The 144,179-nt window shown below is 41.7% G+C and overlaps 1 protein-coding gene across 3 annotated transcripts; it reads right to left on the reverse strand.

Annotated features, from left to right (window-relative positions):
- Positions 1-5,957: 5,957 nt before the first annotated feature.
- Positions 5,958-108,183, reverse strand: LOC144695866 (protein tyrosine phosphatase type IVA 2-like). Of its 3 annotated transcripts, none has more exons than XM_078566907.1 (6): positions 107,933-108,163; positions 39,418-40,012; positions 31,686-31,778; positions 10,929-11,059; positions 8,275-8,349; positions 5,958-6,451 (listed from the first exon to the last, which is right to left on the reverse strand). In XM_078566907.1, the coding sequence occupies exons 2-6, from the start codon at positions 39,511-39,513 to the stop codon at positions 6,340-6,342; spliced, it is 507 nt and encodes a 168-aa protein (XP_078423033.1). In that variant the 5' UTR covers positions 39,514-40,012; positions 107,933-108,163; the 3' UTR covers positions 5,958-6,339. The 3 variants fall into 3 exon arrangements, with proteins under 3 accessions (XP_078423033.1, XP_078423034.1, XP_078423035.1); XM_078566908.1 differs by lacking the exon at positions 107,933-108,163 and adding an exon at positions 102,119-102,179; XM_078566909.1 differs by lacking the exon at positions 39,418-40,012 and having other exon boundaries at positions 107,933-108,183.
- Positions 108,184-144,179: the final 35,996 nt, after the last annotated feature.

Raw genomic sequence — 144,179 nt, forward strand, 5'->3', positions numbered from 1 at the left:
AACTTCCACCAGTGAGCATAAGTTGAGATCAGGAGCAGGAACCCTGGTTGTTTGCCCTCTGTGTACTTAGGTTAAGGATGAGTAATGTGACCTTCACCACTGTGACCGAAACACAGATGTGGGGCAGAACTACACTTCAAATATTCAGATTTAAATTGCTGAAGCCATTTGGAAGCAGAGACTTTTTTGTTTGGGGGGGGGGGGGGAGGGAGCAGTGTACTGCCCATTAAGATTTGCTCTGGTTTATCATGGCAATGGTGAACTTACACTCGGAGCATTCAGTGCAAGCAGAACTCTACATCCTACATAAATATATGAATGCAGAGCCCAGATTAAAAGCTTTAGAATTTATTTCTTAAGCGGAGATGAAATTGTGGCAGGAACTTGCGAATGCAATCTAGCTGACTAAAGTCAGGTTGGGCCTACTAATATGACTATCTATTTCAGTCTTGCAATCAAGGACAATATAAATCATCCTATCAGGTGTGTGCAGAATATTAACCTATTTGTACAATGGAAATAGTCTATTACGCTCTCAAAGAAATCAGGCCGGTTTTCTTTTGAAAGAGACTTCACCCTGAACTAATTAATTACAAAGGGAATTGACAAAATTTATCCAAGCAAACTGTTTACAGTGAAGAGCTCAACACCAGAGGGTGTGTAAAGAAATCTGTATGTTACAAAAAAAGACAGATGGAACTTTTAATACTCTTGCTAATATCTTGTAAAATCAATTACCAGGTTAGCCCATTAGAACAGACGTAATTAATGTCAGCATGTTTTGAAGCATTTCTGAAGAATGAAGGAATTCAGGTATATGATAAGAGCATCGTCAGCGGCAAAATAATAGTATTCGCTGTTCATTAACCTTACAGCTTCCCACAGACCTTTTGTGGATTTTTGAGTGACAATGTAGATTATTTAGAAATCCATTTCCGCGCAGCACCCTCTGCAAGGGATTTGTGGCATGCATAAGCAGGGCAAGCAACCAGATTGAAAAATATTTATTGAGAAATGCAGAGTTTAAGCCAGGAAGTGTAAATTATGGTATTCAATTCAATGTAAAATCATGTTTAGAAAGTGAACTAAAGGAGGAAAGATGGGACTAAAAGAAAGAAAAAAATTCTTTTTTGAATGTATAATAATTAAATTCTGAAGGAATGAAACACATATTTGTAAAATTAAATTTTCAGAGCCAGAAAGGTTGTTTGGTTGTAACTGAGACTTAACGTGCCTGATAAAAAAAATCTATTAGTCCTAACTTTTTGTGTGTGCGTTTAGAGGGTATTTTGTGGGCAAGTCTGGAAACAAGCCTTTCATTCATTTAAACACAATCTCTTGGAGAGATGAAGTTGAAACATAGCTTGTACAGGAACAGGGCAAATCGGACAGCAACTTCTGATGTGAATCTATAAGTTGCTGCCTGATTTTACTCCATATTAACAGTGAGTACTGATAGCCTCACATTTTCTACTGCAAAATCCAGGCCAATATGTCTCAGTACCTGAAATTTTTATGATTCTGTGGCCATAAGCATTGCTTGGATCTTAGATTCACCATATATAAGATCACAGCACTAAACTACTGGTTAGGATTTGTAAGTGCTTGGAAAAAATACTTAAGTTTTAAAAAAACACAGCTCTAATGCCGAAGACACTTGATCTCTTTAATATTGAATCATTAAAAGCAGAATTTATGCTGAAACACTATTCCAAAAAGACTGCATCCCTTCGGTCAACACAGGAGTTAAAAGCAGCTCACAGCAGGGGCAATTTTTCCACAATATTGAGCTGTTTTGTTTTGTAAAATGGTAAAGAGTGAATCTATTTGAAACATAATGAATCATTAAAAAAAGTAAAAACTGGTACTTTTAAAAAGCTGGATGATTGCTGTGCTTACACACCAACTGGGCATGCATAGAATGGTCATAGAAATGACGTGATCAATGTTAAACTGGAAGATCCAAGCCAGTGATGAGCTCAGTATCATGTCATTTTAAAGGCTGAGCACTTTCTACTTGTTCCAAATTACATGCAACAAGACATCTGCGATCTCTCAAGATGCCCAATGCAATCAGAAAATCTCACACAAGTTTCAGATTTGGTAACTATTCACTTCAACTCCCTCCGAATATATGAGAGATAATTTATAAAGGAATGCAGTCTCTCTAGGACAGAAATCACCAAGTTCTTCAATAATTCACTATTTAGCATAGTTTGGTAATTTTGAAATGACAGAATATTGATTCTAAATACCAGTTTGAAGTAGTGACAGACCACCCATTAATGTAATCATTTCACCCATGGCATTTATTTTAGCACCAAAAAGTGCAGGTCTGGTAACATCAAAGTCCACAAGAAAACGAAATGAACATGGGTGTAGGTATTGGACAAAGCTCACTGGAAGTATCTCAAAGTGGACTCATACCTGGACATTTCAAAACTGGCCGGGTGCTTGCAGTACCTGGTTACTGCAACCAGTCCAGTATTCCTACTGGTCCATCACTAGTCTAGATTTCTTAACTCAATTATACTCTGCTAGCCAAATATTTGAACTTGTCAACTGCCATACTGAGGTGTGCACGAGTAAACCAGGTGTCCAGCTAATGTCTGGCATCAAATACAAAATATAAATCATTTTCAGGTTGGAGAAAATTATCTTCTGAAGAAAATTATTGAGCGATTTTCAAATTATATTAAGCTGTTTCTTCAACCCCAGTGCCTCAAATCATTTCCAATGTATAAAATGCAGGTTTCCCTGTCACACCAAATGTAACTCAGGAAACCACCTTACCGATATGTCCTGCTCAACTTCAAGGAAACTAGGGGCCAACTGCTCAAAGTTGCCCTCTATAAACAAAAGCCTAGGCTTCTGAAGAAATGGGTGTATTGGACTATATAAATCTGGTTCAGTTCTTGAAAGTCACAATGGAACGATTAATGCACACTCCAATATGGCAGAATTTGAGACCCTTCAATTACAAGTAAAACATAAATATAGGGTGGCTTGAATTTTCCTTCAAAATGCAAGCTATAATTTTCACACAAGAGATGGAAAGGATGGCCAGATCACACTATCCCACATCCTCTTGGAATAAAAACACGTGAAATTCCCTCTCGTCCCATGAATTTTTAATTGAGCTCATTTCCTTCCTGGTCTCTTTTAGATTTACATGAGATAATGGTTTGGCTTGAAACATCCTGGCCCATATCAGCCAAGAGCAAGTGCGCTACATAGTGCCTGGGAAGATCTCCTTACCGGGTTCTACGCATTCCCTTGACTCTAACCAATTATAAGGCACTCGACAGAATGCCTAGTTGAGCTTACCATGTGCTGTATTGACACTCGGCTTTGTCTGATGTCTAAAATCCATTACACATAAGTCAAACTAGGCTAGATGTTGCAACATGAGGCAGTGCCGTGTCAAAACAGCACACTAGTTACAAAGCTATCCAGGGTTCCCAAGTCAGAGTGCAGTGATGCAAACGCAGAGCTACTAGGTTCATTTCAGGAGTAAGCAGTTCAGCTGTTTCAAGTCTATATGCTTTTCAACAACAGTTCATTAATGCAGCTGTTAACTACTGTGGTCATTTGCACTAGTAAGATTTGATCATGTGTGGATTAAAATATCTAGGACCAGATAGAATCAGAATTCTGACATTCATTGTGCTGCAATTAAGGCATAATCTTTTGAATGTTTTTTTGGAGGAGCTGGAAATTGCCTAAAAACAAAAAAAAAAGCTAAGTAACCCATTCCCTGTGACATACAATTAAGAAATCTGAAAGGTATAAAATTGGTTTAGAAAGTTCAGCAGGTGCCTCTCAATATTGGAAAACGGCAAATCACATCAGAATTAATTAAGGACCATTTTATAAACACTATTCCAAGGTTATATTAGGTTTAACCTTGCCAAAAAATGATTGGGGGGGACATAAATTAGGTTGAGTCAGGTTTAACACACTACAGGATCATACTAGACAGACAGGCACAGTTAAAAATTAGCCAGGCTTTAGCTGATATAACTAGCATGTTCCGGTTATTCAGCTCTCTTTCCTGTTGTGTTACATCCTGTAAAATATAAAATAACTGCAACATGAGGCTGGCCACAAAACTGTTCCTGGAAGTAGGTCCAGAATTACACTTGAGCATTTGCTGGGTGCTTTCTGGGAATTTAAATTAAGTTTCTGTGCTGGACTCCACACTTCCACAAACACATGCTGCAAGCAAATAATTCATGGCTAATGGATGGCAGCAGGGGGCAGTGTGCAGGGTCCTTAAACATCCTTAGGCATAGTGCCATTTAACGTAACGGGCACTGGTCACTTCATATTGTGTCAGCAAATAGTAACTTGACCCCACATTTAATGGGTGTTGAAGGATCACACTTCTTTAAAATTAGTACCCACTAAAATTAGAGCAATAATTTTCTTTTAAATTATGAAAAGGCTGCACATTTGTTCTGAAAGTCTCTGCTCGGCACACTCTGCAACTTTACACATTTGGCCATGGCTGTAATGCAGGCTCTTGCAAGAACCGCACCTGTAGAACCAGAAACAGCCCAGCTAAAATTGCAGAGCTCTTTACCAGAGCAACAATTCTGGCCACATCATTAAACTGTCATGTTTGTTGTTGCTCATTTGGTATCATACAAAGTGCTTATCCAGAGATAACAGTTTGAAAAAGTGACACCAGGAGAAAAATTATGAAAAAAAATTAAGCTATGATTCAGAAGCATTTCTCCTTAAGTACCAGACTAACCATTGGACATAACCAACAAGGTGTCCCCTCTTACCAACTAACTACCTAAGAGGCAATTTCATTTTTCAAATCTGCCAGCTCATGAAATTCCTGCCCTTCCTCCACATTTAAAGTGAATAAAAATTAAAACAAGCCTTTTGCTTCATATAAAGCTGAAAATTGTGTTATTACAAGAAAAAAAATCAATAAATTGACATTTTGCACATGTTTGCAAGGGGTTCAGTGCGAAATCCAAACAAAAACATCTACAAAAGGGCAAACTTTCATTGTAGGTAATTAAGAATTGTGAAAAAAAAAAGGAGCATGAAGCAGATATTCATTTGTCTTTGCAGTAGGTAGGTTTTACAATTCAACGTAACATTTATAGCCAGATGTTAGACAGACATCTGCATTTTTAATTTAACCATTTTTCATCTTATTAAATCCCTGCCTTTTACTCACCCTAACAGTTTCATAAGCTGGCTGGCAAATCCAGGCAAACCACATGTTTTTCTGACTTGCAATCCAATATTCTTCCACTCTCCCCCATATTCTACTTACAATGAGTTAGTAACAATGATAAAAGAGACTTTGCTGTGGTATCATTCTTCTGTTGGCAGGTCCACAAAATAATATTCAGAGGGATGTTTTAATAGATCAATAACCCTCCTGCAAAGGGTTATGCTTACCAGTCACTGACTAGTGCAAGCACCTATCTATTTTGTGGATTCCACAAAAGCAGACACAGGAGCCATAGTCAGTGTGGTAATTTACTCTTTCCTCTGCCCATCCAAGCCTTGCCCCAGAAAGAGATAGTATAGGGGAATATTATGTAGCAAACTGGCTGGGGAAAAGAACCCATTAAAGTAATATTGGTATACAGGTTGGAGCATTTACCACTAATGGAATGCAAACCCAATACTGCAGAAATACTAACTTGCACACATCCCACATCTTGGGAAATATCTTGTGCACATGGCAGACTGTCATCGCATAAGGGTTCTAAAGCAAAAATCTTTTTTAATAAAATGACAGATATGTGCTCTATCTCACGTCTCCACTTTTCTGGATGAAAAACTGGTAGATTAGAAAAACCTAAAATACAGGTGTTTATACACTTAATTCTTCCATTTAACAAAAAACGTAAGCATTACACCAAAACAAAGAGTTATTCTCTAAGATTGGCATTACTTATCTCTGGAAATCAAATACAATACAATTACAGTGCCAGATTCCATCTTTTATTTTGCCTACCTGCTGTAACCAGAGGGATAAACTATTGCATCGAACCATATCCTCAGGAAGTCTTTGTGCAATGCAAGTGAGGTCTACAAAGTGAGGTGACAGCGGAGCTTTGCACAGACATAATCTTAACCTCCTTTTTACAGAGGCAGTGAATTCTTTCTATACAGACCATTTTAAGATGCAACACCTCCCTGATAAGATCAATCATATGAAAAATACACAATTCCTTCACCACAAAGACAGATTTCTTTTTTTAAATTCACTCCAAGATTGGCGGTCCTGACTTCACCGAGTGCGAATATATCTCAATTTCTGTGTTTGCGTCACCGAGGTATCTACAGTCCAGAGACAGATTACTACTGGATGCAGCAGCTCGTGCTGTTAGTGGCTCTGAAGCGCAAACGCAATTTTGGCCGATATTTCTCGAGGTAAAGTAGTTGCTTTGAATTAAAAGCTCCACGCCTTTTCCTGAAATTGATAAAGAATGGAATAGTTGAGTTTCAGTGGATTCATGCATTTAAAACAAAGATCAAGTGAGCTGTCCTTACCAATAGTAACTCGCATCTTTCACAAGAGTCTTCCATTACCTGTGTCTGACATTTTCTTAAGTAACATTGGATTTTAAGGCTTCTGTAACTTAATTTGACAGCTGACAGTTCCCATAAGGAGGACACTTGGGAGACTGCAGTGCTTATTTTCACAACTCTTTTTGTAAAAGACTTGGAACATTGCCCCAGGAGCTGACACTCTGGATTTTTCAATCAGCTCTGTTGCTGCTGCCACTACGAGAGTGCAGGTCTTGCAGCTGGCAACAGAATCTGCTACAGCTTTAAATGGAAGTCAGCAGAATGAGGTAGCTCGACAGGGGTCTGATTTGATAATTGGGCTAATTCTATAGGCGATGTTAATACTTCTATATAATTAGGTTGGTTTTGAAGATGGTGGGAGCAGACTAATGCAGGTTTTTGCAAAATTAATGAATGTTCTTTGGTATAGCTGCTTTATAGACAGTAACATGATAAAACTGGAATCCAATAGCACATTGCGTAGCTAAATTCCCATGTCCCAATCAACGACAGGAAGCCACAGAGCTGTAACTACATTTATGTCACTTATATGTTTGTGAGTTTAACACTCATGAAAGTGCAAGGGTGGTTAGGGCTAGGGAATGGGTCAATTTCTACTTCAGACTCCCAGTGTTAACATCAAGCTTTCGCAGATCAAGTTAAATGTGATGTAAATCTCTGTAACAACCATTCCCTGGTCAGGGACGGGCATGAGTTAGATAGAGATTAAAGCCCCCTCGACACTGCCCCAAATATTTTGAAGCAGGTATTCTGCTTAGATACAAAGTAAAATTCACTTCCATCTCTGCTCTACTCCTAGTATGTGCCTCAAGAACAAACTTGAGAACAGCATACATTACTATTTTAAAAATTCATTCACAGTATGCAGATGTCGCAGGCAAGGCCAGTATTTATTTCCCAACCCTAAATGCCACTGAACTGAGTGGCTTGCTTAGCCATTTCAGAGTGTAGTTAGAAGTCAACCACATTGCTGTGTGTCTGGAGTCACATGGGCCAGACTGGGTAAGGATGGCAGATTTCCTTCTTTTCCTCCCCATTACTGCAAGATACCTCCAAATGCTGAAATAGGGACAGTTTATGCTAATGCATACCCATTAGCCACCAACAAAATGGGTTTTACATTCATATAGGAATCTTGCAGCCAGTAGACAGAAGAACTTTTATCTAGTAAATTCAGGATAGATTTGAATTCAGGCCCAGAAACCAAGGGCTCTAAATAATTGCACTACCCAGTTGGTAGCAACTTGCCCATTAGGATTTGTGCTAATAACACAGGCTAACATTGCTAGAACACAATGTCCATCATTTGAAATGCTAAACCAAGTGGATATTACGTATTCTATTGGTTATCCCAAGAGCAGGGATACTCAAACAGTATTAACAAAGGCGAGGTCAATGGGTCACTTAGTTGAATTCTTCTGAGCTGTTGCTCAGCTAGAGCAACTGCTGCATTTTTCCAGTTGCTGCATTTCAAGAATAATTTCATTGTGTGAAGATCTTTGGGATGCTTTTAAGTAAAGTAGTATTAAGGACAATCAGTTAATTCCGCAAAGATTAGGTCAAATCTCAGAACGTTATGGTATGTACAGCTCATTCCACAATAGGCAGCCCATTGAGCCAACTGAGAACCGTTCAGCGCACACCATCATTACCTATAAACAAAACATAAAACCATCTTGCAAATAACGGAGATACTCTACTTACTGCCGTATAAACTGAACAGCATCTTCATACTTCATTCCAGATTCAATCAATGCTAGTGCAACAAGCACTGGAGCTCTGCAGTACAAGAAAATGGATAGATTGAATGATGAGTGTGCTGGTTTAGCAAAGCTGCAATTTTTTGTGCACCATTATTTACTGTACTTTAAAAAGATACCCTTTAATTGTTAAACACCTTAATAGAAAGAGCTTTTCTTGTTTGGAAGTATATTTTACACATGACTTGCACAGTGAGATCATCAGCTGTGAGAACACAAACTGGACTTGCTATCATATCTGCTTCCCCATGCCAATTAGCAAAGACTGACTGTTACTGATACCTACAGATCAGAGATCTGATAACCCTTGTCACATGTAATTAGTAAATTACTCTGCACTTAACAACAAACTACATCCCAATGCCCCATCATGTGCATGTTCCTCTCAAGTATGGTGGCTGGTGTACCAAGATACAGGTCTCTGTCCAATGTTGTTCTCAGTGCTAATGAAACAATTATCTCCCCTCTATACAGTAGGTGGGAACACTCTCAAAAACGACGGCACAATCCTTGCAATAACACTAGACGTAGTACTGACAGAAGGTATTAGCTACTGGATTCCGGTAGAAGAAAGAACACATGGGCCAGGGTTTGAGGGTGTGAATGGGGGGCAGGGTAATGGGGTTGGGAAGCAAGAGAAAAAATATCGGAGACAGTGATTGTGTCTGTGAGAAAAACAGAAAATGGTGGAAAAACTCAGCAGGTCTAACAGCATCTGTGGAAAGAAAAAAAGTGTGAAGTGGGTCTGGATGAACTGGGGGAGTGCCTTTGTGAATTGGTGTGCTGGTGGTCGGGGGTGGGGAGAGTTTGGATTTGCAAGGGAAACAATTGAGGTAACTTTTGGCTAATTCGTTGCCTGGCTAGTCTACTGAAAATAAAAATGAAAACAAAAGTAATATTTAAAAGGATGAAGATTAATTTTGTTTTATTTATAGGATCCGAGCATCACTGGCAATGTTTATTACCCATCCCTAATTGTTCTTGAGAAGGTGGTGGTGAGCTGCAGTCCACCTGGTGTAGGTACACCCACAGTGCTGTTAGGGAGGGTATTTCAGGACTTCCACCCAGTGACAGTGAAAGAACGGCGATATAGTTTCAAGTCAGGATGGTCTGTGGCTTGGAGGGGAACTTGCAGGTGATAAAGATCAGGGATATGGGAAGTTGCTGTTGAAGGCAGCTTGGCAAGTTGCTGCCGTGCAACATAGAGGTGTTCTTTCCCACAAAAGTCCTTCCAGTTAACATCAGCATATTCTCCCTTCTCAGTCCAATTGGGCTCTTTTCTTCCCCTCCAAGTGAGGAGAGCTGGTATTCTACTTCTATTCCTTCAATCCCAGTGAAAAAAAAACCTACCCTCCATCATCCAGAATTTAAGCTGACACTTCTAACGCTCAGCTCTTTCTCCTGCCCACAGCTGAAATTTGTACTCTACCCACCTCTACCCTCTCCGCTCTGCCGAAACACTGGCCCCCGCCTCTTCGCTCTGCTGATATACTGCCCCCCCACTCCACTCTGCTGGCACACTCCCACTTCGTTATTGCAAGGCATGTCTTCCAGTTTCTCTACAGTCCTCCCCACAAGCAGTACTCATGATATGCGCCTTTCCACTCTCCCTCCTTGCAATCCAGTACCCCACTTTCCTACGGCTATTCATTTCTCTTCCTTTTGTTACCATTTTATTTCCCCCTTCCCTTCCATTTAATTTGAAGTGGGAAATTGCTTAAAACAAAACGTTAAAAAAATTTAAATTTCTCCAGGGGAGGATGTTGCTGCATTCCCCTAGTTTTCTGATTCAACATTTAGATTTGCACTTTAGACTTTCATGTATTTCTGGTTTTTTTCCCTCCAATAAAAGTAGAGGAATTTGTGTAACTTCTACCACTAAAAGTACAATGGTCCTCAGGGCCATTCTTGAGTTGTCAGCTTTTTAGGCTTGTGTCAGCTTTTTTGAAGCAATTGTTAGATTTTACCAGTTTTCTAGCTTGGCATGTATGCTCAGCAGGCTAAATGGCTTGCATTAAACAGCAACAGATGATTCCCTAACAATTTAAACTTCATGAAAAGTGGAAGCTGCCAAAAGCCAAATAAACTAATGTAATGTTAAACAGATGTGGAAAATACGTGGGAGATCACTGGATTAAATGGTAACTAAGGCAGAAGCACAAAGAAATTAATGAGTACGACATACAAACTGGGTGTAAAAAGCTTTGTTGACCTGTTATGGACCTTTGTTGAGAACAATGAGAATATAACTGGCCTCCAGACAGTAGTCTGCAGTCAAATACCGATAATAAAAGAGAGAAAGAATTTGTCAGTAATTTCTTTTGCACATGTTCTAAAAGTCAAAGGAAACAGCTGCATCTTTTTCTGATAACAGACCTAAAATAATTCCTGACAACTTATACTTTGGGGGAAGAAAAATTTATTAACTGAGCTGCCAACTGGGCAATGCTATCATCTTATAGAAGTTGACACGCATTACAAGCTGACCCTGTCGTGTTCATCTTTTTACACCCATCCAAGAAGTGTCTTTGGACATTTTGCTATATTAAAGACACTATAAAAAAATCAAGTTATTTTGTAAACCCGTCTCTTCCTTACCGTCCCAGTCCTGCCACACAGTGCACAGCAATACAACATCCAGGCTCATTATGGAATCTCTCTCTCAACAGATTCAACCAATCATCCACAATTTGAGTAGGAGGTGGGGCTCCATCATCAAAAGGCCAATCCTGAAACAGAACACAAATGAGACACAAGTACAGCAGAACTAATATGGTACAGTACATATTACAGCTTGCCAAAACTTTTTGCTGGTGACAAGGTACAGAATGTTGTATGCTTGGGGTAAACACTATGTAACACTGAACCATTATGAAGGCAAAATGTCCCAACAATTGCCACTGTGTAGACATATCAACCAGGGCCAGCATGTGCAGTTGGAAGCATTTTCTACTGAATGGCCCATAATAGAGAACGACGAAATGAGAAGCCATTGCACTTCTCTGTCAATCACTCCTTATTGCTATACTGTATACTTAAAAACTGTCAGCTGGAATTAATCTGTAAAAGAGCTATTTTCTTCACAGGGTTCCTCAATCTACCACCATGAAGATGAGAACTCTACACTAAGGCACACAGTCAACAATTCCACTATTTATACATTGATAATTCAGTACAACACACCTCAAGTTTACATACAGGTCAAAGAGGGGCCTCATTCAAGTCATAACATTATTTTGTGTAAAAACTATTCTGAAAGTCCTGAGGACTGTTGATACTCCAACAAGCTACTGTTCCCCCCTCTTACACCCACCATCGTCTCCACAAAAATTTAATGGCAGAAATTACTAGTGAACCGGCACAGCATCACTGTAACGCCACAAATATAGCATACCACTAACCTCAATTGCAGGATTTTTCAAACATAATTTGCATGAACAGTGTCGGGTTGGTGATGGTGAAAGGGGGGGGAGGTGGTGTATGGGGAAGGAAGACAACCTCTTTGCTTGACCAAGTCAGCCACATGAGCCTATTTTAGATTAACCCATACCCTGTCAAATAAACAGGAACTCAGCAAAGTCACACAGCAAGAATCCTCACCCTGCTGAATAAACAGGAAGTCCACACTATTACAAAAACAATGAGGCTTCAGCTTTAAAATGAAAACACAGTAGACAACATATACCCACTGTTCAACAGGACTAGAAACAGACCTGCCAAAATTACTCACTAGAACTGACAGCCATTCCCCTCTGGTTTAAAGGTATTAAATTTTGCACTTAAAAATGAACATGGCTGCAGTACTTTCAATGATTTTAGTAAAGCCAAACGCTAGGTCAAGTGTTTTTTCCCTCTTCATATTCTCGTTTTCTTTCTCTTTCTTTCCTGCTTGAATGCCTCTCATTTAAGTTTTTTATCACTCACTGCTCATCAGTTACAACCTTACCATCTCGGTGTCTTTACACTCCACTTTATGCCCTAGTTCCAAGCTGTTTTACAATTATATTATTCATCTTTTTGCTATGGCGGTGGGGGGGAGGAAACCAACTTCATACTATTGGAGGCACAGCTTGGTCATGGTCTTTTGCAAGAGTGCAACCACATTATGGTTTTCAGTGGATTGAACCATAATCTACCACTAGACTCAATTTGGCATCCAGACATAAATGACTAATACTTCAGGATACTGTTTTAAGACCAGAAAGAAATCAGCGTTGCTCAGAATTTTCACAAATCCCTATCCAGGAAAATGAGTAAACAATACAATACAATCTAGCAAGAAGGGCCCTCGAGGCCACTGGCTTATCTCCATGTGAAATTTTTAAAAAGCCGCTTAGCATCTCCACTTGCTCCAGGTTTAACTATACACTATTCCACAAAGTATTATTGCTGGCCATCATTAGCTGTCCATAACTTATCTGATCACTCATTCACTGAATCCCAATCAGAATAACGCTGTTATAAGGCGTGCAAAGCAGAGCCACATTATCAGGAGTATGCCAAGCAATACTTTGAAGAAAAATAATAAGAGGTTACATTTACAGCTCCATCAAAGACATGGCACAGATAAAATGGGGTGCATGACCCCCTTCTTTGGATCTACTTCCCAGGAGACTTAAGGGCAGTAGAACTCTCTTATCGAGTGTCTCAATCAAGAAATAATGCAGCTATCTTCCCAAAGCTGCAGTGCAAAGGACCTGGGTGTAATGTATGAGTCACTGTAGGTGCATGACCAGTGCTGTGAAGCTATTGGAAAAACAAATTATTAGGATATATTGCCAGGATGGTAAAATATAAATCAGATTTGGTCTTTGTAGAAGGTCTTGGGAGAGCTTGGATATTTTACTCTAGGAAAGCAGAGACTTCAAAGACATTGAAATTTAGAAAAAAATATTTACAGGGTTTTTGAGTCAGTCCATATGGACAGACTATTGAATTTCAATATGTTGGGAAGATCAGGGAATGAACATAAGTTATGCAGGCATAGAACTAGGTTAGAAAACAAAATAATGCAAATGTTGTAAATCAGAAATAAAGACATCAGATGCTGAAAATACTCAGCAACTCAGGCAGCATCTGTCAAACTAGAAATAGAGTTAATGTTTCTGGTCAACAACCTGAACAGTCTTGTTAAGCTTCAGGCAGTTGCCCGGGAGAAACATAAATTAATGACACGGGAACAGTTTGTGATGGGGAATAAAAGCAATGACTTCTATCTTACCAATATCTAATTGGAGGAGATTTCTGCTCATCCAAAGCAGGATGGTGGGCAAGCAGTCTAACGATTTGGTGGAGGGGTCAGGATGGGTACAGCTGGGTGAGTATTGTTAACATACATGTGGAAACTGACACCACAATTTCAGGTGATTTCACAGAGGGGCAGCATGGAGATGAGGAAAAAGGAGGGGGCAAGGATAAGTCCTCAAGGGACATTAAAGGTTAACAGTGCAGGAGGGAGAAGAGAAACCATCACAGATCAGGATAGCTAAGAATGAAACCAGGTATGTGCAGTCCACTCAGTTCGACAATGGTAGAGACACGCTGTAACATGGCTGCGCTGTCAATTTTTTAAAAATTGTTTCATGAGATTCAAGTATCGCTGGCTAGGCCAGCATTTGTTGCCCATCCCTAACTGCCCTTGAGAAGGTGGTGTGGCATCTTCTTGAACCAATGCAAGCCATGTGGTGTAGGCATATGTACAGTGCTGTTAGGAAGGAAGGGAAAGACTATGGACTTTGGGAGGATATGGAGTATGGGGCAAGTTCCACCTCATCATTTCCCCTCTGTTTTTGTATGTGCAGCTTAAAACTGACAAATTTTTTAGGGTTTAAACTAGAAGTATAAAAGATGATGGCCTCTGACAATGCAGCTAGTCAGAAGATCAAAGATGCAGTCACCCACCATTCTTTCCTCTGTAGGGAAGGAAACCATCTTAGAACTGAAGGCTTTTTATAAACAGTTTTAAGCAATGAGCCTAACTGACCTAGTAAAGAAATATAAAGGACAGAAAAGGAAACAAAAATAGAACACAGAAATCTCAAATGTAAAGACATTTCAACTGTTATGTTTTTATTTTCTGTTAAAAACAGAACAGGATACTTCCAGAAGAAAATTCAGAAGAATTTAACTTAAGGTTTTTTTTTGCCAACGGGATATTCAACTAGTTATGTTCAAATAAAAAAAGAACGAAATCCACTTTCTACACAACTTTTAAGGGCGTATAGCACTACTACTTAGCTCAGGTGAAGCATGGGACATTGAAATGCAATATGGGTTACAATATGTTCAAAAATATAAACAGGTAGAACAGAGATTTTCAGCAGGGAAATGATATTAAGTCTGAGTTGGGTTCATATTCGACCAAGCACATCTGTACTTACAGAAAGATTTAAACGAATTGATTATAACCTTCTGTTAGTTTGAGTCAATGCAACACTAACAGCATTAAGTGTAATAAAAATAGAACCAATAGATAAAGTTGCTGTGAGAACTGTTCCAGGTATCATTTACACTGCATGCCAACTCAAACTGGGCAAATACAACCACTCTTGGATTCAGGTACAAAGGCTGCTCTGTGACACCCAACCAGGAAAGAGAACACTGCCGCTATTTAAAGTGCTGGCATAGAGCCAACATTACCAAGAGGCCCTCAGTCTGTTTACTAGTTACATGGCACTACGCAGGTACAAATTACATCCTAGTGCTGAGCCTTCCATTGATGCATTGGATTAACAGGCATACTATGGGGCTACAAAGCTGTCTTATGGGATTGAGGGCAAAAGAGGAAATCAAATTTTGAACAGCTAAAGGACTGAAATTGTATAGATTTTTAAGGTGGTAAAGTTAATAAAACATTTAAACCATGTCTAGAACTGAAGCAACAACTCCAATTCTCTCCCACCTGTTTCTTCCTTGCTCTGTCATCTGCCTCACGGCATGTTTCCACTAATCATGTTACTCATGCCACCTAGCCATTTAGTGAATCTTCGATTTTAAAAGAATATGTTGGCAAGAACAAAAGAAATAAAACAATAAGAGAAGCTACTGATCACACTTGATTACTTACATCTCATTTCCTTCCCTACATCACACAAGGGGTAGTTAACTTACAATGAACTACACTGGCACAAAAATAATTTTTTCTTGAACTAGATATTTCAGGTATACTATCAGTATTCTGACCAATCATTACCACCCCTTCTTCCTTTCTTAGGACAATTATTGCTGCCCCAGAATTTAAACTCCCACAAGCCCAGCTATATAGTGTTGAGAAGCTCTTGCGGTTTTGCTCACAAAGTCAAAGGATATGCTGCAGTGTGATGCCTGAAGTATAAACACGAAAGTGTGATGCTTATGAGAAGTATGTGTTACGTACAAGACTTTCAAATATATTAACAGGGTTTATTGTAGCAGCACTCATGACAAGTCATAGGTACGTAATTTGTATTGCTAGGTGTACATCTTGTCTTCTTGTTCTCTGTCTACTTCTGTTTTGTTGCCATTGGTGTTTTTTGTACCTGTCTTGTGCTTTTATCCGTTTCCTGTCTTTTTTCCAATCTGTTTTCATTTAATCAATGGAAGGTATAGGTGGCTGAGGTATGAGATCCGGTCAGGATATTGCAATAGTAAGAAACAATTTTTAAAAATTCATTCATAGGATGTGGGCGTTGCTGGCTGGGCCAGCATTTATTGCCCACCCCTAGTTGCCCTTAAGAAGGTGGTAGTGAGCTGCCTTCTTGAACCGCTGCAGTCCATGTGGTGTAGGTACACCCAGAGTGCTGTTGGGGAGGGAGTTCCAGGATTTTGACTCAGTGGCAGTGAAGTAACAGCGATATATTTCCAAGTCAGGATGGTGAGTGGCTTGGAGGGGAACTTCCAGGGGGTGGTGCTCCCATGTACCTGCCACCCTTATCCTTCCAAGTGGTAGAGGTCATGCGTTTGGAAGGTGCTGTCTAAGGAGGTTTGGTAAGATCTTGCAGTGAATCTTGTAGATGGTACACACTCCTGCCACTGTGTGTTGGTGGTGGATGGAGTGTCAGTCAAGCGGGCTGCTTTGTCCTGGCTGGTGCCGACTGTCTTGAGTGTTGTTGGAGCTGCACTCATCCAGGCAAGTGGAGTGTATTCCATCACACTCCTGGCTTGTGCCTTGTTGATGGTGGGCAGGTTTTGGGGAGTCAGGAGGTGAGTTACTCATCACAGGATTCCCAGCCTCTGACCTGCTCTTGTAGCCACAGTATGTATGGCCACAGTATGTATGACTAGTCCAGTTCAGTTTCTGAGAAATGGTAACCCCCAGGATGTAGACAGTGGGGGATTCAGCGATGATAATGCCATTGAACGTCTTGGGGCGATGTTTAGATTCTCCATCTTTGGAGATGGTCATTGCCTGGCACTTGTGTGAGGTGATGTTATTTGCCACTTGTCAGCCCAAGCCTGGATATTGGCCAGGTCTTGCTGCATTTGGACATGGACTGCTTCAGTATCTGAGGAGTCGTGAATGTTGAACATTGTGCAATCATTAGCAAACATCCCCACTTCTGACCTTATGGCAGAAGGAAAGTCATTGGTGAAGCAATATGAAAGAGGATGCTCTCACCATTTATCCCCAAATTCTATTACTCCAGTTGCAACTAGTCTCTCCCCTTCTTCATTCACCCCACTAAGTGGCATCCCACAAAACCTTTCTCCTCACCCCATATTATGACCTCACCATTTGGCTCCATCCTGTCTGCTAACCACTTGCTGCTCCGGGTGCTTACTTTCCAATATTCATGGTTGGTATCCCAGCACTGTGTTAAAAAACCAGCCCATTATTTTTTAAAACACTTATTATGCTTTCAATTTATTTGTGCGTGAAGATTGTCTACCTCATCAGCTGCTTCTAGGCTTGTTTATGGTCCTCACCAGATTACCCTTTAAAGCACTTATACTGTATTTTCAAAAATCAAGCTAACACATGTTTTAAAAAGTTGATAAACCAAATCAGATCAGTAGGTCCAGCAGCTCCCAGAGGAAGTGGGCAGGATAAACTGTGTACAGTCCGTAAACCTGGGGCATAGAAGGTGAAGAAGCAGGTCGAACAGAAGGCGGCAACAACCTAGGGAGGGGGGATGAAAAGTATACATCAAGTCCAGGGGCCGGTGAGGGTGAGAGAGAGAGGGTGAGTGAGTGTGTGAGAGAGAGAGAGAGAGAGAGAGAGAGAGAGGGCAGAGAGAGTGTGAGAGAGAGGGGGAGAGGGAGGAGTGTGAAAGATGGTGGTTGGCATGAGAACAACACACAGCAAGTGACTGGAAGAGCAGCCTAACCATTTGAAAATTAACATCCAAAGAGTACCTAGCCTGGCTAAACAACCAGTGCACATTAAACACCTGACTCTTAATAAACAGCACATATTCAGGGTCCAGTGTTGAATGTCCACCATCACACTGATTCTTCCAACACCTTTTAATATTGATTTAATATTGGACTTAATATTGAGTTCAACAATTTCAGATCACGAACTCTCTCCTCCATCCCCATCCCCTTTCCGATCCCCCCTTTTCCAATAATTTATAATTATTTTTACAACTATTTTTTTCTCTTCCCTCCTATTTTTAAATTTATTTAGATCTATTGTTTCACTTCCACCATTTAGCCCATTTCGATCCCTTCCCCCCACCCCACCCGCACAAGGGCCAACTGCCCACTAGCTTGGTTCCGTTAATGCCCCCATTAGCACATCTTTTAGATAATATCACCACCGTCAACACTCCTTTGTCCTTTTGTCTATGACATCTGTATCCATTGGAATTTAGAAGATCGAGAGGCCATCTTATTGAAACATAAGATCCTGAGGGGACTTGACAGCGGTGATGCTGACAGGGTGTTTCCCCTTGTGAGAGATGCTAGAACTAGGGGACACAGTTTAAAAATAAGGGGTCCCCCATTTAAGGTGGAGGTGAGAAGAATTTTCTTCCCCTTAATGGGTCACTGGTCTGTGGAATTCTTTTCTCCAGAAAGAGGAGGACACAGGGTCATTGAATATTTGTAAAGCTGAGTTGGGTAGATTCTTGATTGACAAGGGAGTCAAAGGTTATAGGGGGTAGACAGGAAAGTGGCGTCAAGGCCACAATCAGATTAGCCATGATCTTATCAGGCGGTCGAATGACCTACTCCTGCTCCTAATTTGTATGTTTGTATGTATTTATGATTCTAAAAGTTCTGAAAATTTGCACTATTATTCTTGTACAGTAGCTCCAGGAATTTATAGTGCGGCTGATTTACCCTGATTTGAAATCACATCAAAGTTTCCTGGGCCATCTGTTCAATTCTGCTGAGACCTCACCTAATAGGTTTATTATAATAGCTCTGTCCTCATTCAATTCCATTTATACTGGTTTATTATTAAAAAAAGTAATAACATTGGTTTGCTCACTGCTTGCAGGGATGCTGATGAAGAGATGTAAACACTCTTTTCCAGTTAAAACTTATAAGAAAAAGGTGTGCAAACAAATGTTTATGGGAGACAATTTAATCCTATTACAATTAAACAACTACACATATGCACTAGAGGACCCAAACTATTATTAAGTCACAAAAATCTGAGTAATAGGTCCAGGGAGGGAAATAGAACAGTGAGATTGCATCAATTCGTTATGGATAGAGCCAAATACTTAGTACTGATCTGCTGAAAACCAGACTTGTTATTTTCATATCCTTTGGTCTTTCTAATATGACCAGTTGTATTAATATGACCAGACTGTATTAATAGCACCACTACCTTGTATTTGACTCATAATATAAAGCAATGGTAAGTATTTTATATGGCTGTGCCTGAGTTAGCTGTATTAATGTCACCTTTCTCCAACCAGAATGCACCTGTTAAATTAAGTTATATGACATCAGTGGTAATTTTTTGCATTATAGAAAAACCTAGGCAAATCATTTTTGGATATGCACAAATAACTTCCAACAACCTCAATGTTATTGCTTTTTTACATGAAGAGATGCAAAATGCACTGCCTCACAGACTGATTTGATTCCATGGGAACAGTTTTGTGTTCCATTTGTAGCCTGTCAGTAAAATAATTTCTACCAACTGTTTCTAACAACTTGGCACATGTGTACAATATATTATAGGTAACGTAGTGCAAGCTTATGTTGGTATCTAGCCAGTTCGCATATTATGTAAATTAATCCCAGTGTTTCTTTATAATAGTAAATTAACTATTCTACTTGATCATAAAGGTGTGTTCAGAGACACATAAAAGGTACACAGCAGAAATGAACTAGTTTTCAAGAAACACAGGGTTCCTCTATAGATAACAAGTCAGATGAAGCTTTTTCTATTGCATCACTATGTGGCCGACTAGTAAAAATTAGTATCTGAAATTTGTAGAACAGGGGCAACTGAGGCTAATCTACAAATGTACCAGGGGGAGAGGGAGACTGGTAAAGAAATATGAAAAACCTGAAATATTAAAACAAGGGGCTTGAGTAAATTAATTTGTAAAGACAACAATTATTTTTTGCCTTTGACAGAATTCATTGTGTCTTTGATGCAGAGATATCCGCTGCCTGTGTCCCTGCTGATCCAACACTATCCCCACTGTGGAAATTCAAAATCAGTTTTTAAGTAAATTTTGGAGGATATAATTTATGCATAATTATTCATAATTATGCACAATTTCCAGCAGCTATTGTCAGCTTCTCCTCTTGCATGCAAAAGGGGTTTTGCTCATCACAGTGGGTACCGAACTTCTAAAGGCAAATTGTGTCAAATATGCACCCAATTGCTGAAATTTTATGTTGCTCAAATTTGAACCCAAACAGGTGGAGTCTATCAGATAGATCAAAATAGTTGTGACCAAAAGGAATTCTATTAATGCAAATCCTGATATTTCTGTATATTTTTTTAATATCAATTAAATGTGATGTGTTACAATCTGGTTAGGAGTCAATAACTTTTGTTGTAAAGAAGACGAAATTTGAAGTCTCAGTTACTTACTAAGAGCTTACTAAGCCACAAGATTCGATGGCTTTAAACAAACAGAAGAAATTTTACTATACAAGAGTCAACAAAGCAAATAAGGCACTACCTACCTTATAGTCCAATATGCAGAATTAACAAGGAAACATGAATTAACAAGCAAACTGTGGTCGAACACAAACCGCAAATCAAATTACAGACACAACCAACACAGGCCCTCCAAGATTTTCAACAACCCACCCAGACGTCAGTGATCATTTTGATCACAAAAATCCTTTAAACTCAATCGTCCTCAAGAGGGATTTCAGCTCCTCTCTTTTGAGGATATACATAGGGACAACACAGGACTTAGGAGCAGGAGTAGGCCATTCAGTCTTCGAGCCAGCTCCTGATTTCCCGCAACAGCAGCTCCAACTCAGCCTGGAAGTCCTCCTGTTTCTTCAGCCTGCAAGTTGTGATCAGGCAACCGGACTCCAGCTCAAATTGCCACAACAACTGTTCACCTGGAAACTGCTCAATCCCTTCATCCAAGACTGTGTCCCACTGGGCTGGCCAGGTTGTACTCCAGCATCTATCCACCCACATGATTGCAGCTATTGAGCTGTATGGAGCAGACAACCACTGCTCACCACGAGCTTCTCACCACTGCCAGTTTCATGGAACAGACAGCTTCACCGAGCTGACAACTGCTCCACCAAGCTGACAACTGCTCCAGGGCTTCTGAGCCCCAGCTCACTACAGGCTTCTCTGAGCTGCAGCTCCCTATGGGCTTCTCTGAGCCCCAGTTGCACAGAGCTAATGACAGCACTTCAGCTGCTGCCTCTTCAGCTCTGGGCTAACCTTGTCATGAGGGCTTGTTTATGTACGCGTCACAGACAGTCCCGTGGTCACAAATTCGTGCCGCACCCCAGGTCACATGGTTGCACAGCCTATCCCCCTGCCATGCTCTGTGCTGGAATCCCAGACGTGCCAGGAATTGTAGTCCTCGGCCTCTGCCCAAAAACACACAGAGCATGTTTAAAAGATAGATTCCCTCACAGATTGTCAACGAGTTTTGTGTTATTGTTGGCCAAGCATCCCTGGGTGAAGCAGACACCACATTCTATAACTGTCACTAGAAACTGCCTGAAGAAAAAAACAACAACTATGCAGCCCATATGCCTGTCATGACACTGGCTGGCCTTGATTTTCTTTCTCAATTGCTAAGTTATGGCATTGATCTCATTCGTAACTTTTGCTGACAGCCACCTGCATTGCTATCAATTTATTAAATTTGGCTGACTGTCAGTTTGGTTGACTGGAAAAGCAGGGAGTGGGGGATGAAGCTTTGAACTCCACCTGGACAGCTCATTGGCCATCAGCTTGTAAATTTTAAAGATATATTAGACAGCTTTTCCAAGATCATCGAGAGACAAATACCTGAAGACTCATTTGGTGCTTAGACAAAATCTCACCTGCAAATTCTATAACACAGGCACTCACCTGGATTTAGTTTTAAGAGTTCGGTTCTATTTTTGTATTTGAGCAGTTAGAAATTCTGAAACCAAGTGAAATTTGCTGCTTAAGTTTTTATTAAACTTAATTTGTAGCTGAAATCATGTCCTTTGACAGAGTTTATTCTTTTGCAACCCAAAAACAACAACTCGAGATTCAAGACAATTCAGCTGACTAACTACAGTAACAGGAGATTGCATTTGATCCCTGGGTGATGCTACATTACTGGATTGTGTTTCTTATAGGAGCTGATTTGTTAAATTTAGTTCATTTGGTTCTATTCAAAACAGTATAAATTCACATGGTTTTATTGAGTGTGAGCTTGTTGCTGGGAATGGCCTTTCGTGCTCAGCATAAAATACCTGGATAAAGCCTAAAAAAAGAACTGTGGGTACACAAATTTCAATGAAAAATTACAAGGGCATATAAAAATAACAAAATCCAAGAGCAGTCAGTAAAGTGTGCCAATTAAAAAGAAAGAAAATCAAATCACTTTTCAAATATTTTTCAAGAATCCTTTAGGTCACAATCTTCAACTCAGTGCACAAAAATTTAGTACTAGAAAATAATGTAACATACAATTAAAAATTCACAAGAAAATTATTAGACTTGTACATACAATAATATTTGGGATGTTTATGATGAAGCCTGAGGCACAAATTTGAGGGTTGTTTATAAGGAATCATGGTCAACTGAAGAGACTCAATAAAGTAGCTGCCTACAATTCCCAGCATGCACATATTTGGGAGGTTGGAAAGAGTCCAAGATAGCAGCTTAAAAGATTTTTTAAATCTTTCTAATTGGCTCGAGTATGCCAGCATTTTGTTTAAAAAAATTTCACTTTTCTCCAATCCTGCATATTGTTGGAAAATGATGGTGAACAAATTCCCCAAGGAATGTATTTGTAGGTTTAACCCATGAAACAAATGGAAAATGGATTCCCCCCTCCCCCCACAAGTTCACTGAAAAACAATGTAAGCTAGAATATTCACGGCTGCTTAAATAAATGAAAATGTTATACCAAAAGCTAACTTTCCACTTTGAATTTCAACATAGTTTAATCTTTCTGTTCTACAATGTATACAAAACAATTACATTGGCTGCATTTCTTTTATATATGTTAGAACTCTAACAGCCAGTGAATCAAAATGATTAAAAACAAATAGTGGGAAGTTTGATATGTTTGGAGGTGGAGTAGATCCTGTTCCTTGTTCTAAGAGTGTATACTCTAAAAAGGATAAAGGAAAAATGCTGTTGCCCTTGTAGGAGATTTATGTATGCAAGTAACTGGGGTACATGAAAAGGAAGGAGGAGGGGCATGAACAGTATGTGCCTATCTTCAGTGGGTTAAAGAAAATACTACCACTGCCTGCTCACCCCATCAACTCGCGCCCCACAACTGAACCAATTAGTAACACTGCACTCTGATTCCTTACAAACTTGTCATATTCCTCCACTTCAGAAGGGCATTCTGGACCCAATTCCACCCAGCAGCCTTTCACAGCAGTGACACACACTGAAGAATCTTGAAAGGTGTCTGACAGCCTAACAGTGTACAGCACAGATATATCTGCAAACCTGTCACACTTACACATGTTCAGCATGAATTTCATATTCCTGAAATTGCAAATCAAACTCAGCAAGTAGGGGACACAGCAAGAGTGGGCAAAAGTACTTAAACTGCCAGCATAAAATTTTTTAAAGGTTTATGACAACAATGAAACGATGAGCAAAAGCTACCAATTATAGAGGGACAAATGGAAATCCTCCCAAAGTCTTTGAAAACTTGTTTACAAGAAAATGTTTAAACTTAATACAGCATGGGGTGTGTGTTGTCCGTTTGATATCATAGGTAAGTAATTTTTGAAAGGCAGAAGTACTTTGAACCACAGCTGCTTCTCCTAGTAGAGGGGCGAGAGAGGTAAAAATGACAGAAGCACACCCGAGATTACCCTTGCAGAAAGTCAATTGTCTGCTGTAGCAGCAAATGAAGTGCCTTTTCCCCTGTCAACTTATTGATTTATTTTTGAGATACGTGAGGGTATAAATTTATCTACTTACACAAAATTGGTAAGGAAAACACTATATTTTTCAGGACCCAAATCAAACCACTTACTTCACTGTCTGAGCATGCCTCCCTCAAACCTCTTCCCAAATAATCTGTGGCAATGATTACCCATCCCCATTTTCTTTGTCCCTGCATTCACTTACAACAGCATAACTTCTGACTCATCCTCCCCACAGGAGCTTCAAGTTTCAGTACAATTTATTGCCTATTATTTTTATTCTGTTGCCACACTCCTCACAAACAACTACACAGTCCTTCAACTGACATTGCTGTCATTAAAAAAGTGTTTGTTGATTTTTGTTTTTTTGCTTTGACTTGTTTCTTCAAATAGAGGATGGAGTCTGGGTTCAAATTGGAACCGCCCCACAAGAGGACAGTGGAAATCACTCTTACTCTGGAGAAGAATGAATCTAAATCAGCATCTATCCAATCCTACAGCAAGATAAGAATTTTTAAAAACAATTAGGTCAACAGGTGCTGAAACATTAAATTCTTACCTGAATGGCCAAAACTCAGTCAAAACAGTGGGATATTCAATTACTTTTTTATATTTGTTATGTTACTGCCAGCAACCCCAACTTCAGCACTGTAATGGGAATGATAGAGTGGCTGTGTTGTTGATGCAACAATCATAAAATCACCCCATGAAGCAGTTTTCTAAGGCATCGCTGGAGAAAGAAATACCACAAATGTTGAGTCAGTGGTCGCAAGGCTTGGATTAACAGTTCTCTGGCCAATAGCATTTGAGTGCTGCTACTTGTTCAGACTCTTTGATTAGAAAAGGCCCATGGTCAGAGATGGCTGGCTGTTTCTCCATTTCCAGCAGTTGTCTGGATTTTTCCCATGATGCAAGCAGGGCAGATTCCATAATGCCAACCACCACAGGACCACTTCAGGTAAGAGTTCAGTAACATTGAAACATCACTGATGTAATCCTAGAGAATCAATGTTGCTTAATATTTTAATTTTGCTCCAACTTGACAGGCAATAAGGCATGTTCCAAAAATTAACCATTTAAAGAGGACTCCCTTCCCCACCCCCATTTGCTTTAACTAAAAGGAATCAAAACGTATCAATTCTCATGAGTATCAGTTCAGGTTATCTGAGATCTCAGTCATTACAATTGCATGAATAAAATACTTCCAGTTCCAGAAGGTTTAAGCATTAGAAAGTACACTTCACAGGTGTAGAGTAAAAAAATTGGCTGGGTGATGTAATTTTTTAATTGTCTATTCCATCTCAAAACAGAGATCACACCCATTTTAAAACATTAACTATCCCATAGTTGCAATTAAAAGTCTCAAAATATAGCAACTTCCGAACAGTCAACATTCTAATAGTCAGGCAGGGAGTTGGGAAAAAGGGCTTCCCCAACTTTGAACAGGAAATGCATTGCAGTTCTTGCCCCAGTTGCTAGTTGAAGTGCTCCACCAATCCAGTGGTGTTCAGGCAATAGTAGTTTCTCACTCATTGCCCTGGTTGACCACGTGACAGCACAGTATGGGATTTAACGTGGGACCTTTCTGGTCTGCGTAGTTTGACTATTCACTGTCTCAACAACATTGGGAAACCGTTGTGTATACAGAACTACTAATTTAATATACTTCAATTAGAAACAACAATAGCTGAATAGAAGCAATAATCTAGTCTTTCTCATCATAATCTGGAGTATCATTTGAGCAAACAGTAGCTAAATATCCAATCTCTATTTGAAGCACTCATCCGCTGTCAAGCTCAGTTCTTCAAGTTCTTGTTTACTAATTGGAAGAGAACTACATAGCCCTGTCCTTTGCAATTGTCATCAGCAAAACCTGGTATTCCCTCTGTTAAACTAATGCTACATGTTCCTTTGCTTATAACTGATGTGTCCTAATGCCATCTTTTCAACTGTACTACTACTGACTGGAATGGCAATCACAGCCTTGGTCTCCAGATATCAGTGGAGCAACAAGTGTTTCAATTGCCTTTGCCTCCCATTAACACCATGTCTGATACAGTGAAATTCTTAATTAGGAGATCTGAAAAGCTTCATTTTTATTTTATGCACCTGCCTTGTTGTAGGTCAATGTATTGTCTTACTTGTTGCCACTATTGAAAACCCATGAAATGCTGCAGCTGAGTCAGTCAAGTAGTAGGCTAGCCATATTCATAGCAGTATTGGTATAGCTTGCCTAAATTTGTTCATGGAGGATGCAAGTAAAAGAGGCTGTCTGGTGAAACTTGCAGTAGCTGTTCCTTCCAGTTCAAGTATGAATATGTTAGCTGCATCAAAGCTGCACTGAAAAAAATTACTCATTTGTTTTGCCTGACCTCCAAGTATCAGACATTCTTATCTTAAAATGAGAATGCAATGTAATTTAGTATCTAACCTTCACTATATACAGCTTGCAGAACAGCTAGCTGTTTAGTTGTTAGGCATACTGTGGTTTGCCATATACTAACATGCTTTTTGTTAATTGCCAATCATTTGGATGATAGCCCATAAATACAAGAGGAATAGAGATAAGGGAACTGAAATTTAACAGCAGCAGATTGTTTGTCACAGCTCAGAGATCTAACAACTGACAAACAGTGCTTTCCAGGAATATACATAGGTTATCAATTACAGAAATATCCATTCATCTATCTGGTTTCTGGAATACCTAACCAGATTAACATAGGGCAACTGGATTAATTTCCAGGAGCGCAGTGTTTAAGGCTAACAGTAAAACATCACCATTCCCTGTCCTCAAAAGAACTCAAAGCTAAGAAGTGGCATTAAAAGGAAAAGGAAATCATTTACATTTGTACAGGAGGGAGGGCTTCAGATTCATAAAACATTGGGGTGTTCTGGGGGCAGGAGGCACCTATTGAAAAGGGGTGGATTGCACCAGAAGGGGCAATGTCCTTGCAGGGAGGTTTGCTGGTGTGGTTAGGGAGGGTTTAAACTCAACTGGCAGGGGAACAGGCACCAGCATACAGAAGTAGAAAAGAAGAATACGATGCATAAACAAGTGGGTGTGTTGGATAGAACGAGAGAAAGAAGTAATATCATATCGGATAGGAACAAACTGAGGACTATGAGGAATGCAAATACAGCTTTACGATGCTTGTATGCAAACACAGAATGGTGAATAACGTTGGTGAGCTACAAGCACATATAGCTGTGTGGGAATATGATGCAGTGGTAACAACAGAAACATGGCTTAAAGGAGGCGAGGACTTGGCACTTGATATTCTCAGATACAAAATGTTTATAAAAGATAGAGAAGGAAAAAAGGAGAGAATCCATTTGGTTAGACTTGAAGAAGACAAATATTATCACGCTCCTGGGAACATTCTACAGGCATCCAAATATTGAGGGTGAGAGATAGAGAAGCAAATCTAGAGAAATTACAGAGGTGTGCAAGAACTATAGAGTGGTAATGTTGGCAGAATTGAATTACCCAAATATCGACTGGGATAATGTTAGAGTTAAGGGTGAGGAGGGGAAGGAATTTATGAAATGTGTTTAGGAGAGCTTCCTTGACCAGTATGTTCTCGATCCAACTAGGAAGGAGGCATTGTTGGATGTGGCGTGAAGGAATGAGGTGGGCCAAGTGGACCAAATGTCTGGTAGAACATTTGGTTAAGAGTGAACATTGTATCATCACGGTTTAGATTAGTAGTGGAGCAAAGCAAAGAACAATCTAAAATGGAACTTCTAAATTGGAAGAGGGTTAACTTCAATGGGATGAGGGAGGGGGTGAACTGAGCCAGGGTAAAATGGAACAAAAGATTGACAGGAAAAACTAATAGGAAAATGGGTGATCTTTAAAAAGAGATGTTTCAGGTGCAAGCTAGGTACATTGCAACAAGGGCAAAAGATAAGGGAACCAAAGCTCGGGCTCTTTGGATGGCAAGGGAGATACAGAATATGAAGAAACAAAGAAGTGGTGTATGATGCATTTTAAGGTGAATTATTCAAATGAGAGCCAGACCGAATACAATTAAGGTGAAGGGAATAAAAGAGTAAAACGAGACCAGCAAGAGAGACAATGAGAATAGAATGGCAATTGGCATAGAAGAGAAACCAAAACCTTCCACTGACCTGTAAACAGTAAGTACGTAGTAAGATGTGGTGTGAGGCCTAATAGGGACAAAGACGGTGATATGTGCTTAGGGTCACAGGGCAAGGCTAGAATACTTCATGAGTACTTTGTATCAGTATTTACTAACAAAAAGGACATTGACAACATATTGGTAGAAGCAGATGGTAAAGGATGGGTTGAATAAGGTGAAAATTGATAGGGTGTATGGAAAGGCTAGCTCTACTTAGGGTAGCAACTTGTCTGGCCTGGATAGCTTGCGAGCCAAGTTGCTAAAGGATCTGGGAGTGGAGACAGTAGAACGGGCATGCCATTATCTTCCAAATTTTCCTACGTACCAGGGAGGTGCTAGAGAATTGGAGAGTGGCAAATGCGACATCCTGATTCAAGAAAGGGTGTGGGGACATTCCTAGTCATTTGAGGCTGGTCAGTTTAATATCAGTGGTGGGTTAAGGTGTTAGAAACAATAATCAAGGAAATAAAATCAACAGGCAGTTGGAGAGGTTTGAGTTAATTAAGGGTAGCCAACACAGATTTGTAAAAGTCAGATGATGTTTGACTAATCTAATTGAATTTTTTGATGAAGTAACAGACAAGGTTGATGAAGGGAAAGAAATGGATATTGTCTATTTAGATTTTAAGAAAGCATTTGACAAAGTACCATAAAAGACTGGTTAACAAAACTGAAGCTCATGGAATAGGAGGGTCAGTGCCAGCTAGGATAAAAATAGATTGGCTTAATAACAGAAAACAGAATGTCTTGGTAAATGGTTGTTTTCAGACTGGAGGATGGTAGACAGTGGTGTTTATCAGGTTTAGTGTTGGGATCACTGCTTTTTTTGATGTATATAAATAGCTTGGATATTGGAATACAGAATAAATTTGCAAAACTTGATGATGATATCAAACTTAAGAGGTGTAACAGACAGCGAGAATGATATAAGTGACTGAAAGAGGAAACAGATAGGCTAGAAGAATGGACAGTCAAGTAACAGATGGAATTTAATATTGAGAGATGTGTGGGGTGATACATTTTGGCAGAAAGGATAGAAGCAGTAAAGAGTAAATGGCACAGTTCTAAAGAGTGTGCAGGGACAGAAGGGCCTGGGGGGGGGTTCATGTGCATAAATGCTTGAAGGTGACAGGACATTGAGAGTGCAGTTAGCAAAGCATATGGGATCTTGGACTTCTTGGATGTATCAAGTGCAAAAGCAGCTGGATAGGCCACACCTAGAGTATTGCATCCAGTTCTGGTTACCACACTTTAGGAAGGATGTGAGGGTCCTTGAGAAGGTGCAGAGGAGATTTACCATAATGGTTCCAGGGCTGAAGAATTTTAGCTACAAGGTTAGGTTAGAAAAGGTGGGGTTGTTCTCCTTGGAACAAAGGAGATTGAGGGGGAATTTTGTAGGGATGTACAAGATTATGACAGGTTTAGATATGGAAGATAAAGAAAAGTGGTTCCCATTAACTGATGGTACAAGAACTACAGGGCTCAGATTTAAGATTTTGGGCAAGACACGCAGTGGGGATGAGAGGAAGAACCTTTTTATGAGATAAATGGTAATGACCTGGAACACACTGTCTACGAGGGTGGTGGAAGCAGAAACAATCAAATGATCTCAAAAGGAAATTGGATGGGCACTGGAGGGAAATAAACTTATAGTGCTACAGGGTTAGAGCTCCAGAGAGTCAGCACAGACCCAATGACCTCCACCTGTGGTGTAATGATCACGAGCTTCTGACTCAGAGGCAAAGAGAGCCGAAGTTGACATTTCTCAAGGTAATACTAAATTACCAAGGGCTTCAGAAAGTGTTGGTAAAAATACCATTTGACTGCAACTAAATAGATTTGGTAGATTTCAGTCTGGTTCAGTGACAGTCATCGCATGATCCAAGAGTCCATTAATACCTAACATTTTCTCACTTTTGGCCATAGGCAAACTTTGCTTCCTAAGCAATTCTGGCCCACTATTTGCAGTTCATTTCATTGCAGGATGCTCATCAATTGAAGATTTAATGCTGTTTCTTCTCTTTTGCTCCAGTTAGGAGAATGTTTTGAGAAGTCAGGGCTGCTCTACCTTCCATACAGCTAGTGAAAGGTGCCTAAATAATACCACAATATAAAGCTAGTTTCCCCTGTCTACAGAAAAGCACCTGAACAATTGCCCAGTGCCATCAATGTAACTAGGAGCTCCCCGCTGTGTAGATGAGGAACAGACTTGTACAGTCACTGTGTTGCGGCACTCCAGATAGTGGCAAGTTATGGCCTTCAATAAAAAGTTGCTGGGCAAAGCCAGTTCAGGCCGAACCACCACATTCATCTGAATTCACCAAAAGCAAGCTGCAGTGATCACTCCATGATAAGAAAGCTGGTAAATTTGTTTTAGTGCAATAGTAGGAACTAAGTTCATGGACTTCTCAGTGGTAACTGCTGGAAAGTCACAGTTGAATATTCCACAGTAGTTCATTCAACAACTTTGGTTACCTCCTAGCAGATAGAGAACATGTCACATCACCAGTGCAACAGCAATATCCTGAAGGATACAGAATGATTTACAGTCTCCCAACATAATACTTGCATGATAATGCTGATCGAGCGGTATTCGATTTGTAACAGATCTTGGGCGCGCTATTTCCAGGTAACAAAGTCAAATCCGATACAACCACAGTTCAAGTCATAGCAACTGCTGCTTGGTTAACTGAAGAAAACTTATGAACCTGTATATATAATATTCACATTTAAAATAGAGAAAGAGAGGAGGAAAAAAGATAGAGGGACAGACAGATTAATAGACCACTTTCAGGCACCCAACGGGGATGAAAAGTGCTAATAAAGCACATGAAAAAAGTTGAAGAAACTTATCAAATCATCAGATTCCCCTTGATGTTCTACCCTCTATGCAAGACATAGTCAACTCTTAAAAAAGTTATATTTCTTCTAGGGGAAAAAACATCCATTGGAAGATTTGAGATAGACTGAGGGATTGGATGAGGGCTGACAGCATCGGTTTTCAGAATGAGATTTTGATCTCTTCCTGAAATCATTGTATTTTCTATCAGGTATACTGAACCTGCAATTGTAAAGCCCTCACAATCTAGCCACTGAAGACTGGTCAACTGAATCCTATTCAATGCTTCCATTTCTTATCTGCTAGTTTGTCCCATTTGAATTTTAGGGGCCTGGAAGTTTGGAAAAGTTTGTTTTCCACCCCTGATGTCTCACTGATGATGAACCCTAAGCAAAGCACCAAGATCTGGTTAATCTCAGGAAGTTGAAGACTTCATTTGTGACCCTAGCAGTTCGATAATACACACCTGTACAGCCCATAAAGTCAGGGGCTTAGATACCCCTGTGCTATCATCAAGTGAATGAAACCTCAAATTTTGTCAAATCTATCCAACTTTGACCCCTTGCCCATCATACACATTTCAGCCTTTTTTTAAAATAAAAAATAATCATAGGGTAAGTGCATCATTTCGAACTGTCTATAATTCTGCAACCAGCCAGCAGCAGCAAGGACAACTCCCAGCAGGGCATGTCCTTCTATAGGGATACCATAAAGATGAACTGGATGGACCAAATGACTTTTTCACAATCCACGATTTCTTCTGGGTTTGCTCAATGGCTTTTCAAGATTCTTTCAATGGAAACTCAAATAACAGACAAAACCCACATCCTACAGTTCCAAGGGATTGTACTGTCAGATCATCTCCAAAATCTGGAGCATTTCTATTTGTAATAAACAGCTACTCACCAAAACCTGGATGCCTTCTTTTTCAACAGGAGCCTTGTCATAGGTGGCTTCACAAACTCGAACTAGTGTGGTAACACCATACTTTTTGAGCTCCTGGAAGGTACAATAGTTCACATTAAAAAAAAATTGTTCTTGGGAAAGATTTTTTTCTGTTTCTGCTTTCCCTCATTGGTCGACTTCAATGGTAAATGGAAGTGGTCTCAATTTATACATACCCCTGTTTTGTCAGAGGGGACAGGCAACTGTGGGCAATAGGACAAAGGCAACGTCAGAATGCAGTCCACAATGGGGAGTGATGGCTGTTTGATAATTGAAGTGGACACTCTCACATACTACTTGAAGTTTTCAGATGTCAAAGAGAGAGATCTGTTCAAAGGGATAATAACACTCTTTCTTCAAAAGAAGTTCTCCACATTTCACAGCTAATCATTTAAGTTTGCATACGAACTTTCATTATCATTTCCTCCTTTACTTAGGCTATGTCGCTATGTGACTACATGTGCTGTTCGGGTTACTTTGTTTGTGTGACTTCACACTCTTCCCATTGACAAAAGTGCAAAGTAGTGGCAGGATTCACAAACTGATAAACAGTCTGACATCCTATGATGTGTGAACGCTCCTTCCATGGTCGTAACCATATTTATACCAGATGATAGGGTGGTCAGTCTTATACTGTGGGAGACTTCCACATGATATTTGGCAGGGTATGGGGTGGCAGACCGAGTAACTGGTTGGATGTCAGTCCAGAGCTGTAACTTTGGTATGGTTTCTGTACCATGACTGTCCTCAGGAAAGTTCAAACACTGCAACTTTTAACTTAGAGGCAGGAATGCGATCAATAACACAAAGGCTCACTTATGCTTAGGATTTTGGGGCTGATTTTTAAAAAAAAAATTGTAGGGTCTACTTTAAACCATCTTGCATTTTCATTAAACTGAAGTTTATTTCTGTTTGATTAAAAACTTAAAAAAAAACAATGTAAAATAGGGAAAAACTGAAAAAAGCAAAAATAAAGTTTAAGTCTTAAATTTACTAATGTACAGGGAAGGCCAATAGAGAATTTACTTCACTAAGAACTGCACAAATCTGAAGCTTGATGTTTTTCCCTTCAATTTTTGAGAAATTTTAATTTGCCAATACTGATGGCAAATTTTACTTCCAAGTTGAATTTTATTAGGTTCATTGGACAAGTGAAAACCTTTTGGGTAGAAGAAATGGATATTGTTGCAGTTTCAACTAAGTCATTCACTGTGTTAGCAACCAAGTGCGGATAGTATAGTGGCAATTAGAAGTAGAGTCCTGCAGGCTTGACTGTAGTTTGATTGTTTCTACTGCATGTGGGCTTGATGCAAATCAAATAATTACTGTAACTCAGTGGAATTTCCGTAATTCAAAGAATTCACAAAGTCATTTGACGAAAGTGCATTTAAAGTTTTAAGAGTTTGAACATGGTATCCGATAGGCATTACTACTGCGCCATAATAAAACTTCTTTTAAAGCTTTGTGTTGTCATTTGCTTTCATTGAATCGCTTCACCACTAAGATAACCATGTGACCATTTAACAGGTTTGCCAGTCAACTCCATCAAAAGAACTTAAGATTGGTGTACGTATTTCAGACCATTGGATTATTCTGCCGTGTTCTGTTAGCATGTTTTTCTCCACCATGCTCTCTGACACTTTCCACAATGATGATCCTGGCATCAAAATCAGATATCTCATGGACAGGAAGCTGCCCAATCGAAGACGATTCTGGCAGAGATCAAGGTCTCTGAGGACATACTTCATGATTTCTTGTTTGCCGATGACTGTGTACTAGCTACTGGTTCAGAGCTGGTATTGCAATGTAACATGGACTTCCTCTCCAATGCATGTGAGAACTTTGGCCTTTGATCAGCATGAAAAAAACTGAAGTAATGGACCATCTTGCTCTAGGGAAGCCCCATCTCCAGCACAAGGTTTCAGTCCATGGCCAGAACCCGTCAGCAGTGAATAAGTTCAATTATCTTGGCAGCACACTTTCTCAAGCTGTCTTTATTGATGACAAGACATGCAAAAATTGCCAAAGCAAGTGTAGCCTTGGGCAGACTTTGAACATCAGTCTGGCAATGAAGAGGATAAGTCTGCCTATCAAACTGAAAGTCTGTGGAGCAATAGTCCTGCCCACTGCTTTACACATGTGAGACTTGGGATTGTGTGCCAGAGTCATGCCAAGAAGCTCAACTGCTTGTACTTGCGCTGGCTTCAGAAGCTCAGATGGCAGGACAAAGTACCAGATACTAAGATACTCATTGAGTTGACATGCCACAATATATTGAGACAGTCACAACTGAGTTGGACATAGCCAGAATGCCTGACATTTGCTTATCACAACAAATCTATGGAGAGCTCAAGGCTGGGGTGCACTCTCATGGCGGCCAAAGGAAGTGCTACAAGGACACACTAAGGCTTTACTTAGGAGCTTTCATATCCACTGAGAGTTCTGGGCAAGCTTATCCCAGGATCGTTGCAACTGGCGCAATTAGATAAAAAAAACCATGCAGTCTCCTTCAAAGCAAGTGCATATCAGAGGCAGAAAGAAAATGCAAAGAGAGGAAACCCTGAGCTAACAACTCGTCCAAAACTCAATTCTCTGTCCTTTTTGTGGCAGAACCTTCCAGGAGAAGACCTACTTACCCAGCAGAAAAACTAGCAAATACCCCAGATGAAGAACATGGTCATCTTCGCCTCGAAGGACGAACAAGAAATTATTCTGTCGATGTTGGTCAGGCTACCAGGATAAGACATCATCAGCTAAAATTAGCCCTGGGAAAGAGCAATATGATACCGTTTGTCTCAGGCAGAATTAATACAAAGTTCACTGGAAACAGCAGTAATTTTTATGCTTTAGACTTGTTGCAGCTTTTTTTTTTAAGAAGGATGCCTTATTACTGAGACATGAGTTTGTATCTCCTCAGGCCATAAAATTGCAATGGGAAATGAATGGTAATTTCCCAGACATTTGCAATAGCGTTTTGAAGCTGACTATTTATGAAGTGTGCGATTATTAAAACAGAAAATGCTAGAAACACTCAGCAGGCCAGGTTACATTTATATTCAAAAGTAGGGTTAATATTTCAGGCTAGTGACCTGTCTTCAGAACTGGTTCCAACAAAAGCTCATCAAACTGAAACGTAATCCTAGCTTTCTTTCTCCAAATGTTACCTGTGTCGGTGAATATTTCCAGAAATATATGTTTTTATTGAATATTTCTAGTGTCTGCTGTATTTTGTTTTTTGGCATACAAATGCAGCTTGGTTAATTCAGTCCCTTATTGTGAGGAAGCCACTGTGTAGTAAAAGCAAAAGACTGTAGATGCTGGAGATCTGAAATAAAAACAGAAAATGCTGACAAAAACTCAGCAAGTCTGGCAGCATCTGTGGAGGGAGAAACAGAATTAACATTTCAAGTCAGTATGACTCTTCAGAGCTGTAGGTAGAAATGTAACGGGTTTTATACAGTTGAAGAAGGGGCTGGAGCAAAATAGAGGTCAGGGATAGGTGAGAGCTCAGGAGATATTGACAAAGATGTGATGGACACATGACAAAGGGAGTGGTAATGATACTGTTAAAGACTAAGGCAGGTGTTAATTGTGGCATAAAGGTCAGGTAGGTACTGCCTGGGAAATTACCATTCATTTTCCATTGTAATTTTATGGCCTGAGGAGATACAAACTCATGTCTCAGTGATAAGGCAGCCTTTTAAAAAAAAGGCAGCAACAAGTCTAAAGTGTAAAAATTGCTGCTGTTTCCAGTGAACTTTGTATTAATTCTGCCCGAGACAAATGGTATCATGTTGCTCTTTTCTAGGGTTAATTTCAGCCGATGATGTTTTATCCTGGTAGTCTCACCACCATCGACAGAATAATTTCTTGTTCGTCCTTCGAGGCGAAGATGACCATGTTCTTCATCTGGGGTATTTGCTAGGTTACTGCTGGGTAGGTAGGACTGCTCCTGGAAGGTTCTGCTATAAAAAGGACGAGAATTGAGTTTTGGACGAGTTGTTAGCTCAGGATTTCCTCTTTTTGCATTTTCTTTCTCCCTACGTTCATCAGGTGTAGTGGCACTGCTTGTTAATAGCAGAACAAGGGTCAGTGCTCTCTGAAAGCAAAACTTAAGAGCAAGTTACAGACTGGCTCTGTGCAGGGGTGTGGGGGGTGGTTGGGGAAAAAAAATCAAAATGGAGGACAGAGTTCATGGTCTGAAGTTGTTGAACCCAATATTAAGTCCAGAAGGCTTCAAAGTGCCTAATCGGAAGATAAAGGGTTGTTCCTCAAGTTTGCACTGGGCTTCACTGGAATGTAGTAGTAGACCAAAGACAGAAATGTGGGCATGAGAGCAAGATGGTGAATTGAAAAGGCAAGTGACAGGAAGATCAAAAGTCATGATTGTGGACTGAGCGAAGGTGTTCCGCAAAGTGGTCACTCAGTCTGCGCTTGGTCGCCCCAATGTAGAGACGACCTCATTGTGAGCAGCGAATACCGTAGACTAAATTGAACAAAGTACAAGTGAATTGCTGCTTCAGCTGGAAGGAGTGTTTTGGGCCTTGGACGGTGAGGAGGGAGGGATAAAGAGGCAGGTGTTACAGTTCCTGCGATTGCATGGGAAGGTGCCAGAGGAAGGGGATGAGGTGTTGGCAGTGATAAAGGAGTGGACCAGTGTGCCCAGGGGGGAAACGGTCTCTACGGAATGCTGACAGGGGAGGTGAGGGGAAGACATGTTTGGTGGTGGCACCATGGTGGAGTTGGAGGAAATGGTGGAGGATGTTCCTTTGAATGCAGCAGCTGGTGGGGTGAAGAGTGAGGATAAGGGGAACCCTATCATGTTTCGGGGGAGGTGGGGGGGGGTAGGGATGAGGGCTGAAGTGTGGGAGATAGGTCAGACACAGTTGAGGGCCCTGTCAACCACAGTGGGGGAGAAACCTCAGCTCAGGAAAAAGGGAGACTTGGCAGTGTAGTATTATGGTTGAGATTAGCAAGGCAGTGAAATGAAAAAGTGCTTTCTGTGGATGGTATTGGTGCTCCTGTGCAATCCATTTGCTCCTCCCATCAACTGTACTTTTCAAACCTAATTTGTACAAACCAAACCCATTAAACACAAAACCTCTTCCTTCATCCAGAAAAAAGGTGGTTGAAACCTTTATATACGATTACTATGCTATTTTTAAGCAGGTTCAATATTTGAGGGGAACGTTCATCAGGTGTAGTGGCACTGTGCAAAAATGCCTTTAATGGGGAAAATGCACTGTCAGGTGACTAAAAAAAAACACAAAGCAACCATTCATTTGATAAAAAATTCCGATGTATGCCACTTGAATGGTTCTTCAATTCAGGCCTTAATGCTGAGATGTACTTAGATCATAGATTCAATTAAGTACCAGCATTAACTCAGGAGATCAGTTGGCAAAAGAAAGGGCATCAGGTGAAGTGCACTTAGAACAGAAATTTTCATAAAGACTTCAAATTCAGGGATGCCTTCAGGTATCCAAAAATATGCATACAGTCCATATATATTCAAATAGAGCTTCTTACATTGGTAGTAAAGATGCAAATACCTTTGACACAGAAATTAAACCTGAATGAATGTTTCAAACTTTTGAGTGTGTTTGCAGAGGAGAGAGCACAGAGGCATACTTTACATTTCTGATTTGAAATGGTGCTCAGATAGTTGCTACAAGTTGAACTGGACATTCAATTAATTATCTTGATATTTTGGTGGATAAACCAATTGTACAACATTCTTGACACCTATATTTAAATTTGCCGACAAATGGCATTCACTCTAAATAAACAGTAAGGCCTAGAAAAAAAAGATGTGTGGTATGTGGAAAACTTAATTTGCCAAAATACATCCAGCTGAACAGGGCAGCAGAAATCACAAGAATGCATTCCTGGCTGAAACATATTAAATGCCACTTTAACTATATTAAATAAAAATGATCTCCTGTAGCCACCACAGACAAAGCAATCAAAATGCAGAAATTTCCACTGCAAAACAACATCATACATTTACCATTAACTCACATGAACAAGTCACTCCCTATGTTTCACTGCTGACTCTTGTTTGTAACACTTAGGAGTTAAACATTTCTCACCAAGAGTTAGTCTCAAGCACTTTGAAAAGCTGAAAATAGAGCAAAGCTTCCTTCACTCCACCTCAACATACTTGATTCAACTTCAAGCTTAGGACAACTCTTGCCATGTATGCCAAGTGTGACATTTCTAATATCAAACATCCTTAGAGCTGCTCAGTGAGATTGTAAATTTGAACCAAATTTGACAGTTTTATAGCATATACTTCTGTAGATTGGAAACTGTGCTGACTTTCCAAACCCATTATTAGTTACCCAGTCAGCTGCTGGATTTAAAGAACATAAACATGCTAATGTTCTGCATCACTAAGATGCTTAAAGTCAAAAAAATGAAGTCAAGAATAATATGGTTACAACAAAACAGCATCTCCAACATATTGCACTGCAAGTAGCAGGGTGCAGATTCACAATTAATTGCCACAATGTAACATACCAATGTCAGTTATGCATGCTGAAAACAGGGCAGAGAGGCTAGGGGGGGGGCAGGGGAGCGCAGAGAGGCTGGGTTGGGGGGGGGCCAGAGAGGCAGAAGAGTGTGGGAGAGATAGACTAAGTGGAGGGGAAAGGGAGATAAATAGTGGGGAAAGGAGGGAGCTTGAAAGCAGGTGGAGGGAGACAGGCAAACAGATTTAGAAGCAGGTTTCTCACTGCCTTCTTCATTAGGGTGAGAACTTTACAGAGATTAAGTGTTTGAACTATTTTCTTGTAATTAGATACAAAAACAGGAGGTGATCATAGATTGTTCAGAGTGCTAATTTTTTCCACCAGCTGCTTAAGGCTAATTATTCAGTGGCATTTGACCACTTATCATTATCTACATTAGAAACTTAGAACAAAAGCACATCCACTCCTTAATCAATTTAAGGGTTTCTACTAAGCTGTGTCTAATAATTTAGATACGACCTTTAATCCTTTGAATGTAAATTCTTGTACCATTTTGCTTCTTTTTGCAATACTGTATATTCAGGGGATTCGTGTTTCGAAAAGAAGATTGGAGGGACCAGGAATGGGGCAGGGTTATTTTTTCATAATTAAGCAAAGTTAGACATTGTTGGTGTTGCACACCATGCCACAGACATTAAGGGTAGGCTGAAAACACATCAGCAAACAGCCAGCAATTTGATCCTGATGATAATACAATGCCACCCTAGAAAGACCTCCACTACGTAATGGTGATGACTTCAATTCATGCATGCTTAATCCACGTGTCATCTTTCAACAAGACCACCCATTGGTTGCTATGCATGTTAAATGGAAAGGCTGTTCTGTTTTGTGGACTTCTGGCCACTGGTGCTGGCCAGGAACACACAAATATATTTACTTAGGGCTCTAGCCTCTGTTGGGTTGGGAGGGTGGGGTGAGGGTGATGGAGGGCATGCGTGGAGGAGACCTTCTTCCTCTATCTGAGCTCAGTTTCAAATGCCAAAGGTGAAAGAGTATCACACAGTGCCATTTGTTTCCTTTTAAGGCTTTATCTGCTCCTTCAGGGTCACAGCTGAACCAAAGACCCAGAGAGGATTGCACAGTACATCGAAAACATTGCATCAGTTTCCATGTTGATCACATTATTTACAAAGCTGGCCTGAAGATAAGCTTGTTTTTACCTCTGTGAACTTGTTGAGGGTAGCATCGGTTGGGTTGTGTGTGATGAGAAACCTCATACTCTCAGAGCTGATTTCTACTGGGGCCGGGCGGTTCATTGTGGCTGTAATACTTATACAACTTCAGAAAAAAAACTGTATAAAAAAAATGGGAGAGACTCTAAGCAGCACCACGTGTTTTTTTTCCACTGTTGGTACTTGTGCTTTTAAAACCTCCACTCTCACAATTGGACTCAGCACAGGTGATATGAATTCCAATTCAGACTGGCACGTTTTAGTTGGTGTCTCTATGCAATGGTGCTCCTTAAAGCATCCAATTGCAGAAAACACGAGCAGATTTACCCCATCCAGACTAGGTCATCGAAAGAACAAATGTCCTCTGCTTCTCACAAGCTATCCAATTTTTAAATCCAGTGTCCAGGTGAATCCCAGTTTGCTGTTGGCACTTATACGTTTAAGGTGGCTTCCTCGTGGAGTAATTGAGACAGGAGAGACCTCGAGTTCACTTGTCTGCAAGGCGGCCGTGCTGTGCCTGGCAATAGTCCCTGCTGCCCTTCAGAAACTCCATAAATGAGCAACCGGAAATGCCACTGAATTTCTGTTGAAGAAAAGGAGGAATCACTCAGTAAAGGATTACAACTTTTACAGAGTACAACCAAAATAATAGTTAAGCGCTTCAAATGCAACTCTATGTGAAGCGCTTTGAACGTAGATGCAGGAAGGCATTGAGTAAATACAAGCATTAATACTCTTTACACACAAAAAAAGAGCCCTTCACATTCCTCTCACAATCAGTTGTGTACAGTATATTACTTGCCCCCCACCCCAATTCCACTACTGTTCATAATTGACACCTACGCTCTCCTGCATTTCCAAAGATCTCATGCATGCAGATCCAACAGTTGAAGCAGTATACAAATTCCTCTTTAGAGACACAACTGCCCTTTCCCAGGAGTTCCTGGTGGAATTTTGTCATGTCCGATGCTTGCACTTTTGGCTGTCCAGAATTACTAACTGAGCTAGGCAGTGTCACTAGGAAATTAACTGGAGGTATCTGTAAAATATGTTTGCCTTTCCCTTTGGAGGCAAATATGTGACAAGAGTAGCTTGCGTTTTGTAATTTTATCCATTTTCCTGCCTTCCTTGAAGGCACTGTAACTCTCAGCGCTCCACAGGATTCTCTCTGTACCTTGTCTAAGTTGGCCATTCTTTATACGAACCTAAACAGTCCTGGCTGTGAAGCAACCTTTGAACAACATTACAACTTAGGCCAATCCTTTCCTCATCACAGAAAAACACACAATCCTTCAAGCAGCATCCCCAGAGACAGCAATAAGGAATGAGAACACTGGAGCTAAAGGAAATGGAAGCACATTATTGCCACTCCAAGATCAACTAACTGAACAAACCAGGAATCGGACCCTGTTCTGTATGACTTTGTTGCATGCTTACAGCTGAGCCACTGGGGACATGCCTACGAGTCCAGCGTAAGCTCACTATCCCCTTTATATCCCACACTACAGATGTGCTATAACAAGAGAATGATAGATCACATAACAGAACCTCTGTTGCAGTAATAAAAATACAATAGCATAAACATATTAATATATCAAGGCAAAAACAAAACATCTTCAACAAAAATATGGCTTGTTATAAAAAAAATAGACTTGCCAATTTCTGCTGAAAACGTAAGGCAACCCACAAGTTGGGAGTAGACATAAATTAAGTACCTGTATCCCTTTTCTCTGTTCCTAAAGTAGTAGAATTCGAAGTTTAAGAACAAACTATACTAATCGTCTGTGGTGAGGCTTAGCTTTACAGTTAAGCTGAAGTTCAACCCCTTCCCGGCACCCCAGCTCAGTGAGCTGCTGCAGATCTGAAAGGCAGCTCATGTTCTGCAATTACGTGGCAAGATCTTGTCTTGGTGCATTGCATTCCATATACATACTGCATACAGCCTTTCAAATCAAGTTGTAAACTGGAACTCTGAGCACTCAGCTGGATTTCGTATCTCAAAAAGCCACTACCATTGGACTTTCAAAAAGACCCTCAAACATTGGCAACAACAGCTGAGTGCTTTCTACACTTACAACTGTGCTTCAGAAAAGGTTACAAGGATCAGCTTTCAAAATATTCTTCATACCCGAGCAAAATTTCAGATTAAACGTGGACTTTTCAAACCAGACACACGTTTACTTCAAAGACGAGCTTGAATTTTTACAGGTCCTGGGGTTTTTGTGAAAACTAAAGGACACTTGTCCTGATTTAAAAAAATTCTTTTCTTGCATAGCATTGCGATTCTTTGAGAATGAACCACAGTACAAGGCAGCAGTTTTCTGATACTCTAGTGTTAATTTGGAACTTGCCTGGAGGATAGCAGCATGGAGCCCAGGTTACACCCTTGCAACTATAAACTGAAAATGCCTGGAGCAAGAATACTGCATATTAGAGATGAATTTTGGGTTATAGTATCCTTCAATAGGTAGGGCCACACATTGTTTTTCTGTCATCTTTGGGTTGTTGCAGCCTGAAGTGATTGCGATATAAATGTGCCATTTTGCCTCCTCCTCCTCCTCCTCCTCCCCCCAACAAAACCAGAACATCCTGGTTCAGCTATTGTAACCAGCAATTAAGGTTTCCTCCAGTTTCTAAACACCAAATTAAAAAGATGCAGGAGGTAAGAGTGGTTACTAAGAATACAGGGATGTTGCAACAAAATTTCCACGCAAGGTTTTCACTTCAGTTAATTAGATAGATTGGAGAAGCTGGACTGTTGTCCTTGGAGAAGAGAAGGTTGAGAGGAAATCTGATAGAGGCATTCAAAATCATGAGGGGTCTGGACAGAGTACACAGGGAGAAACTGTTTCCAATCAAGACACAGATTTAAAGGCAATTGACAAAAGAAGCAATGGCAACATGAGAAAAAACTTCTTTTATGCAGCGAGAGATTAGGATCTGGAAAATGCTACATGATACTGTGGCGGAGCCAGGTTCAATCGGGACATTCAAGAGGCAATTGGATCATTATCTGTATGGCTATGGAGAAAAAGGCAGGGGAGTGGCACATGGTGAATTGCTTCTGCAGAGGGCCAACACAGACACAATGGGCCAAATAGCCTCCTTCTGTGCTATAGCCAATCTTTGATTCTATGAAGGCATACATTGCAATGTTATGACCTATTTACACAGGGTTTCCTCCATATATTTCAGCCTACACCATAGTTAACATCTACACTGAAATTTTATCAAACATTTAATCCTTAATTTAAAAAAGTACATAGACCCCAGCCTAAATAAGCCAGTTTGTGTGATAGTCCATATACTTGCTTTCCAATTTAGCAGATTTTCCATAAACAAGTTCTTGATTAGTGCTTCTCACCACCACTTAAAGTAACATCACCTCAATTTTTTTTTTCATTGATTTTTGAACTTGTAGCCGAGCAAAACAGACAACATACATCAATAAAACAGGAGCCAATTTACATTTCAGATGTAAACCCTTCCTCACTCTGGAAAATATTCCAGATGATCAGCATTTGAGCAACAGGACAAAAGGAAAAGTGGGAAAAAAGGAAATGTGTACAGTGCTAGGGTGGCAACCAGGAAATGGTTAAAGGGGTAGAAGTGATAATGCATGAGGTACAATGAGAACAAAGATATAAAAGAAATAGGAAACATAGGAACATATGACGACAAAAACTGAGATTGAGCCAAAGGAAATATTAGGATAGATGACTAAAATGGGACATTTTAAAGGATGATCTTATAGAGAGAGGTAGAGAGTCTAAAAAGTTTAGGGACTTTCAGAGTTTAGGAGCTAGATGGCTCAAGGCACAGTTGCCAAGTGAAGCAAAGGAAGTGCGGATGCATGACTCTACAGTTGGAGGAACTCAGTTGCTCAAGGGTTCTGGGCTGGAAGAGCTGAGAGAGATAGGGAGGACCAAAGCCACGAAGGGATTTGAAAACATAGATGAGAATGCTAAAACAAGTATTGGTAGACCATGACTAACTGTAGGTCAACAAGCAAAGGGGTGATGGTTGAGCTGGACTTGGTATGAATTAGGATACAGGAAGCGGTGTTTTGAAATGAACTCAAGTTTATGGATGGTGTAACAGGAAAGGCTAGTCAGGGGCACATTAGAATACTTGAGCCTGAAGGTAGGAAATGCATGGGTGACATACAACTTGGAATGGTCTCTTCATGCACAGATCAAGTTTGGAAGGACAAAGTCTACAACTGTTCCATAACAGCACTTCACAAAGGACCTTTATGCGTTACTGAATCCCAGATATAACAACCTTAGTTAAACAAAAATACATTAAGTCATGATATTTTAACAATTAAGTTTAGGAGAAACCTGGAGGGAAATTATCACCCTGAATCAGTCATTCCTTCAAATTTTTTTAAAGAAGGATCATAGTTAATAGCTTAATTTCTCTCCAATACATTAAAATTGTCTCTTAATTCCCTTCTCCTATAGCCATAACTTGTGCAAAGAAATCCTACAGTACTAAAGTTGCAAATTTCACCAAGCTGTATGGAACACAAAGTTGGGAAGTATGGAATTGTATAATGAGATGTAATATTTTCTTTCTGGATTCTGTCTTGGATTTTCTATAATCAAAGTTACAATCTATTTTCTACATACAATATAACTACCAGGAATACCAAAATCCATCCATTTACACGTTGCAAAGCAGCAAGTGCCTATTTTCCCCCAAGTTTCATGTACTTAATTCGAGCTTGATTAAACAAACCCACTTTCTGCTGACCTTATCATTTCCAATGCTCATTGAAACTCAAGAATTTAATTGTTTCATCAAATCACAACAGGGTACTCAATGCTAGAATTCAGAACAGCAATACTTTATCAAACATCAAAAAGTAACAAAAGCAGGACTAAACACAGATTCTAGAGCATTATAATCCAGAAACAGTTCACTTCCAAGATCCTAACTGGCACCACTCCATAAAATTTTTTTTTTCTCTTTTAAATTTGCCAACCAAATCTCTTACCTGCAATTCAATTAACATTGCACAAGAAAATAACGGCATTAACCAGGTTTCTCGAACTAATGCTTAATTGTAAGGAAGGATTATCTTAAAAAACAGCAGAAGACCATATGGCTCCTCGAGCCTGCTCCAACATTCAATATGATCATGGCTGATCTTGGGCCTCAACTCCACTTTCTCACCCGCTCCCTATATCCCTTGATTCCCTGAGGCACCAAAAATCTATCTACCTCAGTCTTAAATATATTCAAAGATTGTGCACTCACAACTCTCTGGGGTACAGAATTCAAAATGTTTACAACCCTTTGAGTGAAGGCATTTCTCATCTCAGTCCTGAATGAATCTGACAGATTACTATCTAAATAACACAAAGCTTTATCTAGAAAGGTAGGGAGCAATGAGCTGATCTGAAATGATTGCTTCCATTGCTCATTCATGTAAAGGCTGTGGTGACTAATGTAGTTTGTGCTATTATCGGTAAAGTTTACAAAACAAAGAAAAGAACCCCAAATGGTCTCTTGCAGGATTGTCTAAGCTTTGCCAGAGCCACACAGTTGCAATGAAAAGATGTTCTGGGTGTCATTTAACTCTTCAGTCCATGTTTGCATTACACTTCGCATTTATCTCACATTAATACCATAGATTTCAGCGTCCTGATTTAGGATGTAAACACTAAAAAGATCAATATCCTTTCCAAAACTAGAGACCAAGAAACTAACAGGACAAATCAGTGAGTATGAAATAGAAGTGCAACAGGGCTAAATTGTTAGGGCACCAGGGCCACAAATGATCTAAAGCCTCCCATTTGGACATCTTGGATTGGTGGATAAAGACATAGTCATAGAGACCAGTCGTAAGCAGATTAACTCCTGGTCTATGCTGGTTAGCTGATCTCAGCAGAAATGTCAGCAGCAGCAGCATTACAATTGGTCCTGGGAAAAAGCAGATCATGCATTCTGGTGCCTGATCTTATTCAGCGAGTCCTGATGAGGTAAGAATATCACTGGGCTCAACAGTTTAGCGGCCAGCACTTTTCCTTTTGGGCAAACACACTAAGAATGGTCCATAAAAGTTGTCAACATCATGGGACTGCACCCCGACAACTTGGTATCGTCAGGAAAAGGAGGAAAATAAAAATTTTAAAAGAGAGATGCCTCATTTTCCTGACAGTTGATTGAAAATGGTGGAATGGTTCTCCAAGTGGCTGCTGCTCTATTATTTTGCCCAAGAGGCTATTCTTCACATGAGCTTAACTAGGCTGTAAGTGATGGGCTATTCCATTATGCCCAGTAGGGGTGGGAAACAGAATACAACCAAGATATTCAACTGGGGGATGTGTATGACTATCGAATGACAACTTCTGAAATGGGAAAATTGGCCAACTTTTCTCCCTATTTTGGGGATACTGAAGTAAATTGCACTGTCCAGGCTACTGCTTAATTATAAAAGATGCACAATTACATCAATTATTGTATTTGTTCATATAGGTCATTCCTGAATAAAAATACTTTCCCCAACTTTGAGCCCTACTCATAGGGAAGAAAATTAAAATAATCGGTAACTTGTCTATCGACCACATTCAGAACTTGAACGGTTTTTGTTCTTAAAAAATGAAATATGTGCGTGCAAATACGGTTAAGTTTTGCAGGAATTATACATTTTATTGAGAAATAAGCAGAGCATCGTAAAATCACCAGTTCAAAGACAGGTCAGCAGCCTTTCATATTTAGTGCTTAGATACCTTATCAGTACAATTCTACCTCTCAGCAAATGGATTATAAAACAGTTTACATCACCCCTGACCGATGAGCAGCAACTTTTACCCATCTAAGACCTCTTGTATAAATGCTTTAGAACAATGTTTCAGGGAGCCTGTTTCAACAAATGGAGTATTTGGTCCATTTACTGGAAGGACCATTCGTTGTAGGCCATTTATAACTGAAATGCTATTTTTATACAAGAGAATGCTGAAAATTATTGTAATTAAATTTCACTGGAAGCAGGGAGAGGTCTATATAAAAGTTATTTGTCAGCAAACTCTTACATCTGAATTAATGGCACCTTGCTGAGCTCCCTCATGTGTGGCAGAACGACTCGGTCGGCTATCTGACATTGCTGAAGTGTTGATGGGAGTCTTAAGAAGGCATCGTAAAATCAGAATCAAAACTTTTTCCAACAGTATAAAAACTTATATCAGTGTAATGGAATGAAATTTTAAGCAAGAATTAATATGCTGGTTTACTGTGGTTGCTAATAGAGTCCAAAATGATGGCATTCCACTGACATTTTTTATTTCATCAAACATCAGTAAGCAATGATATTTAGTCAGCTTAAATTCAAAGCTTGCATTGCTGTGCTATTCTGAAATTCCTCTGCAATGGTCATATTCAAAATTAAAACTTCACTTTTCAGACAATCAGCCTTGTCGGTTTATGTACTCTGCGGTTTACAATACTGGTCACTTGATTATTGTTGAATTCTGTGATGCTATTTTCTTTTCTACATATTTTACATAAAGTCAGTGAGTGAGGAGTGAATTCTGTTTCTGAACAGCTGTGGTGCACTGCTGCAGGGAAGTTTTAAGATGGAACCTTGCTACCACAAAGTTGGCTACCACCACACCACTGAAACAACCTTACTGCAAAACGGAAACAATACGGTAAGTCATTCATGAACACAGGAAACTTTCCTTACTATAACTTAAAATACACTGAGGCAGCCATATTTGGTTAATTCAAAATGTTGCGGTTTGGGCAACTAAAAGATAACATTTCTTTAAAGATATATATGTTATTACACAAGTAGAAAGCATTTATAAACAACAATTTGCATCACTGAACGCATATACCCATTTCTCTCACCATTAATAGCTATTAGCGTAAAATTCTTATTGTTCGATACACAGCTCCTGTTGACATTTACAAATATAAAGCCAAGCAATTTTTCAATGCAATTTTAGTGTCAGCTTTAGCCCAGTGGTAGCACTCTCGCCTCAGAGTTGGAATATTATGGGTTCAAATCCAGCTCCAGGTAGAGGACATCTAGGTTGGCACTTCAGGAAATGCTGCACTGTCAGAGTTGCTGTTCTTCATGTCAAACTGAGCCTCTGTCAACTCACTCACGTGGATGTAAGAGATCTCACTGCAGTATTCTGTATGGCAAGGGATCTCCTGGTATGCTACCCGGTATTTATTCCTCAGCTACATCTGTAAAAGGCAGTTGCAAGAAATGGACCAAAGAGGCGTGGAATTTGAGAACAGGAGGGCGAGGCAAAGAAAAGTGTTTGCTCATATGAACATACGAAATAGGAGAAGTAGGCCATTCAGGCTCGAGCATGATCCGCTATTTAATGAAATCATGGTTGATCTGTTTCAGTTTAGAATTCCACATTCCCATCTACCTCCGATAACCTTTGATTCCCTTGCCTAACAAGAATCTATCTACCTCTGCCTTAAAAATATTCAATGGCCCCACTGCCTTCTGAGGTAGAGAGTTCCAAAGTCGCACAATCCTCAGGAAAAATTTCTGTTCATCTCTGTCCTAAAAGGGCAAACCCTAATTTTAAAACAGTGCCACTTAGTTCTGGGCTCACCCAAAAGAGGAAACTGCCTTTCCATATCCAGCTTGTCAATACCGTTCAAGATCATATATTCCTCAATCAAGTGACCCCTCACTCTGCTAAACTCCAGTGGAAACAAGCCCAGTCTGTTTAACCTTTCCTCATAAGACAACCTGCTCATTCCAAGTATCCATCTAGTAAACCTCCTCTGAATCGCCTCCAATACATTTACACCCTTCCTTAAATAAGGAAACCAAAACTGCATACAGTATTAGAGATGTGGTCTCACCAATGCCCTGTATAATTGAAGTATAACATCCTTACTTTTACGTTTAATTTCTCTCGTAATAAAGGATAGCATTCCATCAGCCTTCTTAATTAATTGTCGTACCTGCATACTAACTTTTTGTGACTTATGCACTAGAACACCTGGATCCCTCTGCAGCCGTTCTCCGTTTAAGTAATACTCTGCTCTTTTATTCTTTGTCAAAGTGAACAACTTCACATTTTCCCACATTATACTCCATCTGCTAGATTTTTGCCCACTCACAACCTATCTATATCCGTCTGCAACCTCATGTCTTCTTCACAACATACTTTCCTAACTATTTTTGTGTCATCTGAAAATTTAGCTACCATGTCTTCATTCCCCTCATCTAAGTCATTGACATAAATTGTAAAAAGTTGAGGCCCCAGCACAGACCCCTGTCGGACTCCACTCGTCACATCCTGCCAATCAAAAAAGACCCATTTATGCCGACTGTTTTCTGCCAGCCAGCCAATCTTCTATCCAAGCTAATATGCCCCTACGCTATGCGCTTTTATTTTCCGTAATAACCTTTGATGTGGCACCTTATCAAATGCCTTCCGGAAATCCAACTACAGCACGTCTACAGGCTCCCCTTTATCCACAGTGCATGTTACTCCTTTAAAGAGCTCCAATAAATTGGTTAAACATGATTTCACTTTCACAAATCCATGCTCACTCTTCCCAATTACCTTGAGTTCCTCTAACAGCCCCACCATAACCTCCTTAATGATCAACAATAACACCTTCCCCATGACAAATGTCAAGCTAACTGGTCTATAGTTTCCCGTTTTCTGTCTCCCTCCCTTATTGAATAGAGGGGTTATATTTGCTACTTTCCAGTCTGATAGAACCTTTCCAGAATTGAGGGAATTTTGGAAAATTAACACCTACACATCTGCTACTTCATTAGCCACCTCTTTTAAGGTCCAAGGATGAAGTCCATCTGGACACAGAGGCTTGTCAGCCCACAGTTCCATCAGCTTGCTCAGTACCGCTTCCCTAGTAATTGTAATTTCACCACGCTCCTGATTTACAGCTATTACTAGAATGCTTTTTATATTCTCTACAGTGAAGACAGAAGCAAAATATTTGTTCATTTCATCCTCCATTTCCTTATTATCTACTATTAACTCCCCATTCCCACTCTCTAGAGGACCAACACTCACTTTACTTACTCTTTTCTTTTTTAAATGCTCATAGAATCTCTTGCAATTCATTTTTACATTACTAGCTAGCTTCCTCTCATACTCTAATTTCTTTCTCCTGATTAACCTTTTAGTCATTCTCTACTGTTCTTTATATTCTGACCAATCATCTGACCTGCCACTCATCCGTGTACATTTATATGCTTTTTCCTTAAGTTTGATGCTTACCTTAAATTTTTTTTAACTACGGATGGTGGGTCCTCCTTGAGAATTTTCCTTTATAGTAGGAATATACTTATTCTGAGAATTGAAATATATCCTTAAATGTCAGCCACTGCATCGCTATTGATCTATCCCCTAGCCTAGTATCCCAGTTCACTTCAGCTGGCTCAGCTTTCATGCCCACACAGTTGCCCTTATTTAAGTTTAAAATACTCGTCTCAGATCTACTCTTCTTCCTTTCAAAATTCAATCATATTGTGGTCGCTGCTACCTAGGGGTGCCTTTACTCTGAGGTCATTAATTAATCCTGTCACATTACACAATACCAAGTCTAATACAGCTCTCTGTTGGCTCCAGAGCCTACTGCTCTAAAAATATTCTCTCAAAAGCATTCTATGAACTCCTCACCCAGGCTACTACTGCCAATCTGATTTTTCCAGTTTATATGTAGATTAAATCACCCATAATTATTGCTGCCCCTTTATCACAAGCACCCAATATTTCTTCTCGTATATTCTGTCCTAAATTGTGGTTGCTGTTAGGGGGCCTGTAGACCACTCCCACTAGTGACTTCTTTTCCCTACTACTTCTCATCTTCACCCAAACTGATCTCCTGAACCAAGGTCATCTCTAACTACCGCACAAATGCCATCCTTGATTAACAGTGCTACCCCTCAACCTTTAAGTAGCTTCCTATTCTTATTAAATGTCATATACTCAATATTCAGGACCCAACCCTCGTCATCTGGCAGCCAATGTTTCATTTACTTTGTTATGATTGCTATGTGCAGATAGCGCCTTTAGTTTTGGCTTATCTTTGTAACATCTAGTCCTGACCATTGGTGTATTCTTAGATTTTAACTCTCTGTCCCTTCCTGCTTTTCTGTAACTCTCATTTCCCATATTACTATTCTGATCTCCTGTCCTGAATCTATCCCTTCATTTGCCACATCTACCCAAGCTTGAACCCTCACCACCCTTGTTTAGTTTAAAGCCCCCTCTACTTCGCTAGTATGCGATTCACAAGAACACATGTAGCAGCACAGTTCAGGTGTAGACCATCCTAACGGTACAGCCCCCACTTTCCCCAGTACTGGTGCCAGTGCCCCACGAAGCAGAACCCACTTCTCCCACACCAGTCTTTGGCCATGCATTCATATCTCTAATCTTATTTGCCCTATGCTAATCCAGAGATTATTACCTTTGAGGTTCTGCTTCTTAATTTGGTACGTAGCTTCTCATACTGACTATTCAGAACCTCCTCCCTTGTCCTGCCTATGCCATTGGTATCTACATGGACCATGACAACTGGATCTTCTCCCTCCCACTGCAAGTTCCTCTCCAGTCTTGAACAGATGTCCTGAACCGTAATATCGGGCAGGCAACACAGCCTTCTGGACTCTCGCTCTTTACTGCGGAGAAAAGTGTCAATCCCGCTCACTATACTGTTCCCTACCACTACATTCCTGTTTGTTCTCCCCGCTTGAATGGTTTCCTGTACCACAGCACCATGGCCAGCCTGCTCATTCAGCTTGTAGACCTCATTTTCATCAACACAGGTTTTGAGCACCTCAAACCTGTTTGACAATTGTATCTGAGGCTCTTCCACTACTGTCTGCTCAGCCCCATTACCTGCCTCACACACGGTCGAATCCTCCTGTCCCTCACGGCTGACCAAAACAGGCCACCCTATTCTAAGAGACATGGGCGTCTTCTGGAACAAAGTGTCCAGGTATTTCTCCCCATCCCTTATGTTGTGCAGTGTCTGCAGTTCAGCATCCAGGTCAATAATCCTGATCCAGAATTCCTGTAGCTACTTACACTTTCTGCAAACGTGTTTGTCATCGATCACCTTGGCATCCAAAAGCTCCCACATTCCACAGCTGCAAAATGACACCTGTCCTGCCACTGTTACTTATGTTATTTAGTTAACTTAATTCAGTTACTCACTTAATTAACTTCAAATAATTCCTATGCATACCATAACTCTTTCCCGTGCATTGAATTCCCATGTGAACCTAATTTGCTACTCACTCAGTCTCCGTCTCACTCCAGCATGGTAGCCTGTCTCCTTGCATGCCCCTTACTGATCATGCGGCTTGAAAAGCCTCTCTCTTTTAAAGACCCTCTGATGAGTCACTAGCTAGTTTAGCTTCCTGCTACATTAATTAACACCAATTGAAGCAACTGTTTTCAGGTGATTGACAGATAACTGCCACTCCAGTCAGTTCTCTGCTTAACAAGCTAATCTAACTTGCTTGAAGGTTAGTACTATGTTAGCTCTTGATTCTTATTCTACAGTTAAAAGCTGAAAAGGACTTGGCCGGGTGGTTAACAGTAAAGTTGAGTGTCTTGGGCTACAGGAAGAAATAGACGGGATGGTCAAATGGGCAGATAAGTGGCAGATAGAATTTAACTCTGAAAAGTGTGAGGTGATACACTTTGGAAGGAGTAATTTGAAAGAAAGTATTCAATGAATGGCTTGACACTAGGAAGTACTGAGGAACAAAGGGACCTTGGCGTGTGTGTCCATAGATCTCTGAAGGCGGAGGGGCTTGTTAGTAGGGTGGTGAAAAAGGCATACGGGACACTTGCCTTTATCAATCGAGGCATAGATTACAAAAGTAGGGAGGTCATGTTGGAGTTGTATAAAACCTTGTTGAGGCCACAGCTGGAGTACTATGTGCAGTTCTGGTCACCACATTATAGGAAGGATGTGATTGCACTGGAGGGGGTGCAGAGGAGATTCACCAGGATGTTGCCTGGGATGAAACATTTAAGTTATGAAGGGAGGTTGGATAGACTTGGGTTGTTTTTGTTGGAGCAGAGAAGATGGAGGGGCGACCTGATCGAGGTATACAAGATTATGAGGGGCATGGACAGGGAGCAGCTGTTCTCCTTAGTTGAAGGGTCAGTCACAAGGGGACACAAGTTCAAGGTGAGGGGTAGGAGGTTTAGGAGGGATGTGAGGAAAAGCTTTTTTACCCAGAGGGTGGTGCCGGTCTGGAATGCACTGCCTGGGAGCGTGGAGGTAGGTTGCCTCACATCCTTTAAAAAGTACCTGGATGAGCACTTGGCACGTCATAACATTCAAGGCTATGGGCCAAGTGCTGGTAAATGGGATTAGGTAGATCAGGTGTTTCTCACGTATCGGTGCAGACTTGATGGGCCAAAGGACCTCTTCTGCATTGAGAGATTCTTTGATTCTGTGACTTAGCAGAACTTACCACATGAAGCTCATTCGCTACTCACTCAGTCTCTGTCTCACTCCAGCATAGTCGCCTGTCTCCTTGTGTGTCTCTTACTGATCTTACATCCACTTTGTCGACAATGTAGTCAATGATGTGAGATCAGCTGACATTGATGTGGCAGTTATTCCCAGCAACTTTACAAGTGTTGTTCAGCCCTTGGATATGTGTATAAATAAACTCAGGGACAGTATCTGAAAGATGTGGAACAACTGGATGTTGGAAGGTGAAAAAACATTCACTGAAGGGTGGAAAGATGCAAGCAGCTTCACTAGCAACATTGTGGCGATGAGGAGGAAGATCCATAGATGATGTTATACAACCACACTATTGGGACAAATTAGTCGGTGATTCAGATATTGATCAGAACGATTTCAACCGTGAAGTATCGTAGCTAATTTGTCATGGTATATATTTATATTGTGTTGGATGAAATGTATAGTTTGTACTGTTATAAAGTAAATAAATGTTGGAGAATTCATATGAATTCTTTAGCATTGCTAGTTTTTATTTTATTCCATTGTGATGGCCCTTTTTGGACCCAAATCAAGTACACGTTAATCCCTCAAAAACATTACTCATGTAAAAGTCAACCCCATGACTTTTGGCCTAAAAAAATTGGTCTAAAAAAATTCAACTTTTACACAAGTATATACAGTAATTGTCTATGGGTACTTTGAAGTCACATGATTTTGAAAGGCATTATGTAAATGGAAGTCTCTAATTGGATCATTGGAATACTTTCCACCATTAAAACTTACTCAACCAGAGTCAAGTACAATTTATAGTCACAGTTAAAATAATACAGAATTCCTCTAATTTCAAAAAGCAGGTGTTTTTTGCCAGCATTTAATGACACATACAATTTTCAATTAGGTCAGTTATTTTTAATTTCCTAAGTAGAGTCTGTCTATAAACCACCGAAAAGAATGTTTCAATCTCTAAAATTTCATTAAAAACAGTTTGAACAAGTATACTGCCAAGTCCTAGGTAGGTTTGTGGTATATCTGGCTGTCTATCTGTCAATACAGCAGAGACTTGTGCTGCAGTTCCACAAAGTAATGTTTTGGTTTGCAGCCACACTCATTTCTTGGTTATCTTGCACTCAGAAAGTAGCTGATAAAAGGAGGCACATGGCCACTCGAGATTCCTTGAACTAAAATCCAAGCTCTAAATTATGCTTTGAATAGATCAATATGGATACATTGACCAGCAGACCAATAGACAACCAGATTTTGCCGTCAAACACACACTTGCAATTTAACTACTTGATTTAATTGTTGTGTCCACTTCTCCACGCGCTTAATGGCACTTTAACATCTGAGAATGCTCATGCTGTCAATCTGCTCCTCACAGGCATGGCTGCAGAATGTACAGCAATAGTAGCATAGCGGTTATCTTATCAGGCTAGTAATCTAGAGGCCTGGACTATTGCTTTGGAGACATACCCAAATCTGACCAAGGCAGCTGGGGGAAATTTGAAATCATTTAATTAATAAATGTGGGATAAAATGCAAATCCCATTAATAATGATCATGAAACTACTGGATTATTGGAGGTCTACCTGGTTCACTAATGTCCTTTAGGAGGGGAAATCTGCCATCCTTACCCAGTCTGGCCGACATATAACTCCAGATCCACAGCAAAGTGGTTGACTCTTAACTGCCCACTGAAATAGACTAGGAAGCCACTCATGTTTTATCAAACTACCAGAGAAAAAAAACACCTACACCACATGGTCTGTAGTGGTACAAGGTGGCTTTCCACCAGCTTAAATGCAATTAGGGATGGGCAATAAATGCTGGCATTGCCTCCAACACTCACTTCCCAAGGACAAATGAAAAGCTGAAATACGCTTCTCTCAAATAATCCTGGCTGCGATATATTAGAGCAGAACATATTCTAAATCCTGCATCTCAGTGTGCTTCCCATCAACTTTTTATCACAAATTCCTATGTCCACATTTATAATATAAATACCCTCCAGGTGTATTCTATAAGCCAGTAACACGTGGGAAAGATATAGAGGAGCAACTTAGAGGGGAATTAGAGAGGTGGAAAAACAATAGAGTAGTGACAATGGGGGACTTTAAATATCCCAACATCGATTGGGGTAATAACAGATAAAATGCAGAAAGGGGGAAAGCGTTTCTGAAGTGTGTTCAGAGAATTTTCTTGTTCAATAGTTTTGACCCAATAAGGAAGGAGGCATTGCTGGATCTGATTCTGGGGGATGAGGTCTGTTAAGTGGATTGGGTGTCAGTAGGGGAACAGTGTTAATTAATGGATTACTCCTTGCCCTTTTCCACAGTAAAACTACTTAATTAGTGGAGGGTCAATTTCTGTGGGGTGAAATTGCAGAGGCGCTGGTCGTCACCTATCAATCCTCTTTAGATACAGGGGTGGTGCCAGAGCACTAAAAAATTGCAAATATTACACCCTTCTGAAGAAGGGCGTTAAGGATAAACCCAACAACTACAGGCCAGTCAATCTAGCCTCAGTGATGGGAAAGTTTTTAAGAACGATAATCCAGGACATTAAAAGTAGCAGTCACTTGGACGTGTGGATTAATTAAGGAAAGCCAGCACCAATTTGTTAAAGACAACCCATGTTGAACTAACTTGATTGAGTGTGAAGAAGCAAGAGAGAGGGTCGATGATGGAAAAGCGGTTGATGCAGTTTGCATGGAATTCCAAAAGGTGTTTGCTAAAATGCCACATCATAGACATGCCAGCAAAGTTGAAGCCCATGGAATAAAAGGGACAGTGGCTGCATGGATACCAAATTGCCCGATTGCTAGAAACAGAGTTGTGGTGAACAGTTGTTTTTCAGATTGTAGGAAGGCATTGGGGTCCCCCAGATGTTGGCTCTAGGATCATTGCTTTTCTTGATATGTGACCCAGATTCGAGTATACAGGGCAGAACTTTAAAATTTACACATGACACCAAACTTGCAAGTATTGTGAACTGTGAGGCGGATAATAAGGAATTTCAAGAGGACACAGACAAGATGGTGAAATGGGTGGACAAGTGGCAGATGCAATTTAATGCCGAGAAGTATCAAGTGATACATTTCGGTCAGACAAATGTGGAAAGGCAATATAAAATAAAGGATACAACTAAAAAGGGAGTGCAGGGACAGAGAAACCCCCACAGGTCGAGGTGCACAAATCATTGATTGTGGCAGGGCAAGCCGAGAAAGTGGTTGAAATGGCATACGGGATGCTGGGTTTTACAAACAGAGGCATCAAGTACAAAAGTAAGGACATTATGATGAAATGCTACAAAAAAAAAAATTGGCCTCAACTGGAGTGTCACATCCAATTCTGAGCACTGCACTTTAGGGAGGATGTGAAAGCTTCAGAAAGAGTACAGAAAAGATTCACAAGAATGGTTCCAGGGATGAGGGGCTTCAGTCATGTGGATAGACTGGAGAAGCTGGGGTAGGTCTCCTTTGAGGAGAGACATTTCTGAGGAGATGTGATAGAAGCGTTCAAAATTAAGGAACCTTAACAGAGTAGACAGAAAAACTGTTCCCATTAGCAGAAGGGTTTTTAACCAGAGGACACAAATTTAAGATAATTTTTTTATTCATTTATGGGATGTGGAGGTCACTAGCTAGGCAGCAATTATTGCCCAACCCTAACAGCCCTTGAGAAGGTGGTGGTGAGCTGCCCTCTTGAGCTGCTGCAGTCCATGTGGTGTAGGTGACACCCAGTGCTGTAAGGGAGGGAATTCCAGGATTTTGACCCAGTGACCGTAAAGGAATAGCGATATATTTCCAAGTCAGGATGGTGAGAGGCTTGGAGGGGAACTTGGAGGTGGTGGTGTTCCCATGTATCTGCTGCCCTTGTCCTTCTAGATGGTAGTGGGTTTGGAAGGTGCTGTCGAAGGAGCCTTGGTGAATTCCTGCAGTGCACCTGGTAGATGGTACACACTGTTGCTACTGTGTGCCAGTGGTGAAGAGAGCAAATGATTTTTGTGGATGGGGTGCCAATCAAGCAGGCTGCTTTGTCTTGGATGGTGTCAAGCTTCAAGTGTCGTTGGAGCTGCATTCATCAAGGCAAGTGGTGAGTATTCAATCACACCCCTGACTTGGGCCTAGAAGATGGTGGACAGGCTTTGGGGAGTCAGGTGGTGAGTTACCTGCTGCAGGATTCCGAGCCTCCGACCTGCTCTTGTAGCCACAGTATTTATATGGCTAGTCCAGTTCACTTTCTGGTCAATGGTAACCCCCCAGGATGGTGATAGTGGGGGCTTCTGCAATGTTAATGCCATTGAATGTCTAGGGGCGATGGTTAGATTCTCTCTTGTTGGAGATGGTCATTGCCTGACACTTGTGTGGCACGAATGTTACTTGCCAATTGTCAGCCCAAGTCTGGATCTTGTGCAGGTCTTGCTGCATTTGGACATGGACTGCTTCAGTATTGAGTTGTCGCGAGTGGTGTGGAACATTGTGCAATCATCAGTGAACATCCCCACTTCCGGCCTATGATGGAGAGAAGGTCATGATGATGCAGCTGAAGATGGTTGTGCCTATGACATTACCGAGGAACTCTGGCAGTGATGTCCTGGAACTGAGATGATTGACCTCCAACAACCAACACCATCTTTTCTTTTGTGCTATGTATGACTCCAATTTTGCTAGAGCTCCTTGATGCCACACTCGGTCAAATGCTGCCTTGATGTCAAGGGCAGTTACTCTCACCTGACCTTTGGAATTCAGCTCTTTTGTCCATGTTTGAACGAAGGCTGTAATGATTGGAAAAAGAACCAACAGCAAGATGCCAGAAAACCTTTTTATGCAGCGAGTGGGATCTGGGACGCACTGCTTGAGTGCATGGCAGAGGGAGATTCAATCTTGCTTTCAAAAGGTAACTGGTTAAGCATCTGAAGAGCAAAGATTTGTAGGTCAACAGAGAAAGGCTGAGGGAGTGGGACTAGCTAAATTGCTCTGGTACAGATATAATGGGCCCAATGGCTTCCTCTGTGCTGTAACCATTCTATATTATATGACTACCTCTAGAAACATGTCACACTGCAATTACATCCTTGTACCAGTGGGGACAACGGATCAGCTCACTTTTGCAATGTTACCTTAATTGGCATTTTTATTCAGAAATAGGAAGAGAGCTTGAGGTTCAAGTTCCCTGCCAGTTTCAGTAGACTTTCTGACTGCACTAGCAGAAGGAGAAGTGCATTATCTAGTTAGGTATAAGATCAACAAGAGCAATAATCAAAAATTTTATCTTCAACATGCACCATGATGCTTGGGTGGGATACAGAACAGAATGTTCTGAGCTTGTGAAATTCTTGTCGGTCTCTGTTTTAGATGGCTTGGAAGTGTAGTGCAGCAAGGAAAACTGCTTAAAATAGAATTTTAAAAACAGAGTCTAATTATTTCACAAGCTTCCTAGCTTTATGAAAGGTAGTTAAAATCTTCCACTGGCTCATCAGCAACAAAACATGAAAATTCACACAACAGCAAAGAGAAATTCAAGCCAATCAAAATACTTAGGGAAACTGGTTCGTTGACCAACCCCCTCCTCTGCCGCCCACCCCCCACCCAAAATGTGTTTGCCATAAGGTATGTTTTCAGTAACTAACTATAAACATTACCAAAGCCAGTCACCATGCAGCTTGAACACAGATAGGGGTTTCTCATATGTGCAGCTGGCTTTGTGAAGGTTAGACTTGGTCACATTTTTAAAGCTGTAGTAAAAGCTGTAGGAGTGTTTGATTTTTGAAAGCAACCAGAGAAGGTGGGCAAAAAAAGAATATATCCCACAAGTAGGTACAACGTGAACAAGAGCTTTCACTCAAAATAAGAAAAAAGACAAACTGCTTCAACAATTGCCCCACCACATAGTTCACATCATTCATCAATAGAAGCCATGAGAAGTTGGCGATCAAGCGTTACAAGTAAAACTGGCCTTGAACTTTGCTCGTTTGAAATAAATGTCGTACTTCCCTGTACAATTATCTTCAGCCTAGCTCGGAAAGATTGGAAACTAAGCAATATGGCAACTTGCACATGACAAACCAGGGCTGTCAGTGTGTTTAAGAAGCTGTCTCTTGGAAAAACGTTCAAAACACTGCTGTGAACACGCTCCTAACTGCCTGCGTCATTAGCACCACTCAAAGCATTTCTTTCTTTTACTGTGCAAGGTCCAGCTTCCTGAGCAAGGGAAGAGTTAAAGTCATTTTTGTAAAATAGAAAGATTCACTGGTTTCCATCTCACACTGCTCTCAATAACACATTAACCTAGTTATAAAAAAGGGAAAGCTGCAATGAAGAAAGGTCATTTTGCAAATCAGGAGTATGATTGCATTTTTGGCCTACTGACAAGCACAGGTTCATTGGTATTAGGCAACATTTTCCAGTTACTTGATTCAATCTGATTTAATGCTTCAATGGAATGGGAGTTGGCGAGGGAGGAAAGAGAAGAGACAGATGCACAGAGTAAACAACAATGAAGAGTGAATTAGGATATTTAACAGGTCAAAGTGTGCTGCTGTCTTTAATCAATGCTAAAGATTTATATTCTCACTGGTGCTAAGGAGGGACATTGAGGTACATCCATTCAAAATTTGCTGAAATGTGCTTTTGTTGCTCTACTCAATAGCAGTCAACCTACTGCCACAGTATAGCAACAACCTACACAATCTTCTAGAAACATCACATGGACAGAGTCAGGCTTCACAAATACATCAAGCTCACGTTTATAGTTTAGGAGTTTTCTGAACCGTTGACTGTGCTACCACCTTAAAAAAATACAGCATGCCATTCTTAGGTTAGACTATTTGCTCCAAATTCTTTTCCAAATCATTTTTAATTCCTGATTGCCCCCCTCTCTTTCCTAAACCCAATAATTACAGGCTGCAATGAGCTTCATAAGTAATATAATGGTACTCAGTAACTCAAAATTAAGGTTGTTGAGTTAGAAGACAAAACCAGTACCTGACTAAAACCACTGGTCTGGCAACGTAAAATCGAAACTTTCACAAAAATTGTACATGCTGTACCTTATGTTCAAGCTTTGTTGCAGGCAGCTTCAAGTGCCAGGACACAACTCCCTGTGTGGAGGAGCACAGCGTGGCATTTAAAGGCTTTAACCGGTTTATTGATTCCTAAACTCTCCCTCACTAATCTCACTGTAGGAAACCTGACCCAATGCATATTGTAAATTCAGAACTACAAAAGGAAGAGAAGGATTATACTTCCACACAACTGACAATGAAACTACTAAACAGAAGAGCAATGCACAATAAAATGCTGTGGATGTCTATTTTGGGATTAATGTAGATAGTTCAGAGTTACTGCAGCACAAGCTGCCGACTGTTAGATTCATAGAAACTGAAAAGTTTAACATTTAAGCTATAGAATATTTTGGCATCTGAACAGTGATAAATAACACAATAATCTCTGCAAAGTTGTAAACCACATGTTGTAAACAGTCAGGGGTATGGTTTGTACACCCAAGTGAAAATACTAAACATACCATTCCGTTTTTAAAATTCAAGACAAGACGTATTTGAAAACGTGCTTCAAAGTAGTAACATGCAACAGGGTTCAGAGATTTTGATCAGCTGAACATTCAGGATTTCATCTGAACCCTTCAATGCATTACTGCCTTATAATTCCCACATTATGCATAGAATATTATATACAATTTTATTCTTATATTAGACAGATTTCATATGCAATTTAACAGGGTAACATTTGTATCGAATAGCTGAGAAGTAATGAAGGAAAATCAATATAGCTGAAATAATGCCCAGGTAACTGTAATTTTAAAACTTTATGTACGCACAGTCATGTATACACATATATATTAACTGGGAATTGACTGAAGGCTGAAATTCAATCCAAGTCCAGGCAATATTCACGAAACAATCAAGTTGCATTCTTCTAGTTTATGCTATCCAAACCCAACTCAATTACATTAGTTGATATTGTTGACAGATTCCTAAAGTGCGATGATGTCAATCTAGTTGATGATCATCTTTCTGGTCAAGTCTGTAAATTTTACAGAACAGAGTGGGTAATCCAGATCAATAATTCACAACTTACTAAATATTCAAGTTCACTGGATAAGAGGCAAACGTGTTTCAGATTTTCAGTACAGAGAACAGCACTAGATTTCACAATCCATTTCTCATTTCAGAATTTTATGAATAGGTAAGTGTCTTTTGTATAATAATCTTGATGCTACCCATTGACTCATTCAAAATAACTGCAGTCAAATCACTTCAGCCATTAATACAAGTTCTTGTCTTATGAAATGACACATCTTCTAATTAATCCTGAGCAGCTCCATTGGAGATCCACTGGTAATGTTCAGTAATAAATACAAGCTTCAAGATGGCACACTGTGAAAAGAGCCTACCCATAACCGTTCGAAAAGACTGACCATGATGTTGCGTGTCCACCTTCATCAAAAGGGCATCCAGTCAGCAACTTTCAGCCTTTTTGACTCAACAACAGTGCCTGCTCTACACTACCTAAACTGGAAGCACAAATAGCTGGAAAAGCTGATACTGTTCCAATGCCTCTTCATTATCGTCCAGCTGGACGGAACTGCTCTCACCTGGTTTCATTCTTATCAGAGAATCACTTGCAATGGCTTCTTTCTGCTCTATTACCTCTGGTGTCCCCAAGGATCTATCTTTAGCTCCCTCCTATTTCTCATCTACATGTTGGCTCTCAGCAATATGATCCAAAGGCAGTGTTAGTTTAACTATGTAGGTTAAGACACCCAGCTCTACTTCATCACCACCTCTCTTGACTCCTCCACTGTTGCTAAATTATCAGACTGCTTATCTAATGTCCCACATTGGATGGGAGTTAATTTCCTCCAATACAGGGAAGACTGAAGCTATTGTTTTCGGTCCCGACAAACACCACCCATGAGATTAAGCCAGCTTGTTTGCAACCTTGGTATCACATGTTCCCAACTTCCAGCTTCATGCCTATTTCCACTTCCGTAACATCACCCAACTCAGCTCATATGCTGGAACCCTCATTCTTACCTTTGTTAGCTCTAGACTTGACTATTTCAATACACTCCTGGCTGGTCGCCCACATAATTTCTGCCTTCTGTAAGCTTGAGGTCAGTCAAACCTCTGCTGCTCATGTCTAAACTCGCACAAAGCCCCATTCATCTACCATCCCTGTGCTCAATGACATCTTTCATCCCTGTGCTCAATGACACACATTAGTTCCTGGTTAAGCAACCCTTAATTTTAAAATTCTCATCCTCGTTTTCAAAATTGAGGCCTCCATGGCCTTGTCCCTCCCTATCTCATCTCCTCCAGCTCCACAACTCTAAGGTACCTATGCTCCTCTAATTCTGGCCTCTTGTGCATCAATTTTAATTGGTCCACCATTGGTTGCTGTGCCTTCAGCTGCCTAGGCCCCAAGCTCCAGAAAACCCTCCCCTGCATCTTTCAGCCTCTCTATCTCACTTTCATCCTTTAAGGCACTCCTTAAAAACTACCTTTTTGACCAAGCTTTTGGTCACCTGACCTAATGTCTGCTCGTTTTACTTGGTGCCATATCTTGTTTTATGTCTCCGTGAAGTACCTTGGGATTTTATATTCATATAACGCCTTGAATATAATAAAAGTTGTTGAAAGGTGGCAGGGAGGTGTCAGTGAGCTGAGCCGATTTTATAATGTATGATGTTCAGCTTTGAGTGCAGCACTTATCCAGGTAAGCTCAGTATACTCCATCACACTTCTGACTTGTGCCTTGTAGATGGTGGAAAGGCTTGAGAGTCAGGCAGTATGCCACTCACCACAGAGCACCCACCCTCAGGTTTGCACTTGTAGTTACAATATTTACATGGCTAGTTCAGTTAGGTTCTGGTCAATGGTGACCACCAGGATGTTGACTGTAGGGGATTCAGCTATGGTAAAGCCATTGATTGTCAAGAAGTGGACTCTATTGGAGATGGTTATTACTTGGCATTTGCATAACTTCAAGTCCAAATGTGTCCAGATCTTGCTGCATGCTGGCATGGATTTATTATGAGGTTTTGCAATGGAACTGAACACCATATGATGGACGGAAGGCCATGCTGAAGCCACTGAAGATGAGTATTATTGAAAAAAGGCATTTTGGCGAAGCTTTTCATCTTGCATCTGGACAATCGCAAGAATATCAACATCAGGGAAAGCAACAACTTTTTACTGTATAAGAAGTGTTGATTGGTTGGCAAGTGGACTCTAATTGGTAGAGGAGTTGCCATGGAGAATGCACCAGTTAATGGTGACTGACAGTTAACTGCCAAGCATTGTTTGAAATTTAAACCAGGCAGCTTGACACTGATTGGTCAAGGCATTGCCCAGAAGAATGAACCAGCAAATGGCTATCACTTATTTTGTTTAGCTGAAACAGACACAATGAACAGGGCGTTATGTAATAATACACATAGCTTCCAGTACACACAAATGGGCAACACTCCGAGCCTGACTGACAATCTTACATAATGCCATAAGTCTTCATGGGGTCCACAACGTAGAGAACTTACAAGGTCACTTCCTCCTTGTTCTTTACCACTGTATCGCCTCTTCTGGTGGGATATTGGCTGAAATGTATGATTGTGCGAGTATGACAGGTTGTTGCTCAACTTGTCAGGGGAAAGCTCTCCTTATTTTGGCACAGCTCCTCAGATATTTTGAGGACGATGACTTTGCAAGATTGACTGGGCTGGGTGTACCTTTGTTGTGTCTGGTGCCTGGGTTGACGCCAGGTAGTTCATCTGGTTTTATCCCATTGTAGTACTGCGTAGTAGTACTCTAAACTGGTTATTATACTAGTTATGTAGAGCTCTTTGCAGTTAATATAATTTTAATACATTACATGAAAATCCCCCATGGCGCTGCTTGTGGTAAGTGAAAAGATACATGATAATATTTCTGTCTTTCAAATGTAAAACAGAATGTAGGATTGCATCCCTGAAAGGCTAGAAAAGTAATTGCGCTGCATTGTTGAAGTGAAAGATGGGTTCACCTGGAGCTCTCAGGTCACAGATTACAATTCTGATTCTGTTGCATCAAGACAGCAATTAAAAATTTGTATCGATGGTGGCGCCAGGATTTTGAGTGAGTGAAAGATAGTTGCATTTTAAGATTATTTTGAGACCTTTAAGGGACTGCCAAATGCAGGAGGTGGAAAGTGAAAATTATTCCATTGTTACAAACATTCTTTAAGTATTCTTAATTCTTCTTAAAAAATTCTATATTTATATCTAGCATGGAATTGTTTGCAGCTTATTTTAGCATACTTTATGGTCTGATGCAGCTTTTGCAAATTGTTAGCCAGGGATGAGAGCTCATCGGGTCGGGAAGAAAGCAATGTAGACTTGGTAGATTAAGTTTTCCTCAGTTAGAATAAATTTGTCTACATGACAGAAGCATTAAACAAAAATGTTCCAGGAAGTGAGAGACAGTATGAACACACTATACAGAAGACTTATTACTAGTTGATTTCAAGTAGTATTGCTTGATGGAGAATTAAAAAGTCCCTGACTTCTTTGTAACTATTGTCTGTACTTGAGTATCATTCCGTAATTGATTATTTTTTGTGCTTTTGTCTTGGAATGTTTGCATGCTTCTCATGTATGCCTATGAGGCATTTTCAGACTGGATGTTGTTTCAATATCTTTGCTTGTTTTTGGCTGCTTTTATTGGTTTCTCGCTTTCTGCAAGCCTGTTGTATGTGTGTTTGGATCTGAAAAGGTTCATTTTTGTATGCGTGTCCATTTGTGACCATTTGCAATATGACAGGAACATGCCTTTGTACTGTTAGCAGGAAGGTATACAATGTGGTCAAGGTCGAGAGTTAGATTTTCAGATTCTCTTATACCATGAGTTGCAGCAAACAGAGACCAGGTGTTAAAGTGACTACAACGTCTGGTGTGGTCTGTAGTATTTCTTTCGCTTAGTCTCCAACAAAAAACCCGCAAGTATTTGGATTACTTAAAACTTTAGAATGTTTATTTTTCTTAAAAAACCTACATAAGCACACAAGCTGTATATTTATAATACTGCTTACCTACCTACATGTCTGTTATTTGAAATAACTTACTAGGAAAGGATATTGAAGTACGAAATAAATTGGTTCAAAAGACAAACAGGCAAAGAAGAGATTCTACCTCCTGCATTTGGCAGTCCCTTAAAGATCTCAAAATAATCTTAAAATGCAACTGTCTTTCACTCACTCAAAATCCTGGAGCCATCATTGATACAAATTTTTAATTGCTATCTTGATGCAATAGAATCAGAATTGTAATGTGACCTGAGAGTTCCAGGTGAACCCAAGTTTCATTTCAACAATGCAGCGCAATTACTCTTCTAGCCTTTCAGGGATGCAACCCTACATTCTGTTTTACATTTGAAAGACAGAAATATTATCACGTATCTTTTCACTTACCACAAGCAGCACCATGGGGGATTTTCAAGTAATGTATTAAAAATTATATAAACTGCAAACTACATACAGGAGGTGCATAATAACCAATTTAGAGTACTACTATGCAGTACTACAATGGGATAAAACCAGATGAACTACCTGGCATCAACCTAGGCACCAGACACAACAAAGGTACACCCAGCCCGGTCAATCTTTGATGGCGTAGTGGTATTGTCACTGGACCAGTAATCCAGAGACCCAGGGTAATGCTCTGGGGACCTGGGTTCAAATCCCGCTAAGGCAGATGGTGGAATTTGAATTCAATAAAAATCTGGAATTGAAAGTCCAATGATGACCATTGTCGATTGTTGTAAAAACCCATCATTAATGTCCTGTAGGGAAGGAAATCTGTCGTCCTTACCTGGTCTGGCCTACATGTGGCTCCAGACCCACAGCAATGTGGTTGACTCTTAAATGCCCTCTGAAATGGCCATATCCAGTTGTAACAAACCACTACAAAGATACAACCCAAGTCCTCCTTACTAACATTTGGGGGCGAGTGCCAAAACTGTCCAGTAGTCATCCTCAAGGTATCATACATTACAGATAATGTTCCAGACCCCACCATCACCATCCCTGGGTATGTCCTGTCCCACCAGGCCAAGCAGAGGTGGCGGCACAGTGGTATACAGTCGGGAGGGAGCTGCCCTGGGAGTCCTCAACATTGACTCCAAACCTCATGAAGTCTCATGGCATCAGGTCAAACGTGGGAAAGGAAACCTCCTGCTGATTACCATCCTCCCTCAGCATGTTGAACATCACTTGGAGGAAGCACTGAGGGTGGCAAGGGCACAATGTCCATCACCAAGAGTGGCTCGGTCGCATCACTACTGACCGAGCTGGTCGAGTCCTAAAGGACATAGCTGCTAGACTGAGTCTGCAGCATGTGGTGAGGGAACCAAGAGGGAAAACATACTTGGCCTCATCCTCACCAACCTGCCTGTCTCAGATGGATCTGTCCATGACAGTATTGGTAGGAGTGACCACCGCACAGTCATTGTGGAGATGAAGTCCCGCCTTCACATTGAGGATACCCTCCATCATGTTGTGTGGCACCACCATCGTGCTAAATGGGATAGATTTCACACAGATCTAGCAACTCAAGACTGGGCATCCGTGAGGCCATCAGCAGCAGCAGAATTGTACTCGAACACAATCTGTAACATCATGGCCTGGCATATCTCCCACTCTACCATTATTATCAAGCCAGGGAATCAACCCTGGTTCAACGAAGAGTGTAGGAGGGCATGCCAGGAGCAGCACCAGGCATACCTAAAAATGAGGTGTCAACCTGGTGAAGCTATAAAACTACTTGCATGCCTAACGGTATAAGCAGCAAGTGATAGAGCTAAGCGATTCCACAGCCAATGGTTCTCTGCAGTCCTGCTGCATCCAGTCATGAATGGTGGCGGACAATTAAACAACTCACTGGACAAGGTGACTCCACAAATATTCCCATTCTCAATGATGGAGGAGTCCAGCGCAGCAGTGTAAAAGATAAAGCTGAAGCATTCGCAAGAATCTTCAGCCAGAAGTGCCAAGTGGATGATCCATCTCAGCCTCCTCCGGAGGTCCCCAGCATCACATTGTCTTCAGCCAATTCAATTCACTCCACATGATATCAAGAAATGGCTGAAGGCACTGGATGCTGTAAACGTTATGGGCCCTGACAACATTCCAGCAATAGTACTGAAGATTTGTGCTCAAGAACTTGCCACGCCCCTAGCCAAGCTGTTCCAGTGCAGCTACAACAATGGCATCTACCCGTCTATGTAGAAAATTGCCCAGGTATGTCATCTGCACAAAGAGCAGGACAAATCCAACCCAGCCAATTACCGCCCCATCAGTCTACTCTCCATCATCAGCAATGGAAGGGGTCATCAACAGTGCTATCAAGCAGCACTTGCTTAGCAATAACCTGCTCACTGATGCCTAGTTTGGGTTCTGCCAGGGCCACTCAGCTCCTGACCTCATTACAGCCATGGTTCAAACATGGACAAAAGACTTGAACTCCCGAGGTGAGGTGAGAGTGACTGCCCTTGACATCAAGGCAGCATTTGACCGAGCGTGGCATCAAGGAGCCCAAGCAAAACTGGAGTCAATGAGAATCAGGGGGAAAACTCTCTGCTGGTTGGAGTCATACCTAGCGCAAAGGAAGATGGTTGTGATTGTTGGAGGTCATTCATCTCAACTCCAGGGCATCACTGCAGGGGCTCCTCAGGGTAGGGTCCTAGGCCCAAACATCTTCAGCTGCTTCATCAATGACCTTCCTTCCATCATAAGATCAGAAGTGGGGACGTTCGCTGATGATTACACAATGTTCAGCACCATTCGCGACTCCTCAGACACTGAAGCAGTCCATGTCCAAATGCAGCAAGACCTGGACAATATCCAGGCTTGGGCTACCAAGTAACATTCGTGCCACAGAAGTACCAGGCAATGACCATCTCCAACAAGAGAGAATCCAACCATCGCCCCTTGATGTTTAATGGTATTACCATCACTAAATCCCCCGCTATCAACATCCTGGGGGTTACTATTGACCAGAAACTGAACTGGACTAGCCATATAAATATTGTGGCTCCAAGAGCAGGTCAGAGGCTAGGAATAGTGTGACGAGTAACTTCACTCCTGACTCACCAAAGCCTGTCCACCATCTACAAGGCACAAGTCAGGTATGTGATAGAATACTCCCCACTTGCCTGGATGAGTACAACTCCTACAATGCTAAAGAAGCTGGACACCGTCCAGGACAAAGCAACCCGCTTGATTAGCACCACACCCACAAACATTCACTCCCTCCACCACCGACGCACAGTAGCAGCAGTGTGTACCATCTACAAGATGCACTGCAGGAATTCACTAAGGCTCCTTAGACAGCACCTTCCAAACCTACAAATCAGCCACCTAGAAGGACAAGGGCAGCAGATAGAGGGGAACACCACCACCTGGAAGCTCCCCTCCAAGTCACTCACCATCCTGACTTAGAAATATATTGCCACTCCTTCACTGTCACTGGGTCAAAATCCTGGAACTCCCTTCCTAACAGCACTTTGGGTGTACTTACACCACATGGACTGCAGCAGTTCAAGAAGGCAGCTCACCACCACCTTCTCAAGGGCAACTCGGGATGGGTAATAAATGCTGGCCCAGCCAGCGTAGCCCACATCCCATGAATGAATAAAAAATATGGGATTTGTCTTTGAGAAAGTGACAAGCCTAAAATCCTTATTCCTGTTCCTAAAAATGCAGCATTTTGTTTCAGCCCAACCACACAGTCATACATACCCAACTTCAGAAATGTGATTCTGTAAAGATTAATTCCAATGGTCCTAGTAAACAACGTCAAACTTCTAATGCAGGTCAACTGCAGTTACAGAAGAGCAACAAGCATTTTGTCAATTAAACACAGAGATAAAATGCATTTTGTCATTCATTGCTGGGATTTTGCCAGCACGGCCAGTTGCTCCTGAGAAAGTGTCGGTGGGTCTTTCTGAACCACTATTGTCCATGCGGGAAGGGGCCACCCAGAGTGCTGTTAGGTAGGGAGTTCCAGGAATTGACCCAGCAACAATGAAGGAATGGCTATAACATGTCCAAGGCAGGATTGTGTGCAACTCAAAGGGAACTTGGAAGTGATGGCATTCCCATGCATCTGCTGCTCTTGTCCTTCTAGATGGTGAAGCGTATAGGTTTGAGAGATTCTACCAAAGAAGCCTTGGCAAATTGGTGCAGGCATCCTGTGGACGGTACATACTGCAACCTCTGTGCACCAATGGTGGAGTAAGTAATTGTTTAAGATAGTTGACGGGCTGCAGATTAAATTGACATTTCTGTCCCAGATCGTGTTGTACGTCATGTTGTTGCAGATGCACCCATCCAAGCAAGTGAGGACTATGTCTTCATTTATTCTGATAAGCAAACCTACTCTTCCAAATTTGTATACTCACTTTAAGAGCAACTACTGTTTTGCCAGTGAATTGTCCAGTTATACATAAAGGTATGTTGCAGGATACACATAGATAAAGGCACTGTAGTGACAAATTCTACAGCTTCTGCTAGTGGCCACATAACTAAGGGCCCCAGTTTGTTGGTAACTGGTCTAATTATCCTTCTAGTTTCCGAAATACAGGTATAAAAAGTTGAGGAATAAAACTGCTAATGTGAATACCGAAAAGTTTAGATTTCTAATCATATCTTAAATTCCAAATGGACTACATTTTACAACAAAAAAGCCAGAAATATTAACAAAAAGTGACAGCACCTATAGCTGTACCTTTCTATAAACAGGACAATAACCCACCTTGTTTTACAAAAACTAGTGTCGCTACTCTGTTCAAATATTGAAAATAACTACACTGGTTAATGCGATGCAATTAAAAAGGAGTTTGGTGGAACCGTCACACCAAGTATTTTCTCTTGTGCTGTAAAGCATTTACTCAATACTGTTGAAAAGAGAGACATGTTGCCGAAGCTTTTCGTCTTGCACTCATCAGGACAAATGCAAGAATGCCAAATTTCAAATGATCACAACAATTTATACTACAGGAGAAAAGGGTGCTGATTAGTTGGCAAGTAGACTCCAATTGACCAAGGTGTTGCCATGGAGAAAACAACAGGGTACTATAGGCTCTCTGAGCTCCCAAGTAATTCAAAAGAAGATGCAAGGTTTCAACATACTCCTTTGGTTTGCAGAGAACAGGTCCCTGTGTAAAAATATACGTTGAATGTGTTCAAGCCTTGCGCCTTTTTTGAATTACTCAGGAGCTTGGGGAGCCTGTTGCTTTCTCAATGGCAATCAGAGTTGACTTTGCCAACTGATCTTTTTGTGCTGTGGTAAAAATTGTGATCGTTTGAAATTTGGCATTCTTGCATTTGTCCCGATGAGTACAAGATGGCAACGTGTTTCTTTCCATTAATATTCAAGTTCTGTACAACCAAGCCACTTACTGAAAAGTGCTCAAGTTCAATTTCACCTGGTTTTTTTACCTTAAAGTATTTGCATATCACCAAAAGACATCAAGAGCAATCAGCTCATGAACAAGAGAACCACCCAACTTGGGTACACAGACCTTGAGAAAACTTTGAATGCAACACAGCTGAGTGCAATGCTGTAAGTACGCACCCATTTCAGAATGCATTCATTGGCCCACTGAACCAAGCACCCCTGAATTGTGAGCTCATTATCCCTTTAATCTGTTTAACAATTAATCTGAGCCCAAAAAGCAATTATATTAGCTATGCTCTTTCAAACAAGGCTGCATATGGCGACATCACTATTCCTAGCCAGAATAGAAATGACTGGGGGAATTGTCTTAATCACACCTGCTGTAAGTGAGATTGATTTTATGTACATAACTTATATGTAACTATCCTCCACTCATTGCATTTTGCTGGAGAAATTACCCAGCTTTTCTCAGATATTGCTGCAGTTTCGGTCAAGAGACATGTTTGCTGTAGTTCAGAATGACTTTTTAAATAAACTATTTTGCTGTATTGTGCTGTTTATACTGACTGTGTGCTTTGAATCTTGCTGCAAGACCTACCTCACCTCCAACTCATTGTCTCTATTGATGCTTGTATTGGCCAATGTTAAAACATTATGGGTTCTTTTCCAAGGGTGGGGAGTCATTTAGTGCCCTAAGTAAGACATCAGAGTTATGAACGTGGATTTCAGTAGTGTACATGGTAGAAATAGTTATCCACAAAATGCAAAAGCAAAACAAAAAGCACCCCAAGTGCACTTCAGCCTATAACTCAGGGAATGCGTAATCAAGGAAGAGGTAAAACTCACTTAAGGTGAGCAAGCAGTTATTAACCTAACATGAGTGTTTATAATGGACATGAACAGAAAATATGGGACTTTTAAATGTCAATTTACTCACCAATTTCTTAAATGGAATGAGCCATACATATTTCTTGCTTAGTGGAGGTGCTCAGAAAAAAAAATTGATGTGAACTGAACAAAATTCTGGATCAATAAATAGATGCTTGTTTAAAGAAAGGGATGTTGTAGTTTCCAACAGCAACCAACATGAGTTCAAAGTCCAGCAGATCCTTGACTGACCCTCTACATCAAATTTTATCATGTGTACATAGCATTTGAAATACTGAAACTGAGCTTAATTGTAGATGTACTTAACCTGTAGGTCTCCCATAAACAGTTCTTGAAACCATCTCTTGGTTCACAGCTGTCCACTGTGGACAACATACTGAGTAGCAAAAGCTCAGGCTGGTGGATGTGGGAGTTCATAGAGCCATACTGACATAGGTGGTTATTTGGTCCAGACCATACAGCAATTCAGTCAGTCCCAGTCCCATTGCCCTGTTCTATCCCCAAGGCCCTGCAAGTTTATTTCTTCCAAGTGCCCATCCAATTTCCTTCCGAAATCATTGATCATCTCTGCTTCCCAACACGCTCGATGGCAGCAAATTCCAGGTCATTACCACTTACTGCAGTAGTGCAAATTTAGACCCCCAGAAAATACAAAACAATACCATCAGAATTTGTGGATTTAATGGGCAGGAGATGCTGTGCTTGGTTTTTCCAATTCTCAGCTACGCACCAATCTTCAAAAAAAAATGCTTGCATGCACTTAAGGTTCCAGTGAAAGCAATGCTTCACCTCTGTGCTTTTCTCTCCCCCATGCCACTTACCATCCACTGAAGAGAAGAAAGGGCAACCTGTGACCAGGGGTCGGTGTTAATTTCACAGTGGAGCCAAACTTACATCATTTGCCTTTCGATAAATATTTTAAAACAGCCATTTGATGGCACCGGTACATTACTGCAAACTTAACCCACATCCCATAGGTGTTGTTCCATAGTGCCTTGTAGCAGCGTTCTAATGTCCCACTACACAAAATATTAAGAATTTGCATCTGTCAAACAAATATAAAAAAAATACTGACAGACTGAATCTTTTGCTACAATTTTTATTCCCTAGGCTATTAACTGACGAAAGTTTTGAATAGATCCCATAACTGGTGCAGTTGATGCACCACAGATCAACATTAGCTTATACAGAATATATGAAATCCCAACACTGGTTACTCCTAATTGCTCCAATAAACTATGGTGATCCAATAAACATGAATAAAAAGAGGCACTCTATTTTCTCCACAAATCAGAATTAGCAGATTTAAACAATTTTTAATAGAATAGAAGCACCAAGAACTTCTTCCACACCTTCTGGATAATCAGTGCCCACCTATTAAGGAAAGATACTTGGACAATAACGGTATTTCTGAAATGATTCCTGAAATTTAAGGTTTAAAAGCCAGAGCAATGGTATTTTAGAGAATGTCTAAAATCAGCAGGGCCATAGCTACACAGGCCGACTGGCAAAGAACAAGTTACAACTTGCCTGGCAGTACATGTTATACCTCCTGGTACTTTCATTAAACTTTTATGCAACACAAATGCTGCTACAAGTCCTTGTGTTGCTAATCTCATTCACACACAGCACAAGGGAGAACTACTACAGGATTCCAGTACCATCATTCTTGCAACACTAATTAAAATGCTACACATGTTGTGAATAATTAAGTCTCTCATCAAGATGGCATTCACTAACTGTGTCCAGGCTTAATGTACAGCATATCTAGGAGGTACAGATAGTCACAATAGAGGTTGACTCAGGAACACAGGAAAAGGAGAAGGCTTTTCTGCCACTCAAGACTGTTCTGATCTTTACCTCAACTCAATTTAAATGCCTTTGCACTATATCCCTTGATGTCTTTATCTATTGAAATTCTAATCGATCTTAAGACTTGAAAGCTTCAATTATCTCAACATCTGCCACTTTTTGGGAGAGTTTCAAATTTCTACCAACCTTTGTGAATTCCTGATTAGCTCCTAAATAGCGTGGCTCTAATTTTAAGATTAAACCGCCGAGTTCTGGGCTCCCTCACCAGAGTAATTACATTTGTTTTATTCACCCCCGCACCCCCCAATTAAATCCTATCATTTAAAACAACTTAATTAACCACCTCTCAATCTTCTAAACTGAAAGACATACAGGTCAACTTTATGCAACTTGCCCTCATAACTTAGTCCCTGGCCTTTAAATGCCTATGACATTCTCATGAATCTTCACTACACCCATTCCTAAACCAACATATCTTTTGAGGTGCAGTTCCAAGAATTGAACATAGTTTGGTTGCTCTCAAACTGCTTCGCCCTTTGCCTGAAATGGAAAGGTTTGTTTAACTACCAATTATTCATTTCCTGTATAATGATTTTTATGACCAAATCCTCCATGCAAAGAATTTATATTGCCCAAACTGTCTGAAACACATGAATGTAATAATATGAGTAGTGTATCCAATAAGTCATTCACCACTGGCATCACATTTTGTTTTTAACCTGTACATACACACATGCCCACGTGCAGTGTGCTCCCTTGGGGAAGGAAATGGCTGCTGTAATGGGAGCTAACCAGTTGACACTTTTAACCAATAATTTGTCCCAAAAAAATCTTGTCTACAAAAATCTTTTATCAATGCTCTAGTGGCCCAGGTCTCCCATAGCTGATTGCTACTGCACCTCTGCCTCTCCCACCTTCAACTCTTTAGAAGCTGAGAAGACCATGCTATAGTTCAACTCACTCACTACTTAGGGTCATCTTAAGAACATTTTAAAAGCAGTAGGCATTAAGCAAAATCTCCCCTTTATAAAGTTCATTTTTAATGAATTATTTTCCCTGAAACAGGTTTTCATTCAAAATTAATGCTAAATAGAGGGCTACCAGCCTATGGACAGAAATACCAGGATATAAACACTATAGGTGCTTTTTAGGGGTCTTACAAATTCAGATCTGTTGCAGATATCTACCTGGGCTCAACGGTGTCAGTCACCTGGTCAAGTTTCTTACAGAAGTTGACTCCCACTGCCACTGCCCCATGCCTAAGCATGGCAGTGAGATGCAGGATTGTAATAATGAAATCTCCTTGTGCGCTGGACCAGAACTTTGTGCATTACATTTACATACCTCTTTAATTTCTCCAACATAAGTGAACAGGCAAGATGATATTCAGTTCTGAGTAAGCTGCTGTATACCACAGTAGGCAAAACATACAGAACACTGAATACGATGAAAAACTTGAAAAACACTTGGTATATTCAGTTTAACTTCTGTTTGTATTTTATTACAAATACTTCCTATGTAAAACAACAATCTATTGTTGAACGGGGCAAATGTTGATACCTTACAGCCTGCTGCTGCCAACCTTTTTGGCATTTGTTCTGATTTTTAAAAGCCTCTTGCTTTGATCCATTTGTCAACAGTAAGGTGTGAGATGTCTTCTGAAGGTCCAGACATTGTGAATGAACTGCCCGATCATCCCAGTCACATATTAAAAGCCATTCATATCCCTGAGAAATCACAACACAGCTTTTATGCCAGAAAGCCTTGATCAAATGTCTCTTCCAAAAAGTAGGCACACCCTCAGTATTGCACTGAGCTCTCAGCCTAGATTTTGTGCTCAAGTCTCCAGAACGGAACAGACCCAAAACCTTCTGTCTCAGAGGCAGGAGTGTTATCACTGAGCCAAAGTCGACACTTGATCTAGTCCCACCTTCCTATGCTGTCTGCAACTAAAAGTAAAAGATCCAAAAGTTAAAGATCACTGTGGTGGAAAAGATTACATTGTGCTAAATCGTAAGTACCCCTTAAAAAATTCCACAACCACTGGGAGAAAATCTAAAGTTTCAAATATATATAGTTGTAAATCAAGTCAAAGCTATGTGTATTTGGAATTCTGCACTCCAAGTTGTGGAGTATAAAAGTAAACTTCCCAGTGTGATCTCACTTTTGGGCCTACCAATACTAAAACACTACAGTTTAAAAAAAATACTTAACCTAATAGGTTTTTACAATAACCATTGATATAAATTCAATTCACCACAAATTGCTCCCACCATTGCTAATGACAGACCTACAATCACCTAATTCCTACCTGTCTTTGGTCATGCCTTTACCAACATTTTCCAATTTTACTACATCAACTATTACAATATACAAACTCGAGTCAAAGCTTTCCAGTCTCTCTCCTGACTCCAGTATCATCTGGCGTATTAATAAAAGCCTACATTCATGAACTGGCAGTTGACAATCTATAACTTAAAAAAAAATTAAGAGCTGAGTGGAACCTACCACACTTCCCGAGAAACATTCAGTAGTCACTCAAAGTAGGAACACAACCTATTCAAACAGTCTCATGTCGCAGTGACTTTGTTTTGCTGAGAGCAGATTCTTAATTACTCAAATGCACAATGGGCAAGCCAAGCCACATAGACTCTATTCATACAGAACAATTCACTGGTGCAAAAATAGCAAAATTACAGGCTAAATAGAGCTCATCACCAGCACTAAAATAGCCTAGACAGTCCGAACAGAAAGCAAACACATCTAAAGAGCTGTCTGAGCCGCCACTGTGGGCTAATGGAATCTAGCAGCAGCCAAATCATTTCAGTAAAAGTAGTTTGCAATGTCTCATCTGATCATTATTTATGCCTATGAGAATTAACTACTTGGAGAAATATAGAAAAAAAATTCCGAATTTATTAAAGGCTGAAAAATATTTTAAGGCTAAGAACCACTCTTAGCTCAGAAACATTAATTTCTAGATTTTTTCAGAGGGAAGCAGTTCCTGTTCAAACTTGTCTCTTAAAATAATCATTGGGATTCACTCCTTTCTGCTGCAATGTGTATTGAAAAATCTTAAAAGCCAAGGTTACCTATATGAAATGATTCATTTGAAAGTTCCAATTATATTATTAATAAACACAATTATTGTTCAAAATTATGCAGATGGATTTTTAAAAGTTATTTCCTGGTATGTGAACACCAGCATTTGCTGCCCACCCCTAACTGCTCTCGACTAGGTGGTGATGAGCCGGATTCTTGAACTGCTGCTGTAGGTACATCCACAGGGTTGTTAGGAAAGGGAATTTCAACATGGTACGTGAGGAGACAAAAACCAAACCAAAACTATATACTGGCTTTGGAAGGGGTACAGTGCAAATTCCCTGGAATGATACAAGGATTTAAAGGATTAAATTATCAGGGCAGCTTCCATAAACATGTTTGAGCTTTTGCATTAAAATGAGGAAGGGATTTAATTGGGTACATATACAAACTTTCTTTGATGCAGGAATCCAGAACAAAGGGACATGGTCTTAAAATTAGAGCTACACAATGAAGGTGGGAAATCAGACAGCAATTTTTTTCCTCATGTTCAGGGAATGGAATTCATTGTCCCAGAAAGGTGCAGATGCAGGTTCAAATGAAATTTGAGACTCAGATTGTTAGATTCATTTCATTGAGAGATCTTCAACAATGATGGATAAATGAATTTGAGGAACAGATCAAATTTGTTTGAGCAGCTGAATGGCCTTTCCTATTCTTATACTTTAAATTGTCATCCTTCTTTGCCCGTTTGCAACCTTTGACACGGTTGACCACACCATCATCTAACGGCTCTCCACCATCACCCAGCTGGGTGGGACTGCTCTCACCTGGTTCCATTCATACCTAATCGAAGCCAGAGTATTACTTGCAATGGCTTCTCTTCCCACTCCCACACCATTACCCCTGGTGACCTCAGGGATCTATCCTTTGTCCTTTCATATTTCTCATCCACATGCTGCGTCTTGATTACATCGTCCAAAAACATAGCATTAGTTTTCAGATGTATGCCAATGGTATCCAGCTCCACCGCACCACTACCTCTTTCGACCCCTCCAACTGTCACTATCTGACATTCAATACTGGATGAGCAGAGATTTCCTCCAATTAAATATTGGGAAGCCACCGTTTTCTGTTTCTCCCTCCAAATTCCATTCCCTAACTCCTGTCTCCAGCCCTTTAACTGGCAAAAGTCTGAGATTAAGCCAGTTTATTTACAACCTCGGTGTCACATGTGATCCTGAGACGAGCTTCTGATCTCGTTCACGTCATCTCTCTATTTCCTATTCGCACCTCTATAACATCGCTTAACTTCGCCCGCCTCAGCTCATCTACTACCAAAACCCTCATTTATGCCTTTGTTACCTCTAGGCTTGACTATTCCAATGCACTCCTGGCTGGTCTCTCACACGTTCTCTTCTGTAAACTTGAGTTCATTCAAAATTCTGGTGCCCATGTCATAGCTTGCAGCAAGTCCCATTACCCCATCAAACTTACTGACCCAGGCTCCTGTTCAAGCAAAATCTTGATTTTAAAATTGTCACCCTTGTTTTCAAATCCATGGCTTCACCCCTCCCTATCTCTGCAATCTTCTCCAGCTCCACAACCCTGAGACAGCTGCATTCTGGATTCTTGAGATCCAATTTTAATTGTTGACTAGTGACCATACCTTCAGCTGCCTAGGGCAAAAGCTCTGGAATACACTCCCTACACCACTCTGCCTCTCTCCCTCCCTTTCTGCTTTTAAGGCATTCCTTAAAACCTACCTCTTTGAGCAAACTTTTGGTCACCTGGCTTACCTCTTATGTGGTTTGACATCATATTTTGTTTTATAATAGTCCTGTGAAGCATCTAGGGACTTTGTATTTGTATAGTGTACTTAACATAATAAAAGTTGCTGTTAGGGAGTGATCATTTGAAGTATGCCATGCACAGGGACCCATTATGGTAGCGTGAAGGGCAGAACACATCATTACAGATAAGTCCATGAGGTTATCTTGTACACTATTTATCTGTCAGCTAACAAGTGCACAAGGTTACTCCAGTTGTGCCTCTGCTCTCCCCACATCCTGTTAGAAACACGTGGAGTTGGTAATCTGTTGCAATCTAATTTGGCTACTCTCTGATCAAATGATGAGATTCAGGTGAGTCATCATAGTTTCAAAACCTGCTGCATGCAGGCAGAGTTTGATTGATTCTTCCAATCTTCCAATCCCAGCCCCGGCCATGTATTCACTATACCCCCTGACCTTCCCCTCTCCGACGCTGAACGTTCAGTGCTCAGCAAAGGACTTAGTTTCATACCCTTACGCCCTCATCTCAATGAATTTCGGGCTCAGCATGATGCTGAACTCTTCTTCCGCCGCCTTCGTCTCCGTGCTCACTTCTTTGGGCAGGAGTCCTCTCCCCGTTCAACGGATCCTTTTACCCACCTCCAATATTCTCCCTCCACCTGGACCCCTCCCTCTGGATTCTTACCTTCTCTTGATCTTTTCATTCAGAACTGTCGGCGTGACATTAGTCATCTCAATTTCTCTGCTTCTCTCACCCATTCTAACCTGTCTCTCTCTGAACTTACTGCACTCCGTTCTCTCAGGTCCGACCCTAACATTGTCATCAAACCCGCTGACAAGGGTGGTGCTGCTGTTGTCTGGCGCACTGACCTCTACCTCGCGGAGGCTGAGCGTCAACTCGCAGACACTTCCTCCTACCTCTCCCTGGACCATGACCCCACCACAGAACATCAAGCCATTGTTTCCAGGACTGTCACTGACCTCATCTCCTCTGGAGATCTTCCTCCCACAGCCTCCAACCTGATAGTCGCCCAACCTCGGACGGCCCACTTCTACCTCCTACCCAAAATCCACAAACAGGACTGTCCCGGCAGACCAATCGTGTGAGCCTGTTCCTGCCCCACGGAACTCATTTCTCGTTATCTTGACTCCCTCCTCTCTCCCAGTCCCTTCCCACCTACATCCGTGATTCCTCTGACACCTTACGTCACATCAACAATTTCCAGTTCCCAGGCCCCAACCACCTCCTCTTCACCATGGACGTTCAATCCCTCTATACCTCCATCCCCCACCAGGATGGTCTGAGGGCCCTTAGCTTCTTCTTCGAACAGAGGCCCGAACAATCCCCATCCACCACTACTCTCCTCCGTTTGGCTGAACTTGTTCTCACACTGAACAATTTCCTTTTAACTTCTCCTTTAACTCCTCTCACTTCCTCCAAATATGGGTGGCTATGGGTACCCGCATGGGCCCCAGCTATGCCTGTCTCTTTATGGGGTATGTGGAACATTCCTTGTTCCAGTCCTACTCCGGCCCCCTCCCACAACTCTTTCTCCGGTACATCGATGATTACTTCGGTGCTGCTTCATGCTCTCGTCGGGACCTGGAAAAATTTATTAATTTTGCTTCCAATCTCCACCCCTCCATCATTTTCACATGGTCCATCTCTGACACTTCTCTTCCCTTCCTTGACCTCTCTGTCTCAATTTCTGGTGATAGACTGTTCACCAATATCCATTACAAGCCTACCGACTCCCACAGCAACCTCGACTGCAGCTCCTCACACCCCGCTTCCTGTAAGGACTCCATCCCATTCTCTCAGTTCCTTCGCCTCCGTCACATCTGTTCTGATGATGCTACCTTCAAAAACAGTTCCTCTGACATGTCCTCCTTCTTCCTTAACTGAGGTTTTCCACCCACGGTCGTTGACACGGCCCTCAACCGTGTCCGGTCCATCTCCCGCGCATCCACCCTCACGCCTTCTCCTCCCTCCCAGAAACATGATAGGGTCCCCCTTGTCCTCACTTATCACCCCACCAGCCTCCGCATTCAAAGGATCATCCTCCGCCATTTCTGCCAACTCCAGCATGATGCCACCACCAAACACATCTTCCCTTCACCCCCCCGGCGGCATTCCGTAGGGATCGTTCCCTCCGGGACATCCTGGTCCACTCCTCCATCACCCCCTACTCCTCAACCCCCACCTACGGCACCTCCCCATGCATACGGAAAAGATGCAACACCTGCCCCTTCACTTCCTCTCTCCTCACCGTCCAAGGGCCCAAACACTCCTTTCAAGTGAAGCAGCATTTCACTTGCATTTCCCCCAACTTAGTGTACTGCATTCGTTGCTCCCAATGCGGTCTCCTCTACATTGGAGAGACCAAACGCAAACTGGGCGACCGCTTTGCAAAATACCTGTGGTCTGTCCGAAAGAATGACCCAAACCTCCCTGTCGCTTACCATTTTAACACTCCACCCTGCTCTCTTGCCCACATGTCTGTGCTTGGCTTGCTGCATTGTTCCAGTGAAGCTCATCGCAAACTGGAGGAACAGCACCTCATCTTCCGACTAGGCACTTTACAGCCTTCCGGACTGAGTATTGAATTCAACAACTTTAGATCTTGAACTCCCTCCTCCATCCTCACCCCCTTTCCGTTTCTTCCCCCCTCCCTTTTGTTTTTTCCAATAATTTATATAGATTTTTCTTTTCCCACCTATTTCCATTATTTTTAAATTTATACCTTTTATGCTCTGTTACGTCTTATTTCACCCCACCCCCACTAGAGCTGTACCTTGTGTGTCCTGCCATCCATTCTTAATTAGCACATTCTCTTAGATAATATCACCACCTTCAACACCTCTTTGTTCTTTTGTCTGTGACATCTTTTGATTATCTGTTCCTATCACTGCTTGCTTGTCCCTACAACCAACCCCCCACCCCCCCACTTCTAACCAACCCCCCACCCCACCCCCCCACCTTAAACCAGCTTATATTTCACCCCTCTCCTAATTTTACTCAGTTCTGTTGAAGGGTCATGAGGACTCGAAACGTCAACTTTATTCTTCTCCGCCGATGCTGCCAGACCTGCTGAGTTTTTCCAGGTAATTCTGTTTTTGTTTTGGATTTCCAGCATCCGCAGTTTTTTGTTTTTATATTTGATTGATTCTTGGTGGACAAAGGAGCCAAAGGATATAAGGGTAAATGGGGAAGTGGAGTTGAGGCCACAACCAGATCAGTCACAATCTTATCAAATGGTGGACCGGGTTTGAGGGGTCCTACACCAGTTCCTAATTTGTATGCTCACATGTATGTACGAAGGCATTTGCAAGGGAAAATGAATGACTGCTTTTGGTTGAATTAGTTGAAGTTAGCATCTGTACTTGGGCTGATGCAACTTAGCAGCTATAACACTGGACTTAGCAACATAAAAGATCACGAGTTTAAGCTCAACAATAGCAAACCGTCAAACCACATTCAATAATTCTGGCAATTCGTGGGCTTGTATCAGAAAATGATCATGAAAGTTGAAGCTTTGTTGTAAAAACTCAACTGGTTCACAAATGTCCTTCAGGGAAAAAAAACCTGCCACTGCAAAGTCACACTATGTGGCTAACTCTAGCGTTCTTGGGGCAACTGATACTGCCTTACCAATGGCATATACTGGTATTCCAGGAAACATTCCAAGAACAAACAGCAAAACTCGTTGCCAGTCATTCCTATTTGAAGAAAAAACGTGTGTAATGAGTTTCATTTATGAAGCACAACTTGATCCAAGAGCTACACGATGGATACAAGTTTTAGAAATGAGAATGCTCTCATTAGCATAATGCCTTGCTATCAAGTCCAAGGTCTAAAAATTGAATGAGTCATCACTTCTACGTAACAAACAAATCATGGGATTCACCTGTAAATATCAAGATGTTCCTATTCTGTCATCATTTATAAGAGTAATTACATTGTCAATTCAATGCAAGCAAAAACTTAAAATATTACAACATCGTTATTGGTGCAAATATATTGAATTTCACACCAGCAACACTTTGAACACGGCCCTGCTCGCACATCTACCCAAAGAAGTACACAAAGCTCTGCTCAATGGCCAGCCATCTAAACTCACATCATGAAGGCATCAAATTGTATTCATATGGCATCTTCAATGTAGGAAAGCATCCCAAGGCACCTCACACAAGTGTAATCAAAAAAAATAATGACAAAGCAAAAAGAGATATTAGGCTAGTGAGAAACACTTGGTCAAAAGTGTAAATTCTAAGGAGGGTCTTAAAGAAAAAGGAAAGGCAGAGAAGTCTTAGGGAGTTTTAGGAGGATTGCAGAGCTAGAAGAGGTTAAAGATTGGGAGTGCAATTCCATGGAGGCATCGGAACGCTGGGATAACAATTTTAAATTTGAGACATAGATTAGCGAGCATTGTTGTGCTGAATCTGTAGGGCCTGGCACAGGTCAGAATACGAAGAACAGAATTTTAGATGAGTTTAAGTTTGTGCAGGACAGGAGAGGGAAGGCTGCACAAGATAGTTCTCAAATTGAGAGTCTAGAGGCAACAGAAACTTAAATGATGGTTCCTGCAGAAAGTGGGATAAGGCAGGAGTAGAAATGGGCAATATTACTTCTACAATCTTATGGCGAGCTGCCAAAGCTTGTGGAATTGTACCCAGCAGAAGTCACAATCATGGACAGAGGAGGAAAGAAAGCCCATATAAACTTTACGTTTCTAGTCCCACTTTTTCATTAATAAACTGTGAAAAGGAAAACACTTCTGCAAGATTTGGAGCGTCAGTCCACCTTTATACACGCCATGCTGTACAAAGCTTTGACCTCAATTAATCCATAGTTTTGAGGCAGGACTAAAAGCAAAAATAAAAGTAGAATGCCCATTTGAGAAACCAACTCAAGAAGCCACGGCTTAATTTAATTAGTTCACAGAACAAAGTTCTATGAGGTCAGAAATTAACAGTTTCAACTATTACCAACCAACACTGGTACATTCAGTTGAACTACTTAAGGAACATTGGCAGCCTCATAATTTAACTTTGTATATTATTTACTTAGTTTGCATAGTCAAATATGCAAAACCCAACTGGTGATACAGCTACACCACATTACAGATCAGATATAAAGTTTAAAAAGTTATCGGAAAATGATAAAACTTTGCTGCAAGAATTGCACCAGAGTTTACACCGTAACAAATGTTACATTTTACCACAGTGTAATCTTTTCTCTATGACCAGTACGGCAGCTAAGAATGATGATTTTGGCAAAGGCAATTTCAGGGACAGTGTGTTGGCAAAGGCAATTTCAGGGACACTGGCAGAAAAGAAATCCAAAATTAATAATGCTTTTTTTTGAAGCAAAGTTTGAATTCTTAATTTCATAAAGGAGTTTTGTGCCATATATTTGGCCCAAATGCCATTTTAAGTGCTGTTGGGTTTAGCATTTGCCAACAACAGTATCCCTTTTAATTTTTTGGGTGAAATTGGTGCTTTTAGGATGTCTGTGCTGGAAAGCATAATATTTATCCACTTGTATCAGCTTCTGTCAATATCAAGCACTCAGCAGTTCATGCACAGTAACATCAGGAGCAGAGCAAAACTCCTCTTGCTTTGCGCCAATTGCTATTTGCACACTTCAGGATTCATTCTGCAGTACTAGTTCTGGGTACCAGGCACTATAAAGGTTGCATGGTTTATAATGTGGGGAAATCACACAAGCGCAAGTGGTTCACAACTTCTACAATACCAATGGCTGGGGTGAAGTCCATTTAAGTCAGCAAACAAAAACATAACTGTCTCCATTATTTTGTTAATGCTGCTGTTCAAAGCAGCACTACTGTCAGAGGTGGCTGCAGAAACCATCTCCCTCAGCAGTACAGATGACCTTCAAGAAGAGTATTGCTGCCATTTTTAGACTGCCAACCGACTAACAGTGGGGAATGCTGATTTTTCTGAAAACTAGTGACAAATCCAGCATTGACTCTCCAACTTCCAACACAACTGCCCCTACTGGAACAGTCAAATCTGTCACACTGTAACTTCTGGTAGAGTCAAGTTATGTACGGTTTTGTGCCACAGGCTCTCAGCCACAATGAGCAGCTCAGTCGGTTAATTTAACTTTCATTCTAGACTCCAAGTCTAGGTATCAAAAGATGAAACAGCCTTGTGCCACCTGACAGGGCTACCCACTCACTTCAAGATGCATTAAAAAAACTGTGTGAAATGAGGTTGTGTCATCTCAAGCCAAGTACCAGCACCACTGATAGCATAAGATTGTTCTCAACACAAACTGCCACTCTCATTCAAAAAGATCTCAGGATTATGAATGGAGTGGACAAAAAAAAGGCACAGTTACATTGCAACTGACCGTGTTCTTCCTGACCTCAACATTATTTGAGGTCAATGCTGCATAATTAAAATTATATTCTATTTGTCAACACTTGATGAACACATTTAGGAAACAGTTCTTTTATCTAAAAACGATTGGACATTTTAGTTGCCTGACATTATTTGTTCATGGGGTGTGATCTTCACTGGCTAGGCCAGCATTTATTGCCCATCCCTAATTGCCATTGAGAAGGTGGTAGTGAGCTGCCTTCTTGAACCACTGCAGCCCATGTGGTGTAGATACACCCTCAGTGTTGCTAGGAAGGGAGTCCCAGGATTTTGACCCAGCAACAGTGAAGGAACAGCAATATGTTCCAAACCAGGATGATGTGTGACTTGGGGGGGGAACTTGGAGGTGGTGGTGTTCCCGTGTGTCTGCTGCCCTTGTACTTCTAGGTGGCAGAAGTCACGGGTTTGGAAGGTGATGTTGAAGGATCCTTGGTGAGTTGCTGCAGTGCATCTTGCAGATGGTACACACTACTGCCAATGTGCATCAGTGGTTGAGGGAGTGAATGTTTAAGGAGGTGGATGGGGTGCCAATCAAATGGGCTGCTTGACCCTGGGTGGTGTTGAGCTTCTTGAGTGTTGTAGCTGTACTCATCCAGGCAAGTAGAGTGTATTCCACCACACTCCTGACTTGAGCCTTGTAGATGATCTGCAGGCTTTGGGCAGTCAAGAGGTGAGTTCCTCTCCACAGAATTCCCAGTCTCTGGCCTGCTGTTCCAGCCACAGTATTTATATGGCTGGTCCAGTTCAGTTTCTGGTGAATGGTAACCCCCCAGGATGTTGATAGTGGGGGATTCAACAATGGTAATGCCATTAATGTCATGGGGAGGTGGTTAGATTCTCCCTTTTCAGAGATGGTCATTGCCTGGCACCTGTGTGGTGCGAATGTTACTTGCTACTTATCAGCCCAAGCGACTGATTCCAAAATGGTGTCCTGGAATGCTGCTAGAAAAAAAATTTAAGAAAAATAAAATATTCAAATAATTACAATTTGGTTCTAAATGTTTAAGTAAAATCAGGGGCATTTAACTGTTAAGTTTCAGTGACAATGGCTCATTGTTACTTTGGTATCGCACTGATAACCATCTGGCCTGTCAATCAGAACATCGCTGTGCTATTGCACATAGCAGATCAGAGCTAGCAGGGCTTAACCAATTAATTCTTGATGACAGAGCTTCATGTAGGAGCAAACACTGCTAAAAACAATACATTAAAATATTAACATTAGACTGTAAAATAAATTATTTGGCATGGACATAATGATTCAATATGAATACAAAAAATGTTGTCATTAACATTTCCCATGAAATGATGGAATTTACTTCAAGACAGTCAAATGAATTTAAAAAGTTTACCAAAATTTTGACAGCACAAAGTTAAAGTACCATTGAAACTATGCAGCAAAATAAATGACATCCTCAGTCTGCAGGGAAGGGTGTTCACTCACTACTCACCCAAAAATAAAGCCACAGAAACCAGAACCCAGCCCAACGGGCAAAAACTGCACCTGGCACCAACATTCTCTCCAATTATTTTTAGAGTGTGCAGGCAATTTAAGTGTGCAAGCACTTTAAACATTTTTACATGGCTGCAGTAACTTGAAGGGTCCAACTAGTTAGTGCTCAGCACACATGGGAGCTCTCAGGTTGCTGCGCAATGGTGCAGATTCGAGGGAACGTTCCAGGGTACCCCATTAATGTCCACAAGACAAACCCAGAACCAATCCCACTAGTCTGCACCATAAAGATCAATTAATCTCCCTTGGGCCGCTTCCAGTGGGGGGGGGGGGGGGGGGGGGCGGTGTCAATCTAAATGGTGCGTGCCCAAGAAGGGAGGGCAGCCAACCCTCCAGGATTGGCCTGGAATCTCCAGGAATTGAAAGTCAACCTCCGGGACATTGCTGTGTGCCCCTGGCAAAAAATCATCGGGACATTAAATTTTTTTCTTTTTGTCATTTTCATTGAACATTTCTCTTTGCCAGATATAGAAGTATTGAAAATTGGGGAAAAGGGCTGTTTGGCTGACAATCAAGCATCATCCAGTTGAGTAATGAGTCCTTTTGCTTTCCAATTGGCATAAAAAAACAGTACATCACAAGAACAGATTTTTGGACGAATAGCTGGAGCATGGGGGGCAAGTCATGTGATGAAACCTCCAGCAATACATTTAGTTACAGTTGGTAACCCTACAGCTAACTGGTCTAAGGAGTGAGAAGTGGTGGGATGATTCAAAGTTTAAACAAAATGGGGCTCATGCACAAAAAGCAGGAACCCTCTCCTTTCCCAAACTCATGAACAAGTTTATTTTGTAACTATTACGGAGGGTCCCAGCCAGAAGCAAAACTGGGAATAGTTTGCAAATAGACTTCCAGGCCAACCAGCTGCCAAACATGGATACCCTGTATAAGATTTGTTACGAGTGTTAATCGAGCGTTCCTGCAGGAATCTGCAACCTGGGGAATGGGATCCAATCCGAAGTTTAATATTAAAGTATATTTAAAGTATCAATGCTGTCAGTAAAGTATTTCCAGCAATTTTAGCAGATGAACTAATTTGAATTATTTCTGCATCGGGGCCGTACAGCAGTTTGCATTCCCCATTATTCCCCATGTAGAAAGTTTCCTGTTCGTTGCAATCTTTCATCAAGAAAAAACGAGAGCAAAATGGTGTCTTTAAACATTAAACATATTTAAACAGGCCATACAGTGCCTACAGCATGTTGTCAAAAGCTACTAACATTTCTATATGCTGTAAAGCAGACAAAAGTCCAGTTATAATGAAAATGTGTAAAGATCAAGGAAACCAAGAAGAAATGATAGCCCAAGAGCTTTTTTCCCTTGGCTTTGGTAACAATAATTCCTTGGCTCTTGGTTCAAAGCAAACTACTCAGTGGCTGCACACTAAATCCAACACATGCTGCTGGTGAGTCATTTCCCGTTTATACTAACTAGGCCATTGAAGTAGCACCGTGATATAATCTCCAACAGTATCACACCCACTCTTATCCAAGGTCATTGTGCGTGTAAAAATCGTATTTCTAATGGAAAGTTTAACTCAATGCACTTAATTTAGAGGATTCAAGCAGTAGCTATCTTCACTTAAGTACTACGACTGGAAAGGTTCAAAAGTATGCACCAGGGGTCAGAAAGTAACCGTTGGAATTCTAGGCAGCTTCATTCTGTCCTTCAACTTGCCTTTCAACTATAGAATTTTCAAGAAACCACTAATGCAGCTGTCAAATGACTCAGAGGTTTGAGTTTCCATCTCTCAGTGTTAGTATATGGAAAGGCACCTGGATGTGGTGACAGCTGATGCAGCAGAGGCATAATAGAGGTACCACATTTGGTCAGATCCCTTGGGTTAAGAAAGTGGGAGGGAAGTGAAGAAGCCCCCAAATCTGTTATGGTTCTTGTTCCTTTTTGATATACACCGACTGATGCTACAGTCATTGGGGTGGAAGGCAGGCGAGAACAGGTTTAAGGTTTGCTTGTGATGTTGTGCATATTTGGTGGTGAACAGTCAAGGTTTACACATAATTAATGACTACTCAAAAACCATCAGGAGAGCAATCACTCTCCAATGGAGGAACATGTGATGGTGGCATTTTATATGTTCCTTTTTTTTAGAAAAAACTGACTCCAATCTTTATATCTTAGCATCAGAAGAGTATCTCAAATCTAGCCTGGGCTCAACTACACACTTAAGCAATTGTTCAGTAAAAATATGTAAATACATATACGGCTCTCTTCCCTTCTTGCTTCATAATGGTGTTCTACACTATGATCTGTCACAGATTAACTGCATATATGATGCAATAGAGGGCATCCATCTAATGTGCAAAACACATTATATATGACTCTGAAGTTTTGTAATTGAGATTTGACCAGTGCAGTTAATGGAGAAGACAAATACCTTATCATACATCTATGCAAACTAAATGAGTATGACTGCTTGTACTTGAATTTAACCCATGTGTTTATATCACAACTCAATGCCATACAAAAAAAACAGTAACCAGAGAAACTGCAGGAAGCTGTCCCCGTGGTTGAGCCAGTTCGATCAGATCAGGGCTTCAAGTCAAACCAAGGCCATAATCTTCCAATTATCAAACTACATGTCAAAAAATACTTCTAAATAGTCAAGGTGAACATGTTGGCCGTCCAAATATGGAACTGCTAAATTTTAACTCTGGATGTCAAGATGGACATCCAGATAGAGAGTCATAGGGTACTGGATTAAAGCACATGCTGTATTCCTAAGAGACAGCTCTTCCACAAGATCTGGAGCTCCATTAACATCTACCCAGGCTCTGAGATTATTGAATAAAAGTTCAATGATGAGGGTCAGGCTCATTGCTTAAATTAAATCACAATGCAATAGAAGGCAAATTCACATCCTACCTTCTCTAACTCTCGATTACTCTGGCCTTTAAGAGTTTAGAAATCTGCTCAATTCAGCTCAGACCAACAGCACACACATTTCTATGCCACCCCTCAAGCACAACCATTTGATGGCTTCGAACATTTAAACTTTAAGTGCTTTTCACATTGATGTAAAATGGGAAGCTTTCAGAAACTGGGGTCAAGTCAAATTTACTCAGCATCCCCATTTTATTTTAAAGCATTACAGTCTCTGGTGGCATCAAGACACTGAAAGAGGTGGGTTTTCATGCAACTCCTTGTGGAAATATAAGCATTTCTCCCCTTTATCCTGGCAGCCACTTCTCCAGCCAATGGGAAAAGTACAACAGCCAGAACTAAGCATAAGCAACTTAAATATAACTATGCATACTGAAGCATGGGCATTTACTGCTCCTTTAATACAGAATCCCTCAAAGTAACTGTAGTGGATCCCACAGCACAAATTGCCAGTCAATATTAGCAAACTGTTTTTTGAAGTGGTATGACAAAATAAACACAGCATAAAAACCCTATTGACCCTAGTTCCAAAGAGTCATCATTTTGGGCTTGAAGCGTTAACTCTGTTTCTCTCTCCACAGATACTGCCAGGTCTGCTGAGTTTTTCCAACACTGTATCTACTGCTATTGACCCTAGTACTCATTGTAGAAGCTAGAAATTAATCTCCCTTGTGGCCTGCGCCCAATGTGACTTCCTCACTAAATGTTAGAAATAAACATGTACAAAGCAGAATACAAGTGAGCAACACCTGCACAAGGTGACGGGTTATGTCAGCATTTATATCCCTGTGGTACAAAGGAAGGGCAAGAAATAAGAACCACACAAAACACACTTTACACCAGCATCCTCAACTTTAATGAGAAAAATTAAATTTAACAAGAGTCTGGAATAAACTAAAGGTATGCGGCTTCATCTGCATTTTAAAAGGACAGTAGTAACTTACTTTAAAGGTTAATTCACATTGGAATTATGAATTAGCTTTTAATAGGAGGGCTTTGTTTATTCCCTACTAATATGGAATGCAGTGGTTAAAAAGTGTTGACCACTCCACCCATCAACTTGCCACAGGTGCTTTTCATTTATTTCTCATATATTTTAAATGTAACAGATGATTATTGACAATCATCACTGCTGAGATAAAACTCAAATGGATCCTGAAAGCAAATCAGGAACACTGCCAAAAAACCCATGTTTTATATCAAAAATGACTATTTATTGAGCTAAAGCCACCAGATAAGCACAAATGTTATCTTCTCCGCCGATGCTGCCAGACTTGCTGAGTTTTTCCAGGTAATTCTGTTTTTGTTTTGTTTTGGATTTCCAGCATCCGCAGTAGCTTTTAGCTTTTTGTTTTTATATATTTAAAGAATGACAAACAGCAGCTAAGATAACTGAATGTTCGCATAACTGCACCCTACAAACTTCAAAGCCATTAAAGCAGAGCCAGGCTGCCGTGAAGGACCCATTAGAGACAATCACTTTAGAGGAATGTGAATGGCCTATCTCCTGACCCATTCACAAAACATCCAAACAGCACCTGTGCATTCAGCTGGGTGTGGAACAAGTCATTAGATGCAATCAATTTGGACAATAGACCTCAGCTGAGAAGGGAACTCTTCCAGTCATAATCTAATCATGTCTAAACCATGGACTTGGCATCAACTTGCTATGACCATGCTTGAAAAACTGGTCAGTTGTAGAGAGTGGATCATGTGATGAGCCAACTAACCTTTTGTGTCTTGAGAAACTGCTTTTCTCCAGGTCAGAGAACAGAAGAGAAGCAGAAGCAGAAGCAGGTCACTGAATGGGCTTCTCTCTCTCTCTCTCTCTCCATCCATCCTGCAAGCTTGAGCCCTGCTTGTTGTAAACCATCCGCATACCACAGGCAGTGTTTTTAAGAATCAATCCAGTAGCTGCTGACTCCAGAAGCAAAGATATAAGTCGTCCATTAACATCTTTAAATTGTCTTGACACAGAATCTAGAAAGACCATTGATCCCAATCTGAAACCATCTAAGTCATTAATCTACAAGATCTGTATACAGCTGACTTTTTTTGAACTCTTAGCTACTTAATCTATCCAACTCCTTTGTAACTTACTCGTGTGCATTGTGAGAGCTCTTGAATGCATGCGTGTAAGGGAGTTGGAGCATTTTTAAAAATTATTTTTGTTTATATCGGGTGTTAAGTATTATTCTTTCAAAAACTTACAAAACCCATGTGTGTCTTTTACAGTCATAGCACTTATAAACACTCCTCGAATTGCCAAGCATATTCTTTTAAAATACCTGTTGCAGTCAATCGAGGAGTGGGAAAAAAGAGGGGAGCCACTCCACCACTTCCCACCTAACTATAACAAATACCAAATGCCATTAAAGCTCATATTTGGAGTTTAATTTAACTTGTGGACATGAAAACAAATATTGGATCTGAGCTAGTTGTTAGAGTTCAACTTTTCTCAATCTAATTGCAGCTTTTATGAATCCATAATTTTATTTGTAAACTCATCAGTCACCAACTCAGATTTATCTCAGTAAATAAATAGGTATAAAAATCAATGGTTTACCTTTGTAAATAATTTGTATCAGTGCAAGCTTCAATTGGAACTACTGCAAACTTTACAACTGAACCAATACTTTCATATAGAAACAGAATTACTAGCAATTAAAATGACAATGTTTAAAAAACTGTTTTGACACTAAATTGTGATGTATACTTTGCTCAGCAAAACCACTAGCCAAGACTGAAGTACAATGATGAGAAACAGTTTGATGGGAAAATAGCCAAAAATTACAAAACATAGGAAGTTTCCTTCAATACTTGCCATGAGGCATTGTGTTGCTTAATAAATAAGCACACACTGCTGAACAGTAATACATCTTTCCAACTTGATAATTGGACAATTATTCCAACTGGCACTAAATAATTGTGTTTACCTCCCAACATGGAGATTTACAGCTCAGGTCCCTGGGCCAACCGTCATTTGTCTCAGCTGGATGAGATGTGAAAGTTCAAATGTAAATTTCTGCATTGAAGAGATAGCACTAAATAGCTTCTGGGACAGAGAAGGGTAAACAGAGGGAAAAGAAAGAGCAATGGAATACAAACACAGCCCTGATCGCTGTTTGATTATTTCAACAATCACGGACAGTATTTAACAGTGGTGACAGCAGTAGACAAATAGAAACCTGTATGATTCCATCATATTTTGCATGAATGCAGTACTCAGGTTTCAAAACTCAGTCGGTATGACGCTTAAACTAGTTGTAACCCTAGGGAGGGAGTGAAAATGAGATGTCCAGCCATAAAACATTGTAACGGCTCAATCTAATCTCAGTTCCAGATATAACCATATTATAAAATCTCAGCAGGATTTGGAATAAATCTAGCCAGCTACCTACGGTTTTAAAAGTTTACAAATCCAAATTACTTTGGCAAATGCCTACCAAACTCCAACCATGCTTTTCAAACGAACAAGATTAATTCATATATTTTTATATCCCTGTTGGTTAGCTACAGAGAATAAATAAAAAATTAATTTTCATTATTTATGGTCCATTGGAATTCCTACAATTTTTGGATTATATTCGTAAGAACAGTTCCCTTTCCAATTTTTCAGGCACAAAAAACATCCCTACTCTTCATAGGAGTTAAAATTGGCTTGCATCAGTACCATCACACACACTACAAGATGACATGTATGCCTGTGTGATCTGCAGCATTAATATCATGCAACATTTGTGATTATCTCACTAATGTAATACCTGCAGATCCCTGGACACAATTATTAGTGCCAAGTTCTTGAAGTATTTACTTGAGGCAAGTTTTCATAATTGTGGTATTTATCCTTCCTCTGCATTCATAAGAATATCCTGTTAAAGGGATTAAGTAGGCTAGCAAACCAGATGTTTCAAACAACATTTGTATTCTAAGTTGATTTCTCCTTTTTGTACTGGAATTCCTGACTAAGGGGTGACATAAGTGAGTTTGCTTTTTTTTTCTCCAGTCTTTATCTATATATTAAAATAGGAACCCCCCCGCCCAAAGTAACTAATTCAAGATTCACTTCGAGAAGAACTCAACCATGACATTCCTGGAAAGTTGTGTTTTCCTGACTGAAAATCTACTGTGAGGGATGGAACAGCTCCAACATTTTCCAGCCAGTATCAGTATTAAGTACTCTGAGTCAGGGTTGCACCACTGACAATCCACTTTCCCTAATCAGTCATCTTGGTAGCCTATTTGAGTAAGATAGCAAAATATTGTCAAATTTTGTGCAGCGTGTGTTATGGTTCAATGATCATGAGGAACTGGGTTAAGATTGTGCAATTTACATTCAAGGTCCAAATGAAAACACCTTTATAAAAACTGTATCTATAAATACTAAAAGCAGTTAAAGACCAGATAAGTTAAAAATTATTTATTCATGATCTAATAATGAAACTCTTTCCACTTGTCACCAAGCTAGAAAGATAAGATCACTAACAGAAAGAAGGGAGGTTGTAAAAGTTCTCTATTTATTAACACAGCATTTTCTACTACAAACAAGTGGTGGAACCAGAATATATAACTTTCAAATATTTATTTGTGTTTTTAAAAGATAAATTTGAAGCTATGGAGAAAAGGTATGGGTATGCGACTAAATAGATACTGCTTCATACAGCCAGCAGAAATCAAAGTGGGATTGTCATTTAGCTTCACTGTCCCTTTATTTTATTAGTTTATAGACTCATTTACGTTTACATCACAGAAGGAAGTCATTCGGCCCTTCGTGTCCATGCCAGTCAACAAAGATCTGACTACACTAATCCCATTTTCCAGCACTTAGCCCATAGCCTTGGAGGGGCAAGTGAATATCTACATACTTCTTAAATGTTACGAGAGTTTCTGACTCAACCATCCTTTCAGGCAGTCAGTTCCAGACTCCCACCACACTCTGGGTTAAAAATTTCTCAACTCCCCTCTTAGCCTTCTAGCTCTCAACTTAAATCTATACCCCCTGGTTATTGACCCCTCTACTAATGGAAAAAGTGCCTTCCTATCCACCTTATCAATGCCCCTCAATCTTATACATCTCTACCAGGTCCCCTCTCAAGGTTTTTTGCTTGTTTTTAGTTGCAATGTGCTAAACATAATCCGATTTTCTCCAAATTTTCCCTTTTTGTGGGCCCACAATTTGTTGCTGATTTCCTGTTTTTGATGCTACAAAAATCAGAGGATTAAAAAAAAAGATCAGCAATAAAAACTGGTTTTTATTGCATTTTGTATTTTATTATACCATTTAGTATTGAGGTGCTCTTTAGCTTCAAGTGACGTGCCAGTAGAATGCAGCTAAGGTAAGGAAGCTGTGCTGAATGGTGTAACTGAACAGTTAAAAAATCATCCCAGGTATGTTATTAAACAAAAAGTACCAAAAAAAAGGTACTGAAAATGCTTGATCACTTCCCCAGCAGACAACAGCAAGCCTGGTATAATATTAAACTATGCAGACCAGAAGGTCTCTGGTTCAGTAGCCTGTCAGTGTCAAGTTAACCTCCCTGAGATGAACCTATAGCTAGCCAGCGTCCTTGGTAGGGAAAAAAAGAGAAGCTGGTCAGGGTTCCTTACTGTTTATTCAAAGAGTCCTGATGGAAAGTGCATTTGTGTCAACGTCAGGCAAGGACAGATCAGGCTCCGCTGTGTTTTTCCTTCTACTAACAAATAGCCTACCATCACACTCAGTGTAGGCTCACACGAAGTTTGGCCAAATGAGAGAGGCAGCAGAGAGAACATCACAACTGGGAGATTACTCTCCAGTAAGAATCAGCACTTACAGGGTATTAAAAAAAATCTAAGAAAACATTTTCACAAAAAAGGCGTTTGATCTCAGTTAATACTGGTTATTGTCTTTTGGTTAGACGTGTAATACACAAACACCAAAAAAAAACATTGCTTACAAAGGTGAGGGCAATAACTTTTACAAAATCCAGCACACAGCTTAATGTTGTCCAGAACAAACCTTAATTGTGAAGGATTGTGGATTTCAAAACATCTCATGGCACAAGGCACAAAGGCAGCTATTTGGCCCATTATGCCTGCACTGACTCTGAAAGAGCTAATCAGTCCCAATTCCCTGTTCTTCCCCTTGGTCCTGAATCCAATTCCTTTTCAAAGTTACTACTGAATCTGTTTCCACCAACAGTTCACACAATGTATTCAAGATCATAACTCACTGCATAAACAAAGTTCTCATTTCAACCCTGGCCTTTTTCGCCAATTACCGTTAATCACTGTCCTCTGGTTACCAAGCTTTCTGCCAGTGGAAGATTTCTTCTTGTTTACACTACACCCAGCTTCTTTAATCTCTCCACATGGTAGCATTCTAGTTTCTTCAAAGCCTCCAGCTGAGGTCAAACTAGTGATTAATCAAGGTTCATCCTTGCTTCTATAAAGTCCAGGATCCCATATGTTTTTTTAATTGCTTTCTCAACCTGCCCTGCCTTCTTCAATAATGCGTGCACATATACCCCAGGTGTCTACTCTTGCAAGCCCCCACCCCTTTAGATTTTATCCATTATTTTTCATTGCCTCTCATTACTCATACCAAAATGTATCACTTCAACTATCTTTGGCTCCTTCCTATTTCTCACCTACATGCTGCCCCTTGGCAACATCATCTGAAGGCATGGTGTTAGTTTGCACAAGGACACTGATTGATTTGACAGCAGCTCTAGCTCACCACCACCTCTTGTGACTCCTCTGTTGCTCCTAAATTATCAGACTGTTTATCTGACAGCGAGTGCTGGACACAGACAGAAGCCACTGTTTTTTGGCCACACTCCAAACTCCACTCCCTAGCTACCAACTCCAGCCCCCTGTCTGGCAACAATCCGAGATTAATCCAATCTTGTTCTCAAATTTGGAGTCATATTTGATCCTGAAATGAGCTTCTGACCTCATATTCATGCCACCACAAATACTGCCTATTTCCTTCCAACTGCATAACATCATTTAACTTTGTCCCTCTCAGCTCATCTGCTGCTGAAACCCTTATTCACGCCTTCATCACCTCAAGACTCGACTGCTTCAACACACCCCTGGCTGATTCCCCACTTTCAATCCCCCATAAATTAAAGGACATTGAAAACTCTGCTGTCTGTGCCTGAACTCACACCAAGGCCCATTCCCCTATCGCCCCTGTGCTCGCTGACATACACTTACTCCCATTCAAGCAAATTCTTGATTTTAAAATTCTCATCCTTGTTTAAAATTCCTCCCTGACCTTGCCCCTCTCTATCTCTGTAATCTCCTCCAGCCCCACAACCCTCCGAGATATCTGCGCTCCTCTCATTCTGGCCTCTTGGGCATTCCCAATTATAATTGCTCCGCCATTGGTGGCTGGGCCTTCAGATGCCTTGGTACCAAGCTCTGGGATTCCCTCCCTATAACTCTCTGCCTCACTTTAAGACACTTCTAAAAACCTACCTCTGTGACCAGGTTTTTGGTCATCATACTTTGGCTTGGTGTCATACTTTGTTTTACAATGTCTCTGTGAAGCACCTTGGGATGTTTCATTACATTGAAGACGCTGTACAAATAAGTTGTTGACTACTTTAAATTTTATCTGCCACGTGCCCATCCATGCCACCAACCTACTTGTGCCCTAGTGAAGTCTATCCTCACAGCTGACATTACTTCCAAGATTTGTCTCCTTGGCAAATTTTGAAATTGTGCCCTGCACGCCCAAGTCTAAGTCAATCATATTTATCATGAAAAACAGTAGTACTATTATCGAACCTTAGGGAACACCACTGAATAGATCCCCCAGATAGAAAATCAACCATTCACTATCCTGCTTCCTGTCACTCAGCCAATTTCATGTCCATGTTGCCCTTATCCCTTTTATTCCACGGGCTTCAACTATGTTGACAAGATTATGCAGCACTTTATCAAACATCTTTGGGAAGTCTATATACAAATAGTCGTCTGGTGGTGTAGAACTTGAGCATTGATGAATGAGAGAGATATGTCTAAGCTTTTCATCTTGCATTCATCAGGGCACTTGCAAGTATACCAATATAATTGTTATTTTCCCCCTTATATTGGCAGTCATGCATGTCCTGATGAATGCAAGACGAAAAGTTTAGACATGTCTCTTTTTTCAGCAATACTCATGTCTATATACAGAGCCACATTACCCTCACCCGCTACCTCAAAAAATTCAATCACATTAGTGAAACTGCTATGAATGCAAGGTTTTATAAAATGATTATGTTTTGGGCTGTCTCTTTAATTCCAGATGAAATAGAGGAACGAAGAGGGTCATGTGATCTGCTTCGAATTCTGGCTGACGACAAGCCTGAGTAGCTTGGTTACCATGGCGGCAGTGCAGAGGGTCAAAGTTGAGACTTACTGGGAGGAAGGTGCAAAATGTTTACACCTGAAAATAAATGCAAGAACAGCTGGGCTGACTGTGGACAGACTTTTGGTCTCTCGAGCTTTTGAAGAGAGAGAAGGGGCACACAGAGACAAAAGACTGCAGCTGGTGTTATCAACTGAGTTGAGAAGGCTGTGAGCCCTCAGCGAATTACCAGACTGAATGCAGGATGGTCTCTCAAAGAGATGCCTCCTGTGGCAATCTAAAGACCCTAGAAGGTTTACCTTGAAGCCAAGAGAAATCACCAGAGTCGGCTTTACTGGTAGTTGGTTTGGAAATTCTCCAAAAATCAAGGGAAGCACCTTTCAATGGTCACTTGACATTACAACTCAGTGAAACGGGGTGACATGAATCTATTGGAAGCTGGGAGTGACTGTGAACTGTTTCCCATAAAGACTGTAATCCTTTGGAGAATGTGTTGTAATATATGCAGTTTGGAGCTATTGATCACGTTAAAATATTAATAACGTTAAAACATAATTAAGGGCTATCTTTTTTGTAGTTTAGAATACTAGTTGCCTACTAGATAATGTTTACATGATGTTGCTTTTAGCTTGCTTGTTATGGTAAAAAGTCTTAAAACTTAATTTTGTACAATTCCTTTTAAATTGGTCACTGGGAATTCAAATATTTCTTTTTTAAAAAAGTTACTGGTCTCTACAGGGATCGTAACAAACATTATTTGCCTTTAACAAATCTCTGCTGGCTTTCCTTAATTAATCTAAACTCGTCCAAGTGTCTCTTAATTTTGACCAGATTACTGTTTCTAAAAGCTTTCCCACTACTGAAGTTAAACTGGCGGGCCAGGAAAATGCCTGGATGTATCCATGGATCTTTCTGCTGAAAACACCCACAGGAATTCAACCCCATAACTTTTACTTCATCTTTAGCAAATATAATCCGCAAACCCCAAAAATGTGAAATAAAGCATACAATTCATATGATCCTATTTCCTGTCTCTTCAATTCCAGATAAAATGTACATTTCAGCGGTGCTGACTGAATGCCAACAAGCATGGAATGAGGGAATCCAAAAAAAATTTAATTAAGTGCTATGATAATTCATGGAATTTTAAAAAAAATGACAGGAACAGGCTCAAACCATAAATGTCTATTCAGATATGGAGCAAAGCCTAAAAGTTCTAAGACAGCTCATTGCTCAAACTAAGTCATATTCTGCATTTATTTTAATGAAAAAAGCTTCAAAGACATGTTATGTCATTACCGTGGTCTATTTGCATCAACTCTCTGAAATTTGCTCATTTACAAAGATCACAGTGGGCTGTCTTGCGTATAAAACTGAAGTCACCGATATACCTTAGTTGGCGAATGTATTTTTGTTTTACCTTATGTAAGAACAAATCTCTGATGATTCTGCACCGCCAAAATTATTGCCTTTCGATGAATCAACTAATGCATTCACAACCAAGCTCAACATTTTCATATACAGGCGTTATGTAATGTGCACTGGAGCTGTGTAATAGTATTCCATCATAGGAACATTGTAGCCATGTTAGATTTAATATTTTAGTTTTAAAATCTTTCTGTCCTATCAAGTACAAAGCTAATCTCAAACTCAGCACATACCTGACAAAATGTTACCAAGAAACATTGTTACCTTCATTCTCACATCTTTTTGAAGAAGCCAGAGCTCGCAGCTTGTCCTAAATCACAGCTACTGTACACAGTTTACCATTTAATCTCTGATCAGATGGGCCCAGCTTTCAATCCCAAATCTGTTTATATAAACAGACCAGCGACTGGTTAATTATCAGTCCTGTAAGCAGCCAACTGCTCCATGTGGTTCTGAATAAAGACGAGGTAACAAGCAAAGCCAAAATCATTTTAAAAATCTTGCAACATTCTTAATAGATGAAGATGCAACTTCTAAAATTGCAAACTACATTCTAAAAAGAAACTAAAACCTTTGTTACAATGTTAGACTAAGTGTCGGACAAGCAAGTTGAATCTTATGCTTTAATTAGGTCACGATTTCTCCACCAGAACATAATTATAAAGAGCACACAATCTCTATTGAAGAGTGTTACAGCTCAGCACCATCAAACAGACATCTACGCCCAGTTCTCTCAACAACTTGAAAACGCTAAAGCAAAATCACTTGATGTTATCTTTGTTAGAAACGGCTCTTCACTCTTCATCTCATCAAAAAAAGAATCCTTTTCTAAGCCTAAACTCAATAGGATGAAAATCCCCCTTTCTGGTTCCCAACTTGGTTTTCCCCTCTGTGCTCATGTTAACATGTATTAGATAAAATAGCTTCTTCATGATAACAGTAACATTCTTTAAAAACTTAGTCCACAGCAGTCAGATAAGTTTTTATTGGTAACTGATTTATATTTGCACACCTTCACCCATTTATCCCCTGCCCCAAATGAAGACCACAATCGGGCCTTAATTCCCCATGTATAATAGCACTGGAAAATTGGCTCATTGTGATCTTGTTGCCTCTGATGCTGCCAATAAGGGTGGAGGAAGTCCTTGAACAGTCGCCCACATCCCGTGTCCTTACGTAAGTAATAATCCAACATCTCTGTTGCATTAGTTCTTCATTGTGCCTCCCTCATATTGAGAAATCATTTCCACCTTTGCACTATTGCATGAAGCCACCAACTCTGCATTTTTCTTCTTGTTTCTCTCTCTTTTTCTTTTGGGTGGCAGTAGTTCATGATTCTGCCATAACACCTCATCTAGACACATCTTTTGTTCCTGTATTTGTCCCATTACCACTCCCTTTGGTCTTGTGCCATCAACCCTGGTCATTTAATCCCCTTCCTTCCACCCTATGACAGACATTCACTTTTACCTTTTTTCTCATTCTCCCCCCATTCACTTACTTAAAACCATCTCTTAACTTTTCCCAGTTCTTATGCTAGTTCATTGACCTAAAAGATGAATTCTCTCTCCATAAATGCTGCACATTTCCAGCATTTTCTGTTTCTATTACTAACAAAGTTATCCATATTAATTGTTTAAAGACAATTTAATTGCAATCTGTTTATCTAAAAATGTACCTAGTTAATCAAATATTGATATCCACTATATCATTTAATATAGTGTTTACAGCAATCAGATATGCTATGTGATAGGAATGCAATGAAACACGCAGTAAAAAGAGTTGTATAACAGGCTACAAGCCTCTAGGACAGCCTGAAGAATAGCTACTGTTTGGTGAAAAACAGTGTCCCAATAAATTAGAAACTAGAATATTTATAACACTTTATAATAAGCTTATGGAGATCAACTTACAAAAGATTTGAGCAGCTCCCAGCGCAGCCTCATTTATGAACTTACACTGATGCTATTTTTATAGGCCTTTAACTCTGAGCAGGTTTGATTATCCACCTGCAATGCATTTGTTAATTGGTGTCAAGTGATGTGATGGGGGCCAAGGCCTAATGCAAAGGTTTATTTACAAGAATGTTTATAGGGCTACGTAAATGATTATTACTTATCTATATGCAGGCAACTAATTGAGAACATTTTCATTCTGGTCACAGATGTTTAATGCCTCTCAGCTAAAATATTATTTGGTTGGAAAAGTTAGTTTCAAACACAGACATTAGGACACGGCGAAGACGTTTTTCAGACCCCATTCATTTAACTAAAATTTTTTTAAATTCCCATTCTCATTTTCAGAAACTCTTCACGGCCTCATTCCTCCCTATCTCTGGTATTGAGCCCTACAGCACTCAAAGATATGCGTTCCTCTAATACTGGCTTCTTGAGCATCCTCAATTTTAATTACTCCACCGTTAGTGGGCAAGCCTTCGACTGCATCGGCCCAAGCTCGGAAATTTCCTCCCTAAACCTGTCCACCCCATTACCTAGTTTTCCTCTGCTTTAAGAGGCACATAACCTGACTGATTAAGCCTTTGGTCATCTGCCCTGATACTATTTACATGCCTCCGTGACATATTTTGTCTAATGTCCCTATGAAGCATCTCAGGACATTTTATTAAGTTGAAGGTACTATATAAATACAAGATATTGTCATTGCTAAAAGAAACACAAATGCTAAGCAATTACTGAACATTTTCTAATTCTACGCATATTATTCTTAAACCTCCAAAAACAATGACATTTTAGTTGTTTAAGTTTGCCAATAAACTAACTTAAATCTTCCAGATAATGGACTTTTAAAAGTGTCTTCAATAAAGACTTATCTTACAGAATACCATCTAATCTAACTCATTCCGTTTGACATTACAAACAAGTAAAAATCACAATTTTGCCGAATGCAGGCTTTTTTCTCGTACTGAACATGTCAATCTGCTATCCAAAGACATGACAAAGCTGCATAGGCAACAAGCGTTTTCAAAGCTGCCTTTACTTCCTGGTAGTTGGGCACAAAAGTTTGAAGAGGCTCACTGAATACTTGAAAGCAAATCTTTTGTGAATCTACAAGATAGCATACATTCTTGCCAGAAACGAATCTGTACAGTTAATATCAGATGGCGTGGTAAAGTTCCAAACCTTCCACACACACGCTAAGGTAGACTGAGCCAGTGAAAGATGAGGGTTCCAAAGTTAGCCATTCCTCGTTAACCACTCCACAACTGTAGCTAACATTGTGCAGACAATTAATATTTAAACCTGAGCATCATCGTGGTTCCCTAAAAATTTAGAATGGCAATGGCGCCTCAGCCTTCACTAACAAGTACAGTGCATGGTTAGGTTCCAAAATATTATTTAATTCTTGAAGGCTGTGCTTCTGAACCTGGTGCGCTAAGCTAAATCGTTAATTGGAAGCATGGGCAAAGATGTCATCCTGATGTTAAGTGGTCCGTTGGCTTTGTCAGTATTTCAGTTGCAACCTAGATGTCCATTTAATTGAACAATTTATCCCATGTCCCATTTTCATTATCTCTTCACTAGATAAAGCTGGGTGGGATGTTACTCCAAAATAGCAGTGAAACATTTGAGATGAAAAGAATCAGTTGCTTCTATCTTCCTCATCAAAGACCTACTGTGATTATGCTAGAACCTACCATAAAATGCTAATGGCAGCACTGCAGAGCCACATGAATGTCAGCAAGGTGATCCATTGGAAAACATCTCCAACACATCAGCAGATAGCAAGTGGTCTGTTTAAGAGCAACCGGGTTGGTTCCTGCTTTCTCTGGCACTCATAAGAAACCAATAATTTTCATCATTTACCAGCTTCACGATGAAACCAGCTCCCTATTCCTTCTAGGAAATAAACCATTATTAGCACCTCTGCAAAAAAAGAACACATATAAATAGATCATTTTATAGTTATAGGCCGCTCCTGCAAGGTATTTTACCTTTTCCTACAATGCATTTCCTTCATGTAAGTTACAGCCTGATGAAAACATACTACAAACATAACAATGAACACAATTAATGCAAATAGGTTATTACAAGGAAGCTTAATTACATAATGTCCTATCCATGATTAAAAATGCACCATCATATTTGAACTGATATACAGACTTTCAGTCCCTCTCACATCCCACCCACAAAATGTATGGCCAGAAGTATACCTCATCACGTCATTTAACCCTTAAAAACTATTTCATCCACAAAAGTTTTACCGATTCCGTTTCAAAATAATACCAACCTTCCAGTAATTGATTGGCCCAATGAAAGCCATTGTCTACCATCTGGAAAAACTTAATTTGCACAACAAACTCCAAAACAGCATGTGGGTTGTCAATTTTTCAGCAGAAGGTTTTGAAACAAGGAGCTTTTAAATCATAACCTCTCCCTGGAACACACTGAATCCTGATCTACATTCCATGTCTCATATGGAATTAAGCCTGTACTCCCCATCCCCTTAAGTGCCAACACACAATTCCAGTTCTCTTCCAACCCACTAAAGAATGACCAGTACTAAAATACTTCAATTTAGATAAGGATTTTTTCAGTTCCCGTACACATCCTTCCATTATTTTTTCTGCTTATATGTTATTGTATTGAAAAATCCATCATTGACAGCTCACTCCCTCTTTCCTCTAAGGAAACCAGAAGCTTTGTAATAGAATGCATCAGAAGCCAATGCACAAAACAATGAAAGATTATTTTCTTACCATAACTTACAAATTAGTGTTACAAAAGTATAATAATTTTCATAATATTCTGGTTTGTCATAAAGTAGGTTTATGAGTGTAATGAGAGTGTAGATGGTTCTGTTAAAGGGGGTGTGTTACAGGGAGTCAGGTTAATTAGGAATTTTAGGGTTTGTTATAGTATTAAGTAATTGTTGTCCTATGTATGTGCTTGAAATCTTTTATTTTGTTAATAAATATTTTAATTTAAGTTTTAAAATCTCTAAAGGTCTTGATGGACTTATTACCTCTGGATTCAAAATACACATCTGCTCGTAATAAATACAAATTGCGAAACCGTTGTGATAACGTGACCAAGTTTCCCTTGTGGATTTGGTCCACCTGGCACACATCATCTGCCATGTCACAACATTAGAAGATAAAAGTTTGAATCGTGACAAATTCTAAATTCTCCTGTTTCAACTATATCTCTACAATCCCAGAAATTCTAGCCAAAAGCAGGTCATTCAATCCATTAGCAACTGACAAGGGCCACTGAGTTAATAAATCTAGCCAGGAGGATTGCAGGTATGTATCCTGTTTAATGTTGCAGGTGATCATCACAATATAGTAGATTTTAAAAACATTTTCCTCTCAATAAAGAGCACTTGTAATTAAAATCACTGGGTGGAGGAGCATGCTAAAGCAGGGAAGTGCCCACTAACAGGTCAATAATTCCCCAACCCAAGCCTCGCCATGCAGAGAAGTTTCAGTTACCTGTCAGTTTTAACCTTCTGAACACGAGTAACTTGCCATTAACTTGGACATTTCCAAAGCCACTGACTGAATCCAACATTGTGCATTTCAACACAAGTGAACACAGGATGTCCATCCAACAATATTACACTCAGAGCTCCCTTCTTTCACCCAGTTTTGCTCTACGTGTTGTTAATAGTTTATCCTCTAACTCTTGTCACAGGAGTTCCTCAGATCTCAGGGAGATAACTGCTTGCCCAAGCCTCTTAAATGCACAAGGTGTGCAGGCTTAAGACAGAGATACTATTATTTGTGTCTCTATTTTCAGTTACAGATTGACATCCAGGGTGGACATGGAGAAAAAGGAATCATAGTACTAAACTTTCATGTGGCCAGTTTTCCCCGAGAATACTCAGACTGCTGATGCCAATATTCTTTCAGTCAGTATGTTTTGGGATGATGTTCTTAATTCAAGATCATCAACTCCTCCCAATGCTACTTCAATCACTGGTCAATATGGAACTGACTCTTCACCCCAGTGTCTTAGCTCAAGTTGCACTCTTTAGACAAGTTTGGAACAACAAAATCCTTACACTGCTGAGACATTTAAAAATAAGATATGGTTTGAAACTTCGCCTGCTCACTTTATTGAAATTCCACAAACATTAGATATGAAGGGTTGAAAGCAGAAAATGGAGTTACCGGCATGTACAGCCAACGTCAGGAAGTGCAGCAGTATGTGTTATCAATCAGAGGTAGGTTACTGTTCCTCCCACTTCCAGATCTCACAAAACAAATTTGCATAATAATGGAACTTTATGTAGGCAGAGGATAGGCTTGTTATTTTTAAGCACTTCCTGCTTTGTACAATTCATTCAGCCATTTAAACTATTTTGCTTCTAGGCCCCAAGCCTCTAGACATTGATCCAAAAATATACTTTTAATATTTGCCATGGGATTAATTTAAACTGCAACACCAAGACTCAATGGGATTACAAGTATTAAAGTTTTAAAAACATTTTAAATATGCAGCCTCACCAATAACAGGGAAATAATCCCAACTTGTTCTTCAGATTTAAGGGTAGCTGCAACTACTTAAAACAAGAATGCAATTTAGAATTTGTATCCTTCATTGATTACGTTCCCATTTAATGTGCAAATGTAAGCAGTTTACAACGGAGCCAAAAGAAAACCCTTCCACCAAACATGCTATCAGTTTAGTTTATTCAACAACATTTTGAACAAATTGGAGCACTGAAAGCTATAGCAGCAGTGTGACATGGTAGACATGTTTTACTTTATATGACAAAAGTGAAAGTCATAAAACATCACATCATACCATATTTCTCCTGCGCTGTCACATTGCCATTATAATTATCAGGTTTATTCCACCTTGGTAATTGATGGCCAGATTAAAAAAATAAGATTGCATGAAGGGAAGAGAGATTCTCAATGTTGCCAACAGTCTGACTTTAGTCATGAGTCACTGGACTTCATTTACTGACCACGCTTCGTAAGCATCTGCACATTTTTGTTTGATAAACTTACAATATCAACCTCAATCACTAATCTTCCTGTGCAAATGCAATTTCACACTAACATACAGCATATGATCGTTGACAATTGCTCAACGATAAGGCTAAATAAGCTCAGCTTACAATATACAAAGTTTACACTATACCCTGCAAAAGAAAAATAAGGACAGCAATGTAACCTTGGGATACAGATTAGAACTGTGACTACACTTCTAAGTAGTTGGCTGTAAAGTCCTTTAGGTGCTATAAAAACACAAGGCTTCCTTTAAATCACGAGTGCTTTGTGATAACATTCCATAAACTCATCTGAACCACGTATTGCTTTGCAACCACCCTGAACTTTTATTTACACTCTTTAATTTAACTCTCAGGAAAAAGCAACATTTTGTATTATTTCTGAAGTAGCCTCCATTGAGCATAAAATCCTGTTTTTACTTCTCTGCAATTCTTGTTTCCCTGTCTGCCATCTTTGTTTCTGTAGATTCAGGTGTGTACCATTTGACAGAGAGGCCATCCAACAATTCGTTCCAGCAGGCAGGCCTCAATGTAAAATCCTGGACAATGAGTACAGTCAAGGCCATAGCCACATAAATGCCACAGCCACATTATCTAAAAGGAACCAGGGCTGCAGAGTGACTAGAAGCACCGGGTGGTACCAAAGATCTTTCTGATCTATATGGCTGTGTGACATAAAATGCACTGCAGCTCACAGGTTTTACCCACATCGAATGCATAGTCTCTTAAAACATTGCAAGCCAGAATTTATATTATCTCTGGGTTTGCAGACATTTACTTTTCACAATAAAACAGTTTCTGCAATGAGGCAGAGTACAACAACCATTAATATCAAGTGTATTAAATTTCAGTATACAAATCATACTGACATCAGTTCAAACAAGTTTCAAGCCTAAAAATATTTTGATCTCCATAATATTGAGGCAGGTCAAAGGAAAGGTCAGGAGATTACACCATCATTACATCTTTGGAATATACAGTAAAATATTTTCCAAAGTTTAAAATGGCATAGTACTTTTTAAAATTAGTTTCTGTCTCCACTTTTTTTAACATTAACTTCCACATGACAAATGACCTTCTAGCCACATTTCTACTCCAAATCAGCTCTCAACACTTCTCTTTCTACTTTTCCCTTATATCAGCATGTCTCACTGTGGAGCTGTCCTTTCCCTTACATGCTACCCGAGGCTAAAGTTTTGCCTTGACACACACTACTCATTTCCCAGAAATTATTTTCCTTCTCTATTCTGGGTCATTATTCAGAGAATGTGCTTCCCCTTACAAAGTTCTTGTCTGACACTTTACATGCTTCAGGATCTCACTAGTCACATGCTTTCTCGCTCTCACTCAAAAGCATGACCTTGACCTTATACTACTTCCTTCCAACATTCTAATACAAAACTCTATTCCTGTCCCATGCATTAAGATGTTCTTGTTAGAAGATTTGCTCTATGAAGTAGGCCCAGCAAAATTATAAACCCACTCTTTAAAGACATACTTACAATTTTATTACACCAAGTTTAGAGGAAACCCATCCAGTCCATGTGTGAATCTCTCTTCCTCTTCACCCAGCCTCACCACATACTTCCTGCTCACATACACCTCATGCTCTTCTCCCCAATACAGACATCACACACATGCAGGCCCCCAGGCACATGGGAAACTAGCACCCCAGCAGTCGCGTGATACAACAATAAGGTTGAGTAATCGTAGCAACTAATCTTTATCAATTGGACTCAGACACGAGGTGAGGGAACTTCTAAGGATGACGAGTTTTGGAAACCATAGATCCAAAAGTCATCAGTTCCTGCCAAGCATGTTACACTGTACCCAGAACTTTCTTCCCCATAATCGCTGATCTAGTCCGGGAGAGTCATATTGGGACTCGAAACCTTAACTCGGTTGCTTTCTCCACGCCTGCTGAGTTTTTCCAGCACTGTCTGTTGTTCTCTGATCTAGTCAGTCAGTGTGCCCCCGGTTCGAGTCCCTTCCCAACTCCTCCTTTGCCCCTCGCCTCTCACCAGCCACAAATATTGCTTAAGCGCTAACTAACCCACATCCTTTTCCTTCTCCATGGCCAAGCCGCAGTTTGTGATCACTAACTAACTAACTGACTCCCCTGGCAAAGCAGGGATCAACTCCACCGACCTGTTGTGTGGGGCCGGTGCCTCCCTCCCGCCCTCCCTGGGGCCTCCCGGCCGCGCTCTCCCGAAGCCTCTCCCTCCCTCAGCCGGGCCCAGGCTCCCGGGACACCCACTCACTCAACACCTCCCCCAGGACTCAGCTCCTCAGGCAGCTTACGGAACACTCACCGTCCCCGTCCCGACCCTCCCTCCCTCCCTCCGCCTGTCCCGGTAGCCGGTTACTCGGGGCTGGATCCCCGGACTGACTGACCGGCACCCACACACCGAGAGCGCGCGAGGCTCCGAACAAACGGCGGATCCTCCTTCGCCCCCTAATCTTCGGCCACAAACCCTACGATACTCACAGTAACCAGCCCAGTCATTGAAAATTGCTGAACACAGTGCGGTTCCGAGCAGCGAGTCCCACAGCGGCCGCCTCGCACACACACTCTCACCGTCTCAGGAAGACTGGCTGCTCCCAGGACAAGCAGCGGCCCGAGTTCTCCCGAACCTCGCCGAGCCCTTCCGGCCCGAGTCTTCCCGAACAGAGCCGAGCCGTCACGATTTCTCCCGAAACGCGCCGAGCCGTCCGGAGTTCTCCCGAACCCCACCGAGTCTCCCCCCCCGTCGTCGTCTCCCCCGGCCCCGCCCCCGCGTCGCCGAGTCTCCCCCCGGCCCCGCCCCCCCGTCGCCGAGTCTCCCCCGGCCCCGCCCCCCCGTCGCCGAGTCTCCCCCGGCCCCGCCCCCCCGTCGCCGAGTCTCCTCCAGCCCCGCCCCCTCGTCGCCGAGTCTCCCCCCGTCGCCGAGTTCCACCCCCGACCCCGCCCCTCCGTCGCCGTGTCCCCCCACGACCCCGCCCCCCCGTCGCCGTCTCCCCCCACGACCCCGCCCCCCCGTCGCCGTGTTCCTCCCACGTCGCCGTGTTCCCCTCCGGCCCCGCGCCCGCCCCACCGTCGCCGTGTCCCCGCCCGACCCCGCCCCACCGTCGCCAACCCCCGTAGCCGAATCCTCCCGACCCCACCCCCGAGTCTTCCCGACCCCGCCCATCCCCGACTATTCCCGACCTCGCAACCCGAGTCCCCCGCCGAAACAGTCGGCGTCTTTCGGAAAATCGAGTGACGCCAACACCATGGAAGGAGCGCCGGCAAGTGGCCAAAGGAATTCGGGTTTAATTATTTTCTCCTTTCACTTACCTCAGCGACGTATAGGCGGGGAACATAGCAGACTACAGGTGGTAAAGAGCGGAAATCACTGGCCTGGTGGTCACAGGCAGCCTGTCCCTACCATTCCAGCCTGGGCAAGCCGGGCCCAGGCAGCCTGTTACAATGGCGCCGATACATTCCCGCCCAAAGTGGCCACTTGCCGGAGTGAAGGTTAACGCCCTTAAGGCTTCTAAGACATAGAAGCAGAAATTAGGCCATTCGGCCCATCGAGTCTGCTCTGCCATTCAATCATGGCTCATAAATTTCTCAACCCCATTCTCCCCGTAACCTTTGATCCCCTTACCAATCAAGAACCTATCTATCTTGGTCTTAAATACACTCAATTACCTGGCCTCCACAGCCTTCTGTGGCAATGAATTCCATAGATTCACCACTCTCTGGCTAAAGAAGTTTCTCCTCATCTCTGTTCTAAAAGGTCTTCCCTTTAATCTGAGGCTGTGCCCTCGGGTCGTAGTCTCTCCTACTAATGGAAACATCTACCCCACGTCCACTCTATCCAGGCCTTTCAGTATTCTGTAAGTTTCAATCAGATCCCCCCCTCATCCTTGTAAACTCCATTGAGTACAGACCCAGAGTCCTCAAACGTTCCTCATATGTTAAGCCTTTCATTCCTGGGATCATTCTCGTGAACCTCCTCTGGACCCTCTCCAGGGCCAGCACATCCTTCCTGAGATACGGGGCCCAAAATTGCTCACAATATTCTAAATGTGGTCTGACCAGAGCCTTATAAAGCCTCAGCAGCACACCCCTGCTTTTATATTCTAGTCCTCTCGAAATAAATGCCAACATTGCATTTGCCTTCCTAACTACCGACTCAACCTGCAAGTTAACCTTAAGAGAATCTTGGACGAGGACTCCCAAGTCCCTTTGCGCTCCAGATTTGAATTCTCTCCCCATTTAGAAAATAGTCTATGCCTCTATCCTTCCTACCAAAGTGCATGATCTCACACTTACCCATATTGTATTCCATCTGCCACTTCTTTGCCCATTCTGCTAACCTGTCTAAATCCCATTGGCTGATGTTGAGAGTTTTCTTCGATACTATTGGTGAGGTCGCTATCAATCTGCAGACTCCTCCCCCAACCTTAGCAGAAGGTGCTAAAGCCTGAACCGGAGTCAGGCAGGCATGGCATTCACCAACTGGTTATCCCTAACCTTCTCCAACCAGTTAACAATAACGTAACTCCAACTGGTTATCTCTAACTTCTGTAACTGGGCATCCTTTGCAGCCTTTGACATGGTCAAGCACTCCCTCCTCCTCCATTCTCTCTCTTCATAGCTTAGTGAGACTTTCTGTTTATTCTTTCACGGATGTGGGCATCAGTGGCAAGGCCATCATTTGTTGCCCATCCAGTTGCCTTTGAACTGAGTGGCATGCTATGCCATTTCAGAGGGCAGTTTGGAGTCAACCACATTGCTGTCGGCCTGGAGTGACATGTAGGCCAGACCAGGTAAGGACAAAAGATTTCTGTCCCTAAAAGACATCAGTGAACCAGATGGGATTTAAGGTCACCATTACCGAGGTTGGCTTTATATTCCAGATTTATTGATTGAATTTAAATTCCACCAGCTGCTGTGATGGCTTTAAACCAATGTATCCAGAGCATCAACCTGGCCCTCGGGATTACTAATTCAAACAGAAAATGGTTCAGAAGAAGTCATTTTCTATTCGAAATGTTAACTCTGCTTCTGTCTCCACAGATGCTGCCAGACCTGCTAAATTTTTCCAGCACTTCCTGTTTTTATTTCAGAATTCCAGCATCTGCAGTATTTTGATTTTCTTCTCTGGATTACAAGTCCAGTGACATTACCACTATGTCACCCCCACCCCTTAAAGTCATTGTTTAGTTTCACTCTTATGAACATACAAATTAGGAGCAGGCATAGGCCATTTGGCCCTTCAAACCTTCTCCGCAAACAGTACGAGTCTGACATCATCATAGGCATTGACTTCTCCTTCTGTCCCTGCACCATTACTTCGAGAGATGGCTCACTCCCGCAGTGACCTGTCTTTGGTCCTCTCTTCTTTCTTATCTACATGCTCTCCCTTGACAACATCATGGGTTTCAGTTTCCACATGTATGCTGATTACATCCAATTACACCTCACCAACTCTTTCAAGCTTGCTATTGCCTCTGCATTGTCAAAATGTTTGTCCCACATCCAGTCTGACCCCATTTCCTCTTTATCATTGCAAATGTTAGACCCCTGTTCAAAAAAGGGAGAGGGATAAACCCAACTGCAGGGCAATCAACATCCAAAGACAATGTTTCAAGGCAATATTCATTGGCATTTGGAACAATGTGGACGGAAAAGAAAAAGCCTGCAGTGTTTGTTAAAGACCAATTATTTTTGACTAATCTGATCAAGTTTTATAGTGAAATAGTGGAGAACATTTAAAGGGTGATGCAGTTGATATTGTGTATCTGGACTTACAAATGGCATTTAACAAATAGTAAAATTATAGACCATGAGATTAAAGGGTAAGTGGCAGCATGGATTCGAAATTGTCTAAGAGACAACAATCAGAGAGGATTGGTGAATAATTGCTTTTCAGACTGGAAGGAGGTGATGAAGTCCCACCTTCACATTGAGGATACCCTCTATTGTGTTGTGTGGCACTACTGTTACTCACAATAAGAATTTGTGGTAGAAGAATTAATCCAGGCTGGTCTCTTGGTTAAAGCTGGTTTATTTGCAAGACAACTCCTCAGTGCTAGTAGCTTCCACACAAAGTGGCCCAGCTGTACCTTTTTATTCCATTCAGTTGGGATAATTAATGCCCATCATCTGTTTAACTAGCAGTTGGTTTTAACAAAATGATTGCCATATTTACAACTAGCACCATGCTAAATGGGATAGATTTCGAACAGATCTAGCAACTCAAGACTGGGCATACATGAGGCGCTGTGGGCCATCAGCAGCAGCAGTATTGAACTGGAACACAATCTGTAACCTCATGGGCCGGCATATCCTCCACTCTACCATTACCATCAACCCTGGTTCAATGAAAAGTACAGGAGGGCATGTCAGGAGCAGCACCAGGCATACCTAAAAATGAGATGTCAACCTGGTGAAGCTATAAAACAGGACTATTTGCTTGCCAAACAGCATAAGCAGCAAGTGATAGACAGAGCTAAGTGATCCCACAACTAACAGATCAGATCTGAGCTCTGCAGTCCTGCCACATCCAGTCGTGAATGATGGTGAACAATCAAACAACTCACTGGAGGAGGTGGCTCCACAAATATCCCCATCCTCAATGATGAAGGAGCCCAGCACAGCATTGCAAAAGATAACAAAAACAGAAACAGAAATACCTGGAAAAACTCAGCAGGTCTGGCAGCATCGGCGGAGGAGAGCACAGTTGACGTTTTGAGTCCTCATGACCCTTCAACAGAACATTGCAAAAGATAAGGCTGAAGCAGTTGCAAGAATCTTCAGCCAGAAGTGCCAAGTGGATGATCCATCTCGGCCTCCTCCGGAGGTCCCCAGCATCACAGATGCCAGTCTTCAGCCAATTCAATTCACTCCATGTGATATCAAGAAACGGCTGAAGGCACTGGATAGTGCAAAGGCTATGGGCCCTGACAATATTCTGGCAATAGTACTGAAGACTTCTCCTCCAGAACTTGCCATGCCCCTAGCCAAGCTGTTCCAGTACAGCTACAACACTGGCATCTACCCGTCTATGCGGAAAATTGCCCAGGAATGTCCTGTACACAAAAAGCAGGACAAATCCAACCCAGCCAATTACCGCCCCATCAGTCCACTCTCGATCATCAGTAAAGTAATTGAAGGGGTCATCAACATGCTATCAAGCGGCACTTGCTTAGCAATAACCTGCTCACTGGCACCCAGTTTGGGTTCCGCCAGGGTAACTCAGCTCCAGACCTCATTACAGCCTTGGTTCAAACATGGACAAAGGAGCTGAACTCCCGAGGTGAGGTGAGAGTGACTGCTCTTGACATCAAGGCAGCATTTGACCAAGCGTGGCATCAAGGAGCCCTAGCAAAACTGGAGTCAATGGGAATCAGGTAGAAAACTCTCCGCTGGTTGGAGTCATACCTAACACAAAGGAAGATGGTTGTGGTTGTTGGAGGTCAGTCATCTCAGCTCCAGGACATCACTGCAAGAGTTCTGCAGGGTAGTGTCCTACTCCCAACCATCTTTAGCTGCTTCATCAATGACCTTCCTTCCATCATAAGGTCAGAAGTGGGGATGTTCACTGATGATTGCACAATGTTCAGCACCATTCGCGACTCCTCAGATACTGAAGCAGTCCATGTCCAAATGCAGCAACATCCAGGCTTGGGCTGGCAAGTGGTAATTAACATTCGTGCCACACAAGTGCCAGGCAATGACCATTTCCAACAAGAGAGAATCCAACCATTGCCCCTTGATGTTCAATGGCATTACCATCACTGAATCCCCCACTATCAACATCCTGGGGGTTACCATTGACAAGAAACTGAACTGGATTAGCCATATAAATACTGTGGCTACAAGAGCAGGTCAGAGGCTAGGAATCGTGCGATGAGTAACTCACCTCCTGACTCCCCAAAGCCTGTCCACCATCTATAAGGCACACGTCAGGAATGTGATGGAATACTCACCACTTGCCTGGATGAGTGCAGCTCCTCCAACACTGAAGAAGCTGGACACCGTCCAGGACAAAGCAGTCTGCTTGATTGGCACCACATCCACAAACATGCACTCCCTTCACCACCGACGCACAGTAGCAGCAGTGTGTACCAACTACAAGATGCACTGCAGGAATTCACAAAGGCTCCTCAGACAGCACCTTCCAAATCCACGGCCACTACCACCTAGAAGAGCAGCAGATAGATGGGAACACGACCACCTGGAAGTTCCCCTCCAAGTCACTCACCATCCTGACTTGGAAATATATCGCCGTTCCTTCACTGTCACCAGGTCAAAATCCTGGAACTCCCTTCCCGGCAGCACTGTGGACGTACCTACACCACATGGACTGTAGCGGTTCAAGAAGGCAGCTCACCACCACCTTCTCAAGGGCAATGAGGGATGGGCAATAAATGCTGGCCCAGCCAGCGAAGCCCACGTCTTTCGTGAATGAATTAAAAAAATACAATGGTGTTCCCCAATGGTCAGTATAAGGACCACTTTACTTTCATATATATCACTGACCTGGATGTGGGTACAGTACACAGGGCTTTTTCAAAGTTTGTAAATGATAAGGAACTGAGAAATGTAGTAAACAATGAGAAGGATAATAACAGGCTTCAAGAGGCATGGAAAGACTGGTAAAATGGACTTACATGTGAGAAATAAAGTTAACATAAAGAAGTGTGAAGCAATACATTTTGGTAGGAAGAATGAGGAGAGGCATTACCTAAATAAATAGTATTTTTTTCAAGGGGTTGCAGGAACAGAGAGACCTGGAGGTACACATATACGATCTTTGAAGCTGGCAGGACAAGTTGAGAAGGCTTTTAAAAAGGTGTATGGGATCCTTGGCTTTATTAATAGAAGAATAGAATACATAAACAAGGAAGTTGTACTAAACTTTTATAAAGCACCGGTTAGACCTCAGCTGGAGTATTGTTTTCGATTCTGGGCACCACACTTTTGTTGTTTGTCCTTGGAGATGAAGGTGACCATGTTCATCATCTGGGGTGTTTGGTAGAGTTCCAGTGGGTAAGTTGGTGACTGCCAAGGCCAATCTGCACCCAGAAGATTCTGCTGCAAGCAGGAGAGGATACTGAGACAATTGAGTTTTGGATGAGTTGCTGGCTCGGGATTTCCTCTCTGCATTTTTTTTACTGCCTGATATACGCTTGCTTTTGAAGGAGGCTGCACTGTTTTTTATTTAGTAGAACTAGCTGCAGCGATCCTAGGTGAGTTTCTCCCAGGACTTGAGTGAATATCAGAACTCCTAAACATGGCCGCCATGACAGCGCACTCTAGACTCAAGCTCTCCAGTGAAAATTCACTTTGGTAAGCAAATATCAGGCATTCTGATTATTCCAGCTCAGTTTTGACTGTCTCAGTATGGTGTGGATCCTTGGCATGCCAACGTGGTGAGCACCTCAGTATCTGGTATTTTGTCCTGCCATGTGATCTTTAGGAGATTCCAAAGGCAGCTCAAGTGAAAGTGGTTGAGCTTCTTGGCATGATGCTGGTACACATTCAAAGTCTCACATGTGTAGCAGAGTGAGCGGGATAATTTCTCTGTAGAGTATCAGTTTGGTAGGCAGATTTACATGTCTTCATTCCCAGACTGATGTTCGAAATCTGCCGAAGGCTACACTTGCTTTGCCAATTGTTGCATGTGTCTTATCATCAATATACACAGCATAAGAGAGTGCGGTGCTGAGGTAAATGAACTTATCCACTGCTGAAAGGTTCTGGTCTGGAATGAAACCTTGGGCTCGAGATAGGGATTGCCTGGAGCAGGCTGGTATATTACTTCAGTTTTCTTCATGCTGATCGTAAGGCCAAAGCTGTCGCATGCATTGGAGAAAAATTCCATGTTACGTTGCATGTCCAGCTGTGATCGGCAGCTAGTGCACAGTCATCGGCATGACCAATCTGCTCACATTCTCTTAAAGGTGTATTTCACCTCAGATTACAGGAGCCTTTTTCTACCACAACCAACAAACAGGAAATTGTGAAATATGTCCTTGGAGATAGTGGCCTTTACCTGAAGTCGTCTCAGATTGAGCAGCTTCCTATCCATGAAATTTATGATTTCAGTGCCACTATCAACATCCTGGAAGGCATCAGAGAATATGGTGGAGAAAAACATGCTGAAGAGGGCTGGTGCTAGCATGCAGCCCTGTTTAATGTCATTAGTGACTGAGAATGGGTCAGAAGATTCATCATTCAGGATGCACGTGAGCATTCCATCCTGGAACTGTGGAATCATTATGTTGAATTTCTCAGGGCAGCCGCATTTCTCCATTCCGTGTGTCAAAGGTCTTGGTCATGTCAACAAACATGTTGTAGAGATCCATGTTCTGTTCTTGGCATTTCTCCTGAAGCTGTCTAACTGTGAACACCATATCAGTGGTTCCTGAACCTTTTATGAAACAATACTGCCTTTCTGGAAGCAAATCCTGGTCTAGACATTGCACTAAGTTGTTCAGAAGGATTCTGGCAAGAATTTTGCCAGCAATGGAAAGAAGTGAGATTCCTCTGTGTTTTTCCAAAGATTGGCAAGTTCCTTTCAGCTTGTCACAGGTGGACAATGGAGATATCTTTGTATTCTTGCAGGATGGCTCCTTGCTCCCTGTCCGGACAGGAAGGGGATTAGTTTAAACAGCCCTGATTTCTCCTCTTGCCACCCATCCATAAACAGAAAGGTGTTTTGATTTGTTTTCCTTTAAAAGCGGTGGCATGTTTCCCAACCCCTTAATTGTGGTGTCATCAAATTTTCTATTAATAACCCCACAGCGAACTCAGGATATGATCAACTCAGGGTTAGCTTATTTGCACACACTCAAAATCCAGCAGGGGGTTGTTGCTAGGTATCCCGCTGTGCACTCATACAGTAAGAGGGATAGGGAAAGAAATGTTTACAGGGCAAAGACCACAGAAAAAAGAAATGTCGTTTCAAATGGTCCAGAATCAAAGTCCAATGAAGTATTCCTTCACAGAGGTTGGCAGGTTGAAAACCTGATGCTGGAGAATTCACTTTTCTGGTAGAGTTGACTTCCACAATGAAATAGGCACACAGAGATGAGTCATTCTTGTTGGCGAATTTACAAAAGGTCTAGAAGAAACAGTGTAGATGAATGCAGGACAATCAAACCTGGACGGAGCCCCTTTCCTGTGCTGCTGCTTGGTAGATGGAAAAATGGCAGACTGAGCTTTGAAGCTCCACAAGGCAATATTACCGATTCCTCCAGCCAGGGGTTCATGTCACATAACTCTCACCTCTCCACTCTGGCTTTGACAACGGGTGTGAATCCCTTTGTCAGGGTCCCTGAGATTGTTGATGTTGGTGTTCCAACCATTAAGTCTTAGAGTGTGGTTACGGGGTCCTTTGTCCTAGCAGACAAATTGGTTCTGTTTGCCCAGGCCTGCTTTTGAAATGTAAATGGCTTTTGTATAATTCTTTTTTAATTTGGTCTCTGCAGCCCACAGGGGATCATTAGGGTCTCTTCAGAGATAACAAGGTGTCAATTTCTGCGAAACTACCACATTAACTCTTATTATTCAACGGTCACAGACAGACACAGCTTCAGCTATTTTAAAAAAAGGGCCTTTGAACAGTTTTCAAAATTTTAGAAATTAGCCATGAGGATATTTGTGTATATTTTATAAAAACATAGAATGTGAAGTTATAGCCTCCTGACACTCTCACACAGCGTGAGGCTGGAGGGGAGGCAGTGGCGTAATGGTATTGTCACTGGACTAGGAATCCAGAGACCCAGGGGAATGCTCTGGGGACCAGGTTTGAATCTCACCATGGCAGATTGTAGAATTTGAATTCAATCAATTAAAAGTCTAATGATGACCACAAAACCATTGTCGATTGTTATAATAACCCATCTGGTTGATTAATGCCCTTTGGAGAAAGAAATCTGCCATCCTTACCTGGCCTGGCCTACATGTGACTCCAAACACACAGTAATATAGTTGACTTTTAAATGCCCTCTGAAATGTCCTAGCAAGTCAATCAGTTGTATCAAACTGCTAGAAAGCCTATAAGGAATGGAACCGGACGGACCACTCGGCTTAGGTACCGGAAATGACAACGGCAAACTCAGCCCTGTCAACCCTGCAAAGTCCTTCTTACTAACATCCGGGGGCTTTTGCCAAAATTGGGAGAGCTGTCTCACAGATTAGTCAAGCAACAGCCTGACTTAGTCATCCTCAGGGAATCATATCTTACAGATAACGTCCCAGGTACCACCTCTGGGTATGTCCTGTTCCCTCCCCACCAGCAAGACAGACCCAGCAGAGGTGGCAGTGCGGTCATATACAGTTGGGAGGGAGTTGCCCTCAGAGTCCTCAACATCCAGTTCGAGCCCCATGAAGTCTCATGGCATCAGGTCAAACATCGGCAAGGAAACCTCCTTCTGATTACCACGTTCTGTTTCCACACCACCTCCCTCCCCCTTTCCCCCACTTAGCTGATGAATCAGTACTCCTCCATGTTGAACACCACTTGGAGGAAGCACTGAGGGTGGCAAGGGTGCAGAATGCACACAGGGTGGAGGATGTCAATGTCCACCTCTAAGAGTGGCTCGGTAGCGCCACTACAGACCGAGTTGGCGAGTTCTAAAGGACATAGCTGCCAGACTGGGTCTGTGGCAGGTGGTGAGGGAACCAGGGAACAAGAGGGAAAAACATTTATTTTCATCAATGCCAGGAGTGATCACTGCACAGTCCTTGAGGAGACCAATTCCCATCTTCACATCCATCATGTGTGGCCCTACCACCATGCTAAATGGGATAGATTTCGAACAGATCTAGCAACTCAAGACTGGGCATCCATGAGGCATTGTGGACTATCAGCAGCTGCAGAATTGTACACACCACAATCTGTAACCTCATGGCCTGGCGTATCTCCTACTCTATCATCACCATCAAACCTGTGGATCAACCCTGGTTCAATGAGAGTGCAGGAGGCCATGCAAGGAACAGCACCAGGCGTACCTAAAAATGAGCTGTCAATCTGGTTATGCTACAGCTCAGGGCTACTTGCGTGCCAAACAGCATAAGCAGCATGCGATAGACAGAACTAAACAATCCCACAACCAATGGATCAGAAACAAACTCTGCAGTCCTGCCACATCCAGTCATGAATGGTAGTGGACAATTAAACTACTCACTGGAGAAGGAGGCTCCACAAATATCCTCATCCTCAATGATGGGGGAGCCCAGCATATCAATGCTAAAGATAAGGCTGAAGCATTTGCATCAATCTTCAGGCAGAAGTACCGAGTGGATGATCCATCTCAGCCTCCTCCGGAGGTCCTAACCATCACAGATGGCAGTCTTCAACCAATTTTATTCACTCCATGTGATATTAAGAAATGGCTGAAGGCACTGGATACTGCAAACTGTTGAAAGCACTGGATACAATGTTCTGGTAATAGTACTGAAGACTGTGCTCCAGAACTTGCCACACCCTGAGCTGAGCTGTTTCTGTAGAGCTACAACACTATCATCTACCTGGCTATGTGTAAAGTTGTCCAGGTATGTCCTGTACACAAAAAGCTGGACAAATCCAACCCAGCCGTTTACCGCCCTATCAGTCTACTCTCGCTCATCAGTAAAGTGATGGAAGCGGTCATCAACAGTGCTATCAAGTGGCACTCGCTGTTAGAATCATATCTCTCAAGACTGAAGCTTTCTTTTACAAAATGGAAGGATTTAGCATGATCTGGACAAGTGGATGCTAACCTGGGATTTTTTAAAAGAAGATCATAAGTTCGCCTTGGAACTGTCAACAAGCAGGCCTCTTCCAGGAAATCACCTGATCTATATAGTACTTGAGAAGGAGTTGTTTTATTTGTGTTGAGCTGCAAAGAGCTTCAATTAATTAAGCTGGGAGACAGAAAAGGCAATCACATGGGAAGAGAAAAAAAGCTTAAGTTGTGAACCTGCTTTTTTGAAGGTGGTCTTGTTGGAGAACAAGCTGAGAAAAGAAGGCTCCCTCTCTCTAAGATAGAAGCAAAATACTGCGGATGGTGGAAATCTGAAATAAAAACAGAAAATGCTGGAAAAACTCAGCAGATCTGACAGCATCTGTGGAGAGAGAAACACAGGTCTGATGAAGGGTCATATGGACTCGAAACATCAACTCTGTTTCTCTCTCCACAGATGCTGACAGACCTGCTGAGTTTTTCCAGCATTTTCTGTTTTTGCTCCCTCTCTCCACCTTGCCTAAAATTGTGTGTGGCTATCAACCTGTAGCTAGAGAACTCTCATCTGAGTGTAATCAGTCTGCATTTGAACCTGCAAAGCTGAACCAGTTGGTGGGAACTTCCAGGCATCTACCAGGACCAGCAGTTTATACAAGTGAACTCCAGGTCCATAGCGTTGAGACTTTATCCTTTATTTTATAACCCCGATCCTCCAAAACCCATCTCTGCAGAGAGACTCTATCTGTTTGTCCTTTGTTTGTCTGTGTATGTACTGGGGGAATTCTTCAGGAAGAGATAGATGGTTATACTTCTTGGTTACAATTGTGTGTTAACATGTACTTGCAACTTGTTAAAAGAAGTTTTGTTTTAAAATAAATTAATCATTCTGAGTTTTTGGAAGAAGCCTGGTCAGGTTCTCTTTCCTTTTGAGTACTAGAGGTATAGGTACACAATTGGCCATTTCGGTGGAAAAATTAAACATTTAAATTAATGTTATGGCCTGCGGAGTAGTGGGGCTTGATAATTCGCGCGCTCCTCCCATCCCAGTCATAACATTGCTTTCAATAACCTGCTCACTGACGCTCAGTTTGGGTACCGCCAGGATCACTCAGCTCCTGACCTCATTACTGTCTTGGTTCAAACATGGACAAAAGAGCTGAACTCCCGAGGTGAGGTGAGAGTGACTGCCCTTGACATCAAGGCAGCATTTGACCAGGTATGGAAGGCCTCAAGGAACCCTAGGAAAACTGGTTTCAATGGGAATCAGGAAAATCTCTCTGTTGGCTGGAGTCATACTTAGCGCAAAGGAAGATGGTTGTGCTTGTTGGAGGTTAATCATCTCAGTTCCAGGACAACAATGCAGAAGTTCCTCAGGATAGTGTCCTAGCCCAACCATCTTCAGCTGCTTCATCAATGACCTTCCTTCCATCATAAGGTCAGAAGTGGGGACGTTTGCTGATGACTGCACAATTGGAACTACCTCACTAACGGCACTGTGGGTGTACCTACACCACATGGACTGCAGTGGTTCAAGAAGGCAGCTCACCACCATCTTCTCGAGAACAATTAGGAATCAGCAATAAATGCTGGCCTGGCTACCAATGCCCACATCCCATGAACAAATTTTTAAAAAGAGCTCAGTGAGCTTCTTGACCAGGCATTGACTTCCGGCCATGTCGATCTTAGCTGGGATTGCATCAGCTCCTGAAGCATTGCTGCTAGACAGGAGTTTGATTGCTTTTGTTGTTTGTAATATTGTGAGAGGATCATCAGGATAGCAGTTGATGGCAACCTATGGCAGCTTGCTGCTAGCTTCTCCATCAATGGATGAAGGCCAATTCAGGATGTGATTGAAGTGCTCTGCCCATCTTTCTAGAATTTGGACTTTTTCTGTGAGCAGTGTTGGCCCTTCGGCACCAAGAATTGGTGAAGAACTAGTAGACTGTGGCCCGTAGATAGATTTCAGAGCATCGTAGAATCTTTTCCAGTTTTTGTGGTTAGCATGTGACTGAAGTTCGTCTGCTTTCTATTTCAGCCATGTGTCGTGCATTTCTTTGAGCTTGTAGTGGACAGTCCTGCAGGTGTTTTGATGGGTATCATGCATGAATTGTGATGATGTTTCATCGCAGCAATGCCTATGGAGGTGATGTTTCTCCTCACGTAGTTTCTGGATCACCTCATTGTTTTTGTTGAACCAATCTTAATGGTTATGAGAGGTGTGGCCAAGGGTCTCTAGAGCAGTGAGTACACTATATCCTTGAAGTTCATCATTGTCCATGTAGTGAGTTTCCATTTTCGCTGAACACAGGTGGCTCTCAAGTTTTTCTGAGAGAGATTCCTTCATGACTGCCTGTTTGAGCCTTGAGATATTGAGACGCTACTGGACCTTGATGCCCTGGGGGTGTCTATGGGTGGGATCTTGATAGCTTTGAGATGATAAGATGGTGGTCAGTCCAGTAGTCAGTGCCACACATGGCTATCATTACAAGCACATCCTGCCTGTCCCTCTGCCTGGTGATGACATAGTCGATTAGATGCCAGTCCACAGGACGGGCGAGCATCTAAAACGTCTTGTTGCAAGCAGAGAGGTGGAAAACTGTGTTGTTGATTAAAAACTCATGCTCAGCGCACATCAACTTGTGATTGCGTTGTTGGGATCCCTGCCAGCTGTGGCCTGCTGACCATGGTATGTGAAGCAGACTATGTTTGGGGAACCTTTTCTAGCCCCTTTTTCAAACTAGGGAGGTGAGCATTGTGGCCCTGAAAAGGGCTGCTCAGTCGCTCAGGAGGCTAGTGAGTTCCGCTTCTGCTTCCTTCCAGTGAGAAGTGACCTGTGGCCTGAGTCACCTGGGTGCAGGTTCACAGCTACAGCTCCCAGTGAATCTATACCTGCTGCTATGTTGCTTGCTTGTCGCCACAGAACTTATGACAGGTAGATGATAGATGACAGATAATAGAAAATGATGAACATGATAAATTCATGAATTGCATTATAGTGAGGAAGAGTTGCACACCATCAGCCTCACTCTCTTGTCCTGATCTATCTTGGTCCAGGGGTAAAATGAATCTGTAGGCTGGAGATAGATTAGGATGTAATGGATGACCTGTATGTTGTCTGTATGGGTGACTTGAATGGTGACCTGACAGTATGTTATTGAGCTCTACGCGTTCTACAACATGGTGCCAACTGGCCTTCCAAGACCATTGGACCTCAGATTGGATTCAACCACCCAGTCCCCTAGAATCAGCCTTCTCATGCCAGAATATGCAAATCCTTAAGTTTCCGAGGGTAGGAAACCCAAGGGCCATCCTCAGCTGGCTAGCACGCCTGTCAAAACGGTTTACTGGGATGTGGCCACTGTTGCATGCTAACAGTTACTTGGGGCCACAAGTGAGAGCTGGGTTAAGCTGAAGACCATATAGGATGAGCTAAAGAATGCAACAAGCCTGCCTGTGAGAGGTGCTACCCCTTCCTTACACCCCTTACACCCTAATTCCTTGGAAATGACACAAAAGTGATCTCTAGAATAGCACCAGAGAGGAGGGACTTCAGTTATGTGGCTAGATTGAAGAAGCTGTGGTTGTTCTCCTTAGAGAAGAGAAGGTTAAGAGTTTGGATAGAGGTGTTCAAAATCATGAATGCTTTTGATAAAGTAAATAAAGAGAGATCGTTTCCAGTGGCAGAAGTGTTGGTAACCAGAGGACACATGTAAGGTTACTGACAAAAGAACTAGAAAAGAAATGAGGAAATATTTTTTATACAGCCAGTTGTTATGACCTGGAATGCACTGCCTGAAGGGGTGATGAAAGCAGATTCAATAGTAACATTTAAAAGAGAATTGACAAATACCTGTAGGGGAGGAAAGTACTGGGCTATAGAAAAAGAGAAAGATAGTGGAGTTATTGGATAGCCCTACCAAAAATCCAGCACAGGAACAATGTCCTTCTGGCGTCCTTCTGTGATGTCCCATTTTATGATTCGATGATCCGCTAAGATTGCCTCCTTCCAGTTTAACCCCTGCCTCAATCTAATGCTGTTGGAACACTCATTCATGCCTTCATCAACTGCTGACTCAACAATGCTCTCCTGGCTGGTCTCGCATCCTCCGCCCTCTGTTAACTTCAACTGCTTCAAAACCCAACTGCTCGTATCCTATCCTGCACCAAGTCCTGCTCAGCATCACCCCTGCCCTCATAGAGCTACATTGGCTCCTGGTCCCGTGCCCCAAATTTAAATTCCTCATCCTTGTATTGAATTGGTCTTGCCCGCCCCTATTTCTGGAAACCACCCTACAATGCAGCCTTGAACTCTCAACCTGGTCTCTTGGGCATCCTCCCTTTACCTCACCTTTGCTAGCTGTACCTTCAGGTATTTATCCCTGTGCTCTGGAATTGCCCACTGAATCCCTTGCCCCTTCATCTTCCCCTCCACTTTAAGACACTCTTTAAAACCCACCTTGGACCAAACATTTGCTCATCCCTTTAAATATCCCCTTCTTTGACTCAGAGTCCATTGCTGACGCCTGGGTGAAGTACTTTAAGACGTTTTGTACACTAAATGCTCCATGTGATTTCTTGCTGTAATCATTGCTGCCATCCTTGCATTGTTCTTACCATTTGAATATCCTTTATCCACAGATGAAGGCCATGGAGGCAAGAGATTTAAAAATTAATATAAATTCAAATGTGAAATTATTCTGTGTCAGCTCATTAAGTAAATCCCAAGTCACTGCTAGTCATGCAGCTGAATCAAAATTATGATAATCCATCTGGAAAAAGAACGGAAATTAGTGAACCCTAAAGAAGAAAAAATGTTTAAGAAGCTAAAACAGTTTTAATAAAAGTATCGAGGGACTGGCCAGAAAGGTTCCTTTGGTATTTTCCAGTCCTTTATGTTTACGGATGAAGAAAGTTGGTAGGGCTGATGTTTATAAATTGGCTGATCCATGTTCTCTTATATGGCAGGCTTGCAAAGCAATGCAGAACGACGTGTGGCAACAGAAGAAATAACAAGAAAATCAAAGAATGGTGGTACAAAGAGGAAGTCTGCAAGTGAGAGTGAATTGTAATCATAAAGGACTCCGCTCAGGAAAGTGGATAGTGTAATGAACCTCAAAACTTACTGGAGACCAGGAGTTTGGATGCCATGAGCTACAGTTCCCACTGGGCCTCAGGACTTCTGTGCATGTGCCAGCCAGGAAATGGCCGCATGTACGCAGTTCATCCATTTTCATATCTTGAGGCCTGGAACCAGCCATGCACACATGCGCAGAAGGAAAATAAGAAAAGTGAAATGGCGTGAAACTGGAGGTCAGGTGACTTGGAACTGGAATGCCATTAGAGAGGTGTCCCAGGGAGCAGGACACGGGGAGGGGACAGGGAGAAGTTCCCAAACCAAGAAGAAGGTCCCAAACCAGGGAGTGGGACAGAAAGAGGTCCCAGAAGAAAGTCCCTGGCAGGGACAAAGACATGGATCAGAGTTAGATCCCATTGAGTCAAGATAAACAACAGGAGCAGAGAAAAAGGCTCCAAGTTAAAGAAAGAGCTGCGGGGAGCAGACTTGAAACAAAGTGGGATTGAGAGGAGCCCAGAATCTGAGAAGGCAGCCAAAGGTTGGTGACTAAATGCTACGGGCCACAAGGACAAAGGTACCCTTTTGGAGTAGTGGTGCTCTGCTTGGCATGGCCAAGGATCTGAAAGTGTGCTTGGAAGGTGAAGCCTGAGTGTACTCGGAGATCCAAGAGAAAGGAATCTTGGAAGGTGAGATTGAAATCCTGGAGATGGATCCCTGTTGAAGCAGTCCGAGTAGGAGCGACATTTGGAGAGAATTCCAAAGCGAGTTCTTCAAAAAACCCTCGTGAGAAAGACAGAGTTGCAGTGAGACCAAATCAGTGACAAGCGTCTAGGTGGGTTGTAGAGAAGTCCATAGAATCTACTTTGGTTGCACCTGTCATTTACTTTGGAGTGTGGTGTGTCTGACCACAGTTCACCTGTTAAGTCACAAAGACCGCTTAACTGCCTTGAAAATTAGAGTGCAGGATAGATATGCTAAATTGTTTTATCTTTCCAAATTTGTATGTGTCTAAAGATATAATTGGGGTAAACGATTAATGAATATTTGAATCATTTTCTTGTGTTTATATTGATAGCTTTACAACCTTTTTGTCTGGTGTAATATTGTTCATCTTTCTTATTAATAAATGTTTTACTCTTTGTGTTAAAAGTTCATCAGCAGACTCATATGAATTTGTTCAGTAAATTTCCTCCACAGTTTCAAAAAAAGTTAGGATCTATCAAGCCAGGTTTCAATCTGAGACCTGACTTGTCCAGTAGCAACATAAGCTGAGATCGTAACAATAGCCATCCACATTGTAAAGACAACTACAAGAAGTTAAGTTGTCTACCTGGACTTATCATATATGGTAGAAGGGGACAGGAAAAGACTCAGCAGCAGTGTTAGCTGCCAGTCTTGGCTTAGTGGTAGCTCTCCTCTGAGTCAGAAAATTATGCATTTAAGTCCTACTCTAGAGAGTTGTGCACAAGGCTGACATTCAAACAGTACTGAAAGAGTACTGCACTGTCAGAGGTGCCATCTTTTGAATAAGGTATTAATCAAGTCCCCATCTCAGCTGGACATAAAAGATCCCGTGGCACCATTGAAGAAGACGAGGGGAGTTATTCCAGTGTCCTGGCCAATATTTATCCTGCAATCAATATCTCTAAACAAGGTTATCTTATTAATACAAAAGCAAAATGCTGTGGATGCTGGAAATCTGAAATTAAAACTGAAAATGCTGGAGTTAACAGGCTCGATTTTTATCTCGGGTTCAGGAAGCGTAAGTCAGGGCAGTACCCAACTTCGCCAAGCCGAACCTGTCATCTCCTCCCATACCTATCATATTTTTGTCACCTGGAGATGTGGGCAGGACAAGATTTGTGTCTGCCACCTCCCAAGGCAGGGCCGAGGAAGCATCAGAAGTGGGCAGGTGCCGAGGTAGGCTGGTTAGAAGGCCCACCTCAGTTCTCTGGGATTCTGGTCCAGTTCTCCACATTGTTTTTATGCCCCTAACCCTCAATCTCATTGTGAGCCTTGCTGGGATCCCTTTCAATAGTGATCCACAATTGTTGCTTTTGGCCTGTCATTCCCCCAGACCGCCCTTCCTGATTGGTCAGGGAACCCGGAAGCAGGAATAACTTGCATTTCTGGAAGAAAGAGCCACAGAAGCGCACAAATTAGTGGAATTAGCTAATTGGGTTCCCAATCTGAAAATAGTCCCATTGTCCAGCAGGGACTTAGTCCACGAGATTCCAGCCATATACTCAACAGCGATTAAATCAAATCCATTTATCTCTATTTATGCTACTGTTTGTCTACCTTGTCACAAATGCCTCGTGCATTCAGATAAAGAGTCTTTCTTTTTTGTCACCATTCTTTGCATGGACCTTATTTGCTGATGCACTATTACCACTAAACTCTCTGTCCCTCAGCCCTTTTCCCATTAATTACACCCTCTTCCCATTTTGCTAATCTGTTTATGTCTTCATGAAGTCTTTTACTGTCCACTTTACTGTTTGTCTAACTCCCCACTTGCTCTGAAGAAGTGTCATATGGGCTTGAAATGTTAACTCTGTTTCTCTCTCCGCAGATGCTGCAAGACCTGCTGAGTTTTTCCAGCATTTTCTGTTTTTGTTTCAGATTTCCAGTATCCGCAGTGTTTTGCTTTCATCCCCACTTTCATGTTGTTAGTAAATTTCTAACGTGTGCTTCCTGCTCATAAATCAAACTCATCTTTAGATACATCCAGAACAAAAATAGACCAAACAATGTTATAGCACTTCTAACCCATCTCCACTCTGAGCAAGAACACCAACAACCCTAACCCCTTGTTTCTTGTTTGTCAACCAACTTTCTAATATTCCAACATACTGCTACTTTTATTTCATGCCACATGCCTGGAGTTTTGTAATTATCTTCCTGTGAAACATCTTCTGAAAATCTATGTATGCTACATCTACAGAATTCCCTTTATTTAATCAGTCACCTCTTCCAAACAAAACTATTACATTTGTGAAACGACGTTAACAGAGCCATACTGGCTGTGGTTAATAATCCTCTGCATCTATAATTGCTGTCTACTTTGATCTCAAATTATAGATTCTAAGACTTTGCCCACAGCTGATTTTGGGGCAAACTGATCTGCAGTTAGTTGTTTATCTTCCTCCTCCTTCCTGAACAGAAGTATTGCATTGCCAACCCTCCAGTTATCTGCTGTGGTTTGTACTGTAGGCGACTTAAAATTACACACCATAGTGTTTACAATCGCATTCAGATGTACATCCTGCTGTGCAACTTCCTGGTATAACCATTTGCAACAATATTTTTACCATGCCACGATGCGACTCACTCCCCTGTATTTCTCCCCCTCCCTGGGTTACCTAACTGGAGGCATCATCAAATTATAACATGCATTCTTCAGTCACTTTGATCTGTGATTTCACTCAGATCAAGGATATTCTGCTGTAGTCTGTGTCCTTTTCTGTGACTTTGCCAGCTGCTCTGGCAATTAGCCCAGGTCTACGTTCTAGCTTTCTAAAATCCAGGTGTGCAAAAAGTCATACTCTTTGTATATGACCCTAGTCCTTCTTATTTCCTACAGCTCAACACCTTATTGTGCCATAATGAAAGGGGCCTGTTGCTAGGGAATGCTTAAGAAGAATTCAACTTGTGCATTTGCCCCCTGGACCCCGGTGATAGTACCTCTATTTTTGAGCACTCTGGTATGGAGGTGTCCAGACCCTCAAACTAGCTTACCCCTCGTACCCCAAATGCTTCAAAGTTTTATCGAAGAACCGACAGGTTTTGTTGCCTTCCTGAAGGGTCGGGGGTGTGAGGGACTTCCAAATAACTGGCTAATGCATTCATGCACAGGTGCTAGCCACTGGAATTCATAGTACAGTGGGCACTCAGTCTTGAACCTTTGAGTCAAATGCTCCCGTTGTCATTACATTCATTACTGCGAGAGCCCAGTGCAGGTCAAGACAAGATAATCAGCTTTTTAATCTCAAAAAATAAACATTTTTTTTAAGAGGCCTGAACACTTCCTTTATATCCAAAAGAAATCAACCTGTGACCTGAAAGGGTCCTGATTTCAAGTTCTGGCCCGTTATTTAGACATACAAATGTAAAAATCATTTATCTGATTGAAACACTAAGGCTATGGAGGTGACAATCTAAACAGGTTATCAATCTAAACAGATATGGAATGAAGAAGAACTGTGAAGATAAGCAGCTACAATAACTAATAATATCATTCTAGAGTGACCAGTATCCAGTTGGCATTAGTTAATAGGTTGTAAAATTGCCCATTACTCCTTATACCAGAAACCAAGGTTTATTTGGTGTTTTTATTGATTATAGTGGGCTTTAAAGACAAAAGGGAAATTGGTACATCTGACCTACTATTTATAAATTTGACAGAAAAATCCAACATAGGATAATAACCAGTGTTATTTTGCTAACAATAGTGGTGGTGCTGCACTGTTGTTTATTTCAAGAATTCAATCTTGCTTGTTCTAAAATGTTAGTCATCATTTTTCAGGCTTTTAGCATAACACATTCATGTTATGTTCCCTAAAATAAATCAATAATAAACGCTGTGAGAAATACTAAAAGCAAAGCCAAAACAATGACACTGGTTTGAGTAAAGGAAAGTAGAAAAGAAGAGAGCAAAGAAATGATGTAGCTGAAAGACAGCAACTGAGCAGAATGAGGCAGAGTGAGATTGTTAGACAGCGACACTAAGGTTTGGAAGAATCACAATAACTATTAGGCAGTGAGGTAATTGGATTGTGACGCTACAGACGTATGCTTGCTATAGCTAATGAGATTGCTAGAAAGGGACACTACCTTTGGTCATAAGCTGGATTAAAAGTGATATTCATCATGGCCTGAATTTCATGCTTGGTGTGCACGCCAAGTCAGCGGAAGTGGAATTCCATTGCAAGCGCGATTTCACGCTGGATGGCTGATTAAGAACCACCCAGCATGAAAAGCATTCTCTCAATGGTCGGGAAGGGCCGGGCAGGGGCGGGAGCCTGTCGTGTGCTGGGTCCGACGGCGACCCAGCGGGTGCTTTAAAACCGCAGAGGCAGCTCCCTGAAGGCTGCCAGAGGAGAATCTTTGGAGTCTGTCCAGAAGACCATTTCACTCGAACAATGGCCTAACCAGTGGCTGGAAATGTCAGGCGGGAGGGCAAGTCAGGTGGGCACTCGTGCCCCCGTTTTTCAGACAAGTGGCTCGTGGTCTTTGTGGAGGAGGTCTTTGTCAGGCAGGACACTGTAGTACCCAGGGATGGGAGGAGGCCACTGTACCTGACCAAAAAAGCCTGGGAGGAGGTGGCAGCTGAGATCAGCGGCCACGGCATTGTGTGGTGCACATGGGTGCAGTACCGCACTATATAACGATCTGCTGCACTCGGCAAGGGTGAGTATCGTGTTGGCATTGTTCAGCGTGGAGAAGTGTAAGGGCTGGCCATCCACCCGTGGAGCTCAGGGGCGTTAGAGTCTGAGTGCCAACTGTCACTGACACCGGAGTCGGCCAAGGGGGTGAGCCCTGGCTGCTTGGTCTGAGTGCCTTGCAGCTCGATGGCCATGACTTGGATGTGCCCTGTAAGGTGTCCCAGAGGGGTTGTTTGCCAGGCTGCAATGTTGCTGCAGGTAGAGAGTGGATAAATCAATGCTCCCCTGTAATTTCAGGATAAGAGAAACCATAACACCAGTGAAAGAACTAAGACAGACGGAGGCCCCCCACACCTCTTCATTTTGATGAGGTACAAGATCGATGCCTTGCATTCACCTCGGTCAGATGGTCGAGGAGAGGCAGGGGTCTCTGACGAAGATAAGAGTGCAATGCACAGAGGTGAGAGTGTTGGATTGTGCAAACATTCTTGTGTAGTCTCATCATTAGTGGGAGCCACGAACCTGGAGTCCCCACTGATCATTCAAAGACGGTGGCATCATGATGCAGATCTCCATTGTCTCACCAGGTCACCTGGCATGCACAGTGACAGCGTGAAGACTTAAACTATGTTCTCCTCTAGAATCACCAACTTGCCCTCGAATACTGGACCCCAAAGAGCCCCCCTTGATGCCAGAGGACCCCTGGGCTTTAGATGCACCTGCGTCACACCCCACTGTGAACCAGGCACCAGCGCAGATACCAGCATCTCGGTGGGCATTAGATCATCAGCTAGAATGTCAGTGCATAGCGATGAGGGTGCTTCACACTCACTTGAGGAGCAGGCGGAGGCAGAGAGTGCCCAGGGCGCTGGCAGTCGGAGGACTGCTGGAGACCAGGGTGATGCTGAGTCGAGGGCAGATGATGCACCTCTGGAGTCATCCATTAGGCAGTAGATGTTGCCCATCGGGATGTGCGGGAGGATATGGCAGGGATCCATGAGGGTATGCATGCAATGGTCTCCGTTGTGGAGGAGCCCATGTGGAGCATGAGCACTGCATTGACCCTCATGGCCGAGCGCTCTGCCTCTTCCATTGAGAGCATGGCAACTCTCATGGAGAGGCAGCTCCAGGGACAGAATCAGGGGTTCCTGAGGTTACAGTTGGACCTGCAAGCCCTCACACAGGCAATGATCTTGGGTGGTCAGTGACTGTGTGGGAGATGGATGGGACATCCAGTATCCCACCTAGGTGCCCGTCCATCAATGACGAGCAGGGAGGTCCAGAGCGACCTCACATTGGCATATGAGCTGCTTATCATCTCTGCAGTCTCCTCTCAGGGCGCTGCAGCTCCTCTGCCTCTCCGCCAGTGACCATGGCATCTGATGAGGCTGTGATGACTGGGGAGATGCCAGCCGTAACACTGGTGCTCCCTCCCAGGCGGGGCCAGCACATGTTCCACTGGCCAGAGGACGACTGCTAAGGTCATCAAGGCCAACAGGTCAGCACAGTCAGCAGGCTGCCTCCGATGCCGCAGCCAGCGAGGGTGGGAGGTGTGGGGGTGGGGGGGCAACAAGACATAGCACTCGCAAACGTAAGTTTAAGGCACGATGAGCACTAGAGGGACAGTTCACGGGTGATCTTCTGTTCTGCCATGTTTTGTTAATATGTTTACTGGTATGACCATAAACACCATATATTGTTATGTTCATTTGATGTGAGTGCCAACATAAATTTTGATTTTGTCTTAATGGCCTGAGTGTGCTTCGCTTGTTTTGTAGGTGCAGGGTATGCCAGTATCTCATGCTGGATGTGGGTGGTCTGAAACTTTATTGCACAGGCACTGAGTGGACTTTGGGTTCAAAGGAAAGAGTCATTTCAAACATCTGGGATGGAGGTGGCAGCCCTGGCATGAGGTAGAAGCAGATCTTTGGCAGCCTAGCTGAAGGTGCGTTGGATCAAGGCACCCCTGGTGTCCCTGCCTCCCTGAAGGATACAGAAGTCTGCCTCCACGTACTCAACATTCTCCTCACCGGGCTCCTCTTCTGATTCACCACTGCATTCATCTTCTGTGGCCTGTGGAGCTGCCTCAAGATCCTATTCCTCCAGAGCCAGATTATGGAGAGCGCAGTCTGCAACTACGATCAGTGACACCTGCTCTGGAGGGTATTGTACTGCTCCCTCTGAATGGTCCAGGCATCAGAAGTGCATCTTCAGAAGACTTATGGTCCTCTCTATCACTGCGCTTGTGGAGGCATGAGTCCTATTATAACGCTGCTCTGCCCCTATTCTTGGGTGGCGGAGAGGCGTCATAAGCCACCCTTTCAATGGATAGCTCTTGTCACCCAGCAGCCATCCATCCAGTCAAGCTGGAGCACTGAAGAGCCTTGGCACCTGTGAGTGTCTGAGGAAGTAAGCATCATGGAAGCTGCCAGGGTACCTTGCACAGACTTTCTGAATCTGCATCCTGCGGTTGCAAATTATCTGGACATCCATTGAGTGGAATCCTTTCCTGTTGATGAAGGCACCTGGCTGACCCATTGGCACCTTGATGGCCACGTGTGTTCAGTCGATGGCACTCTAGATGCGGGGGAATCCAACAATTGCTGAAAACTCTCTGGCTCGCTCAGCCTGGCTGGCCTCGTCCGTACAGAAATGAATAAATGTCATTACCCGCCTGAACAGAGTTTCTGTCACCAGCTTGATGCAACTGTGGACAGCTGATTGGGAGTCTCCACACAGATCCCCACTGAGCCCTGGAAAGAGCCGGAGGCATAGAAGTTGAGGGCCACTGTGACCATCAGAGCCACTGGCATGGGGTGTCCACCCACACAGTCAGAGCTGATCTCAGGCCCAATCATCTGACAAATGGAAGTCACAGTCTCCCTGGAGAGGTGGAGCCTCCTTCGGCATTGCTCGGACATGCTGGGGTAGCTGCATCTCTACCTGTAAAACCTGGCAGCTGGATAGTGGCGTCTTCTGCCTTGGACTTCCTGCTGGCCCTGAACCCCCTGTCCCTGCGCCTCTCCTCCCACGGGTTGCTGCACTGGAAGCTGCACTGGGATACCTGGCCTCCTCTCCCTTCTGCCTCTCTCTTCTTCCTCAAAGGAGGTGCCACCAGCAGAGACCTAATCCCCATTACCAGGGTAATAGAAGGCCATCTGGTGTCTGGAGGGTTCCACACGGTCAAAATCCTCTGGGGGTCTTGGAGACACCAGTGAGTCTTGAAATGAAGCCTAGAAATGCTAAGAATGAAGCTCAGAACAGAGATGAAGCTGTCAGGTTCAAATATGAAACCAACAGCAAACTATCTCCTAAACCCCTCACTACTCACACTGGCAATGCTGCTGACCCTTTTTTCCCGCCCTTGGATGAGGTTTCGTTAAAAGGTGGGCTGCCAGCCTGCCCGTTCTGTCCATGCAATGAGTGCAAAATCACACAGGCAACGTAAAATCGCGAACAATTGCCTTTTTAATGGCCTTAAGTGGCCTTTTAATTGTTGGTGGGCACAGCTCTGACACTCACATGCACCTGCCGACCTGAAGATTGCTCACATGCGGGATGACGTCGGGACGCTCGCCTGATGTCCCTCACGCTATTTCATATCTGTTCGGATCAGCTGCGCGCCCACCTGCAAGATGTAAAATTCTGACCCATGTTTAAAATGTTCATATAAAGAACAGTTATGATTCAGATTTTTTTGTTTATATTGCACAATGGGTGAATACCCTACCTTGACAAGAATGAAGCTTATCTAAATGTTAGGAAACCTAACAGATTCCAGAAGATAACATTGGCATTTATTTTCTTCCCTCTTAGATCTTCTGCTCACCCACCATTTTGTGCATCATTCTAGGTGAACAGGCAACCTTTTTCCCATCCTTCTATCAAAGACACACCAGTCACTAACAAAAGCCCAGCGTTACTCACATGTGGCCCTCACTTTCTCCTCTATCTCATCTACATGCTTCCCCTTAATGACGTCATCCAAAAATACATCAGTTTCACATGTACACTAATTACATCCAGTTCTACCTTACCAAGACCTCTCTCGGTCCCTCCACTGTCTCTAAATTGAGTATTGCTGAAAAAAGAGATATGTCTAAGCTTTTGGTCTTGCACTCATCTGGACACTTTGCAAGAATACCAATATAAGGGGAAAACAACAATTTATACTGTATGTGAAGAGAGTGCTGATTGGTTGGCAAGTGGTGTTGCCATGGAGATTGCACCAGTGATGATGGCTGACAGTTTACTGCCAAGCATTGTTTGAAATTTAAGGCAGGCAACTTTATTCTGATTGGTCAAGGCATTGCCCTGAGGAATGAGTCAGCAAATGGCTGTCACTTATTTTGTTTAGCTGAAACAACCACAATGTGTGTACATATTCATTCTGTCTGCAAAGAACAGGGCCCTGTGTATTAATATACGTAGCTTCCAGTACACACAAATGCGCCACACTGCAAGCCTGACTGGCAATCTTAAATTGGTTGACAGCATAATTTTTAGCACACTGAGGATTATGTATCAAATGTTGTCCAATCGCAGAATGGTAACCAATTGCCAATCAATCAGCAGTCTCTTCACATACTGTGTAAATTGTTGTTTTCCTTTATATTGGTATTCTTGCAAAGTGTCCTGATGAGTGCAAGATGAAAAGCTTCAACATGTCTCTTTTTTCAGCAATACTCAAATTCTGTACTACCAAACGACTATTTGTCTCTAAATTGTCAGACTGCTTATCTGACATCCAGTACTGGATGAGCAGAAATTTTATCATCTGAAATATTCAGTAGATTGAAGCTATTGTCTTTGGCCCTGGCACAAACTCAGTTCCTTAGCCACTGACTCCATTCCTCTCCCTGGTAATTGTCTGATGCTGAATTAGACCGTTTGTAACCTTGGTGTTGTATTTTACCCTGAGATGAGCTCCATCACCAAGATTGTTTACTGCAACTACGGTAACATTGCCTGATTCTGCCTCACCTCAGCTTATTGGTTACTGTAACCCTCATCTATGTCTTTGTTACCTCCAGACTTGACTATTCCAATGCTCTCCTGGTTGTTCTCCCATTTTCCATCCTCCATAGACTTCAGCTATCCAAAACTCTGTTGCCTCTACCCTAACTCACACCAAATCCCAATTATCCATCATCCCTACCCTCGCTAATCTACATTGGATCCCAATCTGGCAATGTGTCAGTTTTAAAATTCTCATCCTTGTTTCCATGGCCTCACCCTTCCTGGTCTCTGCAACCTCCTCCAGTTTATAACATCCCGTGAACTCTGTGTGCCTCCAGTTCTGGCCTTTGAGCATCCTTGATTTTAATAGTTCCATCATTGCTTGATGTGCTTACAGCTAATCTCTGGAATTCCATTGTTAAATCTCTCCGCCTCTATCTCTCTATTCCTTTAAGGTGCTCCTTGAAATCTACCTCTTTGTCCAAGTTTTTGGTCATCTGCCCTAATATCTCTTTATGTGGCTTGATGTCAAATAGATGTTTTACTACATTAAAGGCAGTATATAAATGCATTTTCTTGTTGGAAGTGCCTAGTCTCTGGGGCTTTTCCTTGTGGCTTTGGGGATAATGGGAATTCATAATGTGGAAAATCATAAACATGAACCTGCAAATTTTCTTGTGAGTATAAATACTTGGGACCTTTTGGTGCTGATAATTTTTTTTATCCAGGTGTAGTCTGATAAGTCGGTTTAGTTGTTTTTGCCAGATGGATATGATAAGATTTAAAGAACTTGCAAGGTGCTGGCTTGAAAGTGCACACTTACATTCCTGGAACGTAAAATTGTAAGAAATAAGAAAATTAGTTAGGTTTGATTCAGGAGAAACCTATTGTATATGTATAAATCTGAATCAATAAATTCTAACCAATGAAAATATTTACTTGGGTCCAGAACTACAATCTAGCAGTAACTTTCATGGTGAATGGAGGCGTTTGCTCTATTATGTTGAGGACTTGTGCTGTTGATGCTAATCCGACAGTTGTGTCTTGCATGGCACAGCAATACCAAAGTAAAATTGCTGGATTTGCTGAGGTCAGATGCCAAAAAGACCCAGGAAAAAGAACCTGCTGTCAGCAATCAATAGCACTAGCATGGGGCCGGTCCAATATAAAAGCCATTATATATTGCTCCTTTTCCAGATGCGACCAAGGAGCTAGGCAAACTAATGTCCATATTCTTTCTGGATATATCTGTGGATAAGTTAGCTTTACTAACCCATATCATCGAGTACAATCTGGTACAGCATTGGAAACTCTGCATTTAACCTAACCCACCTGACGTGGTCTAGTGCCCATTTTACAGCCTATTCTGAAAGTGGGTGGTTGTGTAAAGCGAGGGGCAAACCTGAAGATGCACCATTCCTAATGGGTGATTTAGATAAAAATTGGGAATACAGAATTAGTGTTGACTATACACAAGCGGCTTTAAAAATACTAGGGCTGCATTTCCTCAGGGTTCCCCAATCTAACCTTAGATGAAGAAAATCATGTTTTATATTTTGAAAATAATCTCAAATTTTAATAAACATTTAACAATATGAGAAATAGAATAAATATCCCTGGTAGAGTTTAACTTAAGTGTTCCCTGCATGGCTGGTTGTGTAAGACCTTGATTTTTGTGTGTTACTGATCCAGAAAAAGATGCAACATGCAAGTTTCAATCCCAATGAGTCTACAATTGATTTTCAGCCAAGAAAGGCAATTGAGGGTTACAGAACTGCTAATAGCATAGTTTTAGGGGTGGGGAAGAAATGAACTGAGTGGAGGATCAACAGATGGAGAGGGATATAATGATAGAATAATCTATATGGACACTGATAGAGCAGATTTGATGGGCTGAAAGGCCTGTTCTTATTCTGGATATTATTTTATTTGCAGTATCAGAATTAGCGTTGGCTGTTATTTGTCTCAAGATGCTCTTATTAACATTGATGGTGAGACTGGTATAGGAATCAAAATAATTGCCTACAGTCGGTGGAGAGGGAAACATTTGCCTTGGAGTGTAGAAGTGGATTTTCCGATGCAATTGACAGCAAAATTCCACAACCAAGGAAACTTATTGGGTAAAATTTTTAGCTCAGTGGGCGGGGGCGTGCCCGACCTGACTGAGCGTAAAATGACGCGCGATGACATCAGGCGTGTATCCTGATCTCATCGCGCACTCCCGTGATGTTTTGGTCGGTGGGCGAACACCGGAGTCGGCAGCATACCCGCTGGCAATTAAAAGGCCTATTAAGGCCCCAAAAAAGTTAATCAAAAGAAATTTTTCACTGCCCATCCAACCTTATGGTTGGCGGGCAGGCGAAAAGGCCAAGCGGCCTTTGTACCTTTTAGAAACTTCATCCACGGCAGCTCTGTGCCTCAGGGAGATTAAGTAGTGCACACTTGCGCGCTCGACCCGCTCGCACTCCCCCCCCCTCCGTCTGCACAGGCAGCGCTCAGCGCTGCCACTCATGTTTCACGCTGGGTGGGCCTTAAGTGACTCGCCAGCATGAAATTACCTTCTGGGCCCGATCATGGTTGGCTTCCCGACCACCCCCGCCCACCCACGCCGAGCCCGCAAGTCAAGGGCAAAATTCTGCCCATTAATTTCTCTTTCGACTACTAGTAATTCTGAATCAATAAATAATTTCCAAAGCAATCTTTGAGGATATTTACACAACTACCATTGTGTGCCTTTTTCCAGCTGGCCTGGTAGTAAATATGTAATGTTGTTGAATCGGGTGAATAGGGTGATGTGACGAGTGGAGTACTGAAGGGAGCAGTGCTGGGGCCTCAACTATTTACAATCTATATGAATGACTTGGATGAAGGGATTGAATGCCTGGTTGCTAAATTTGCTGATGACACAAAGATAGGTAGGAGAATAAGTTGTGAAGAAGACATATGGAGTCTGCAAAGGAATATATATACTGTAGATTAAGTACGTAAGAAGTATGTAAGAAGAAAAAGATTGGTGAAGACAAAAGTAACAGTCTGAAATAGGAGATTTATAATAGAGAACAAGGAAATGGCAGAGCAATTAACCAACTACTTTAGTTCTGTCTTCACGGAGGAAGGCACAAATAACTTCCCAGAAATGCTAGGGAACCAAGGGTCTAGTGAGAAAGAGGAGTTGAAGGAAATTAGTATTACTGAAAAAACAGTGCTGGAGAAATTAATGGGACTGAAAGCTGATAAATCCCCAGGGCCTGATAATCTACATCCCACGGTGGCCATGGAAAGAGTGGATGCATTGGTTGTCATCTTCCAAAATTCTGTAGATTCTGGAACAGTCCCAGCAGATTGGAGGATATCAAATGTAACCCCACTATCTTCACTCAGAGGGTGGTGAACCTGTGGAATCCTCTACCACAGAAGGCTGTGGAGACCAAGGCACTGAGTATATTTAAGAAGGAAATAGATAGATTTCTAGACTCTAAAGGCATCAAGGGGTATGGGGAGAGAATGGGAGTATGGTGTTGAGATAGAGGATCAAACATGATCATATGGAATGGCAGAGCAGGCTTGAAGGGCCAAATGACCTACTCCTGCTTCTATTTTCTATGTTAAGTGAGTGGGCAAAAATTTGGCAGATCGAGTATAATATGGGAAAATGTGAATTTGTCCACTTTAGCAGGAAGAATAGAAAAACAGAATATTATTTAAACGAAGGGAGATTGCAGAGCCCTGAGTACAAAAGGGATCTGGGTGTCCTGGTACATGCATCACAAAAAATTAGTATGCAGGTATAATAAGCGATTCAGAAGGCAAATGAAATGTTGTTGTTATTACAGAGAGAAGGAATATAAAAGTAGGAAAATTTTGCAACAATCGTATAGGGTTTTGGTGACACCACATCTGGAGTAGTGTGTACAGTTTTGGTCTCCTTAAGAAAGGATATAGTTGCATTGGAAGCAGTGAAGGTTCACTAGGCTGATTCCTGGGATGAAGAGGTTATCTTATGAGTAAAGGTTGATTAGGATGGGCCTGTTTAGAAGTTCAGAAGGAGTTTAGAGGAACGAGAGGTGATCTTATTGAAACAGGTAAGATCCTGAGGGGACTTGACAGGGTTGATGCTGAGAGGATGTTTCCCCTCGTGGGAGAGATTAGAACTCGGGGACACAGCTTAAAAATAAGGGGCCTCCCATTTAAGATGGAGATGAGAAGAACATTTTTTCTCCCAGAGGGTCATTAGTCTGTGGAACTCACTTTCCGAGAGAGTAGTGGAGCTGGGTCATTGAATATTTTTAAAGCTGAGTCAGATAGATTCTTGATTGACAAGGGAGTCAAAGGGTATAGGGAATGGAGAGGAAAGTAGAGGTCACAATCAGATCAGCCCATGATCTTATCAAATGGCGGAACAATCTCAAGGGGCAGAATAGTCTAGTTCAGATCTAAATTTGTATGTTCATATGTAACACATGCCATACAATATGCCAGGAAGAACAGGACTGTACCAGGTGAAGGCATTAGCTGCCTGTTGAGGATAAATCTAGAACATAATTGATTTTGTTCCTATCAACAATAATGCCATACCTGTCTCTCTTCCATGCCTTGCAGCAGTGTACTCACTTCCCCAATGCCTACTGGAAGCTCCCTATTGTTATATCTGAACAATCACTCAAAACAGTGGGGTAACAGCTAGTGCTTTCATTTCCCAGACCTTCTCGAACATTCTGGTCAAATTTATACAAGTGATACCTCGGACTGCAATTACCACAATGAGATTACTCCCATCTGGGAACCATCTAGTGTTCAGTTAACAATGTATAAATACAATACAGAATTAGCAGCAGAACAAAGAGGTCATTCAGCCCACTGTGCCTTTGCCGTCCCTATGTAAGCATTATCCAATTAGTCCATCTGCCCTGCTCTTTCCCCATAGCCCTGCAAATTTTTCCTCTTCAAATATATATCCAAATTCCTTTGAAAGTTACTATTAAATCTGCTTCCGTCACCTTTTCAGGCAGTGAATTCCAGAGGACACCAATTTGCTCTATAAATCCCTTCTAGATTTAGTGTCCTCTGGTTACCAACCCTCCTGCCAGTGGAAACAGATTCTCCCCATCTACTCTATCAAAACACTGCAGAAGTTTCAATACCTCTATTAAATCTCCCCTTAACCTTCTCTGCCCTAAGGAGAACAATGTCAGTTTTTTTAGTCTGTACATATATCTGAAGTCTGTTATTCCTGGAACCATTTTGGTAAATCTCTTAAGCATGCTTTCCAAAGCCTTGATATCTATCCTTCTTGAATAATGGTGCCCAGAATTTAACACAATACTATAGCGATGCCTAACCGGTGATTTATAAAGGTTTTGTATAACTGCCTTGCGATTGTACTCCATGCCTGTATCTATTTATGAATACTGCAGGATCCCCCAAGTCTCTCTGTTCCTGAACGTCTTTTGAATTTGTACCACTTAATTTATCTTGCCTTTCTTCATTTTTCCTTCCAAAATGTAATACTTTATTTTACTCTGTCATAAGCCATTTCACCAATGTGCCTATGTCCTCCTGAAGTCTGCAACTTTCTCCTCACTAATGCATTTCCAAGCTTTGTGTCATCTGTAAATAGCCGAATGTTCAAACTCAAGAGAGCAAGATTGGAAGCTTGAAAATTACGGGTAAACAACCTTGACATTTACATTAATATCAAGACATGTCAATTTAAGCAACTCAACTAATAATGCAGATTGTTGTTTGTGGCTTTTGTCTGCCTTCATTAGTTTTAACTGCAGCGCAGCTTCAGTAATGTAGGAAATATAAGAATATGGGTCAAATAGAGCTTTGCGATTATTCACCATGGCAACACCTGCCTAGCACGGTTGATCAAACATCAGGTGGAACAGTTTCTAACAGGCTTCATTCTGTGATTACAATCGTAACTAAACTATTTGTCTAGTGGAAATTTACAAGGCCCCTCAGGGTCATAGTTTAAAGTGTGTGCACATACTTTATGCACCCAGTCTCATGTCCTGGTTCCTGCACAAGGACATGAAATCCTCATACCTGATGTGCCAGCATTCATTTGTTTTGAGGGAGAGTTGCTCACCCAGTATAAGACCAGAGCTTTCGTGAGCACCGCATCTTCCTGCAGGTAGCCCAGTGTGAGAAAATAAACCAAGAAAATTCTAAAACTGGGTAAATCACACTGAATTTTTGTCAGGAAACACAATTAACACAGGAGCAGAAATGCTCAGTACCATGGGATGGGAGGATCAATCCCCTCTTGAAACAGTTCCAGATCTGAGATGTGTTGGAAGGAACATTAGGAACAGGTGTAGACCATTGAGCCCCTCGAGCCTGTTCCGTCATTCTATTAGTTCATGGCTGATCTGCCCCTCAAATGCATTTACCCACCTTTGCTCCACATCCCTTGATATTCTTACCCAGCATACTCAGTTTTGAAAATTTCTATTGACTACCTTCCCCCCTCCACCCTCACAACATCTAAGTCTCTGACTTCTTCAAGAGAAAATCCATAGCCATGACTGATAACATTCTAGCATTCCAGCTAAGCATTGCCATAAGTCATCATGGAGCCTGAGTTAGAACTTTGAAGACACTTCTCACTTTGCTTGGAAGAGAGTGGGGTAGTCAGCAATATAGCCCAGTCTCAAAGATCACACTGTTGTGTTGCCTATGCAACAACTTTACCTTACAGATAGTCCTCATTATGAGCAACAGGGGAAGCAACCAGAGGAGCATCAGTATCCCAAAGAGGACTTGGAGGACCACCTGTTACTAGCTGCAAGACACATCTGTGCCAATCCATTCTGCAAGACTTTCTCTAGATTATCACAGCTAGTAATGTAATGTGATTATATCATATTGTCCACATCTTCCCCTTTCCAGCATAGATATGCACTTCAACTCATACACACAGCTCCCATTCATGCCGCCTCATCAAAGCCACTTTCCCAATCTTGGGAAGAATGTCTGCCCATCCAACAACTTCAGTGTTAACATAATTTTAGGTGCAACTCATGTTGTGTGAATGTACCTAGTGCTTTTTACCACTGTGCTTAGTCTTAGTGGCTTTAAGGATTACTGTATCCCTGCATTAAAATAGAATCAGGTTACTAAACTGCAAGAAAGCCAACCTAATGATTCCAGCTAAATCAGTGAAGTCCTGTGAGACACTTCCCTCTGTCCCAGACCGAATCACTTAAAGAGCAGAAAGAGACAGTTTTCTCCAATTAATTGCCCAAAGTTTTATGGCAGGGTTCCCAAACTGCAGGTTGTGACCCCCAGTGGGATCATGGGATGAGCATTTGGGCCTGCGAGTTCCAAGGCAGAAATGGCAACTGTGGAATGGAGACTGATATTTAACAGCCCTGGGATTGACTGCGAGGGCCCTTTTTGTTGGTGGGCGTGGCCTAATGAAATGAGTTCTGAGGCCCGATTGTTGACAGCAACAGAGCATGCAAAAATTTTTCTTTATTGCCTGTACCCCTGATATTTGAAATGGTCCCCTCCACCCACCACACCGGTCAACTATCCTCCCACCCTCCCCCCACAACCCGGTCAAGAACTCTTCCTCATTCCATCCCCCACCCAGACAAGAACACTCTCTCCCCACAACCCCCAGCTTCCTCATGGTCAAGAACTCTTTCCCTCCGCCACCACCAGCCCCCCCTCCAGCATAAACAACTCTGTCTCTCCCAACAACCAGATCAGCCATGATCTTATAGAATGGCGGAGCAGGCTCAAAGGGCTGAATAGCCCACTCCTGCTCCTAAGTCCTATGATTTCCCCCAATTTTCACTGAGGTCACACTAAATGTAAAGCATTTTAGTGGCGTCACAGCAGAAAAAATTTTGGGAAGCATAGCTCTATGGCAACTGTATGAGCATCCATGGAGGAAGCAGTGACTGCCCATAAGATGCTGGGGCCACCATCTCAGAGCTAGACCATGCCCCAGAGTGAGAACCATCTGTCAGGGTAACATGGCTGTGGACACTGGGCTTTCCCAATTGACCTACAATTTTCTATAAGGTGTCAGAGACCTTTCTCAAAGCTTGCAAATGTATTTGATGCTCTACAAACAACCCTTTTGTTAAATCGGGGCGCATGAGTTCTGGAGAACCCTAGAGTCTTCAGCAAAGGGTGGCGTCTCCTGAATGTACAGTAACAATAGCTACTTGCATTAATATAATGCCTTTAATGTCACATCACTTCTCAAGATGCTTCACAGGAGCCAATATCAAACAAAATTTGACACCAAGTCACATGAGGATATATCAAGGCAGGTGACCAAAAACTTGGTCAAAGTGATAGGTTTTGAGGAGCGCCTTAAAGGAGGGAAGAGAGAAGTGGAGAGGTAGAGAGGTTTAGGGAAAGAGTTCCAGAGCCTAGGGTCTTGGCAGCTGTCAGGAAGATATAATAATTTTCATAATATTATTGGAACTTATTGTAAAGTAGAGTAATAGTGGGGTCTGTGTCTATGGGCGTGTGTGTTACTTAATTGAATTAAAGACAGCTGGTCTAAAGGCTTTGATGGAAGAAGAGAAGCTAGATTTGAAATGCTAAATAGGTAAACATGGGTGAAGTTTTAGAATGTGAGGTGTAAAGGAAACATTTGCATTTTAAAATAAACCAGAGTAGCTTGAATTCAAAAGACGGGGTGAAATGTTACACCTAGCCAGAAGAAGTTAAGATTGGTAAAATTAGTACTATGATAGATTTTTATTATTGGAGAGGTAAAGTCCAAAGACATAGGGCATAATTTTATGTATGACGCACGGGTGGTGGACCCCGCACGTCAGTGCTTAAAATGTCGCGCGCTGACGTCGGGCGAGTGTCCCGACGTCAGCGCACGCCATCGCGATATTTAGCTGGGCGGGCGCGCAATCGCCGCCAATTTTGAGGCGCCCGTGCGATCTTCAGCTCAGCGCACGGGCACAACGGGCAGGTGGGTAAGTGACTTTTTAACAAACCTCATCCATGGGCGGGATATGTGGGTTCAGAGGGGTTGTTAATGTTTTATGTGAAGCATTTATTGCAGAAAGTGTTTTAACTTGCCTGTGTGCTTGTTAGCAGTTCAGATCGATTTCCAACAGCTTTCTCTGTATTTTGAAGCTTCAGCTCACCAGTCTGCAGACAGTAATCTTTATCAGGCCTGCAGCTTTCCGGAGACCTCCATTTAGCCTGGGGGTATGGGTTCTGACATCTCCACTGGAGGCAGCTCCTCTGAGGAGGAAGGGAGGGTTAGAATAAGGAGGAGGCTAGGAGTGGACAAATAGCCTCCAGGGGAGCCACCTTTGGGAGGCCAGGCGCAGGCACAAGGGGCGCAGGACCAAGAGGTTGTCCAAGGTGGAAGGGGCTGCTGCTAGGGTATACAGGCGGCAAAGCACTAAACACAAAATATGACTGAGGTGCAGTGCCGAAGGAGGCTCCGACTGTCAAGGGGGACAGTGAACTATATCTGTCAGATGATTGGCCCTGAGATCTCCCCTAACTGTGTGGGTGGACACCCCATGCCAGCGGCTCTGAAGGTCACAGTTGCCCTCCACTTCTATGCATCTGGCTCCTTCCAGGGCTCGGTGGGTGTCTCCCAATCAGCTGTA

Source organism: Cetorhinus maximus, chromosome 21, assembly GCF_964194155.1.
Source record: "Cetorhinus maximus chromosome 21, sCetMax3.hap1.1, whole genome shotgun sequence".
NCBI lineage: Eukaryota > Metazoa > Chordata > Chondrichthyes > Lamniformes > Cetorhinidae > Cetorhinus > Cetorhinus maximus.

Bases quoted from the DNA above. Each gene is read 5' to 3' on its own strand.
- LOC144695866 (XM_078566907.1), bottom strand. From the start codon at position 39,513: ATGAACCGCCCGGCCCCAGTAGAAATCAGCTCTGAGAGTATGAGGTTT. The intron at 11,060-31,685 runs GTGAGTAGCTGT...GTTCTGTTTCAG, and splicing joins AAGAAGGCATCCAGGTTTTG to GATTGGCCTTTTGATGATGG. The intron at 8,350-10,928 runs GTAAGGAAGAGA...CTTGTACTGCAG, and splicing joins TGTGTGGCAGGACTGGGACG to AGCTCCAGTGCTTGTTGCAC.